The sequence below is a fragment of the Xiphophorus maculatus genome, chromosome 4 (assembly GCF_002775205.1).
Source record: "Xiphophorus maculatus strain JP 163 A chromosome 4, X_maculatus-5.0-male, whole genome shotgun sequence".
Taxonomy (NCBI): Eukaryota; Metazoa; Chordata; class Actinopteri; order Cyprinodontiformes; family Poeciliidae; genus Xiphophorus; species Xiphophorus maculatus.
This window is the reverse complement of record NC_036446.1, coordinates 23,312,580-23,453,952: the sequence shown is the minus strand read 5'-3', so window position 1 is coordinate 23,453,952 and position 141,373 is coordinate 23,312,580. Positions and strand designations below refer to the sequence as shown.

Genomic DNA, 141,373 nt, shown 5'->3' with positions numbered 1-141,373 from the left:
TTATGACTTTATGTACTCGCTGTCTTCAAGACCCGATCTAGTCAGTTAGACCATCAACATGCACATACAGTACATGGCCTTATTAACTTCTCAACAGTAGGCCTTGATTGTTAGCATCATCCAGCCATAGAAAAATAAATATAAAAAAAACCTCCTAACTTTTTATATTTATTTACCTACACTTTGGTTTTTCAACACCAGAGAAGTTTAGTTCTGGTGTTTTCCTGCTACAGGAAATTTGAACCAGCTTTATACTTTTACTATAAGAACATAGAAGTAGGTCCAGAATTTTTTATTATTATTATTATTTATTAAATTTACTAGACAACATCACACTCATGACGACTCGCTGAATAAGGAGAAGTGAAACCCTGCCAGATAAAAAAGTATCTGGCAGGGTACTGAGGCAGAAGGTCACACAGTATTTCTGTCTAGTTTGAGAAATACTTTTATTTCCACAGACTTTCTCATGAGTCATTTTGCAACATTTTTACATGCGTTTGCAAAGCATTTTTTGCTTATTCTGTGCTAAAATGAATAGGAATGTAGATAACTTTGCATCCAAACCTTCCAGACCCATTTCTAGCATTGCTTTCTAAAGCAATTCTTTGTTCCACAATTTATGCCAAACCTTCATTTAAATCTAAGCCTCATAATTTGCTCTAATAAAATTATGTGTTCTTCAGCAAGAAACAGATTTAATTAAGGTACCAGAAACAAAAACATAATCACGTTTCCTTACACGGAACAGCTGTTTGGTCTTTTTTTTCTTTCCAAACTGCCTGGTTTCGTTCATCATGCTGCTTTTCCTTTCCTTCATTTTGACCTGTCTGCATAAGCTCAGTGTACCAGACATAAATAAACAGCTTCCTTTAATTTTCTTGACTTTTACAGTCAGCTTCAGTTAGAAACAAGACAAAGCACGAGGTCTTGTTATGATCCTTGAGCATCCAGTTTTGCCAAATGTATTTATGGATCTCGCCTGGAAAGTAGTTTGCGCTATATAGCAACTCCTGTCACAATGCAGAAGAAACAAGCGGTGCCCGCGGCCGCGAACATAAAACCAAAATTTGGGGAAACATGGGGAAATGAAAGCATAAACCCTGTTGGCTTACGTGAGCAAAACTGAGTCATCATTTTCTTCCATGTGGAAAAAGCTTTTAAATTATTTCCATTTGTGAAACAGTCCTAAATTGTACAGGATCAAAATACCTCAGACCTTAAGGTATTATTTAACTGGCATTTCCAGGTCCAGTGATGCGATACACCAGGCTTCCTGGATGTTCACTCATGCAGCCTGGGTGGGAAACGTGTGTAAGAGCAAAAAACATATAAAAATAAAACCATCCTGAATTCCTGCTATTATCGTACTTTATGGGTTTGGGGTATTGTGATGTAATGTCTCTGGAAGTTTGGTGAACTTTACGTGAATTTATGAGCTGTCCATCTGGAAGCTTCTGGAAGGCAGGCTGGCTTTTGTCAAGTGTTTCACCTCATCTCTTGTTTTCTCTCTTTGTTTTTCTTGCATAACATCCATATTTCCAGCAGGATTCATCTCCATACTGTATGTTTTTGTAGTGACTTACATGAAGGAGTTAGCTGGGGTCTGCTTTCCTACACAGAGTTCCACTTTTTAGACTGTTGTCATTTTTCAAGAATATCAAAACAACACTGAACATGTCTTATGCTCAAGAAATGGCAGCATACTCTAAAATTCATGTGGTTTTTTGTTGGGGTTTTTTCAAATTTGTAGTACAATTTAAAAAGTTGTTAGTAGCTACAAAGTCATTTCTTTTTATGCACACAACAACTTCTATATTTCAAAGTTTGCACAAGTAAAGTATTTTTCTCAGCAGTTCAGCATTTTTAGTCTTTCAAGGCAAAGTTTGTTGTCTTAAAAAGATTAAAGGGTTTGATTAACGATTAACAATTTGATGATGAATCTGAAAAAGAAAATAATTCTTTAAGATCTACGATTAGGTTCAGATCTCGCTCAGCAAAAAAATGTCTTGGTGTTGAAAACTAAATGAAAGTGCAGAGATAAAATTTTATTTTACTGGTTGATTTGGGATAATTTGCAGCTGAGCTAATATATTGCTATAAAAGGCTTTTTGCATTGTCTTGTCTGAATAATGAAACAGAAAATTAAACTTCTTAAACCTCCACACAGTTCATTTTAATGGACAAGGGAATAATATTCCATTATGAGGTGCCTTATCTAAAACAAATTAAGCTTACAAGTGCAGCTGTCTCCATTTGTCCCTAATTTAAAGTTCAGCAAAAGCTTCAGAGGTTCAGCAGATGGAAAGCCTTGGGTCGGCTTGTTTTCAAAGTTTGGTTCTCCACCCTAAACTTACTAAACTGTGGCTTGGCACTTCAGAGAGTGAGAGCCAGATGGCCTCAGATGGATGGGTTAGGAGTGGGGGTGGAAGTGAAGTATTTTTGGGGGCTGGGGGCGTTAAGTAACTGGGGTTGAAATAAGTTAATGATGATTTGGAGCAGAAATGTTGAAGGTTGAGATGACGGGTTTATGCAATTCAAGGGAGGAGATGAGCATCGTCCGCTGCTGTCTCCATGTCCCACCCGTGCATTGTTGTTCAGAATATAAGCAGAATATAAACAGAATGTTGAATAATAAAAGGACATGACTGTTATGCAGAGGTTCATGCCCCAGATAGTCGCTTGGTGACTGAAAATGGTTGAGCAACACACTTTTAGTTTGTCAGCATTCTCACCGGTCAGCATCATGAATCAGTCCAAAATTTCTGCACAGGATGTGAGGACCGTGCGCTGCTTAGCTGTTGACACATTGGAGAAGTCGCCCTTGCGAAGGCAAACGCTCTGAAGATGCACTAATCAAAGATTCCATAACACAGTGCAACAAAAACAGCGTCGCTGTGGAAACAAGATTGAGTGGGGGCCCTTTGTAGAGTGATACAAAGGTCAGGTCAGTCATGGGCGCTGATGGTGGATCTTCGTCCACTGAATTACATACTGAGTCACAGACAACATTCACACGCCCATGTCATGAGGTACCCAGTGTCTAGAGGAGCAAGTCGGTGCTAAAACGTCGTGCCAAGGTGTTAGCACAGAAAGAATGGATGGCTTTACCTGAAGTCTTCGTTGTCCTCATGCTGAAAGCAACTCAGTAACTTTAAGACCTAGCTAAATACAAGCAGATGTTCATAAATTGGAATTGGCATGAAGAAAGAAATAAAGAGCAGCACGGATTAAACTGAATCTTTTCTCCATGTTCTTGTTGACCTACCAGCTCATTTTAGCAATGCAGCTGCGAAAGGAAGTTTGAAAAGCAGCAATTTTAATAAGCAAATGCGTACCATGCCCAGTTTGTGATTGCGACTGGACGAGTGTTCAGCGAGCATGAATACTTATCCAACACACTGCAGAGAAGCGAGACACAATATCTAAGCAGTAGCCCAGAGGCATACCATTTTTGTTTGCTAATTTGCTTTTTACACTTCCTCATGTATTTTTCCTAACATCCAAATAAGCAGAAAATGTAAATGTTCTTGATTTATTTATTCTGACAAATAGATAGGTATTACTTTACACATTTGTACATGAAACATAATTAAAAAAGGTACAGTTCAAACTCTGTTTTAAAGATTTACGTGGTTCTAATGGCCTTTATTCTCCAGCAGCTGGACAGGAAGAAGGACAAGGAGAGAGAAGAGGAAAGCATGGAGTAAATAATCCAGGGCCGGGAGTCGAACCGACGACAACTGTGTTGAGAGCAGCAGCCTCGAAATATTATGTGTCTGCTCTACCACTGAGCCACTCCGTCACTCCATCACTGAGTCTATTGCCATTGAAAGATTTAATCAGCCCGCATTTCTTCCTGAGCAGAGCAGCCTATTCCAGCCATGAAGTAGCCTACTTGTTTGGTATCGACCGGATATGAATAAGGCTGAAGGATGATGAAATTATGCTCAGAGCTGCCGAAGCGCTGAAGCCAGGAAAACCTTGCTCATGACTGTATCATAGGCAGCAATCTTATAAATGCTGCCGGTAATGTTATCCATCGTAATTATAGCCATTTTAATTGACGTTAGGTAATAAGGAGCAATCTAAGCCACAAGGGTACCTATTGTCACAGAGGGGAGACCGTCGTCCACGGCCTCGCTGACCTTTCTCCATCCCGATCCAAGAGTAACACCTCTTCTGTTCGGCTTTGTGAACGCAGAGCCACTCCCTCCTCCTCCCCAGACAGCTGCGTACCTCCAGGCCAGTCACAGTTTACACTTCCAGGAGTCAAAAACCTCCCATTAGCTGTTCTGCAAGCTGCCGGATGGCACCCAGTCATGACTTTCTCTCCCTCCCCGTCTCAGCCGTGAAAACCTGGCCTGTGCTTTTACATCCTCGCATCGGGTGTGAATGAGCCTGACCTCTGCAATGTCAACATGTGTTTGCTACAGGAGACTTGATCAAAAAGTAACTTGGTGAAAGAGGACCTTTGTAACCTGTGTCCTCAAGCATGCAGATTGGCTTAGTGGATATATGGAAGACAAGCCGCCTTTTTCCCCATGGAGTAATCCCCAGACTGAAGAGCAGTTTTAATAAAACCAAATTAAAAGCAGAGGAAGCATGTCTGCATCCTGTTTACTCTTGTTTGTGTTGCAAAACAAGCTCTGTCTACATGGCTCCATGGGAAACCATTTTAACTTTTATACCTGTCACAACTAAAACTGTTTTTACTGTTAATTTATTATTTCGCATCTAATTACTGAACTCCTCATGCGGACAGGTGACGTTTTCACACGTTCAGGGAACATTTCCAAGACTTGCAGTAAACTCCAGAGCCAGTCATCTCCGACTTCTCATTCCCTCTATGATTGTGTGTTTTCGATGTGCACTGGTGCATCACCCCTTTGCCAGAACCAGCCTGCTGCTGACTTCTTCCCTCCAAGGGGAGTTTGTCCTCACAAGATCCTGCAGGAAGCAGACAGACAGACAGACAGAGTGTTTTTTGGTGAATTAGTGGATGTTTTGCTGGTCTTGGGAAAAAGTTCCTGGCCATTAACCCCTTAAAAGTTCTCTAATTTGACATGAAAGTTTGCAACGCACCACAAACTGGACATAAAAATGAATCTGTGCATACAGATTATTTCCAGAGCACTTTCAGTCTGGCACTGCAACTGCTCTGCAGAGAAAATGTGGACCTTTTCCTGTAATACTTGAGAGCACTGACAAAAAAAAAAAAAATTCCTAGACACGTTTTTCTGAGATTGGAGTACGATAAATGTGTTATATCACATGTTAGGTCAGAGCTTTCCTGCAGGCAACATCTGTTGCATAAATCACATCCACTGGTGAGATGCAGGACCCCAAATAAAGACCTCAGTGAAGTAAAAAAAAAAAGCATTGAAGTCTCCTATTTCTCTTGTTTTTCTCATTGTCTGCCCTTCCCCATTATAGTTGTTGCATAAAGATTAGCTTAACGTCAAAGCAAGGATCCTCAGGGCAAGAGCGCAGTGTTTATGGGCCGACAACTCCCAAACATAATTATTCTGCTTCCCATATAAAATACAGCTGGACTGTGATGAAGCAAACATATTTTCCAAAGTTGTGAGAGGAGGAAATGTCATTAAACGTGCGTATATAGGAGTAGGTATCACTGTTACTCATTCCCGTCTAGACAGCATAGAGGTGCCAGGTCACGTGAGGCTGTTTGAAGAAATCATCCCATGTGGTGGGAAACTGTTTTTGTCAGATGTGACTGTGCTGGGAAGATGAAAGAAGAGAGAGAAACGTGACGGCTTCATGATGTGACTCGCAGGGACGGACGCAAGTGGTCGTGTACAGACCTCTCCAGCCTCCTGAACACGCACACACACACACGCACACACACACACGCACACACACACACATGCGCACACACAAAGCGCACACACAGTCAGACACATCCACCAACAAAGTCATGAACAGGGATGCGCAGACACCTCTGCAAACATAGCCAGCAAATTATATTTGCTCTCCTTCAACACATCTGTGCTGCATCTTTTAAATGAAACTTCAAGCTTTGATCACGTTTGCCACGCAGCAAATTGGTATTTGAGATGTTATTTTGTGTGGTGTTCTGTTTTTAAGTTACTGGCTTTTGATGAAAATGAGCAAAAAGGGTCTCTGTTGGAGTGAGGACAAAGTTTGGAGGTAGAGGAGCTGTGGATGAGCAGGCGGCTGTAGTTTATGAGCGAAGCACGGCTCACAGTTCACACCCAGGCAATAATTGCACCAGTGGCTAACGGGACGGACATAGTTGCACCTCTTCGAATTTGAGAAGGTCATGGTGATGAGTGAGTTATCTCCTGCATCCACAGAGAGGCATTTAGAGAGGCAAAAATATGACACAATTTTATTCTAACAAAACAAAATTCAGTTTTGTTTGTCGTATGAAATACATTCCTGCTTTACCTTCCAAATACTTTAGAACTCTGTCTTAAATTCACTGAGCAAAATGAGAAAGGTGATTGAATAACTCCGCTTTAAAGAGGTTATGATGCGTGTTGAATGTAGTTTAATTTTTAATTTCTTTATTCTACTGCATGTCGAATAAAAAAAGTGAAGGTAGATAAACATGAAAAGGAAAAAAATATGTGCAAAAACTGTCCTTGAGAGAATGATAAAGAGGTTCTCAAGGCTGTTTCATTGGAATAATTCCTCAACAAATACCATAAAACCGTTCAAATATTCAAAATCTTGGAGGCTGAACTCCAGATTGAAAGTTACATTCAATTGTAACTGAACTATATAAGTTCAGTCCATTTACATGTTTCATGATTTCTTTTCTCAATCATCACTGGCCTTCATCAAACCTAAGCAGGATTGTTTTGCTCTTCTTCCCTATTGAGGAAATGTATACATCAGGGATTGCATTAACTATGCAACAGTTAAAACAAATAAAACACAAATAATTTGTTCATTCGTTATGTATGTATGTAGACAAATGAAGATTTTAAACCAAAACTAGTTGAGGAAAGAGGAAGTAGCAGCAGTGCACTGCAGCAGCATCGCCTCAGAATAATTTCATGTGTGTGAGGATGTTGTTCCCCTTCATCAAGTATTATCCCTTGTTTTGTCATCCCCTTTTGAGTGCCCCCCCCTCCCCCACCCACCACTCCTTGCCTCCTCTTTCCTCTCTGCAGCCTTTTTTGGTCTCAGCCATCTCTCTGCTCTCCATTTGGCTCCATGTGAGCCTGGCAGCAGCCTCCCCTTTTTTAGACCATTTGCCACAGTGCTGTTTTCTGAAGGAAATGCCAGAATGTCTTACTGGCAGTGCTGCACACTTTAGCCCTCAACACAATACCCTTACAGTGTGTTTTCTATTTAAACACCAACACTGAATGATTTACCGAAGAGAATTACAAGAAATATAAGGTGTAAATATGTTTCTGACAGTGATTCCTGTTGCTCCAGGTGGGCTGCGACTCACATGCAGGGGGCTTCAGCTCGACAGAATCGCAGGGACGCGGCGAGAGGGTGAGTCACGGTGTGTGGACGGGCACAGTGACAGACCTTTCCCAGCAGAAACTCTCTCTGCATGGAGAAACCATTTGGAAGAGCTTGGACGGAGCAAGCTTTAAAAAGGAAAAAAAAAAAAAACTTTTGGAAGAGAAATTTTGTACAGTACAGTCAGAGAAATTGGTGGTGTCCACTCAGTAGTGCCAGTAAACTTAATTCCTCATCTGGGGAATCGCTTACAAGAAAATGTAGCAAAAAAAAAAATAAGAAGACGACGTATAAACTTTAGAAGATCTGGAAACTTTAAAGCATTTAATGCTTCACAGCCATTGCAGCATTTTTAAAAGCTCTTTAGAAGACAAACTACAAATCATCATCTTGCCCTGCAGCTTTGACCAGATGATGAGGTCAAACGCCCCTGTTTTGGATGCCTCTTTCCAATTCTTGCCTCCTGTAATTACACACTTTGGTCTACCCTGCAGGGATCCAGCAGGTGACGTCAGGCCGACCATCAGCCAGTTGCTTGTTTAAAAGGATGAGCTGGATCGTCACATGTTGCTCCACATGATATGATCTGTTGTTTATATGACTCACTGGGAAAGGGAACATAAAAGTGCGCAGCAAAGGTAATGCAAGTTTGATTTCAGGCATATAATCATTCAGTGTCAAGCAGAAATGTACGTGCACACACACACACACACACAGGACATCAGTTTGAACCAAAGTTCAACCAAATGCTGCGGAAATGATTACAGTGCAGTTTATAAATGACGCCTGCGGCTGCTGAAGCGACGGTTTTGCGGGGAGGTGTTGTGTAAGTTTGGGTTTGTTGTGGAGATGTTGTGGCCGCGTTGGTTTGAGCCAAAAAAATAAATAAATAAAGATCGGGGCGTTGCTGAGGTGAAGTCACTGGGAACACAGTGTGAGAAATCTATAGACTGTGTTCTTTAGATTTTATTTTAAAAAAGATCAAGTTTAGCAATATGCTTTAGGGTTAAAATTTTAAACACAAGTGCAAAACAATTTACAAATCAGGAAAATTGTCTGACGACAAAATACATTTTCATTACAATGACCTGTTTGAATTCCCAAACCTCAGAGGAACAACTTCTAGCTCTTTGTGTAGTTTTCACTCACAAACCCCGAACTGAATGTTTTAAGCTCATCTGATTCTCTTTGCACACTCGACATCCATCATTTATTTTTTTAAGGAATGAGATTGTTTAGATGTTCCACGTTTCTGTGTCAACAGAAGGAAATAGGTGTGCAACATTTACAAAACCAGGAGAATCCTGGATCTAAAAGAGCAGAGACTGGTACCACAGCTTTGGCAGACAGAGATGAGAGGAAACAATCATTGGCACATTTTGTGCAGACATAAGAGAGCTTAAAGGCTTTTAGAAACCTTTTACCACTTTCTATATGAGACTCAAACATTTAGAAGTGAAAATCGTGACATGCTTCAATGTTTTTTCACCATCCTTTGTACATCAGGCTAAAAAGAACCAAAATGCAGGTGATGATGGCTCAACAACAGATTTGAACAAAATTCACTTTGAGTCAATTTAAACTCAGCATAGATAAAGATACTAACATGATTATTGAAATTAGCAGAGAACATAACAATTGGTAAGTATTCCTGTCCAGCTATCTAACATAAATGTACTCACTCACAATCTGAATATCTCTTTTGTTTAGGCTTGAGTGAAAACCTGGCTTGACGTTATCATGTTCTCGCTATAAATGTTCTGAGTCACAGCAAACATGTTACTGGAAGCAACAGTGAAGGAGCTGTAGATCAAACTAAGTTACAAGATTCATATTTTAACAGCTGCTGGGACTCTGAGCTCTGTAAGGCGGTTCTCAGCCCCCTACATGTTTAGGGTTGATGGATTTTCTTTCTTTTCTTTGCTATGTTTTTATCATTTTCCTGGAAAAATAAATAGTACGGTCTGTTTCTTTTGTATTAAACACCCTGCAAGTTAAGTCAAGTGTGATGTTTATATGGCATAAACATTTTTGCTTAAAAGAAAATTCTCCTAAACGCGATTTGCAAAACTGGACATCCTTCACCTAAACCTTCAAGGGGCAAAAGGTGAAGACCCAGAGATGTTTGTGCCTGCGCTCGAGCGGACGTGTGTTAGTACTGTGTTATTGACTTAAATAACACGGTCCCAGACAGTGATTCTCTGCAGACCAGACCCAAAGAACAGCACCTCTCTCTTTTGTGGTCCGGCTCGGAGCGACCCTCTTCCCTCTGCAAACGCAGCCGGTCTGACTTTGCACACACACCCACTCACTTCATCCACAGAGTGCCTCTCTGCCGCGGTGGAAAGTGACTTCATCGTTCCAGCGCCACTGAGTAACGTTAAATAGAGAGGTGGAAGCCATGGCTTTTGATTTAAGTACCGCAGCACTACAACACGACATTCAGATGGGGGAACGGATACTGGCAGTGCTTACTTTCAGAACAAACACTCAAGATGCTGGCAAAAAACCCCAGAACATCAATGCCAGTCTGTAGAAGTGGTCCAAAAATCCTGCATGAGTGAAGCAATGAGTAGTTACTGGATGGTTTTTTGTGTACCTTTTCTGAACCATACCATTTTCTTCTATCAGTTCTCCATCTGAGGCACCTTTAACCAAACACTCTGGTGGTCGTGAGCCATTCCTCAATTTGTTTGTCAGCTTCTGAAGATTAGTTTCTAGGGAATTTTTGTGCTTACTCGGCTGAAATCATATGGCTTTATTACATAACACAAAGTGTGGACGGTGTGCAGCGTGACTCAACAGGGCGAAAGCCTCCCAGTGCAGAGTTCAGCCAACCTGTCTCAGTCTTCTAGAAAATTAAAAGTGGGATGGAAATCCGTCCTTTGTTCTGACAAACGTCCCTTTAAGAAAGAACTGCTCAAATTAAACGCAAAGAACTAATCAAAAACCTGGAAAAGCTCAAAGCCTCTGATTGAATATCTGTAGGATGACAAAAATTATTCTTTACTTTGCCTTCATGAACTACAAAAAATTTTCTCTGACTAAATAAAACAAAATCATTTCAAAAAATGCTTCTAAAGGGGCATTATGCATATTCCAGGCACATAGTCCCATTTTCTAGCACAATCACATTGTTATAAAAATGCTATCTATATTAAGTGACGTAAAAGACACTTGACTTCTTTCTACAAATTGAGCCTCTGTCTCTTTAAAAACTCTGGCTCTTTCTGAAACTCCGCCTTCAGGAAGTCACCACAACGTCGCTCCTCTATTAACCCTTTGACAACGTTTTTACCGGCGCTGCTCTGCAAAATAGCTCGAGCTCAGCAGATGAGCACTTCCAAACGGGTGTTTGCTAATTGCTGCTGGCTAGTCTGAAGGAGCTGAGCGGGGAAGTCGCGAGGGAGGGCTGCTCCGTAATGCGGAAGCTCGGAAACTTGGAAACTGCAGATCCAAGGAGGAGCTTCACCCTCGAGGGAGGTGCTAGGTTCACCCAGGGGTTTTGCACAGCTGAATGGTTCATATGGAGATTAAAAGATTTCTCAAACATGCGCTAACAAAATCAAAGCAACACTCCAGGTATGTTTTGGATGGGGTAATAACATTATCACAGGATGCAAAGCTAAAAAAAAAGTTGATTTTACATAACATTGCCGCTTTAAAATCAAAATCATATCAAATTTTATTTGTATAGCACATTTCAGCAGCAAGGCATTTCAAAGTGCTTTACATCATTACAAACACAGAAACACAAAGCAACATAGAATCAACAATCAAAACATGACATTAAGTCAGGTTCCATCAATAAATTTGTAATTGATTACGTTTCAAATACAATCCTAAACAGGTGGGTTTTTAGTAGAGATTTAAAGGAAGTCAGTGTTTCAGCTGTTTTACAGATTTCTGGAAGTTTGTTCCAAATTTGTGGTGCATAGAAGCTGAAAGCTGCTTCTCCTCGTTTGGTTCTGGTTCTGGGGATGCAGAGCAGAACCAGAACCGGAAGACCTGAGAGGTCTGGAAGGTTCATACAACAACAGCAGATCTTTAATGTATTGTGGTTCTAAGCCGTTCAGTGATTTATAAACTAACAACAGTATTTTAAAGTCTATTCTTTGAGCTACAGGGAGCCAGTGGAGGGACTTTAAAACTGGTGTTATGTGCTCTATCTTCCTGGTTTTAGTGAGAACGCGAGCAGCAGCATTCTGGATCAGCTGCAGCTGTTTGATTGATTTGTTGGACAGACCTGTGAAGACGCTGTTGCAATAATCAATGCGACTGAAGATGAATGCATGGATGAGTTTCTCTAGATCTTGCTGAGACATTAGTCCTTTAATCCTGGAAATGTTCTTCAGGTGACAGAAGGCCGACTTTGTGACTGTCTTTATGTGGTCAGAGTCCATCACTACTCCCAGGTTTCGGGCTTGATCGCTGGTTTTCAGTTGTAATAACTGAAGCTGTGCATTGACTCTAGATCGTTCCTCTTTAGGTCCAAAAATAATAACTTCAGTTTTGTTTCTGTTCAGCTGGAGAAAGTTTTGGCACATCCACACATTTTTAAAGACTTCTGATTCTTCAACATGTTTTCTAGCTGATGCTGTTTGAAAAGTATCTATTAATTCACAATGACATTATATAGCACCTGGTACCATTTATCACGTGCTGCATAAAGCGGTAATTGGCAGAAAACACTATAATCCACAGTTGGACTAAGCTAGATGATGTAAGAGTACAAATTGTTTATTTCTTGGCGGAAACGATGTGCTGAGCAGGCAATTCACTTTGCAGGTTAAGAACGCTGGCTGATGAAGCTGGAGGTTGTCAAACCGAGTCTAATCTCTAAACTGACACAACACAGCTGTCTGTCGTTAAGCCCGCGGTGTTTATGTTCGCTTTGCACGGACAAACTTGCCGGGTGGTGAAGTTGTAGAAAGTGGTATATTAAGATTACAAAGATTGATGGGTTATTATTGGTCCAGAGAAATACTCCTCCAGATGTTCAACGTGCAGCATGTGCAGAAGCGAGGCACAGATTGTCAACTTAATCCCACAGCACAGTGGTTTCTTAAAAAGTGAAATACAAGGGAGTCAACCAAAATGACATTTAAAGAGTAGTCTTGGACCTAATGGTTTGAAGAAATGCCTGGGATTCTTGTTAGAATCTAATTGTTTCTTGTGTCTGATTTTCTTGGTGTTTTTCGCTGCGACGGAAGGAAAAGTGAGAAATGAGCAAAGATGTAATGAATACAAATACGCAATAAACACAGTAAAACCCATGCTGTCCATGGGGATCAGACATTACCTGATTTCACTCACTGCGTCTTATCTGTAAGGAATTTTAAACAAACCACTGGCGGGTTGATCAACTAATCCTCTTATCTATGTAGCCATCCACATTTTTACAGCACTTCAGGCTCAAATCAGTGAAAGCAGATCCAACTCTGTCATCCTCTGCATTCCATCCGCCGAGGCGGGGCTGCGTGTTGCGCACTCGGCCTTGGCATCCAGGGAGTGATCTGTCCTCCTGAACCACACCAAGAAAACACCAGCGTTTATTAAAGCCTCGGTCTCGTCTCCAGCTTATCCTCTTGGGTGTGTCGTCTAATCAAAGCAAGTAGGAAAGTCCTCTTTCAAGAAAGTTGGGCCGCACAGAAATAAGAGTACAGAGGTGGATCTCCACGCAGTGAGGAGAAAACGTTTCGTTTAGCAGAAAACCTTTTGTGAAAATGCCTGAAGCCCTTCTTTCCATCAAAAACAGACGGAGGAGCCACAAACCAGACTGAAGCTTGTGCCACACCAAACTTTTCTGGGCCCAAGTTTCTTATCAAAGCCACTAGAAGATAACGTTACGTTTTAGCTGCTGCTGCTCTGAAAGACCTCCAGGCAGGATTGCTTTGAACTGAATCTCTCTCTGCGAGGCGTCTCCTGACATCCCCAAAAGGAAAATGTGTCTGAAAATGTATGCGTATCATTGAACACAGGATGATGATTCAGCACTTCAGAGACGAAGCATAGACGTGTTACAAGCGACTTTGGCTTTTTCAGAGGAAAATGTCCAATATAAACACTGGTATAAATCCTTCAAAGTTGGTTTTCCCATATTGGGTGAAGGAAAGCTGTTGAGCTTCTAAAATGGTTTCAGATTATTAAAAAATAAAAAAAAGCAAAAGGCTGCATGTTAAAATCAATCTGACTGCAGGCACACTTCATCGTGGTTGTGGTGAGAGTCAGTGACCAAACTAAATTTAAAAGATAAAATGCTCTAAAATTGTGTTTTAAGCTTCAAAATTTAGACTAAACAAATCACTAAAATATTTACAACCAGTTTAGTTATCATGAAAAAGCCTTTTGTCCTGCTACTCTAACTGGATTTGATCAAGTTGGTTACCACATGTAATAAATTCAGGCTAAATGAATTTGAATTCTGATTTAGAATTTTTAGTCATTATTTTTTGTACTAGTTTTACTTGTAGAACCATTGTAAAGTATCCTAACAAAATAGTTCCTTTTTTTAACATTTATAGGAATACTTTCTCTCACTTTCTTCCCTTTCGTTTTCATTCAAGTTCTAAATCGACTCACTCTCCGGGCTGAGAATGGAAAAACAGCGATTTCCTTCTGGGAGGGCTGGAGAAATCTTGCTTAGAAATACTTATTATGTAACTTGACGTCCCCGCCTCCCCTAATTAGGAGGGATATGTCTGTTCTAACTTTCTGGTTTGTAAATACGGGAAAGACTGGAGGGGGAACATGTGCTTCATGTTCTTTGTCCACAAATAGTTACTGGAATAAAAGCTGGGATTCTATTTCTTCCTAACTTAAAAAAGTAAGAGGGATAAAAGATGTTCGACAGCACTCCCACTACGAGAAGCTCTTTATAAAACTGAAGTTTTAAATTGCTTATCAAAGGAAATCAGCTTAAAAATCCTTCTCTACGTGGCCCTGTGATGCTGAAAAATAACACCCATCTTCATTTTCAGCTTTTTGTCATCTTACGGTTTTAGGTCATAACTAACAAGTATTTGGAAATACTTGCTGCCACCGCCGTCCGTGTTTCAATCTTGCTGTTGTTCTTTTGATGATACGAGGTGATTTTTATGTCAAATCTACCCTCAGGTTAGGTTAGTTCAACAAAACTTTAATTTGACTTTTATCAGACACAATCCCAGTTTAAGCCAGGCTTGGATATTCTTTTGGAAGAAAATGACGTCGTCTGTTAATCCTATTTAGTCGAGAAGACGACTAAATAAATGTTTTTAGATGGGCCTGGACAATTTCTTTTGTCTAGAATAGATCAGACACAGAGTAAAAAATTACAGGAAAATGTACACATTTTCTTTTTTCCACTTACGCTGCAATGTGCACACTTCCTCTTTAATAGCCAGTATGATCATTTATGCCCGTCTTCACTAGAATCCCATCTGCAAACATCAGCTAAATCAAAAGACAATATAACAGTTCAACTTCTCTGTTTTTTTTAAAGCAGATTACATAAGAAATTTTGATATTTTGTCTTTGCATTTTATGCCATGTCTAAGAAGAGAACGACTGCGAATCCAGTGGGTTCAGAGTGAAAAGCACATCCCTGGCAAAGTAACTTGCTTTGTTTTAAAACTGTACTGGTTTTAAACAATACAAAAGAAGCAAAACTATAACAAAGATTGTCTCCAGCTACACCACAGCTGCATGATGCACAACTACTATGGGCCAAGTTATTGTACGCAAGTCTGATGACACCATTTTAGTTCTAAAATGACAATACTCTCATCAAAAAGACTTTTAAAGTTCAGTTAAATTAAATGCATCATCTTTAGGTTTTCATAAGCTCAAACACAGCCTGGCAAACTGTAAATATAGACTTGATCGTTATACGTAAATTCCTTTCAAAGTCCATAAACTATTAATTAAATGTTTATTGCTGAAATTTGCTTCAAATCATGTTTGCAAATTTTTAAAACCTTTGGTTCTAGGTAACACAGGTTAACCCAACATAATGAATTATGTGCTATTAGGTCAGCAAGATCATTACTTTATAAAATGAAAACCTTTATTGAAATGAATGTTCACCTTCTTAAGATCTACATGGTTCAAATTGAGAAATAGGACATTTTTTTGGCATCCAAATAACTGTAGTATTTATTTGTTAGATTAAAATGACAGAGGAAACCGTGAACGTCACACTTATGCAATAAACCACAGGTTTCCTTATACAAATGATTCCACATTGATCCGACTTTTTACATCCGACTCTGACAGGCTACTTTTCACCATCTAGTGGCTGGCAAGAGCATTGCATCAACGTTGAGACGCATACAAAGATTGTAAATGAATATTTCTGCAATAGTTTGGATCAATGCAGTTTGGTTGATATTAAAAATAACTTACCCTATTACTGCTTATAAAGCTAAACAACAAAAAGTCAGTTTAGGATCATCGTAACATCTCCGTCTTAACAGTGTCTGGAGCCTTCTGGCAGAAATGTCTCAGCTCTTTCATGCAAACTGCATCACCTCAGCTACGTGATAAGATTTTATTGTTTTGTCGAGGAGTCATTTTGTGTGTTTCTCACCATTTTGTTCATCTTTACATGCTTCTTCCTATGATAGCAATTTTCTTGCGCAAAATGTATTAACAGAATTAATATGTCTGTTCTTTCCAAATATATTAATATCTCTATTTGTATGTTTTTAACTTTTTTTGTACTATAGACGTTTTGTGATTGATTGAATAAGTGTAAGAAAATAATCTGCAAACATCTTAGGAAGGCGGAAGTAATGAAAATTGACAAAGCAGTATTTCATACATACATTTATTTTATATAAAAGAAAAACAATGGTTGTAATATTAACAGTTATACACACAGGGATTTATCACTGGAAAACTACGGTGTCCAGCATGGCGGCTAGGCACTGAACGATGTTGGAGGTCATTAAAACATCTACATGCTCCTCCAGGTGTCTCTTTGGATCCTGAGAGAAGAAATGAGGATGATGATGATTTTACTAAATACATAATGTGCTTTAACAGGACTTATCAGCTCCATAAACATGCAACATTATTAAGAGAGCAAGTTGACATATGAGCAATAAGTCAGCTTTAAAATTAATAATATTTTGGGGGGTTTTTAACCTTAAAAAAAGAGAGAAAGAAAAATAATAAATCAGTACCTGTTTTCCAACATTCTTGATAGCCAGCTGCTCTGGGGTCATTTTATCTTCCTCTTCCACGGCCTGAGGTGAAAACAGTTCATTTTATTTCAAGTAAAACACCTTCCAGCTTATTTTACAAAAAAAGAAGTAAACAAATGGGGGAAATCTAGCATATCCACACCGCTGCACTGCAGTGAGTAACTGAACTAAATCAAAATTATTGGGCAAAAGTTCTGCCTATAAAAAGGTACCAACTATATTTGGTTATTAAGCACAGAAATATTTTAAAATCAAAATGACCTCGTATTTTGTTTGAAATATTTCTAAATGGCGAGCCACCCCTCTAACAAAACGTTGTCATGTTGTAAAGTAATAGTGTTCAGGTTCTACCTTATTGTAGTTCTTGGCCAGCTCCAGCATTTCTTTGACGATCGTCTCATTGAGCTTGCAGTGCTCACTGTAGTCCTGCAGAGTCAGGCCCTCCATCCAGCTCTTTTTATGCAGGTTCAGCAGCATCTGAAAAATTAATAGAATGAATCACGTTTCACAAGAAACAAAAATAACACTAAATGGGGGTCTTAAAATATGAACTTCGAACCTTTTGCTCCAGCTCATTCTTTCTGTAATTGATGGTGATGGAGTAGTAGTGTCTGTTAAGTCCATGAATCAAGGCCTAAAAAAAAAAAAAAAAGAGTAAAACAGATTATTAAGTACAATAAACATACAGATTTATATTGATTATCAGGAAAGGTCACAGGAAAACACAAGAAAAAAAAATTTAAATGTGGAAATAAAACAGTTCATGGTGCATTCTAAAGGTTTTATTTCAGATAAACTCTCTTAACATTTGTCTGGTTCTGTATGTGGCTTACCGAACCAACTGCAAGATAATTGCAATTTTAAAATTGCTCCCGTTTTTATTCTAATGTAAAAGTTACCTGGATTGATGGCTTGTTGAGATGACCCAGGTTGGATGTAGTTTGCCTCGGTTCATGACCCAGCACCATCATGTTGGCATTAATCAGTCTGAAGGCATCAATAACCACCTGAGGGACACAGTGGCAGAAAAAAATAAATAAATCAGTTTTCCTAAATAATTCAAACTTTGATAAGAGTGCTACTAATTTAACTTAGTGGTCCCTGTGCCCACCTTTCCTTTGACACTCTGAATGGGATCAACTACCACGGCGACAGCTCGCTCTGACAGCGCCTCGAAGCTCTGCTGTGTGTTGATGTCCACACCCGACAGCCAGCAGCCAAAACCAGGGTGACTGTGGTACCATCCTACAACCATCTCTGGTCTGAAGAAAACAAGCAGGTGGGAAGCAACGACTTTTTAATTTTTTAAATTTTTTAATAAATAAAGACACGTTCATATTCATCAATTTGCTTTTAAATCAAATTTAATTCTGTAAAAACAAGTGTGGGACTTCGAGATTCCTTCTTTAACAAATTCAACATGCTGATCTTGTTGAGCCGTACCTGCCCGTCTGCTTCAACATGTCCAACATCTTAGCCTGGAAGACGGGGTCCACAGCTTCTACACTCACGCCCTGTGAGGCACACACACTGCTTAGTGAAAATGAACAACAACAAGAACTAAGGATGCCAAACTACTTGAAAACTTTATGAAAATGAACTAGCAATTTTTAAACCTGGCACAACAATGGCAAATTATTCAATGATGGTGTTATCAGGAGAATAAATGAAGATTTGGAGGGGAAGCAAAAATAAAACTATGCAATATCCTTTCAAAAAACAATGTTGGAAATTGCACAACCACTCCTAGGTGAATTAATAAGTTTTTTCCAGCCTGGTATGCTTATTGCTCATTAACCTAATTGCAATAATTTATGTCTAGATGACTTTGAGACAACTAGTGATGACAGTTTCATCGTTTTTACAGGACTTCCTATGAGTCCAGGTTGTGTCTAAAAAGCTGTTGCAGCAATGTGAGAAATGCACCATGTAAGATTGCAATATTAGCTATTCGTGAGAAGAAAATAAATCAGTTGACATAAATATTCTTAGGTGTTATGATGTTTTTCCCCTTCAAATTTTTAAGAAAAGTTGCAACCACTTTCCAACAAATTTGTGTATGCAGAGAATCCCCCCATCCCTCCAACTGCAGTGTGCAGCAGTAACTATGTGTGTGTGTGTGTGCGTGTGTGTGTGTGTGTGTGTGTGTGTGTGCTCAGGTAAGAAAACACTTTTATTCTAACAAACACAAAATCTCCACAACATGCAATCCTGATTTTAGAGGGGATACGTACTGTTCCTGACTGAGGCATTGCAAACACATCGATCACTCGCACTGTGTAGTCGTCAACAAATTCTCCCAACATCAGTCCCATGACCTCCATTGGCACACCGGCACGCCCGTGCTTCAACATCTGATGAGGAGGGACGGTAAAAAAAAAAAAAGAAAGAGGATTAGAAAAGGTTGGGCTTCAGGTATATGACAGACTTATCTCTGATGATGAGTTATTTTATTACCTTAAGCAGGGCCAGAGAGGAGATGTACACCTGTTCTGCTGTGTCCACAGCAGGAGCGTCTGTGGGGGGTCCCTTATGAAGCAAAGGATGAATCATCGTTACACACCACATGCGACTACATTGAAATTTGTGCGCAAGGAAATGAGGGGGAAAAAAAGGCTTAGATGATGAGTTACATCAGTCTGAGCTTGAAAGCCACAGTGAAATAACGTTGCAATACAAACCTCAATCAAGCTCACTGCCTTTCTTTTATATACAAGGACATTTAAAATGTACCTGGCCAAGCCCTGGCATTCCACCTCCAAGCCTCAGCAGCCGGTCCATACTGAGATCTGTGAACACATTCCCAGAGTCTTACCATTAAACTCCAGCAGCAAATATTTTAATAAAAGTGCATTTTAATGTAATAATATATGTTACAAATATTGTACACTATTAAAAATGGAATAAACAAATGGATAAGCAAAGGCGTTGAAGATCAGACTGTGATAAATGGCTTAGCAAGAATAAAGTGAGGTTTATTAACTATTTACGTTTCCTCTTAATAAATATTATTAGACGATTCTGTTTTTATCGTAATTGGATGTTTGTGGTGGGAATTACATTTAAAATGTCATTCAGGCCGAGTGTTAATATAATGATTTTTCTTTCTTTCTATTTTTTATAGAAACTTTCGTTATGTATTCAGAAAGTGACTAAACAGAGACTAATTTAGTATGAGAAAGCAAAAACAATACAGCTAATGCTAGGCTGATGTAGCCGAGTTGCTCACTGCTCTGAAACGTAAACACTCAAATGAATATTAAACTATTCATAGACGCCATTTTATTATGCACCATACTGAAAGTTGTCATATTTAGGGTGTAAAAAGTGGTTTTCAAACAAAGCGTACACCTAAATTAGCCTGGTTGCTAAATACACATTAGCGTTGTGTTGCCGTTAGCTAACTCATGCTAACTTAGCTTGCGTGGCTTAGCGAAAGAAAACGAGCTTTTGTGTGAACATCGCATGAACCCAAAGCTGTTAAAAAGTCTCTATGGAGCGTCTTCAATGTACATCTGCTTTTACCTGCTGTCAGATGTTTCAAGCGTTTAGATGAATGTTTTTCAGCGCACAGTCAGACCAAACCAGCGAGCTACAATGAATCAGCCAGAAACCAGAATAGTCGTTTTATACGGAACTACTTCCGTCGCACGAAATTTACGTTTAGAGTTGAAAGCTCGTCTGGAACATACAGAAATGAACCACTAGAGGGCGCCACGTTCATTGTTGCAGGTGACTTTCCTGCACTTATCTGACGTCTCTGCCTTCAAATGACCTTTTAAAAAGGGAGATTTGGACATAAAGAGTCTTTGAGAAGCTTCTGCAGACTATTGAACATTTCTGGTTCAACAGTACAAAGAAATGAACTAAAATGCTTCGACACGTGTGGGAAAGAAATCCTCTGCTTACAATGAATGCTCTGCACCACGCCAAATTCCTTGCATATAAAAGAACTTGGACAATGAATTTGATACTGATTCTGATTAAATGGTTATATTTTACAATGTTCGTGAAGATGAACATAAAAACAAACTTAGTGATAAAAGTACGTGTTTACCTTATTGCAAATTAATTTGTACACTTCACTTGTTATTGTCAACTTGAAAACTTGCTTTGATTGCGGGATTGAGTGAATCAATCAATGAAAGGTATTTTAACTTAAATATAGTGCTGTATCAGAATTTTCATGTATTGACACAATTAACACCATTTTGGTTGTACTCATTCTCTATGAAACCTCTGAAGATGTTTTACTTAGCTGCTACTACTGAAAAAGTAAAACAAATATGTGAAATTTTACATATTAATAAGGGCAACAATACCTGTCTCACACAACTGTTTACTCTTTCTTTGTGGATAATTAATGCATTCGTATATCTTGGTTTGTTTTGGAAATGATCACAGCTGATTCATAATTGGAGAGGATGGTAGCAACACGAGGGTTTGCTTTTCTTGGCCTCTGAAATCTACGGTGACTCAACTGGGAGAGTTACAAGACATGAGACAAATGAATAGTGGGAAAAGGTTGTTTTGGTACCTAATGTTCTAGTTTGCGGTAATTTTATGTACTGTCACTAAGGAAACCTCTCAAACTGTTCTTGAGTGTGAGTGGCAAGTTCTGAATCAATCTGATGCTATTTTTTTTTCTGTCCTGGGAAAAATACTCCCTCTTTATGGGAGTGAGTCAGCATTATGTTGATTGTCTACTTCTGGAGATTCTGGAACTAATGGCAATAACTTCGTGTCAAAAATGACCAGCTTCCAGTTTCAGAAACCAATGAAACAATGAAAACAGCTGGGAATTACCCAGCTGGAACTGTGCTTGTTTATCACCCATCAATTAAATTCAAATTAATTTAACTCAGTTTATTTATATTGTACAGATTCCCAACATAGGCACTTTGCCAACAAATAAAGTTAATTCAATCTTGAACTACATGTTGTGCTATGGATCACAGGAGGTCGAAACCATTAGAAATAAGTTTGTCACTCTTTCTGACATTATAGATCTCAATGATTTTGTGTTTATTTCCGTTATTGGAGCTCTTTAGATCTTTGAGTGATGGCTGTTTTTGTGCGTGGGTGTGTGTGTGTGCGCGTGAGCTCTTTTAGCCTATTCACTAAAAGATCTCATAAATATCTTTTAGCTACAGTTATTTTAGACAGCTGTACTTGTTGTCGGAAATGTTTAAGCGGTTTTATGCTTTTAAAGGTCTGGTTGGAATCAGTCCTGGGTATTCCAGGATGTGGCTGTCAAAATTAAACTCAGCCGTCCAAAAACTTTGGTGAATCACAGTTATGTCATGATTTGTCAAGAAGAGCAATTACCTATTCTGAAAAGTGGTTACATGAACCTTACCTCTCTGTTCCATCTTCTTATTTAGACTCCAGGGAAACAGACAGTGATTACTTATTGTGACTGATCAAGATTTGCATTGAAAGCATAAACTGATTCAATAAAAACACTTAAATGGACTGAATTTATAAAGAACCCTTTCTATCATACTGACGACTCAAAGAATTTGTTTTTTGCTTTGCAGCAGACATATTTGCCCACTTGCATTAAAAAAACCAACAAATTTATGCATCAACATGGAACTTGAATACGTGCCTTGCTACATCAACACAAAGAGGAGGAAGCTGGAACCAAACCGGCAACCTTCGGATTGCAAGAGTCCTACTCTACCAACAAGTCACAGTCGCTTTTAATGTACAATTCATTTATACAAACTGTAGATGTGGCTCTGGTGATTTATAGGATTAAAAACAAAACATTTCTTGATGTAGGATTTAAAGTTGTGTATTTCTATCAAAGCCTCAGTGTGCGATCATGACGTTCACCTGCGACTGTGACTTTTCCCTGCTTTAGATAGCTGAACTAGTGGCACCCAGAACTGCGGCGTGTGCTCTGAGAAAAAGAAATGAAAGAAATACTGCTTGACATTTTGTGCACTTTCTCCTGTTTCAAGCAGCCATTTCATTATTCCCAGTGGGGCCACAAACTCCTGGCCAAACCAGAACAACTCTGGGGTTGTGAGAAAGCGTCGCCGTTTGAATTCACCTCCTCGGTTGTCGTTTGTGCAGGAACATTTGCAGCGTTCCACTCAGACACACGGCGGTGCCAGGCAGGTCAGCTGGCATTTTGGGAAGAATTTCAAACTTCCCTGTTTCTTTGATGAGTTTTGTAAGGAGCAGATAATCATCTGCATTCCTCAGCGGCCCCCACTCTCACCCCGCCGCTACCTCAACACACTCTGCATTCTTAACCAGGATTTCCTTCCTTGTGCTGGCCGGAGACAACTTCTCTCTGGCCTCAGCAAGTCAGAGTGAATTCATCAGACAGTTGTATTATTCATACATTTTCACCTGTTGAATATTTATGTAAATGTATTATAAAATATATAAAGCTCACATACATAATACATCTATTCAAGTTAACAACGCCCATACTGAAGCAGATTTTTAAATAGATGCACTTTGTTGTTGCTAATTGGAACTGCTCCAAACTGGAAACCAATTTCTTACCCTTTAAATCAGTCGATTTTCTGGATAATTGATAAAGATAGAGAAGCTAAAAAAAAACAACCCTTCTCTGATTTGTGAAATTTCATTTCTGCGAAATAAAATGTAATCTGCGACCTGCACAGTTGGTGTCCAGGGGTTATTAACCCACCTAGCTGGGCAACAACAGGCACAGCAAGCCATCTGCAGCTGATCGTGCCGATAGGAATGATTGGACTTTTCAAGGTACATTAGAAGTCACTTGAAATGCAAAACCAGCATGAAACCTTAATCCTGTCTGCAGAGGAAATACAGGAGAGAAATCTGATGCTTTAAGAGCCTCCCTGCCATCCTGATAGGATTTGGATTTTAGAGTTAACTCGCAAGAGTCCAACAGGACCAGTTGATGGGGTGGCTGCAGTTTAGAGCTCCTAAATGCTTTGTAAGTGAAAATAAGACAAAAGTGAGACGCGCGTGTGCAGATAGGCAGCTCTGGTGTTGTATAATATGCTCGGGTAATTTCCCTGCAGCATTTCAAGGTAAAAATATGAAATCCATTTTCCAGACAAGTCTCAAATTTCTACAGTATTGGTGCAAAAGTGATGCTACCGAGCTGAATATCTTTAAAAGCCTTTAAAATGGCAGTTTAATTTTTTGTTTTGTTTTAATTTTGTTGTTGTTTTCTTATCCACCCATTTTCAGAGGAATGTTCTTTTTGTTTCATGAGCCCTTTAGCCCTGACCTATGAACTATTCGAGCTCAAGAAAAATGCACCCAGACTCAAAAGATGAGTCACTGTTTTGTAAACATCACACACAACTTAGCATGAGTTTTAAAATTTATCTCTAGGCGCCATGTTTCTACGAGCCTGTCACAACAACACACGGATTGTTAGAATGCATTGCATTCCATCAATGAAACAGAAGATAACACAGTTTGATAGGGTGGGGGGTCTTTGGGGGGAGAATCGCCATCTTTGGCTACAAGATGACAGTTCACAAAGGAACACTTGACATAGTACAACATTCAGTACTCTAAAGTACCAAGTATCCCTTCGGTTCGGGTGCGCTTTATATGCTGCAATGATTCATAGGTCAGAGTTAAGTGGCTTAGAAATACATGCAGCATCTCTAAAAAAGGTCAGGTACAAGAAAAGTGGGGTGAAAAAGCTGTTGATGGAAATAGACAGACAATAGACAGACTTTGAAAGACCTTTCAAAAGCCTTAAATACTTTTTTTTCTTTAAAAAAACAAAGACTTAAATCAGCAAAACAAATGGACATCAAAAAAATGCATTTAGCCATCTACAAGCTGTAGAGACAACTTGTTGAAAGCTCGGAATGAGCATCAAAATCGAGGAAGGCAGGAGACTGAAGTGACTCTAGATGCGACTTGGTTGTTGGGGCCAGTCGGGTTAGCCGGAGTGTTTCAGAAACCGCTGTTCTGCTGGAAACTTCATGCATTGTACCATTTCTCGACTTACAAGAAACGGTCCAAGAAAGAGACAGTTTCAGCTGAGCGGAGGCTGTGTGGATGGAAATACCTTGTTGGTGTCAGGTGGTAACTGACAGAGTGGTTGGAGATGATAGAAAGGCAAAAGTATGTACAGAGAAAGTAGTGCACAAGGAATACAGTCTCTGAACACAACATGTTGGACCTTGAGAAAGACGGGTCTCGTCAACAGAAGACCACAACAGGAGCCGTCTCTGCCAACTGTGAACAGGAACTTTAGGCTACAAGTCATTCAGACTCACCTAAATTTGATAACAACAGGCTGGAACATTTTGAGGTTCGATGAGTCTTAATTTCAGCTGCGACACAGTCAGAATTTGGCATACAGAAATTTCCATCGAAAGATTCCGACCCGTGGAATCTTTCGTGGAATTTGTGCAACAGTGAAAACACAGCAGTTCGGAAAGCACAGGGAGATCTAACCTGGTGCAAGCAAGGTGTGCCTAATAAAGTGCAATGGCCTTTTATCTTCATCGGCCCCCCAAGATGAATTCAGGCTAAGGCAACATTTTGTTTTAAAAGGCCTAACTTATCTAACGTGCCTCAGCTGTTGTTTGGTTCGGTACGCTGCCTGTAGTTCGCGATCACTGCAAGCCTTCAGAAACGAAGAGCAAAAAGCTGAATGTAAGGCGACCCATTGAGGTTTGGAGTGTTTGAAGAAGTGAAAACCGGAGCTGCTGTAGTTCTGCTTCTTTTTTTTCTTTTCTTTTCTTTTTTTTTCATCAGCACGAAGAAAATATTCTCTTTATGTTTCGTGTTGTGCACAGAACACAAGCCAGTCGAGCTCGTGTGTGAACTCCAACAGTGTATGAATGATCTTGTTGGTCTAAAAGTGTTCTTAGCCTCATCTTCTAATATTGCAACTATGATCTGCATAGATGGGGTTTATAGATGCTGGATGCATTTCAGAAAATCTACATAAAGGACTAAATGAGAGATGATGATGAGGAGGAAGAGGAGGGGGCTCCTTCTTTGTTTCCAAATATTTGCTGGCTGCTCAGTTTATTAATCCTATCCCCCCACTCCCTCCTCAACACAGTTGGGGTTTTTACAGGGACACTGTGACCTCCTGACCGGCCAGTCGCTGATTATATTTCATTGCATCCTGATTCTCTGTCATGCACGCTAGATGGGGGGAAGGGCATAAAGAGGAAGAGGATATGTGTGTGTGTGTGTTTTGTATGCGGGCGTGTGTGTGTGTGTGTGTGTGTGGTTGGAGGAGGTGGGGGTGAGGAATGCTTGGTATGTGCGGACCGGACGATAACAACGCGAGAGGCGAGCAACGCGCGTACAAATAAAACTTTCCCCCCCAAAAAGCGCCTTTAATGCAATTTTTAATATACGCCGATAATATAACGGAGGTCTAAACGTGGATATTTCCAACCGGATCGAAACGTTGTTGGGGGGTTTTGAGGCGGGGAACACGCAGTTTGTGAGCTGTGCAACACCCCGTAGAGGCGGAGATGGTTCGGTCTGTAGTAGGTGGGGACAGCCGAGCGGTCTGCAGCAGGACGTCGTAGATCAATGAACCGGACCGGAGGGCTGGTCCATCGCCTGGTGTGAATCTGACTGTATTATAGATGTGTCAGTACACCTATGAAGGACCGAGGCTTTATTCGCTGTTAACCAGCCGGTTCAGTATGCGGATATTATAAAGGCAGTTTTACAAGCCTCTCCCCCTCCCCTCCATCCTTTCATCGTCGTTCGGTTTCTCCTGCCTTAGCGCTCTGTTTCATTTTATTTTTATTTCATTTCTTTCTTCTTTTTTTTTTTTCTTTGAGGGGAGGGATCCAAGATACATCTATAAGCTCCGGGATGATTTTTGCACACACAGGCAACCCACTGAAGACGAGCAATCGAAAGCAGGTAGGCCAAAAATACGCACACACACGCACACACACCCTCTCTCTCTCACACACATTCACATATAGGGCCACACATATTTTATTCCCTGCTCGCACTTTTGGTGTTAGGTCAGATTTGATTGGGCATTTAAATGCACTGAAATGCCACCTGGCGCACATGACATTGGAATGGGATTCCCACCTCATTCCTTACATGACGGGATTAATTAAATTCATCAGTAAACAGATCCACCGCTCTCAGCAGTTGCCAAGCAGATGCTCTGATATACACGGGGAGATAAAACAGCAGCTGGGCCCCCCCGATCCGTGGCTCCACCGACACTTTGACGCTTATGTCCGAGTAACCTTGTTTGGCTCACTCGCTGGCCCCAACTCTGGTCAATATGCATGGCGGTAGCTGTAGTCCGTTTTTTATAGGTTAATGAATCCTGGGCGAATCCATAGAGGACTTTATGTCCTGATGCAAAGCACAGCATATTTCAGTGTGCTGTATGGGTCGGACTTGTCTTGCTTGCCTTCTTCCTTTTGACCTCTGAGATCATCACACTTTCTAATTTAGATGGGGGAATTGAAAAAAAAAAACAACTAATAATGCTAATAATGATTATGATGATGATGATTAAGCAAGAAAGGAAGAAAGAAAAGAAGTGTAGATGGTTGAAGCTTCAACCCCAATACAGATAAAACCAGTTGTGGTTTGCTGAACCTAAGAAGAATCCCTACAGGAAATGAGGTTTTGGTAGTAATTAGCTGCAAGATGCCCTTGTGAATGTCATCATATGCATCTTTCAAGGATGCCCACCCATACAGAAAAGTTTGTAGCTGCATACCAACTAATTGTTCGAGAACAGAGCAGACCTCACATATGTCTCTGCCCCTCAGATTCATTTCTCATCTGTGGCATAAAAAAACAAAAAAACAAGCCTTTGTAAGAATAGCTCCGTTGTTCAATTTTTTTTAGTTGTTTTTTACAGTCTTGTGTGCAGTTTTATAATCTTTGGCTCTTGAAGTAGATTGTCCTTTGGTTATGGACAGATGGTGTGATTCTGCCTTTGATCTGATTCTGGAGAGCGCTTGGGGTGGCTGGGAGCGATTTTAATGAATGAGTAAAGGGAAGGAAATGCTTCGCAGGAGCAGTGTGGGGTGTGCAGAGTGGCTTACAAGCACGAAGAAAAAGGCATGTTTCTGAGGAATGCCACAGCAGGATGTACTAGTTAAAATGCCGATTTAATCACAATGTGATTCATAAAGGCGCCTCTTGCACAATAGTAAATCTTTTCACTTTTGGTTGGCAGAATATCATATTTTCATGGGAGCTTAAATCAATTACTTACATCTGCTGCTGTTGTAAAACTGTAGCAGAGGGAAATGTAACATGTTTGTTTTTGCAATACTTTTTTAGAAACCTATAGCAAAGTAATAGGGGGAAAATAAATGCCATTTGTTTACCGTCTTTCCACCGCTGCACACAGTATACCGGGGTTCAGTGTTGGTCATTAATAAGCAATGCTTGACCAACAACTCTAGCTTTTAACGCAGTAGGAAGCAATGCTCCCGTCCTGCACAGCCAAGACGTTCCTATGATCGCCGTTGGTCTGTTTAAATTAGATCATCCAGAGCCCCGTACAGGTCCTAACAGCGGGTTTCCTGTGTGCAGTCTTACCCCATGACTCCGTCCAGTCCCAGCAGCAGCAGCAACAGCAGCAGCACAGGCCTGGAGCAGCTCAGCAAAACCAACCTGTACATCCGAGGCCTGCCTCCCGCCACCACAGACCTGGATCTGGTCAAACTCTGTCACCAGTGAGTACATGCATGCAGACACGTCCAGATGGTTTGGGCTTGGTATCAACAGCACAAAGAGCACATCTTTTTGAGATAAGAAGAGGTGGTGTGGTTCATTTACTTGAGTCTGACTTCACATTGGTTTCATTGCATCTCAAGCTAAAGAGTCCAAACGTGCTGAAGAAACATTTAAAGGGGTAATGAAGATTTTTCTGCAGACTGTTTGGAGTGTTTCTTTGACAAAGATGTATGTCCCTCCTGCCTTCAGGGAATATGGCTAATAGTACCTCCAGAAGCTTTTTGCCACTGGAGATACATCATTGGAAGTGGGCCGAAGATCCCAAAACAAGTTGCAACCTACAGTATGTTAGTGATATGAAACTGCAATACTGCCTGATAAGCAGTGCAGTCTAACATGACATAAACTAATGCGTACAAGATATATGGTGGCTTTTGCAGGCAATGCAGCGCATCACATCTCCATAATTTGGAATCTCTGTATCTCTGATGTTAGGGATTGGAAAATGTTCACAATCTTAATGTCAGTGCCCTGCTTTACATGCAAACATAGATTTATTTGTACTTCTTAACAAAAAGAGAAGCTAGATTAGTAGCAGGCAAAGTTTTTCATCATCAAGTTCAAAGTGCCATTGTTGTTTTTAAAACCTCAAAATAATATCCACTTATCAGATACATTAAATATGCTGTATTTTAACGAAGCAGTCTGATTTTCGCAGAAAGTGAATTTTTAATTCACCGTGGAACAAAAAGTATCTTGCAAGTTTTTGTTGCTGAAAGAAAGAAAGAAACATAGTTTTTAATTGCAGTCAGTTAACTGCGGTCTACTTTGTTATTTATTCACTTATTTTTTAATTATTCTCATTTCATTACTCTAAAGCGCCCCAGTCTGCTTTGGAGTAAAAATCGCTGGATTTCTGTTACGATGTCCTATTTATCTCAAAAATAAAATCAAACCAAAAACTGACGTTAATAAAAGACAAATACTTCATCTTGTGTCTAATATTTTTCATAATAGGACGGTTTTAAATTTCAGTCGGTTAATTTCTTGGATTGTAAACATTGAAACTGTTATTATTTTGAATTTTTTAAAGACGCATGTCCTTAAGACTTCTGCCACCTGTCATACAATTGTAGCCACAATATATCCCTAGCCAGTTATTCATAGTTCTGATAGTTTTCTGTATAGATGTGACACAATCAGGTTTTAATGATCCCCACATTCACTCAATGATGTAAACTAAATATGGCGACTTTAGTATTCAGAAATAATCAGGATGTTGATAGGCAGCACCGAACCAAGGTTCACTCTTCTGTGAATGATGCTACGCCACCGTCATGCTCCCGTTTTACAGCTGTGGTTACAAACGTCAAAGTCTTGAAACGCTATTCTGAGATATTAAGGGAATCTCTAGAAATAACATTCAGTCTAAATGTGATTGCTAAAAGCTTCTATTAAAACGTGTTGTTGTTGTTAAAAGCAGCCATAATGAATTATTAAAAAGCAGCATAGTGGCTGTTTGGGGGTGTTTTGTATTGATTGTGATTGTATTGTCATTTTGTTGTTGAATGATTTAAAAGGTTTGCATTTTAACTCATCCATCCAGAGAACAATCCAGATTGTTCTCTGGATTAGAGAACACGGTAGAAAACACCTCTTAGAATTAAATTACATTTTGCTGCATTTTTTTTAGCTCTTTTTCCAGTCTTGGTGCTACGCTGAGCTGACAGGTGCAGGCTGAAGCCTTTCTTGAAGGACGAATGTGTCAAATTGGAGGACATTTTGAAATGTTCAAATTTTATACCAGAAAGCCTGCAAAATTCAGCAGCTCAGCAAGGCGTCTTGTAGCAAGTTGAAAACAAGCCTATTTGCATATTTATAAGGAATATACTAGTTGAAACATGCACTGAATTAAATAGCGTTTTAACATAGTTAAGCTGTAGATAAATTGAAATTAAATAGTAAAGAATTGCAGACCTTGTTTTGTTTTACTGGAAATTTGGTTTCTTTTTTTTTTTTTTTTTCAATTGACTTTGATTAGACCATAATGCACAGCGATACATAAGTGCTAAAACATTCAATGGTCTATAAATACAAATACATATGTAAAAGTAGGAACTCACCAATGGTATGTGAAAGGCTGTAAAAATATTGTTTTATAGAGAAAAGACAGCCGTCCAGTGGACATGTTTCATATAACTTGATACTACAGACTTGAGTCCAAGTGGTTAATGTGGTGGATGCCATAATTAGTGGATTTTTGTCTTTGTTTTTCCTTTTAATTCAAGCGCATATTGGAAGAAGAGGCACTCAGCCATATAACCAGCAGCAGCGGCAGCTGTTTGTGTCCTGTTTGCTTGTGTTTTGTTCTTGTTCCCAATGGTGTTTGCCAGCACAAAAGCAGAAACGAAACCGCTTTTCATAGCAACACAGTATGCATGTTGAAATGAGCGAGACATTCCGTCTGCATGGCCTCCAAATCCACACAGCAGCTCACAGTTTGTCTCACATTTCAGCCAGACGTAAAATAAAAGCCTGAGGTGATAAAATTATATTAAGGTTGTTGGAAAATATGTTTGATGGAGGGTGTAGCTCCTCTCCATTAACATGACCAGCTTTACTTTGCCTGATAAGTCGTTGTCTTTATTGGGCCCACAGCAGGGCCGTTTCTAGGATCGGACCTTTAGGGGTCATTGGGCCCTTTGAAAATGTGGCAACAAATAGTTAATTTATTCAAAATGTCAAAAATAAATGTATTTTTAAAACACAATATTGCTAATAAGTTGCTAGTGCCTCCTGCCACTTCCAGAACTAGAACAATATTTACATTAAAGAACTACACTTTTGCAAAGGTTGAAGGAAATGAGTGTGCAAGCTTCAGAAACAACCTAATGATTACTTCTTTTTATTTTAGAGGGTTTGCTGGGAATGGCAAAATGTTTCCACAACATTTTCAATTCATTACGCCGGTTTCACAGATCAGTATCATGCAGTTATTCAAAAACAAGTCATATCAAAGAATGTTGGTGACAAATGTTTTTTTGCAGACTTCATAAGCTGCTTTGGTGTTTCTTTAAGTTATTTGGTTTTGTGAATAAGGCTACAAAATCCAAAAAGCTTTAATTGTGAGTGCATTAAATGTGAAAAAAAAAAACACGCAAAAAAACAAAGATGCATTTGTAAACAGCGTGTGATAGAAACATTAGATCTGACTAAGATTAAAGGTATGGAGGCTTGAGTAAAAATGACTGAATCCACCTTGCAGAGCGTTAAGAGAAAGCACTATTCTACTCTTGGAGAACATATTCCTCCCTTTGGGAACGAACGGAAATTGCCATCAGCATCAGTTAAAGATGCTGTTTCCAGTCAAACCTTTTTAGATGAGTGTTCTTTGACACTAAGGTGCATTTTGTTGTGTACACAGGTATGGAAAGATTCAGTCGGCCAAGGCGATCCTCGACAAGACGACCAACAAATGCAAAGGTCAGTTTGCATGTTCAGTCTCTGTTGAGAGCAGCTAGGAGAATATATGTATGTTTCGAACCATTTGAGGAAGCATCTGGTTTGTGTCAATATCCTAAGTGTTCATAAATGGATTAGTTGTTTAGCCTGATAACCAGTCTTTGTGAGGGTTGACCATGAATGCTTCTGTTCCCATTCTCGTCGCACTTCTGTGACTTCGCATTGAGGCAGACTGAATTACACAAAATCTTTGCTGCGCTTCCATGGTAACAAAAGTTTGACAAAAACAAAAGCAGATTAAGATGGATTATCCCAGACAGACAGGTTTAGAGGATCTGCAGACACATTCTCTCTCCTCGTAGAATCAGCAGAAAACAGTGGCTAGCTGTGTCACAGGGAAACATTAAGATCATACTTGAAAATGAAAAATAAATGGCATGTTTTCCAGTTTAAAGTAAAGTTCGAGAAATCTATGTCCGAAAAACAAAAACACATGTCATCTAGTTTCATGTCATTGTGCATAGAAGCTATCAGTGATCCATATAATTTACCATTATGAATTCAGGTCTCTAGTTACCCACTTCATACAACTCAAAATAAGTGTAGTGAAGTTAACAAGCACACATATTTTAGTTTTATCTTTACACAATACCAGACTTATTGTAGTACCTAGTTTGTATCATTGACTCTGCCTATTTAGATTGGCCACTTACAAAAATAAAAAGAAAAGAAAACCACACCTTACTGTTAAAATATCCCTACAGCAACCTGTAGCAACAGTCATACTTTATCCATGATGTGTGATCTGTTCTCACTGCCTTTGATTCACCATACTGAGTCACGAAAGGGAAAGCCCTTTCCTTGCATCCTCTCGTGCTGCTGAAGAAATGTTTTGGTGTTTTTAATTAAAATATAATGGAAGTGATTGATAATGAAAATCACAGCGTGGGGTCAGCAAAAGCTGAGGCACATAGTGTCCAGAGAACTTTGTGCAGAGTCCATAGCTACAGGCCTGCAGGCTTCATGTGGCTCAAGAGAGTCTCATGGAGTGCTTATGGAATAGGTTTAAGCTGCATCCAAACCTAACATCCTGGCGTCTTTTGTAAAACCTTGTGGTTGCAGTGGTGTAAAACGTTCTCCTCTGGGCTCTAGAAGAGTCATTTCTTTCTGGAGGGATGAATCATCCCTCTCTGTTTGGAAACCCATTGGATGGGTAAGGGTGAAGGACTGGACAGGAAGTTGGTCATTCCCTGACATCATTGTGTAAAAGTGCAAAGTTTGGTGCAGACTATGATGCGGGGCTGTCCCTTAGTTCTTGTGAAATGAAGTCTTAGTGCTTCAACATATAAAGACATTTTGGACAGTTTCAAGCACACAAGGGCAAAAAGCAAAGTCCATAAGAACTTGACTGGTTTGCACAGATACCTTAAAGAACCCACCATTTGAGTCAGGACAGAACAAACTAGAACATATGTGGTACGCTGATTCCTCAACACCAGTGCCTGACTTGCATACTTCTGGATGAATGATCAACAATTCCCATAAACATACTCCCAGCTTTGGTGGAAAGCGTCCCAGAAGAGTTGAAGCTGTCATAGCTGCAGTGGGTGAGCCATAGAGTACCGTAGTAAACTGACATATTTTCAGATATCCATGTGCAAATGTGATATCTGTGGCAGCAACTTTGCAAAACTAAGGTCTGAAAAAAACCGAAGTGTCATCATTGCCTTCACACTGAAATGTGACTGTCTCCATTGGCTACAATCAAGTAGCCTTCAAATGTCCATGGAGATCCTAGAGAGCAAGAGGAAGTCCTGATCAGAAGTAAAGGAGGCTTGTGCTAGTGTACCCTTCAGTGGAAATGATGTTTCCCTGAAGGGCATTGACTTGTGTTGCAGAAAAATGTTCCCGGATGTAATGCAAAAAAGAATATCCACTTCACAACGTCTTGGACTTGACAGACTTGCTGACAGATACCATGGCCCTCATGTGGTTTACAGAACCTAATTACCGCAGAGCAAATAGTCTGAATATTTTATATGGTGATTTTTATTTATTTGTGTCATGCAAAATGATTTGGTGTAAGTGATTCATCCGCAATGCTGACAGCAGAAATTGTTGGAATCATTGACTGTTCTCTTGGTTTAATGACTGCTGATAGAAATCTTGTCCCTCAAACACCAGGTTACGGCTTTGTGGACTTTGACAGCCCAGCTGCTGCTCTAAAGGCAGTACATGCTCTGAAAACCAGTGGCATTCAGGCCCAGATGGCCAAGGTAAGTCTGATACGGACACGCCTGCATGTCTATGTGTGTGTGTGTATACTTTTCATGCTTTCGAACCTTTCCTTTGAAGTTGTGCGTTTTTGACTGTTTGCCTCCTTCTCAGTTGCATGTTGAAGCTGAACGTGTTTTAGCTGGCATGTTGTTCCTCCTCTGACCCCAGTGACATAATGGCACAATAACTTATCAACCAAGCTGCTTACATATGCATTTTTACATTCCTGTTGTCTAATAACATTAATTCCACAGTTTTACCAAAAGTCTATGAAAGCAGAGAGATATTTAGCACCTAAGCACCATAAAGAAAGGGGATATTTATGCATCTTCTTAAATTGTATACTAACAGCAGCATGAAATCTCTTTTAGTCCAATCGTTTTTCTGCATGTGTGTGTTGCTGTTCGCTGATGAATCGCTGCTCTCGGGAGATCTGCATGTGGCTGCTCAGTTTTTATCAAACATGGCAGAACACAGGTTGTGTGTTGCAGTAGCTATGGCGACGGCGCTCTCGTGCTGTTTCCAGGAGAGACCTAGAGGCGCCGAGTGGCTGCTCAGAGCAGATGAAGTGGGATGCACTGTGTGCGGTTACATGTTTGTGTGCAGAAGAGCTTAAAAATGTTTGCTTAACCCAAGCGTTCCCTTGACCAAAACCTGAGTAAAGTCAGTGTTCTGACTCATCCGTTTGTCAGTGAAGATAAAGTGAATTATCTGTTTTAGCTTTCTTTCTCTTTTTTTTTCTTTCTGGGATGTAAAATTCTCACATTTTCTCTTCCTGTCTCTGAGCAGCAGCAGGAGCAGGACCCCACAAACCTTTACATTTCCAACCTGCCTCTGTCGGTGGATGAGAGAGAGCTGGAAAAGATGCTGCAGCCCTTCGGTCAGGTTGTCTCCACTCGAATCCTCCGGGACTACAGCGGTAACAGCAGAGGCGTGGGCTTTGCAAGGTCTGTCGCAGGATACACTGAAAGGAAGCACATCCGCTTCTTGCCTGATGAATCACCTTTGAAATAGTTGCGGCATAAGCCTTCAGCGCTTCGCCGCTTTATGTGATCTGGTGTTCAGGTTCGACTATTTGTAGCTGCTGTTCATGTGCACAAAAAAATAAAAGACTGGCAAACACAACGATCTGTGAGAAAACAGTACCAAAAACCTGCTTTTAACATTGTTTGAAAAAAAGCAAAGGATAATAACATTGTTTTAGTGTATGTTGTAGCTATGCGGAACATGAACGCTTTATATTAAAAATGACATTGTTCCAGTTGGTGTGTCAGCATTCGTGTCTCTCTTACAGGATGGACACGACGGAGCAGTGCAACGCAGTCATCTCCCACTTTAATGGCAAGTTCATCAAATTAGCCTCTGGAGCTCTGGGTAAATGACCTTCATTTTTCTGTCTATTTTCATTAAAATGGATTAATAACGGGGATAATTTCATGTTACCTGTGTGTTGACATGTTGTCTTCCAGGACCGTCTCAGCCTTTGCTGTGTAAGTTTGCTGACAGTCAAAGAAAGAAACATGCTCACAGTGGATATGTTCCCAACGGACAGACAGGCGACCTCAGACTAGTATGTATAAAATCCTCTTCTATTATTTACTGTATGCAATTTTGATTACTGTTCTATTAGTATGAGATTTTAACCTATTTAAAAGCTCATTTTTAAAACCCTTTCTATTCAGAAATAAGTAATGGATTTATAATTTTCTAAAGCATTGAAAATAGATTCAGTTATTTAAATTAACAAAGAATGTCCAAAACTACATATTGATTTGCTGAATCTGAATTTTTATTTTGTTTCATAAGTGTTGGAAAGAAAAAACTGTAGATTGGACTGAAAAGCCAATTCAAACAAATCCGAACCAAATCCTAACCAGGCCACCAGCAGTGGACAGAAAATTAATAAGTGATTTTGTAAGCAAGCGTTAACTGACTGTTATAGCTGTGATAATGGCAAAGAAGGCATCTCAGAATCACATTAAGATGCTTCCGAAACTTCTACGTAAACATGAAAACTTTGAAAAGTACCCCTTTTGACTTTTTGTCCAGCCAACATTGTAAAACTGTTTTCATAAAAAGAAATTATGAGTATCATTTGAGTCAGAATTAGCCTGGACTTTTTTTTTTTTGTTGCCATAGGGCGCCATGACGCTGACCTATGACCCCTCTACAGCAGCCATACAGAATGGGTAAGTTACCCTCTCTTTACAGAAGTTTGTCCAGTCCTTTAAAACCTTCTGTGAGAAAATGCCCTGAAGTCAATCTTGGTATTTTGATTTGTTTGGACAATAACTTTAACAGTGGAATGCTGGCAGGTCTTCCCCCAGTGAAAACTGGTGCTACATGTCCGCTAAATGAAGTTAGCGCTCTGGCCTGGTAGTGAAAGATATTAACCCTGTTCATTACTTAATAACTTGTTGTCCTGATCTTTACCTCTAAACGTTGCTGTTAATATATAACAATTTACTTTGTGTGGAAAAGCATGATACATGTTTTTTCTTTTTAATAAAGGCCATACCAATGTCATCACATTGACTGAAAACATTCAACTCTACCTGTCCTTTTAAAATTGTGGTTAATAATAGATTCACTTACTTTTAGTTTTTCAGATTATTTTAATATAAGATTTTTGAACATTTGGATAGCTTTAAGCTTCACATTAGTTATTTCTGAGCCCATTGAACAAATATAACAACAATATTGTTGTGTTTTATTCATTTATTTTTTCTTCTAGATATTATCCCTCTCCGTATCCGGTGACCAATAGAATAATGACTGTGCAGCCTGCAATGTCTCCATACATGTCTCCTGTCTCTGCTTATCAGGTATTCAAAGAGTCATTTTAATAAATCGACATAAACAGAAAACAGACACAGAAAACAAACAAGCAAAGTCTGGATCATCACCATTCCTCTGCTGACTTCAGTGTGCATTTTAAGGCATGGCATTCACTACACCAGTCTCAGGGTTTCGTAATTTCCCACTTGCTCAGGTGCTAGAAATGCAAAAAAAGGTGTTAAACCATATCTGAAACGCTCACAGCCTCGGGTCGCGATCGACTGCTATTCTTAAAAATGCAAAGCAAGCTGAACGGCTAAACGTTAAATAATCCCTCAGTAAAGCGTGTATTTGCAGAAGTGAAGTAATTCTGAGAAATACTAGATAAAATAAGATTTCTGCCAAGAGTTATTGCGATTTCTATTAATTCTAGCAAACCGATCAAAGATTTGCTCATAATTTGAAAGAGAAGAATAACTTCTTTTTTTAGACATTTTTGTTTTGTTCTGTTTTGCAGTATTTTTTTATTTGATACTAGTGAGCCAGATTTAACCTTTTGACAATTTTATATTTGGATAAAATAAAGGCTTCAATTAAAATAGGGAAACATTTGACAAAACATAAAAATCAGAGATCTTTACTTCTCTGGGTCAAGAAGTGAAATTGCACTTCTTCACAGCTCTGTCAGCAAAAACACTCAGACAGCTCACTTATGTCCCAGGACATGTTGTTTTGGCATTAATTGGCAGTTGGTCCATTTCCAATAAAGCTCCACCTTAACCTGTCACTGTGGCACCTGTTAACCTTTTTAGGTTTGAGTGTTTTAAGGTTAGAAGGCCAAGAGCCCTCTGGTGGACACCAGCAGTCTAAAATTCAATCTCAATCAAGCTGAAATGGTAAAATGAGCAACAAAAACTCCAAATTAAGCATAATCTGGATTCAGGAATTCTTATTTTCTCACAGTCCTGAAGAAAAATAGATGTTGCAACAAATTGCTGGTTAGCAAACAAAAATAAAAAACGACCCTATTTAAGAGTGGTAAAGCAAAAAAAAGGCAGGCACAAAGAGCAACGTCGCGAAATAATAAGTTCAAATAGATCTACATAAATCAAGCAACTATTAGAGCTTTACTATAATTAAAGATTATAGGAAAGTTTCTCAGCTCTCTACTGTTTTTAATACATAGATATGCAATTCCATAGATAAGAAATTGTTACCTCACGGAGGTGTTTACTGAGATAATACCGCACTACTCTGGATATATCGCCTGAGGGAACCTAGTTTCCAGTCTTTACTATAAAAATGTAATGTAATTTAGAATTTTAAAAACTATCAATAAAATATTTAAATAAACAACAAAAATCATATAAAGCTAGTGAGTGAGGCCAGTGTTGGTGTTATATGCTCATATTTTAAAGAAAAAGAGGCAGCGGTTTTACTGGCTGCAGTAAAAAAAATTTAAATAATTTTCCCAAATATAACAATTTATTGTAACATCGCTATGAAAGTAGGAATAACTATTTAAAACTCTGAAATTGATTTGTATATCACATTTAAAAGAGCTGTCAAAAATTACACTGGGGATATTTCAACAGAAGATCAATTATATGAGGAACCGCTTACCAGAATAAAAAGCAGCATTTTATTCAGGTTGTTAGTAATGCAACCAGAGCAGATGACTAAAGTTAATAGGAATGACTAATCACACTGACACAGCTCCACAGTACACAGGAAACTTTCTGAGCTCATCAGTGAAACAGACATGCCCGCTAAAAGCTGAAAGGTTTAGACATTTTTTTAAGAATTGTGAATGAACAACCTCACAAAGCTGGATTAGTTATTTAAAAAATTCAAACAATGATATATATGTTTCCGATATTTGCTTATATCTATTTCTGGATTTGCACACACACTCACACCCACACACAAACTGTGGCTTATGGCATCTGATTGTGGGTAACATGAATGCTTCTTATCTTTTGTGTGTCTCACTTTCTCACCCTCTGTTAGGTTCAGAGTCATTCTTGGGTGGCGCATCAACCATACATCATGCAACACCCGGTAAGTGAACAGAATATATATATATATATAAACAGTCCTCCAACACCATTTTATGCATACAGGAAATGGGTGTGTGTATGTGGTGCAGTTGAGGCTAAAGGGCTGAGCTCAGTGCTGTTTGCTCTTTATTCAGCCCGCTCTGCTGACACAGTCAACCCAACACTCAAAGTTCCCTAAACATAATGTGGGGAAAGACCAACCTGACACAGGCTGTGGGATACAGCCGCTCTCTGTTGGGGTGTGTGATGGGGAGAGCAATGAAAGAGAACATGAATAACTAAGGAGACATTCAGCCCTCCCTTCCTTCCCCTGCGCCGTCTCTGTGGATCCAGCAGGAAATGCCTGAAGCAGAGACAGTCTTGTGACTCTTTGACTCTTCCAACAGATGGTTTCCACTGGAACAAGTGTCTGCTGCTGTGTCCCCTCCCCCCACCACACACACACGCACACACACACACACTTTCTGCTGGGAAATGAACTGTTCCCGAAAGGCATTAATGTTTAAAGGAGCACACTCCATTTGGAAATTGACGAGCTGCCAAATGAACACTTTTGGTGGTTTTTGAGCATCGCATCTGACTTCAAAACACATCCAGTGGTTAATAAGTACACTCTCGCAGACATGGCAAAAAATTGTCACATCATCTGTCAGTTGACTGCACCTGTATGTTTTAGGTTTTTGGTATATTTTTGTCCATAATTGTTATGTTGTCTTTTTTTGTTTGTTTGTTGTTGGTTTTTTTTGCTTGGGGTATGCTATTTTTGTTCTTGCAGAGTGAAGACTGATTTGGTAAAACTCTTTTATCATGTGACATGATGCTAAAGCTGAACTGCCTTGTGCCGCAGGCTGCTGTGATGTCTCCCTCTGTGGATCCCTCCATGTCAATGCATCCCACAGCCATGATTACTCAGCAGATGGGCCAGCTGTCGTTGGGAAACACAGGAGCGGTGTGTGGGCCTAACTCCATTACACTTCTTTTTTGTTTTTAGATTGAAAAGGGGTTTTAGATTGAACACTGTTTTTAGATTGAACACTGTCTTCGGATACTCTGCGTATAAGATTAAAGTTTGCAGGAGACTTAAAAGAATGTTAAACTGCTGTTCTTTTGAAGCATTTTAACATGGGATTTTTTTTTATTTGTCTGACTTTCGAACATAACCACACTGACAATCATTTGTTAGCTAAGGTTCCCTCATTTAGTTTCATCCACATAATCAAGTAGTGGGGTTGTGTCCAGAGGTTACGAGTCGCTATGCTCTGCTTTATTTCAATCCAGAAATCAGAAATTAAAATTTATGTGGAAAATGTTCTAATATTGGAAGCCAGGATCTCAATATCCAAAATGGTTGACAAGTGCATTTTCTATAATTTCCCCTTTGGGAGATTAATAAGGTTATAGCTTATCTTCTCTAATTAAACAGGAAAATTCTCCACAATTATAGTCTTTGTAGGTTTAATTACAGTAAACCAGTCACATACATAGTTTTGTGTTAATAAAAGTATTGCTACAGTATTTTCTTAAAATACCCCCATCACACTTTTTAATATATGCCTCGAGTTTCAATGCATTTGGAAGTCATAGTGCAATAGGAATATAATGTTCTCATGTCACATTTCTATGCATTTGATACTACAGAATACACAGTGAGCAAAAGTGAGTATTTCATTTTATTTTTCTTCTGTGTCTCACAGTACATCGCTGCCAACCCCGGGGTCCAGGGAGCCTACATGCCACAGTACCCCCCACTGCAGACAGCAGCTGTAAGTTCTCCGTAAAATCGTTTCATATCGCCCAGCATCCATTTAAATGCAACACATCTAAAAGCAGTAATTACTTCAGAAAATGACAGCAGCCTGTGCCTTGTCCAGAAGTCCTCGATTCATAAAAGCCCCGAGTTGCTTTTGAAGCGTTCATCCTCCAAAACCATCAATTTTCTCACTCAGAGGGCGGTTATTATCTGGCTCTAAATGAGAGATGCTGCTCTTGCTTTGCAGGAAAACGGCACGCTGCAGCAAGTGGATTCTTCCAACAACTCGTCTCCTTACAGTCAACTCAGCAAGTAATGCACAGGTACAGTGTGCTCTAGTTTATGATTGAAACTCAAGCGTGTTTTTTCAGGATTTTTATTTTTTTATGTTTATTTATATATTGATGGTAAATAAAACAATTATTTTTAAAGTTGCTTTTAAAAACTTTCCATGTAAATTACATAAAACTAAATGGATTAGTTTGCACCAACCCCCCCCCTAATATTAGTAATCTAATTCTATTTTCCAGGCCACATTACAGCTCTGTGAGCCGGAGGGCAGTTGGGAAGTTGCTGAGGATATCGCAGGGATAAAAGCGACCGCCTGCCCTGATTGGACCAGATACACAAACATTTTTTTTTTTTGCACAGCCCCGACATTTTTAGTGGGAATTGAACACAACTTAAATGGACTCAAACAGTCGGCTAATCACGGGGGAAATCAAGTAAGATTAAAAAAAAAAAAAGTAGATATATTTTGATAAGAAACAAGATCCTTCTCTTACTCTCCTTTTCAATGATACCCTCCCACTCACCTACTCCCACCCGTCCCACCTAAAAACCCCCTTCCCACCCAATCCAAGTATGATGTGACATTTGCAATGCATGGGACTGAGATATTTCTCCCCTCCCTTTTTCTGAGTTCTCCATGATTTTTCAGCTTGTTTCATTCGTGGTGTACGACCGACATTAGCGGGCCTTGTGTGCACTGAAGCTTTTAGAATCACTTCGTTTAGGTTTTCAGAGCGGCAGGACAGTGGATAGCTGACGACACGCGTGTCCCGGCTGCCCTTGAAAGCTAACACAGACGACCATTTCATTAGGAAATTAATGAATTTATTATTGGAAACGGTGCCTTCCTCACATAACATTGAACATCGTCCAACATTCTTTCATCCAACTTGATCAGGTGTCATTCTTCTATTCCAATTGATCAATTGTGTGTGTGAAATCATGGAGCTTTCCATGAAGTGTTTCGCTATCTAAGTCGTTTGGTAGCAATAAAGACAATGAGAGTTCCACGGCAATACAAAGAACAAAGGTGACCAACTGAGAGCATGGTGATTCCTTATTTTTCCTATTTCCTTTTTTTTTTTAAATGGTCTAAACATGAAGCAGGAGCCGTACCTTTATGACTTTACAAGTTCTACACCCAATGGGCATCTATTTTGGAGGCTTTGTTTTACTCTTGTGGTCGGTGTGACCGGTTATCTACCTCACGGTTTTGCTGGAGTCAGCTGGTGCTGTCGGGTTTGCAGGTAAAGCCCCTTCTCGCCAGACTGAAAGCTGCGAACCAGAAGCCACGCTCAGGAGCTGGCTAAACAGGACTTCTGCCGTTTGTCTCCCATGTGCAGCACTCCTCCTCATAATCATCGAAATGGGAAAAAGAAAAAAAGAAATGCTTTTGAAATTTTTATCCCAATTTGTCTTTGCTTTTCTTCTGGTGTTTCTTTTCTCCACAACGTGACAAGCAATGCTCCATTTTAGACACTCAAAATTCCTCTCTAACAGCAGTTTGTATTATTGACAGATTTTTCATAACTCTCCTGGTTTCTGCAAAGATTAAAAACTTGGCACATCCCAAACACTTTGGATGAGCTTAAAATGACTTAAAAATTAAAGAATTGTGTGGGAAGTACATTAAAAAAAACAATATCTTTGTACAATTTGATGGTATTTGAAATTACATCACAAAACTGTATTTCCTAAGATCTGCAAACTGCAATGGCCAAAAGTGAAAAGCAGAGGAGTTTTACTTTTACTTTGTTTTTTTTTTCCTTCAATTTATTTCTGAATGACCATCTTGAAAGAAGGAAAAAGGTCAAACATGTACGGTCGTGGTGCTTCTTCCTTATCTGTTCTGCTAAAACAGTGAGTGCTGAACACAGACAAAATACAGCAAGGTTTTTTACTGAGAGTATTTTCCTTTTCTGAAGATTTGTTGCTGAGAAAAAAAATTAAAATGGAACAACAACAAAAACAAACAAAAAAAAATAATGTTTTCCTCATCGCTACCCTCCTGTCACCTTCTACTGATTCTCAAACAATCCTCTCTTTGCTCTCTCTCCTTTGGAAACGTTGAAATAAAAACAATAAAATAATCTTCTCTTTCTCAGATATGGCTCTTGTTTTCCTTAAAGGCCGATTAGTTTCCTGCATTAGGAAATTAATGAATGTATTCTTGTTATTGGTACCGTTATTGGTATGCCAGATTTATAAGGAACAGATCTAATATTAGATTATTGTTAATATAACATATGGGATGGACGGACAGACAGACAGATAGATTGAAACTGTTTTTTGCAGCTTCTATTGGTGTCCTAAATAAAACTTATATGACTTAAAGTATTTTATGAAGGTTCTAGGAATAAAGTTTCTCTGATTTTTTAAATTATATTATAATTTCTATTTTATATTAGCCTAACTTTTTTCATATTATGAACAATAATGCCAAGCTACGTCGGGTGTTCGCTGATTATCTGCCAGCAGGGGGCACTGTGAACCAATGTAGTCCAATATATTGCCACCAGGACTGACATTCAGTCATTGATATCTTTTGGCATGGCTGACTCTGATGTTATGTATGCAGCTTATGGTGGATCAGATGAGCAACATGTGCAGCATGTGTGCTCTTGCTCTCCCCATTTCCTGCACTATTTCAGGCCCGCAGTCTTTGTAGTTTCACTCTCACACCGGATCTCCTTCTTAAGCTCAGACTTAGCACAGCTGATCCAGGAGACATGAAGGCACCATGCCTCCATCCCTTACCACTCAGAGGGATCAAAACTGCCAGTGTGCAAGATTAGCTATTACACTCTCCACAACACAAGGGCCATCCCGACCCATCCACGGCAACTCCGCTGGAGCTCCCGCACTCACTTGTGTCAATCAAATGCCAATTGTAAGGGCATCAAACATCAGAAGCAAACAAATCAAGAGTCTGCGCTTAATTCTCCACAGCTGAGGGGACACATGGCACAGATCCCCTGGGCAACACCAAGGTCAGAGGCCGGGTGCAGACTTTAGGAGAGGCAGACAGCGTGATCCGATATCGTTCATTTAGTGTGATGCACTTCAGCAGTTCAACACATGGGATGGACCTGAGATCAGGAGGGTTTAGCATATCATGGGATATTAGTTCCTGTAGAAAAGTCTGTAACCCCCCCCCCCCCCCCCCCGACACTACCAGAGGATGGAACATTGAAAGAAGGCAAAAGGTTTCTCCAATACCTAGTTGGAAAAAGTTCACATCTGTCACTGTGTAATGGGGTCGTTTCAGTTTTCTGCATAAAATGATCACCACACAATTTATTTCTGTATGTTTTTTGTTTGTTTTTATGAAAATCAACATTTTATACCCAGCATGTGCACATGTGGGGTCAGGTGAGCGTTTGGTAATGTTACATTCAGATTCACCTACAAGCACATCTTCTTAGGGTTAGATTTATATCTACAGTAAGTGTATTGGTGCTGTTATAAAGACAAATTACCCATGTTCAATAAAAACATAAAATAAAAAAATCAACATTTTCCAGTGCAGTGATTCTTGAACTACTACCAAAACTTCAACACATATTTATGCTTTAGTAAGAAAAATACAGCAGAAGAAGGGTATGCTAATATGAAATACAAATCAACATAGCCAGAAAAAGTGGCTGGGTATGTTTTTATCCAAGAAAAGGGGCTTAAAAATTGCAAAATGAAACATGGCGATACATATTTACAAGAATCCAGGATCCAAGAATAAAACACCATCAGGTTTACTAATTACATAGCAGTCTTTGCAAAGATTGTTGGAGGGTTTGATAAATCCTAAATTCAATGCTGTTGTTTGTGAATACAATGTTCTCAGCTTTGGAATAAATCTGTATGCTGGCGCAAAGTTTGGCTTTCAGTCTTTGCCATGAGGTTACCCACTCAACATGCAGCCAATAAATACACAACTTCAAGCTACATCTTTTAGGATCCTCTAAAATATTTTCATTATAATTTCAGGATAACTTTTTATTACTTTCTATAGTCACAATAACGTTATCTTGTTACCCTCCTAAATATTGAAAAGGTAATTGTAATCATTATTTCCATTAGCTGCAATATTACAATCTGAAAACTTGAAAGCATACAGTATTTCATTTGTCTTTTTTATGAACAAAACGTGCAAAAACTATCTTATTTTGAAAAATGTTGACTTATTTTTGTTGTTCTTTATTTATTTAGTTTTGCAGATACCAATTTCTTCCTGTGGTAGGATTGCATTAAAAAGCATGCAGGGCCGAGTTTGAATATTTTTGGTGCATTTCTGACTCTTCCAGAACCCCGACCCTGATGTTTCAGGGTCTTTGCTCAAGCTCCGTTTCTCCCCAGGTATTTTATGACTTGCTGTTAAATTTCCCATATGTGTTCATGAAAGTAGACTAAGAAATGCTCTGTAACTTTTTCCAAATACCTGCTAAGTGTATAACAACACAAAATAGATGTGTTGTGACACGTAACAGCATCTTGTTTACGGCGCATCTATTCTTTTATAGCATGGGTGTCTTCATTTTTACCATTCATCTGAGCTTGTATGTGTATACCAACACCTGCATTCTTGCCATACCAGTGCGTGAGGGAGGCTGCACCACAGACCTGGCACTCCTTTGCTCAGCTTCTCCTCCTTTCCACCACAAGAAATAATTGAACTCAAGCAAGCACAACTCAAGCAGGGTCCAGATTTATTAGAGGGTCCGTACTTTTGATTCAGGAACGTTGTGGTGCAGCCTCTTGGGTGCAACACGAGCACATCAGGCAGGTCGACTCTTAATAAAGAAGCTGGCTCCCGTAGAAATCTCACAGCCCGCAGTTGTTACTGTCACTCATTATCACTGCAGCCTCCCTCTGCACACACATATGGGCAAGCTGGAGCTTGTACAAACACCCACACACGACCCCTGCATGCATGCACACCCACTCACCCACTTTCATATGCACACACACATGCACACGCACTCCCACACCCACACACAAAGGCACACATGAGCCAAGGAGCATGGGCAGCAGGGTCACCCCAGCGCCATGCTTCATAAAGGGCGCCATTACAATAGGTTTACTGTTACTCTGACGAGAGCTGGGACACAAAAAGACTGATGGTGCTGGTCGGATTTCTTTCCATTTTTCACTTGATTGGAAGGAAGAAAGACTGAGAGCGGACAGCATGTTATCAGAGGACGGCCCTGGAGGTGAGTTTGCTCATTGGGGGTTTATGCACTCCTCCTTTTCTGGGATTATTCGACACATGTGGAGCTGAGAGAAATCTGACTTTAGGACTTTAGAATGTGCATCAATCTGGATCTTGTTAAAGGTCAAGCCACAGTAATGACTGAAAACTGATGCACTGACAAACATCAGCAGAAAGGCAACCAATATTTTAACTTTTGCAAAGTGTGACACCTTAAGTCCTTCGTCATATTTGATGGAGTGAAACGTTGCGCAATGCGGTTTCATTGCATCATGTTTAAGCAAGAGGTTGGAGGGAGAAAAGGTGAATTCCCTGGTAGGCAGATAAACAGGAAATGAGGGGCAGTAAACCAAATGAATGAAGGAGGGAGCCTCATGGATGCATACATCAGGAGGGTGAGATGGATCAAAATACCAGGAGCTGAGCCGGAGGTTACTGGAGTTAAAGGGAAAGATCGGTGTTACGGGGGCAGAGGTGGGGTTCGGGTTTGGGGTGACAGATGGGACTCACCCTCAGTCAGGGGGGTGTGACGTTAAATTGTGAGATTCCTCTTAGCTGGGCAGAGCGGTGATATTTTCTCCGCAGCTGTCAATGATTCAACACCTACACAGTGCCACACCCTCCGACCCTGTGAACTACACACATAGCATAGTCACACACTAGCATTCAGAGCCATATTTCATATTCTGCAACTGGCCTCCGGGGTTGTTTCTGTCAGTCATCAAACTGAAGAATTCTTCAGCGACAACAACAATGATTCATGAGTTAAACATTAACATATCCGTTACTGTTTCTGGGTTATTCTCTGTCCTGGCTGTGTTTGCACAAAGTCATGCCGGTCTGTATTTGATTAGCATTGTTCAGCCCAAGTACAATGAATGAACAGCTGAGTCATAGTTTGACCTAGGATATCCCTAACAGATACATCCATAAAGGTGTGAGAAATATTTAATATAATCTAGACACAAAACAATCATCTGAATGAGCGTAATACATGGTTTGTACTCTGTGCAGAACTGACACAACTAGGAAGGTCAGAAGATTTATCACAGAAGTAGAAGTTACACTTGTAATGCACTTTCAAACATTTAGAGCCAAAGTGTAGTTTTTAATCTCCTAAAGATTTTACTTAATAGCTACTTTGTGCTTTTTACATCGAAAAAAATCTAAGCTTACCTAAATTTAGCAAAAGCAGATGGAAACTCTCTCAAAAGTATGTAGCAAGACGTGTCATGATCTGATAAATGTAAAACAAAACTTTTTAATCGTAATTCCAAAAGCAACACTGTATATCATCTAAAGAACACCATATTCACAGTGAAGCAGGGCGGTGGCAGGAAGCATTATTCTTTGAGGGTCTTTTTTCTTCAGGTGAAATATGGGCCTAAATTAAGGTAGGAGGAATTATATACCAATCCAACATTGGCACAACATGTCAGACTTCAACTAGAAAGGAAAGGAAGAAGAAGTACTGCAGCTTCAAGCATGAAAATGATGCAAAGCATAAATCTTGAAGAACAAAGCAAGAGATACAGATGATTATGACAAAATACTGAGTGCTGTATTAAGATCAAAAGTGTGCAAACTTATGCAACCCCTCTGTTATTGTTGTTATTATACTAAAGGTAGAAGCTTATATTTTTCACTAAAAGATTCTAGGTTGATTTTCTCTGAGTTATGCAGGTCATATGTCTTTATAAACATACAAAGAAAATCTGAAATGATTTACCATAATCTCATTTGATTCTATGTGAACAAAAACCTCAGGATTTGAACAGGAGTGTGTAGCGTTTTTATTTCAGGTGTACTATAAATCGCTGGGCTTTTGGTCAAAGTACAGCTCTCATTGGTTTTGTTCCAATTTGCTATTATCTGTTTTGTGCAATACATCATTTGAGATGGCCACAGGTGAGTAAATGTAAAGTTGCACAGTTAAAAATTAACATCAATGTTTTTGGTTTTTTTAGCTTGTCATACAGAAAAAATGTGAGTCTTCATTGCTCAGTCATATTTTCCCAATGTTATTTATACATCTAGAAATATTAGAGTTACAAACTAAATATTTAATTAATCTTGTCCATTTGTGGATCTCCTCCTGTGCATTTGTGAATCTTTTGCATTTGTGAATTATTAAATATAAACTGTAATATATTCATTTTTATTATGTATTGATGCTGGTTCTGGGGTTATACTAATACCCACCAGCACGTGCTCACACGTAAGGTTGCGAAGTTACGTTCTGTTGTCTTGGTTACCATTAAAAATAACCGAAGAGTCAAAATCGATGTCCGGATTGCTCCTTCATGTAAAGTATTAGACAAGAACCCGAATATATGGCATAAACATCCATCCATTTTCTGTTCACCCTTTGTCCCTAATGGGGTTGGGTGGGTTGCTGGTGCCTATCTGCAGCTACTTTCCAGGCGAGAGGTGGGGTTCACCCTGGACAGGTCGCCAGTCTGTCGCAGGGCAACACAGAGACATACAGGACAAACAACCATGCACACACACACCTAGAGAGAATTTAGAGAGACCAATTAACCTGACAGTCATGTTTTTGGACTGTGGGAGGAAGCAGGAGAACCCAGAGAGAACCCACGCATGCACAGGGAGAACATGCAAACTCCATGCAGAAAGACCCCGGCCGGAAATCAAACCCAGGACCTTCTTGCTGCAAGGTAACAGTGCTACCAACTGCGCCACTGTGCAGCCCATTGCATAAACAATGTATGATTTATCATCTACCAGGTTTCTGCATTTATATATTTTTTCAGTGTGAGCTGGGCTTTACTGGTTACATCAAAGACTCACAATATCACCGCAGAGCCGAAACATCACCTATTGACAAAACAGTAAAGGCCAGCTCCCGCCAACAGAAAATTAAAAGAAATGTACATCAATGTGTATTTTGGAGATGAGTACATATTTTGGCATATTCAGCTTTGTATGATAAGTTAAAAACATCACTTTGTGTTTCCTAAAAGCGTGACTCAAGTGAATTATTACATTACTATAATTTATCATTTAAGGGCCAGGTATGTCTAACAATTCATAATATACAAAGGCTATTATTATCTTGTTCTCGAACAGCTTCCGCGCCAATAATGGCACAAAAGCCTGAGCTGCTACCTCGGTTTGCGGCAACAAACCCAGGCGTTTAAACAGTTACTTTAATTACAAGAAATTCAACTATATAAAAAGACACTGGCCTGACGCTATTAGCATGCAGACGGGCTAGCATAGCTCAGTGGCACAGCTTACTCACTTAATTTGCTGGCTTGTGATGATATTGCTCAATTAAATCGATTAACATTAATAATGATAACATGGAGATAAATGGATAATAAGTTAGATATTTCACTTACAGCTCCTCTGTCGCTGCCAGAAGCCACGCTGTCTAAACTGTCGGTGCTTCGTCATGGCTACAGCGCTGTTGGAATGGGTTAATGTGATTGGCTGAAACATAGGTAACCCCAAAAAGAAAATGAAAACAACAACAACAATAATAACAATAATAATAATAATAATAATAATAATAATAATAATAATAATAATAATAATAATAATAATAATACAGACCTTTGGGCACTTAAATAACTTAAAAACAACATTATATGTAGGAGAAAACATAACATACGTCCGTTATGATACCCCAAGATAAGGTCCGTTCATATGATTGGCTGAAACAAGGAAGCTATCTGATTGGTTGCTGATCACCCAATCAGATAGACTATTTATTCAAAAAAAAAACATTTGTGGATTGAGACGTCAGGGGATTCTCAAAATTCACATAAAATGCAGCGCAACTCACAGGCCAGAAGCAGCTTGTAAATCAAGATATATTTGTGTTTGCATCAAAAATACAAGTGTGAATCTCGTCCTGTGCATTTGTGAATCTTAGTCTGTTCATTTGTGAACTATGAGACAGTTTTAGCTCCATCACTAACAGCCCTTGGTGAAAGTGACTTTGAAAAATGTACTCCCGCATTTTTCTCTATACCAGGCTAAATAAGCCTAAATATTGCTATTCATTTTTTACTGTGCAACTTTACAACCGGCAGCCCAATGATATGCTTTGGAGCTCCGTGACTCAACGTTTCCTTTCTCATTATATTTTGTGCACAAAATGTATCATTATAGTTAGATGAATACTCGAATAATGTATTGTAAGGCAAACAAAAGGCGTAGGCTGTCTCCATTTATGTTATTTACTAAAATCATAATCAAAAACAAACAAACAAACAAAAAAAGCGATAGGGGAAACGATGAGGTCAGAATAAAAGCCTGTGATTTGCTCCCGCCCCCGCCTTCTCTCTAGTCTCACCTGGACGGAAGTAACAGCCCAGGTAAAAGCTGCTGCTCACCTCCTCCCTACCTCCAGGTGCTGCGGTTCGGCAGCGCTCTCCTGTCTGTAGTATACACTTTCAGTCTAAGGAGACATGGCGCTGGATTGGTTTCACTCCTGGAAATAGCCCACAAGACAACCTGAAACATTATTCTTCTGTTTCTTTTCACCCAGTAATCTCACGGACTAATGTGGCTTCTACTGCTGAGCCTGATTCTCCGGCACTGGATCTACACCGTGGAGGGTAAGCGGGAGCCTTGCTCGGTCAGCAAACATTAAAGGGCAGCTCGGCTGTCAAGTGCAAAGAAAGAGCCGTATTTTTGGTGACTCTTTAACATGATAAAAACACCAATAATCACATTTTTTGTGATCAGAATTATTACAATATATTGAATTTTTTTTTTTAAAGCTCCTAGATGTGATTTCCTGTTCAACTTTTTTATATGAATGAAGTCCAGAAGTTATACACATTCTGAAATTAAGATACCTTCCTTGAAAAGAATTGGACTTATGTGGAAGCTCTTTTTAATGTTGAGTTCACTTGTGTTGCAGGATCATGTTCAACTGTGAGTGCTGTGACTTGTGATGAATGTCTGCAGCTCAGTCCTCACTGTGGCTGGTGCACTCAGGAGGTAAACGCGATTGTACCCAGAGATGAGGAAGAAAACAACAGAAAAAGCCCATAGAATAGCAAAGAAGTTACATAGTCGGGACCTTGTTGCTTTGTATGCTATATATAAATATAAAGAAGAAACTTCTCTGACCGATGCAACTGTTTTCTTCACCTGTCAGAATTTCACAGACTGGGTTTCAATCTCATCGCGATGTGACACTTTGGATTCCTTGCTAGAAAAGGGATGCTCAAGGGACCAGGTTCAGTTCCCCGTTTCTGAAAGCCAAATCCTCCTGGATCGGCCGCTCGGGAAGATCACAGACGATGCCAACAGCACTCAGATCTCCCCACAAAAAATGTCCCTCAAGCTGCGACCAGGTATTCAGCTCAGAGTATCTGAAATTAACAATCTGGAGATTGGTTCTTATTGTCAGAAAAATATAAAAGGTGATTTTTGTGTGTGTGTGTGTGTGTTTTGTATCCACAGGCAGTGTGGAGACTTTTCAGGTTAAAGTTCAACCCACAGCGGATTATCCTGTGGATATGTACTACATGATGGACCTGTCAGCCTCCTTGATTGACGATCTCAAGATGATCAAAGACTTGGGCTCATCTCTGTCCAGAGAGATGTCCAAACTCACCAGTAACTTTCAAATGGGCTTCGGCTCTTTCGTGGAAAAGCCCGTCCTTCCCTACATCAAGATCACTGAGAAAGAGCTGGCCAACCCCTGCAGGTGTTTAATAGATTCGAAAGCAAGAAAGTGACGCAATGAACTGGAGCTTTCAACAATATCACCTTCTTTCTAGTAAGTTTACTTGTTTCTTTACGCCTGATTTCTTTCAGTGACTTTGGAATTTCTTGCCACCCAACATTTGGCTACAAGCACGTCTTATCATTGACAAGTAGAACCAGCAGTTTCAACGAGATAATCGCTAAGCAACGTGTGTCTGCTAATAATGATGATGTGGAAGCTGGCTTTGACGCTATCATGCAAGCGGCTGTTTGTGGGGTAGGATTAACAACAACAAAAACTTTCTCCAAGATTTTCTGTCTGATATCAGGTATCTGGTCGTGTATCATAATAAACGGGTTCTGCTGGTTTTGTAGGACAGGATCGGATGGAGGAATGATTCCATGCGTCTGTTGGTGTTTGTCAGTGACGGGGACTCGCACTTTGGGATGGACAGTAAAATGGCCGGGATTGTGATTCCTAACGACGGACAGTGTCACTTGGATGCAAACAATGAATATTCAATGTCCACAAAGCAGGTAAATTTGCACACAAGCATGCAAAGGGTACATCAAGGAAGGCATACGAGGTGAAAGCCAATACTTTCATCTTGAAATTGTAATTTCAGAGATCCTACATTGAAACACGGTGTTTTACTGAAATATTCACTAAACTTGTTCACATGTTTTCATGTCACAGCGATAGATATGTTTATTTTGTCAGAGGCTTATGGGATAGACCGACACAGATATCTCCAAAGTGTGCTTGAATCGTATTCGGTCCTTCTGAGTCAGTACTTTGTAGAGCCATCTTCTGCTGTAATTACACCTACAGCTCTTTCAGGGTGTTTTTCAGGTCTTGCCTCTGAATTTCTATTAAATGTAGGGCGAAAGAATTATTCTAACACTCCAATATACTTTCAAATCTATTCATCTGTTGAAGTAGCTGCAGAGTTTAGGGTTAGTGTTCAGGAAGGTGAGCCTCCACCGCATTCTCATGTCTTTTGAAGTTTATAATGGATTTTCTGCCAAATCGTGTATGTATCCCATCCATTTTTCTATAAAGTTTCACCTGCTGAAGAAAAGCATCTCCACAGCATTATTCTGCCACCACCAGGCTTCAAAATTGAGATGGTGTGTTCATGTCTATATATAGTGTTGGTTTTCCACCATATGCAGAGTTTCATGTCTAGGCCTAAAAGTTCAGGTTTGGTCTCATCTGGCTAGAGCTCTTTTTTCAGTTTGCTGTGTCCCCTATATGTGTTGTTGCACATTTTAAAAAGGCCATAAAATGGCTTTCTTTCAACAATGGCCAGATTTTTGGAGTGCACCATTAATACTTGTAAATGGTAAATTGATTGAATTTATATAGCATTTTTCTATTTGTGCCAGTCATCAAAACTCTTTCACTGGAACCACATTCATCCACTTTTCAGATCTCTGCAAATTCTCCAAAGCCTTGAGAAAATTCAGATCATTTCACATTTTTGTTAACTGATATAAATTCAGTTACATTTCTCTATTCCTACCCTCAAACCTGGCTACCCACGCACCCACCACTTTGTCAAGTCTGTCTTTTATTACATAGCTGTGACAAATCTGAGCATGTCTCAGGACACAGTTGAATGTTCTGATAACATCAACCTTATTTATTTTTAGTTGTTTTTTTAGATATTAGGTAGTGAAGCTATTGACTTTTTTTTATTTTTATTCTTCAGTCAATCCCATTATTAGCTCAGCTAAGGAATCATTTGCTTCAGATGGGCTAATGCAACTTTTTTTTTTCCAGGAGTATCCGACTCTCGGTCAGCTGATTGATAAAGTGGTGGAGAACAACATCCTCCTAATATTTGCAGTGACAGAGAATCAGATAAATAATTACAAGGTAAATTCTCTCTTCTGTGATGTTTTCTTTTTGCAAATAGAGTAAGTCCATGCTTGAAAATTACTTGTCTTTAGGGAGTCTATGCTTACTGAGGTTAGCATATTTATCTATTGAGCTATATTCTGCCTGTTAGAACTAGCCCAGTGTGTTTTTTTTGTTTGCCATTTCCATGCTTTTTAATTTTGGAAATTTGAGAAGGGCTGCCCACATTATAACATCGACACTACAGTTTGTCTACTTTTGTTTTTCTCTCAGAACTATGCAAATTTCATACCTGGCGCCACAGTGGGAGTCCTGGCATCAGATTCGAGAAACATCCTGGACGTGATTGTAACAGCTTACAAGGTAAATTAATACTTCAGATCATCTAGACTGTGCACTAGAGAGAACTGCAGCATTTGCAGCTGTGATACTGTGATAAAGTAATTTTTCCTCTCCTACATTTCACCATAACTTAGCCCTCTGTGACAGTCAGTCTTTCCCTGAATTGCTTCTCTTTTCACTTGTTTCCTCTTTCATTCTTCTTTCTTCTGCTGCATTTATTTTTCCACTGCCAGCCTGTGCTTTGCGTCGACATGTTTCGTGGCGAGTTCCTGCTTGTCCCATCTGTTTGATCTTCTCTGATTCAGCGTTGCTCTTTCTTCTCCGCTCCTTCCCTCCGTCACTCTGGGCTGTGTTGCATTGTAAATCCCCCCTGGCGGCAGTGACCGGTGGTGGAGTGGAGCACAGTCCTCTAATTACTGTGCCCACGTACGCCGTTTGTAGCCACGCTATCCAAAGAAAGAGGTCCCTGTTATCACTCTGATTGTAGACGCAGTGCCTGAAGGGAACGCAATACAAACGGGGGAATATTCTGCAGATAATGTGTATTTGTGGTTACTTGGAATTTTGGATTACGGTTTGGTTTCTCAGAGAGGACATAGTTGGGCCACATAGCTTTAAATACCTTAAAAGTTATTTACTGTACAGCACTGCACACATTTGGAACAGTCTTAGAGACCTAATCCGGGTTAGGTTGGGTGTATCCCACAAATGTCCTAGTTTTTCTCCTCCATAGCAACACTCACCGTGCAGTACAGTTAAAATTAACCCTCTGTTCACATCCAGACGGTTTGTCAGAGCCCATTCGTCACGCAGCTCGCTCTCCATCTGAGTGTGGATTGTCATTCTTCTGTCAGCCGTCTTGTTTGGTTAAACACACCTGGCACAATGACTCACCTGCGAGACGCTACTGAAGGTTCAATCATCAAGAATGTCACAGGTCACAAAAGGGTGACCATTTATGGTCTTAGAGACTACTTTTCAGGATAAACAAGAGAATACCCTCTTTAGTATCTATTTCCTTTCCATACAGGCTACCGAAATGTGAAGTTCATGAACTGTTTTCCAGGAGCTGCGTTCAGAGATTGAACTTGAGGTCCTTGGAGACACAGAGGAACTTCAAATGTCCTTCGCAACCATTTGTCCAAATGGCACGGCCTTTCCTAATCTGAAGCGGTGCTCCAACATCAAACCAGGCGAAACGGTCAGTTACCTCTGCTTTTGTTGCTGTTGCATTCGTACCTGTTGTGTGTCATTCATGCAGTGCAGTTCAAAGTGCTGCAGGACTCTGAATTTAATAAGAGAGATAAGGTAGCAGAATGAGAAACACAGCTGCGTGCAATAAAATATACTGCGGGTAATATAAGCAGTGAACATCTCAACTGCTTTCTGAGTTGTCTTAGTCAAGCCTTGACATATGGTAAATAGTAGCAAATTTTGTTATATCCCCACAATGTAAGTACATTTAAATCTAAAAAATAAAAAATCTAGGATTGTCTGCTAAATGGACAGGCATAAGTCCAAAGTTTAAGTCTCTCCGTATGAATCATTTTTTCATTGTAACTTAAAAAACCCCCCAAAACATCAGGTGATCTTGCATGAGATCTGCAAAAATCTCATTTTGTGTATTTCTATGCCTCTTTGCAGGCCACAGGAGTTACTGTTGGTATTCAGTTTGCACATGCTTCGTTCTCATAAATGACACCTCTTGATTAGCAAGAGAGAGCATTTTTATGTTCATGTTCACCCCCAAAAGACGGACTGAGTATTGGATAACCAGGTTTTGATTCAGAAAGTGAAATACCAGTTCTGACGCTTGTCTAAAACATTAGTTATTAAAGCACTGCATGGTCCCTCATGTCAAGGTTTCCAAAAGCCTTTTGGTCATGTGATTGGGGTTGGTTAGGGAAAAAAAACAACTCTAGACTTACTTTGCAATTCTCTGGATGTTAGAACACAGTTATTCTAGCGAAACCTTCACAAATCAGTGCTGAGTTTGAATTTAATTTGTTGGTACATTTTCTTTCCTCTGCAGGTTGTGTTCAACGTGTCCGTGGCGCTCTCAGGATGTCTATCGGGAGTTCGACGCTTTTCTCTCAAACCGGTGGGCATACAGGAGAGCTTGGAAGTGGAACTTGAGTCTCTTTGCTCCTGTGATTGCCACCGGCTTCCTACAGCAAACCGCCAGTGCACAGAAGGCCAGGGGATTTACCACTGTGGCGTGTGTGTGTGTCAGCCGGGGTTTCTGGGAGCGCAGTGTGAATGCAATGACGAGACTGGTTTTTTGAGTAACTGCCTCGCGACCAATGACTCTGAGATATGTAATGGTCAGGGGGACTGCTACTGCGGCCAGTGTGTGTGTCATCCATCCAGCTATGGCCGGATCTACGGGACGTACTGCGAGTGTGACAATTACTCCTGTGTTCGCTTCCGAGGAGAACTCTGCGGAGGTGAGTTATCGCATGTGAAAGCTGCTGCTTGTCTCTTATTTCTTTTTTTTTTGTGGGTGAGCCAGTTTCCTGAAGAATTTCATGCTTGTAGGTCATGGAGTGTGTGACTGCGGAAAGTGTCACTGTGAAACCGGCTGGACGGGGGAATACTGCAACTGCAGCAGCAGCACGGAGGCGTGCATGTCGGAAAACGGCAGTCTCTGCAGTGGCAGGGGGAAATGCAATTGTGGCCAGTGCATCTGCTCTGTTGCTGGGGCATCGGGAGAAAAGTGTGAAAGGTGTCCGACATGCGTAGACTCCTGCACTTATGCACAGTGAGTAAAAACTGACGCCGTCTTCTCCTTCTCGGTGAATACGGATTTCACCCGGAAGAATTTGTCTTGGATATATATTTACTTTTTTACCGGAAAGATACAACATTGTTATATCTGTTTGTGTTATGTTTTCTCCTTGTGCTACATGATCTGGCTGTTCTTTTAAATCCAGGGATATCACATTTTGTTCCTCTTGTTCACATGTGTCTACACCTTCCATGTAACATCAAAAGACACTAATGTCCCCAACACAGCACTAAAAGATTTCCTTTCTCTGCTGTAGAGCAGCTGTCAGGGCCGGGGCCATTTGATACCACCATTACTGGTGATGGAGAGGGAGTGCAGCCTTGGGAAAATGTTGATAAGTGTCTAACGCTGGGATTTCTTCCTATGTTCTCTGTTAGTGATGGAGCCTCATCAATTCTAAGTTTTCAGGGTTTTTCCTAGGCGAATCATCTGTATTGTTTCTGTGTGTTTTTATTATTAGGAGCTGTGTGGAGTGTCATCTACTCGCGAAGGATGACTTTGGGTTCTGCGATCAAAACTGCAATGCTGCTAAACTTTCCATAAACACAACTGGAGGTAATGAACTCTACCTGTTCTACTTGTATCAGTAGTTCACAGGCTTTTCCATTTACATTGGCAGCGACTTGTGACCTCCACTATTTCATGTTAAAGCATACACGCATTGGCAATTAGCCTGTTAAATATTAGCATTTTAAAAACAGAGCAATTTTTGTAGTCAGCTGGTGCCCCACTTGGTGCTTCACGGTCCAGACCCTCAACTTTTGACGCTTACAGCACCATCCACAGTTATTGGGACCATCTTACAAAGGTGCAAATAAGAATGGTTGTCATGGTGACCCCACTTTCTACCCTACGGTGCAGTTCTCTAACAGTAGATACACCAAACAGTCCCAGTTCTTTCGTAATGCTTACATATTGCTCCAACTGTAGCATCCATTGTTTGGGTATGTTTGAGAACACACATCTGCCTCGTCTGTACAATGGCCCATCTTTCTCATTTTAAAAGTTAAAAACAATGGACCTCTGGGTGGCCTTATTATATTTATAACCAATAAGGAAGTCATGCAGTACAAAAATATCCCAGACTCTCTGATCAACTAAAAAAAGTAAAGCATAAATTATACCATTGAGCTATATATGAGTAAATGTTAGATTGATTACATTTTGTTAAAAATAAATGTGCATGTGGGTTTCTTACCGCAATAATATAAATATACCCACATTTTTTGAGTTCAATATGCTACAGAAGTAGAAATTATTCAGGCTATTCATATACCTTTACCAAAGTTGGCAATTGGATGATGCTTTATTGATATTATACTGTCATATTAATGGTTAATTCACCCACAGAGTTTTCTCGGCTACAACTCAGGAATTTTTCCTATATTACTTCTAATATATTCATTATTTAATTTAAAATCTTGAGACTTTTTTGATATTACTCTTCAATTTTGTAGACTATTTTCGAATCATAAAGAGGTCTTACATTTATCGGTATATTAGGCGTATTTTCTATTTAAAAAAAAAAAAACAAAAAAAACAAGCAATCAAATGTAATGTAAAATTTATTTTTCCTTTTCTCCCATTATAGAATTAACTTTTATAATACTAACCAAAAATGTTTTGCAAGACAATTAAAATCTCTTGAGATATTAATCATTGACTTATTAACTGGAATCTATATCTTATTTAGGGGTTTTATTTAAGTTCAATTTTATTCCGTGCAATATAAAAAGCAAGCTATTGTTTTGAGCTGTGTAGAATTAAAGACAAATGATGAAAATTCACCTAATTTAGTTCTCTGAGCTTGTGACTTAAAAAATATTTTTAGAAGAAGAAGTTAGCAGGGAACACCGAAACTAGTTTCACATTGTTTGCTGTGCTGAAGTGAGCAAGAGGTTTTGGCATCCAAACTTGTATTTCAGTTGTTTTTTTTACAAGACTAACAAGGAAACATTTCTTAAACAGTCTTTGTTATTAACTGTTGACGGGACACAATTATGCAATAGTTTACGGTAACAAACTGCACACTTTCCCTCCGGGCGACAACAAAACAGGACCTGGAACTGGTTTTGAATCCAGACATGTCGACTTTCACTAAATGTTCAATTAAAACCTAAAATGAACTAATGAAGAAATGCCTGTGGATATAGATACTATATACATGTTTGCTTTAAAAGAAAAGGTATAAATGGCTTATACCTTTAGAGTTTGATGTTACTGCTCAGGTTTTGTAATCTATCGGGGTCAACCTGCTAAATTTCACCTTTGGGTCAGTGATTTGGAGGAATGCCGACCTCAGTCGACTCATGTGTCCATCTGAAGTCTGTGCCCCCATCTCCAACACAAAACCAGACGCATCCTTTCAGGTTCCACAGGACAATGGAGAACATATTATTTACCATGTTGTACAGGTAGAGCTATTATAGAGCCGGTGAATAGCTGTAGGAACTGGTCATCCTTTATAGAGGGGCTGATTTTAAAACCGCTGTCCATGTGCAAGCTGAGAGGTGTATCTGATTATCGCTGGAGGTTTTTTTAGTCTTTGTGTAACTCGCAGACACCAGATTGTGTCGTTTGATATGGAAATCCAAACTGACAGCACAACGGAAGAAAGACTATCCTTTTACATTCTCAGCTTAAGTACAAAAGGACCTGTGAAATGTATGTACTAGATTCACTCCTCATGAAGGTATATGTTCACATTGCTTTTAAGATTATGACAAGACCGCTTCCATGAAATGCAAGCTCAAAATGGAGAACGAGTGCAAGGTGTCGTTTTATCTGACGGAGCGCGAGACGGGACATGTCATCTACAATCTCCACACGTACGGTGAGTTTCTCAACAAAAGGCAACAGATTTGGCATCCTCTGAAATTAAATGGCACCCCCGATCCGGGTCCTCAAACCCAGGCTTTTCTAGATGTCTCCCTGGCCATTCAGAACCGGACCTTGGTTCTGAATGCGATTGTTGGATCAAAATTCTAAATTGTCCTGGGATTTTAAAGTGTCCATGATACCATGGGCTTTCACAAGGTTTCCAGGAGTTTTGGGGAACAAAAGAGACCCACAGAATCACAGCTTCTTCACTACACCTAGCAGTGGGCTAGTGTATGTGAGACCCACCCGGGTCTGCTTTATGCCACACCCAGGTGGAGTTTTTATTGCTGAAAAGGTTATCATCTAAAGCTACTGCATTTCCAGTCTATTTGGAAAGTGCTGTGACAGCGACCATTTCCTGTTCATCAAAAGGTGAATGAGAAATGTATCCTCATTTCCCATTTTTAATAGGGACTAAAAGAAGTTAGCCTCTGTGTTGCTTTATGTTCCAGAAGAACAGGAATCATGGATTTCTAATTGAAGGTCCTTTGAAGCCCTGATCAAGATTATGGCACCAGTGATTCTTTAAAAAAATCAAAGTACATTGATTAAATGCACTTAGATTAAAATTATTTTTTTGTCAGATTTTCCATGTGAAATCTATCGTATAACAGATGAATTGACTTTAATGCTTTATACACGCTTCTAAAGGGTGTGTGGATAAGTGTCAAGGTTGCTGTAGAAGCAACATTTGTTCTTTTTTAATGCTTTCCCTTGACATATCTCTTCCTCTTTCTTGTTTCAGGATGCCCGGAGCCCCCCAACATCCCTATGATTATTCTGGGGGTCTCCCTTTCTGTTGTGTGTATTGGTGTGAGTCTACTGGCTGTGTGGAAGGCACTGGTATCGGTGCATGACCGAAAAGAGGTGGCAAGGTTTGAGGCTGAGCGGGCAAAAGTAAAATGGCAGACGGTAAGACCTTGATGGTTAAAAGTCATAGCTGGTGATATTTTATCGTTTCTTAAAACTCGCCCATGCTGTTACTAATTGTATGTGTATTGAACCTGCAGTCTCCAAATTCATGTTAGATGCCATCCTATTAAGACTTACTAAGACTTCATACATGGACACATTATGAGCTATATGGTTACATTGGGGTTATATTAGCATTGTGCTTTTTAAGTATTATTTTAATCTTTCTTTTTCTAAGATGAACTGATAATGCAAACAAATTTGATCAATTGTAAACAGAAGAATCACAAGTAGAAATTTATAGTAGATTATTTCATAGTGTGAAGAAGGTTAAAATTATAAACACAGGGTGAGATATGTATATGCAGAAATCCTCTCTAATATCAGGTTAAAAGTCCCATAACAAGTTGGACTTCAATCACAAATTTCAGTAGCCATCAAGGAGCCTCTGTCAAAATGTATACGTTTGATCACTTTTCTTGCCAGCATTGGTGGAGTTCCTTTACGATTGGTTTCCTGCCATGGATACAGCTTTTAAATGTGATTCATAACTTTTCAATAGGGTCAACTTTAGGGCCATTCCAGAAACTTAGTCTGCTGTTTGCTTTCCAAAACGGCAAAACAGCAGGTTTGTCCTTTTTGGGACGCCTGTCATGTTGAGTTGAATAGGCTGGAGGCGGCATGTCTTCTTCATTACTCCAACAAAATGGCCCCATATCATGATGATCCCACTACTGTGCCTGGAATGGGAACCATATTTTCTTCCGATTCTCTTCTCTAACCCTGTCCACGTAGAATGCTGCAAATTTCAGTCAAGTTAATGGTGACATTTTGGAGAAGAGACTTTCTACTTGGTCTGTACCCTCATCCTACGTAAATGTAAAACGCATAGACCGGACTGTTCAGATTAGACACAAAATAAAACTGTTCCTTTTATGATTTCATTAAGATCCCCAACGACAGTCAAACTGAACATTTTCACTGTATAAATTATTTTCATTCCAGTTGTGTCTTTTCTGTCTTTCTTTTCAGGGGACCAACCCTCTGTTCAAAAGTTCAACATCTACATTCAAAAATGTAACTTACAAGAACACACACAGAAAGGACTGTACGATAAATCACTACTGATGACAAACTGGAGGCAGCGAAAGCCGTCGCCTGAGTGCATTTGAGTGCAGGCGCAAGTCTGTGTGAATGAATATGTGTGAGAAAGAAATGTTTTTACTAAAATTTTTGTTGCGTTAATTCAGAGACGGTGTGAGACAATGGGGAAACATGGCAAATTAACTGCTGTAAAAGTGCACTGCTGTACTGTAAGACACTAAATGTCATTGTTTGTGCTCTGACATGCAGTTTGGTAATGAGGGATCTACATAGCAAGTGGCTGACTACTGAAAAACTGATTAATTCAAATGTATGTAAATACTGAGTTGTTTTTATTTTTTATTGTACTTGTTGTTTTAATATAAAGCAAGGCTGAGCCTTTAATTATGCAAATCTTTCAGTTGAGTTTTTTGTTGTAAATGGCGAACAAATCAAGTTGTTTGTTTACTGTGAAATTAATTGATGTTCAGTTTTAAATGAATGTATGTCCTTGGTAGTACTTGACTGCATCAAAGGTTAACGTTTCATCAGGTAAACACAGCAGCATTGTGATATTCTCTGGTCACAGTGTCATTGAAAAGTTATTATATTTAAGGTTGCGAGTAGGTCATTTTTTTTGTAACACTACATTTTCTCTCTCTGCTTGTGGACTGTTTTTCAGGGGGTTATTGGTGAAATCTTGTTTTAACATATAAATGTTTTTTAAGATTGTGTTGACCTGAATAAAGTTGAATTGCTCTCTATGATTGCAGAAAGATAATCTGGGGCAAAACTAAAGTGGACAAAACAGAAATATTGATCTCCATCCCATAAAAGTTATCAAAAAGCTTAATTCCATTATAAATCACTTCTAAGTGATTCAACTTTTTAAAAAAAAAAGAGTTAATATGTTACAAGTAATCCAATTAAGTTTATCCAAGTAAATATACTATGTTTATGAATTTCTCATGTGAAACAATTGAAAATAAAATAAGTTTGAGAAATTTAATTTGCTTACATGTAACAAACTAACTCAATTATTTTCAAGTCTAAGCTCCATTCTATCTTTTTGTTTTTAGGACGACGCCATCGACTAGTGACTGCCGTTTACAGACCCTTCAGGTTGGCGCTGCACATACACACAAATGTGTTCAAAAAGCAGTTCCCTAACCCTCCACTTCCAACTGTGCAAGAGCCAAAATACTATTTTTATTTCAATGTGATTGACATGGGGCAAAAAGAGCTTCTATGTAAATGACTTTTATGGAAGCAACTCTATATGAAAAACAACAGTGCATAAGAAGAATTGCATAAAAGTATGTGGATTAACTGTTTTGGCAATTCTGCACACTAACCAGAGAACCTCACTTCATGAATTTGAAATGTCCTGTAATATAAAGCAATAACACTGATAGTAAAGCATAACTTCCTGAAGGACTGGCGTGGACAAGCTGACAGACTGAGAAAAAAATACATATATAACTGAATGTTTTTCTAAATTTTTCCCCTGGACAAATTGCATCATTTGTTCGTAGAACGTGGCGATATTCAGAGCAATCATCAAATAGGAAGAAATATTTCATAAAGCAAATAGGAGCCAAAGTTTGTTAAATTTTAGATCCTGGCTCCTATTAAGTAAAATTAAATTATGGGCCATTACAAAGAGAAATTCTCTTTGTTCTCTCCTGTTTCTAGAACTGAGAGAAACCAAACTATAGTTTTATTAGCGAAGAAAATGTACACTTTACATATCCAAACATCAGCGTCTCAGCTTTAAGCCACATTTTGTAGAACAAAGTAACATCGATGGTCAGCCTACTCACCAACTGCCCCAACCAGACCCAAAAAAGGTTTCGCGTCTTTATTATTTGCTATATTAAAGAGGCATCATATCATAATTTACTGCATAAATTCTCATGTAAGTTTTGGCTTTATTCTTAGCACTAAAAAAGAAAAGGCCTTCCAGTGACTGTGGGGGCATCAGCACCCTAAGCCCCCCTGCCGCTCCGCACCAACTTGCAACACAAAGTTACACCCTTGTATATATCTGCTATATATAGCTTAATAAATAACTCTAATGAGTGTTGAACTCTAGCATTGTGATTAATGAAAGTGCAAAATTAATGTCTTTTAAAACTGTGTATATCACATTTTTAAAAACACAACATGGAGCGCGGTGATGTCACAGATCTCTGCAGGTACACAGGTAGAGGTGCATCTTTAAAAGTTTGAAAATTCATAAATTGTAGGAAACAGTCTAGAGAACAAGCTTGTGTCATGAAACTCAAAGAAGAAAAATGATGCAACTTTCTGTAGCTTGAGTTTAAAAAATGTTGTTATAAAAATGTTATGTAGAAGGGAGTCCCCCTTTTGCCTTACTTTGCCGAATTGCGTCTACACAAATAATATCCTTGAAATTTTCTCATATAACACCTTCAGAGATCTTAGAAATGTAAAAAAAAATAATTTTATTCCGTTCTTTCCTTTTCTTTTCGATGTTACGAATGGTTCTCTTTGGGAAACCTGTAGAAAATTTCTCTGTGCCATTTTTGCAAACCCCTCCAGAGCTGTTAGGAAGCCACCAAAGAAAAGTCTTGGACACATCGGCGGATGTTCCCAGTACGTTCGCCTTATATTTATGGACTTTTTGTCTTTTGGGAGTCCTCTGGTAATAAAAAAAAAAAAAAAAAAAAAAAAAAGTCGACTGGCCGTGTCCCAGTGAAAACACAGCAGAGAGGCAGGAATGCAGCGCTCGGACCCGGGCAGCCCCAGCAGCCCCTCCGTCAGACGTGACGTCGCTGCTGGTTCCCCGCAGAAAAACTTCACTCCGGAGAAAGTTTTCTAGAAGGGAGAGACAGAAGAGGGGGGGGGGGGGAAAAAAAGAAAAAGAAAAGCAGCGAGCCCGAAAATACGCGGAGCCCCGGAATGTGCAGACGCTCGGTTCTCCGACATTTCAGCCATCTGTCGAAATGTTTCTGCGCTCCCGTCGATGCACGGACTCGGTCGCTGCTCTTGTGGCGCTTATTTATTTAACGGTGTTGTTGTCGAGAAGCTCCCTGTGTAGCAGCGAGGAGGACGATGAGGTCCTGGGGAAAAACCAGCTCGCTGAATACTACAGTAAGTTATTATCCATCCTCCAGCTGCAGACCGCTTGTCTTTCTTTCACAGCCCTGCGCGGTACGTCCAGGCTGCACAGATTAATTGCAGGCAGAATATTTTAGAACTGCGCTGCTTCATGTTAAGGTAGGGTAGGACGTGTGTTCTCACTGCTGTGTTGTGTGTGTGACTAAAAATACCGCTGTCTTTAGACCTTCCTCCTTTTCTGTAGTGGCTCTTTGATTACAGTCATGAGACCCACAGAAGCTCCAGCTTCAAACAAATAAGTCAAGTTTATTTGTGTAGCACATTTGCAGTAAGAAGGCAGTTCAAAGTGCTTTTACATCACAAAAACAGCACACAGTTACCAATTATGAAACATGCAATAAACATTACGTTTTGTAAAATCACCAAGCAAGTACACATCAATGTTCAACTCACTACTAATCAAAGGCAACTCTGAGCAAGTTGGTTTTTAGCTGTGATTTAAAGGAACTCGGTCTTACAGCTTTCTTTATTTTTTTGCCTAAGAAAACTAATGAAAACGTACAAATCCTTTGAAAAAATTATGTGATGTGCAGCTCAGGAAAAGCGGAAACTTTTGACCTGTGAATAATTAAAACCTATAATGTTATTTGGTTACTTTACTCAGGTAAATTGTAATTGTATTAGCGATGCAACTAAAGATTCAACGATTAATCAGCCAGAGGTTGGGATTGACCTATATCTCATTAATCGGAATGGTCCGGTACTAAATAAAATCACTACTAATGTTACATTAGTGACAAAGTGTACCAAACGAACCAGAAATTCGTTCTAATGTCAGTGTTTGAATTCATTAGCTGTCTGCATGTACTTTCATGCAATTTCTTTGAATTTAAAAGTCAGAAATCATTATTGGCTTGAGAAAGTTTGAGAAGTGGGCTATCATTCTCTTAAACTCTCCAGGTTTCCCTGTTGCAAAACATCTGATTCAAATGACTTGCCAAGGTACGGCCTGATTTACAGATGTTGTGGTGGGGTCAACACTAACACCCACTGACCTGTGACACCTAAAGGATTGTGTTCTCAGAAGACCAGAATTGGGGACTGTGTCACTACTAAATTGAATGAAAGGTCGAAAAGCAAAAACCAGAATAGCTGCCTTCGGACTTCCTGGCAGAACAGGTCTAATTCTGTTCCCTCTCAATCAAAGTGGAAGGAGTTTCATGCAAAAAGAAGAAGAAAAAAACAACAACATTTGAGGCAGAAGCATGAAAGTAGCTGAGCTCATTTAGGTGCAGTGGAAAACTGCTCTAAGCTCTGACAGACACTTTAAATTATTTTCAACCTTTTTTTTTTTCCATCTGAAGCTGCTAAAGAGAAAAGCACACCATCACTCGTTTATTTAATTTTTTTTCTTTCGTAGGACAATTATGACATCTGTAGCTTGCTCTTCTGCTAAATTGAGTAATTCTGTGGGGCTTCTGCAAGTTTTTGAGGACACTTAAACTGTTACTTTAAAATCGTCTTAAAAGGAAGAACCTTTATAGTTTAGTGAAACAGCACAAAACAGTCTGCATGGCCAAATCTGGTTACATTATACCCAACCAGCTTTTGTAAACTGGTATCATGTAGTCTCAAGCTGTGCTTATAGAAAAATACACTGTGCTTTAGAAATTAAGACAAATGAAGCCCCAAACAGTTGAATGAGACACATTTTTTGCTTTGCGTGCTACAACTCCAGATCACATCGGTTTCTATGATTGCATAGTTCTAATTTGCAAAGCGCAATAAAAACAACTTTCTGAGATAGTGGGGAAAAAAAATCCTATTCCTTTATTTGAGTTGTTAAATATTTTGCATTTTTGGTCATCACTTCCACAAAGTTGATTTCAACTGCACCACGATTTGTCTCTGTTTTGGCACTAATTTATGGGCTTTCTGAGATGTTTATTTCAGCTTGACAGTGAAGTGTGAGGATTTCCAATGTGCAGTTTTGTTTTCATTCACTATAAAATCCCGCCTCAGGACATATTTAATTATGTATAATGTATTTTGCTGCATCCTAGTTGTTCCCAGTGAAAGTAGAGCAAGGACGTCTGAACACTGAAAATAGTTTTGGTCATGCAGACATTTGATACCTTGCTCTGCTTGCCGAACGCTCCTTTTAAAAACAATCATTTCTGAGTACACAAACAAGTTAAACATTTATTTCCATCTAGAACCATCCAGTCTTCGGTATGCAGTCATGACATGAAGGAAGTTAGAATTTCTCCACATTCTTTGATTAACTTCCTTAAATAATCAGCGCACATCCCTTTTTTTCTGGTTTTGGCATGTATTTACACAGTAACTTGTGGAGGAATTGTTTGCTCACAATTTTATATTTCTCTTGTGAAAAATGTTTCTGTCTTGGTGACAGAGGTTTGAGGCTCCTGTTGTACTGCTGCATATTTCTCCCCAACAATCAAACGTGTGAGTATCTCTGCTCCCTCTCCCTCCAGGAAAAGGTCTCTTCATCCTGGAGAGCGTTACGCTGAAGCGCTGCGTGACGGTGAACGGCTCCAATGTGGTGCTGGACGATTGCGAGCGTCCCACACGCCACATGCTGTGGAAGTGGGTCTCTAGGCACCGACTCTTCAACTTAGGCACCAGCATGTGCCTGGGCCTTAACCTTTCGGACGCAACGCAGCCGTTGGGCATGTTTGAGTGCGACGCTACCTATCTAGTGCTGTGGTGGCGTTGCCACGGGAACATGCTCTATGGGGCGTCAGAGTGGAAGGTGACGGTTTCCGGACGTTTGGTGGTGGTAAGAAAGAACATGTACCACGAGTGGAAAAGGTACAACACTCCCAAAGAAGGCCCCTGCTCACATCCATATGAAGGTGAATTAATTATTGATCATGCTGCAAATACAAAATCCTGCCCGTGTCATTTCTAATTCAGTATGTTTCATTTGTAGAAATCCACACTCTTTTGGGAAATGCACACGGATATTCTTGTGTTTTTCCTTTTAATTACAACAACAAGTGGTACGCTGAGTGTACAACTGAGGGCCGGGAGGATAATCTTCACTGGTGTGCCACTACTGATCGCTACGATCAGTCTGAAAGATGGGGCTTCTGCCCAGTTAAAGGTAACATGAGTCCAGCTGACAAACACTGTGATAATTGTGCAAAGGCAAGCAGGACAGAGGCAGCAGAGTCATAGGCAGCTTGTCTATTTGTCTAAAACAAATAGTGACAGTTTGTCTATTTGTCTGGAAACAAATAGACAAACTTTGATTTAAGGGTGAGGAAGCAAGGAGTTAAAATGAGCCTAATAGATTGCCTACATGGGAAATTACTCAAAATGAATATACTGGACCAGTGGTGCCTAGCTCTAGTCCTCTGGAGCTGTCAACATTCATCTTTTGGATTCATCTCTGCTCCACCACAGCTGAATCAAATGGCTGAATTCCCTTATCAGCATTTTGTTCTACTCTGCAGAGCCCTGATGACAAGTCATTCATAGTAGCGTAGGAGAACTGGACTTTACCAATCCATGAACTACTAGACAGATCACTAAAGGAAGTAGTACAGTTTAAGAAATAACACTTATACACCAGGTGAAGACAGTGACAGACAATTGAGGATGAAATGCACAAAACTGAGAACCAGTCACTCTAACTCAGCTACTAAGAGTCTAATTTATGCCTCGACCAACTTTTAGCTTCCAGTTGTGATCATTTCTGGGAGTCGAACCAGGAGCTCAGCGCGTGCTACCAGTTCAACCTGTACACCATCCTCACCTGGAGTCAGGCGATGTCCACCTGCCTCGCTCAAGGAGGGAATCTGTTGAGCATCACCAGCCTGGCTGAGCACAGGTATATCCGAGGTGGGCATCGCATAGGAAACGTTTGCTGAAGCACTCATGTTCACTTCTGATGTTTAGGTGTTTTTTATTGTAACATTAGATATTATTGCAAAACAGTTTTAGCTCCTACTGGGGTTATGTTTTAATTAGATCGACTGGCAAATGTTGGTGCAATGGTGTGGATTGGACTGAACCACCTTAAGGACGGGTATGGATGGAAATGGTCCGATGGCGCTCCCTTGTCACTGGTGAATTTTACTACAGGTATTGCTTATTTAAGAAAATCTGTGAACAAAATCTGCTGCTCAAATTGCTTGTCCTCCCAATTTTATGTTGAATAACATTTGGCTCAACCTTTGCTCCATCCTTCAGCTTTGGCCGCTGGTCCGCTAGAGACCAACATGCCTTGCGGAGTGTACAACTCTGCCTATGGAGGCCAGTGGCAGAGTCTCTCCTGCGAGTCCGCCCTGCCTTACATCTGCAAGAAGACACCGAACAACACCGGCATAGTTGAGCCACTAGGTGAGATTCTGGTAAATCACAAGAGACAGGCACAAGTCATTAAAGAGGGTGGGAGGTGTCCTGGTTTTTCTCGTGGCAGGTATGAGTCTTAAGAGCAGGGATAACTTTTAAGGCATGCTTTTATACGCGTTGTTGCTTTTGGTTTAGTCGAGGTCCCTCCTCATGTGCAGTACAGCTGGATAGGGAACTTTTGACCGAACCCTGTGTTTTTGTTTTTCTGGTTCGTCTTGTTCTGTTCGTCTTGGTTCATTTCTCGCACATATTGGTTCTTCCTGTTTTTCAGAGAACTGGCAGTACATCCATACCGAGTGCGCTGATGGCTGGTGGCCTCATAATGGCTTTTGCTACCATGTGCTGGCGGACAAAGACTCTGGAAGCTGGAAGGAGTCGTCCCGAGCCTGTGGCTCTCTGGGGGCAAAGCTCATCAGTCTCCGTTCCTTGTCAGAGGCGGAGATGCTGCTTAACCTGCTGGCTAACTGTAAGAGCATCAGACAACAGACTTGCTGTATTTTATCAGATAACATTTGTGTTTCTAAATGTTCAAGTTCTCTGGCTAAAGCCAATGAATCATGATTATCTTTCACTTTTTTATCATTTTAATGGTTGTCTTGAGCAAAACCTCTTTTGAACTTTATGAAGGACCCTTTGAAAAACATTTAGCAGACTTTGTCTGCTTTTAGTTGTTCTGAATGTGACAATATTGCTATTACTTTATGAAATATACTACAATAATAGAAATGAAAAATACCATAGATGAAGACATTTTCCAAAAATATAGTGGTCAGCCATAAAAAGTTTATGGAAATTGGGTAAACATAAAATTGCATGGAAGCTTGACTTCATCAAGTCAAGCTTGCAGAAATTAGGGTTGACTTTTACAATTACTAGATATTTAGCTGCACTGTAAGTCATGGCTACTCATGCATCATAATTAGCTAAAATAAAAATGTCGGAGTAGTTTCTGGAGAGGAGGTTTTCGATGCACTAAAAATAAAAAGCACTCGTGGAGAGATTTCTGGTTTCAAAAAGAGCGTATAACTATACATATAAAAATAAAAGATATAGTCATACAAAATACAAATTGTGGTAGAAAACCACATAATTTAGCAAATAATGAATTAATCAAATGCTTATTAGACTCCAACTCTGTATTTATTGTTTTTGCTAAAAATTCCGGTTTGGTTAGCAAATTAAACAGGAATAGTTAGTCAGGATTATTAAAATTATTGTATTTAATAAATGTAACAGAAATAAAACATACATTTTCTGAGTTTTTTATTTTTCTTGTTGTTCTTAAAGTCAAAAGCGTCCATACATTTCCTTCTTATTTGGTAGAATTCCCATTAAAACTGTATGATTGTGGTCAAACACTGTGGCGATCTTTCAACCAGCTTCACACAACAGTTTGTTATAGTTTGTTACACACACATTTTCAATTTCTGTCTTGGGACTGAGAACAGGGATTTGTGTTGACCAGTCCAGAACAATGCCTTTGTTGTCCTTATCCCACCGGGTAACAATTTTGCCAGTGTGTTTAGGGTCATTGTCCTTTGTGAAGATATATTTTGTGTTTTTTTTTATTCTTCCACAGTGAGTGGCCCTTCAGACCATGTAGATACAAAGTATCTCACCAGCTTCCGCCTGGAACTTAACAAGCCCATTTTATTGTCTGATGTTGTCACAGTTCATGTTGAATCACTGTTGGTATTTGAATTGTCCTTGTTTTCTCATGTTCGGCAGATTCCAGGGAAGTCACAGAGATCTGGATTGGTCTGTGGAAGCAGGGGCCATCGCCAGGTGTAGAGTGGTCAGATGGTTCACCAGTAACTCTGACTCTCTGGGACCAGTATCAGCCTGTGCTCAACCTGACAGATTCGACACTTTGCATCAAAATGGAGACAAAGGTAAGACACGGCGTTTTAAGACATACTGTAACTATGCAGTTTGCTGCTGCCCTTGTCAGATTTTAAGTCTTCCCTCTGTCACAGAAAGGTAACTGGCTCTTGGCCCCATGCGATGAGCAACACCCTGCTGTATGCAGAAGAGAAAGCCAGAGTCCTGTTCAGCACAGAGGAACCTGGGATGAAGGATGCCCTGCGGTAGGAACCTGAATGCACAACTTACCCTTCAGCATGTAGTTACCTGATGTGTGTTTGGGAGCAAAACAAGTGGAGTCATAGATGGCACACTGTAACCTGGGCTCAAATTAGTGGTGAAGGATACATGGTTCATTACATGGTTACACAACATTCACCCTTAAATTGCTGAATGTCTTCCAAAGCTCACAGAAGATGTTAAAAAGCCCCAAAAAATAATAATTCAAGCAAAAAGTTATCCTCATTTCTTTCTTTCCTTTTTATTTTCCTTCTAAAAATATAACCTTGAATTTCTTATGTAGTAGAAAGATTTCCAAGAAAATCTGTATATTGTAAAAACTATCTATTATGAAAAAAAAGGGGGTGGAGGATTTATGTACAAGGTGGATTGACTGTACTGTGTGCCGGGACACGCACCACAACGAGCCTCACACCCGTTACAGCTCAACTTTTAGTCCAACAAGTTGCTCCTTCAGAAGCACAAAGAGCTGATTCACCCTCCCGCTGACGTATTGTCTGGCATTCACGGTTCTCCCTGACTCTGTTTACAAGAATATCAGTCTCCTGAGTCATCAGGCTACTTGGTTCGAAGGAACACGAGGCCAAATAATTACCCTAAGGGCACAATATCAACTGTCGTGCATGAGCAGTCTGTTGATTCTTGCCTGACGTACTCCAAACTGTGTTTTCTCTGTGTCGTTTGTGTTGCGGAAAGTTAAGGCTCAGGAAAGTGTCTTCTTGCAGATGTGAGGGTGAGACTCTGGATCCCATAAGGCAACTGCGGTTTGAGGCTTTATGGGGGTTAAATAGGAAAATTCACACCACTTCTCTAAACAGCCTCTCTTCTGCACTTCACTCTTTTAAATAATGTTGTTGCACAAAATTACACAAAGGCACAGAGGAGGAATTGAATTGGACTGAATTGATACGAATTGAATCAACTGTTTACCCACACATACCTACATACAAGATCAGAAAATATGATTGTAGGTTCTTGTGTTTCAAGAAAAACTCTCCTCCTGGTTGCAATTGAAAAACCTGAAATTAGCATCTTCTATTAGCTTCCTGAGGTAGAAGTTTTTGAAATGTACCAGTTTGTCCTGTCTCTGTGATCACTTAAGTAATTATTTGTTAGTGGATATATTCTTCAAAACATTTTGAAATTATATTATTTAATTGATTTTTTAAAATTTCTGATTATTCTTCTAGGGTTGGAAGAGACACGGTTACTCCTGTTACACAGTAACTAGTCATGAACAGACGTTTGAAGATGCGGCGTTGGGATATTACTGCATGGCTTCTCTCCTCACTGTGGAGAACAGGTGATTCATTAAGCCGGTGGTTTATGTCAACAAAACTAATTTTTGTTAAGTCTGTCTCAAGCCTCTTCTCATCCTTTCTCTTCTCTCATCCTCACTGCGGCAGGTTTGAGCAGGCTTTTGTCAACAGTTTGCTGAGTGCGAATGGAACCAACAGCAGCATGAACTATTGGATCGGCCTCAAGGATCAGGAGAAGAAGGGGGAGTACAGGTGGCTTCCTCACAACGGCTCCTCTCTGCCTCTCACCTTCTCAAACTGGAACAAGCATCAGCCTGGTAACCACTGGTTAATAAAACTCTGGTTTAGATATCAGTGAATCCTTATCCTTCATTCATATTCCCTTTCATCCAGTTAGTGCTGGTGGCTGTGTCGTCATGTCTGGCGGACCTGCTTTGGGTCACTGGGAGGTGAAAGACTGCAAATCCCACAAGGCTTTGTCGGTGTGTAAGATGAGCAGCAGCCACAGTGATGCTGGCCTGCCAGAGCGCCACATTGATGCTTACGCCCCCTGTCCTCCAGGCTGGGAATCACACTCTGGACTGCTCCACTGTTTTAAGGTATAAAATTCAACTTTTTTTTTTTACCTGTAAGTGTAGCTGGCACTTATTTTCATAAAGTGTTATTTTATCAGTTTCCAAATAAGTTAATATGATTACAAAATGCTGCTTTTAAAGTGAAAAGCAAAGTTTGCCCCCCTGTGTGTTATTTTTTATTGCCCATTAGGTTGTTGATATTTTTTAAACAAACGTTTGAAGAGTAAGAAGTTGGTTTTGTTATGGAGGTGTTTGGGGAGGTCAGCGGGGTAATAAGAATATAGCAATGCTTCGGGGGACAAACGTACAGAATTTGCATCGATCTCAGGGATACAATGTACTTGCACTTCCTTGTCGTTGTGGTAAATATGCTCTTTGATAGTGAGTTGTATTCAGATGTATATTTTTTTCACATTTTAAAGGCATACACTGAAAGTACACTGTGAATAATGTTAGGCCTTTCCCCAGTTTAAGCTCCACTGACCTGATATGTGGCTTTTCTAGGTGTTCCACGATGAGAAAGTCTTGATGAAACGCTCCTGGGTGGAAGCAGACTTCTTCTGCCAAGCCCTCGGGGCTCAGCTGGCCAGTTTCCAGCACTATGAGGAGCAGGTGTTTGTTAAGCACCTGCTCGGCGCCATGTTTGAAGGGTTAGTATTGCCCCTTGAGGCTCAGTGTTGCAGAACTGCTGTGAGAATTAAAATATGCATTTTTATTTTCTCTAGCTTTGAAACACAGAAAAAGCAGTTTCCCCTTGGTGGGTGCTACACACTTACATACACAAATGGGTATTTTTTCAATTTTAAGGGATTTTATGAGACAAAAAAAAAAAATGTCTCTAAACTTTCATAACAAAGTTGACAACTTAATTATACAAAAAATACTATGCATTAATATTAAGGTATTTTATTGCTATAAAATGACAAATTATTGTGGATTCTAATGATCTGAAAGATTCACAATCCCACATTTTGTGGTTTGTTGCTTTCAGGTTTCTGCAGAGACATTTTAATTTCTTCTCAGAAAGGAGGCAATACTGTATGTTGATGTGCTCTATTTTTTCCAAAAGGGAAACCCATCTCATGTAGCCTTAAATTTCTGCGTGCTTGTTTTCTCTTTCTCCTTTGTGTATTATTTTTTAGAACAGAGGGCCGCTGGTTCTGGGTTGGTTTAAATAAGAGAGACCCCGACCACCCTGGAGCCTGGGAGTGGTCCGACGGCTCTCCAGTAAGAACACAGAGATGTTTGCCTCACCTCGCAGAAAGCCTGTCTGGACTGTACTATGTAGAAAACGGACACTTTTACAGCTTTTATACCAGCCAGGCCAATCTTTGTGCAGATAGTGGCGTCTTTCATTGAAGATAAGAACGAGGAGGATGACAGGAGGGACTGTGCTGTGTACAGCGACCTGACTAACAACATGATGCCACGGCCTTGTGACACCAAACATGAGTGGATCTGCAAGCTGTCCAGAGGTGAACATGCTCACACTTTTTCCCTCCACACCGTTTGCATCATATATAAACACACATCTGTGCTGCTTGGTTTAGTAAACTTTGTTTCGTACTGCAGGTGATAAGCTGAAGAAGCCTTACTGGTACACTGAACGTGAGTAAAAAGATTTTTGTTTGGAACTTTAGATGAATTTCACAATTGATTGCCACTAGATGTCACCCTGGAGCATCCGGATGTAAGATAGGAAAACAGATCTGTAAGCTACAAAGAATTGTCTTAAGACCTTCATTGAATGGATTGTGGTGCCCTCAGAGTGTCAGGGAGAAGGCAGCAGTTTGGTTTTGGGTGTGTGGAGAAGGTTTGAGCAAGTTGTGTTTTGTGGGTTAAGCAGTTCTTTGAGATAAGTGGGTCATACCCATAGTTGCATTGGTGTGTGAGGAAGGAAATCTTTAATTCAATCCTGGTGGAAATGGAAAGCTGGTGGAGAGAGAGGAGGACGGACGTAATATGATCATGTCTGTTCGCTCTCATGAGGAGCCTAGCTGCAGAGTTATACTAGAACCTCTGCAGGTTCTTGCTAGGACTCCCAATGAGAAGTGTGTTGCAATAGTTCAGTCTGGAGGAGACAGAGGTATGGACTAGTTCTTTGGCGTCTAAGAGGGAGAGCATGGGATGGATTTTTTTGAGGAGTGGTGTCATTATGTCTTTCTTTAAGACGGAGGGGACATGACCAGATTGGCGAGAATGGTTTACAACAAAGGTGATCCTGGGACTTATAGTGGTGATGTGGGTTTTTACCAGTGATGTTAGGAAGGTGGAGGGTTTCGTCTTTCTGATTATGTTTTGCACTTCGTCTGCTGAAATCACAGGGGAACAGTTTAGAGGTCCGGAGATGGCAGATGTAGGAAGAACAGCTTGGGAGAGAGGACCAGAGAGAGTAGAGTGAATGTGGGCAATCAGATTGTAGAGCTGTGTTCACTCAATACAATTCAGTTTATTAATAAACTATCTAGGGAAGTCTGTGATTTTTTTGAGAGTACATTGAGTAAAATGGTAAGAAATGAAAGAGGAAGGGAAAAATAGGGTTTTTCAGAGCTCGTCTTGTCATTGCGTTAACGATCAAGAATATTGTGTATTACTTTAATAGAGTCTACCTGGTGACCTCAGAGTGTTTTGAGTAAGTTTTAGTAAATCCTTTAGTCATCAGGTAAAGACCTTCAATTATCAATTAATCAGCAATGATAATAGTGTACTAATTTGTCACTTGTATTTTGTTCCTCGGAGACATCTTCTCTCTGTGTTTGCTCCCCAGAGAGCCAAGCCTGGGTGTTTTACCGAGGAGCCGAGTACTTGCTGGCTAATCAACCCTACAACTGGCATGCAGTCTCTTTGGCCTGTCAGATGATGGGAGCCCACCTGCTATCCATTCACTCCAGGGAAGAGTCGCAATTCATCAAGGAGCGCTTACGACGGGTTTGTCATTGGCCTTGTTCACAGACTGATTAGCATCAACAAGGTGCCACTTGTAAATATCTTTAAAACTGTATTTATACTCGTTATGGTGCAATATTCCAATACCTTGTCAGGATTTTATTTTAATTTTGAGTGGGAATAAAGCATTAAATAAGTAGTTCACTTTGCAAGTGTAAAGTATTTCTCCTAAGCGAATAAAATAAAGCAGCATTCGACACCTATTCAGTCTTTCATTGCTGAATAACAATAATCTAAACAAACATTGATGCTTTATCTCTCTGAAAACAAACACAGTCAGCCTCTGTCTAATCAGAGAGGTTTGCCAGCACTCAATGGCACTACCGAGCCATTATTCAGTTCATGCTCTCATTGGAAAATCAACAAGCGTGCAGACAATAACACTCGTTTCTCTTGCGCGCTCCAGTGTTTTCAGAAACACACCAACGAGCTCTTACATGCGGACACTTAAATGCTCGAGTGCCCAAACACAGAACGGGTAAGAATAAAGCTTTCTGTTGGCAGCAGCCTATTGGATCAGATTAAAGACGCCTCTTGTGGCGCTGAGGCTTATGAGGGGATAGTGGAAACAAAACAGGGTGGTGAAAGAAGTAAATCAGGGACCATGGAGTGTGCCTGAATGTCTGCCCGTGATCTTTCAGGCGTGTGAGAAGGGCTTGCTATTGTAGAGTGTAAGTAAAGTTTTTGCTAATCCCTGCTCCTTTCACAGTTCTCCCTGGGACACACCGACTGGTGGATTGGCCTTTCCTTTGGCCCACCTGGAGAGGAGGTCAGGTGTGTGAGTATTTAAATCTGTTGAATGTATTTTATGTAGAAATCTGTGTAGAAATTTCATGTAGCCAGAGATCTAGTTTGTATTTGTTTTGAAGGTGAACTGCACTTGATTGCTTAGAATGTGAGCTTGCTCAGTATGGCAGGTGGGCAAATCAAACATCTCGAAGTTGCAGGAATAAATGGTGCTAGTGTGCTTGTATTTGTGGTAATAGGTCTGTTGTCAGCAATTTTCTGCCTCAGTTTCAAGTCAGATGCATTCAACTGAAGACATCATTGCTAGAAATGAGTTATAGTTTCCAAGAAAAAAAATCCAACACTCCAAACAGCAACAGCAAGTCACACCTCTGGTATTTTGTTAGCTGGAAATTGAAACATTTGTAAATCTGTGTAATATGTCAGGCTGGTCACCCTGTTAGAAAGACAAAATGTTAACTCCCACTGATAAAGATCCTTCAAGTAGTTTTCCTGAGACTTGCCATACTTTTGTTAATTAGTCAGAGATCAACATTTTCAAGATAGGAACTTGAAAATGACCCATCTTGAAATTCTGAACTTTCCAACTTGAAAGTTCACAATGCCTGGTGAACTTTCAAGTTGGAAAGCTGGATGTTCCCGAGGGCTTTGATTTAATATGCAGAAAGACAACCATATGCTTGTTGCAGAATGAACCCTTTGTGTGAGCTTATTTAATGCACTAAACCAAAGGAATGCAAAGTGATACAAACCTCTGCTGTGAACATGTTCCCTCAGTGATTGAATGCATGAAATTGAGATAAATACATCGTTATAAGCTTGTGTTGCGAATACTAGTTGGCACTGCGTCGGATAGCGTTCCCAGCCAGGTTTTCCGACTCACAATTAACATGCAATCAGATTGAGTGTAGCATTTTTCCTACATTCAAGTTCTGACTTTGGAGCCAAGTTGAACACAGCATCATAATTTGTGTGAAAGAAGGAAGGCAGGGGAAGACCAAGAGGCACAAAACTACATCAACTTGCTTGGAAAAGTTGCAAAGAAAGACAACTATTGAGCAAGGAGAGAAGCTCAGCTAAAAGAAAAAAAACAAGTGGAAAGGAAGAAAAACAACCTATAAATTTTACGGATCACTTCTGTGTTAAAATTTCACAACTAAGTAGAGAAGTGCTGTTCACCATAGCTGTGGCAACACAAGATTTAGTACGGTATTTTTCTCCAGGTCTCGGTTGGGTAGGAAAAAATATACATATTCCTACATTTTATTCCTTATGCCATTACATAAATATTCTTCTATCCTTTCTTCCTTCTCAACTTCTTTCATTCCTTTCTATCTCTCCTTGCATCCTCCTATGTTACACCAATAAGACAATAAATATAAGACCTTAAAGACCTCTTTGTTTATTTCCTCATGTCCTTCCTTTCTTGTGTTCTGATTTGCTTTCTTGTATCCTCCCTCCTTTCCTTTATTGTGTCTTTCCTTCTGTCTCTCTTTGTGTCTACCCTCCTCCCTTTCCCTTCAATATATTCTTCCTTTCTTTATTTCCTTCCTTGCTTCCTGCTTCCCATCTTTCGTATTTAAAGCCTGCACTGTCATGATTAATGGGTTTGGACTTGATGAGGAATGATGTTTATTAAAAAGAACACCCAGGGAGCCAGGGAACAAACAGAAACCGGGTAGCATGAGACAACGAAAGAGACAAGCAAGGAGAGTTGAGAGAGAGTGGGTTAAATACTGGGCACTTGGTTGCTAAACAATGAACCGGTGCTAATTAGAAACAGGATGCAGCTGAAAGAAGAGAGCTATCTAAGAGGAGCAAGGAGTAAACAAACTGGGAAACAGACAAAGTACACATTTAAAGAAATAAAAAATAACTAAATACAAGTCATAAACAACAAACGTGATCTAGCGTAAGCCCTAAACAACAACTAAGAAAAGACTGGCCAAAAGCAACAGACAGAAAACTATGGCTGATAATGAATAAACAAGGAAGTAAATAATACAAACACTGAAAAAATGTAAACAACCTACAGTGCTGACATGCACACAAAACATCTCCTGTCAATTCACAGTAAAGTTTGGTGTTTTAAAGCGAACTCTAGGGACAGGGGACTCAGGAAAGTCAAGTCTGGAAAAGTTATGTGTAGGAATCCCAACAGGTGACTGATGTGCTTCATGTCCATGAAAAACACTATTATGAGTTACTTGTGTCAAAAGCAGTGAGGTAAAACCCAGATTCAATAAACAAGTCTCTGACAGCATAATTAAGATCAGAAAATCAATCCTGTAAAGATTTTCTTTAGTTGAACCAATGTCAGTGCTATTTCTTTCTCTTTTCTCCAGGTGGAGCGACAAAACGGAGATAGATTTTCAGAACTGGGCTGATAGCGGTTTAAACAGTGATCTCAAAAAAAGCTGGGCGTGTCTCTCCATGTCTTCAACAGGTAAACACGGGCATATGAAACATGCCCACTCATATTTAATGGCAGTGGCCAGTGGTGAGATTTCACTCGGATGTTGCAGGGAAGTGGTTGGTAAAGAAATGCAGCGAACTTCACGGCTACGTGTGCAAGAGAAGGACGGTATCTGTGGTGGAGACTCCCCAGGAGCCACACTACATCGGAGCATGTCCAGAGAAGTGGCTCTACTTCGGACACAAGGTACAAATTAGCGCTCGTGCAGTTAGTGTCTAAAACAGATCATTTTGTTTTTACCGTTGTTTATATCCTCTGAGGTCAAGTGAGGACATCTGTCTGACAGCTGATGCTTGGTTGAATGTTGGTCATGAACCAGGACAAAATTCTCCCAAACACAGTAGCAAATATGCTACAAAATGTCTGTTGAAACAAAAACAAAATGAATCAAAGTCCTGCAATGACTCAGACCTTAGCCTGATTGAAATGCTGTGCAGAAACAAATGTCTGCGAATCCCAACGGACTCAACCAATGCCGTGAGTGGAATGTGCCAAAATTCCTCCACAGTGAGCGACCGGTAAAGTCTTATCGGTCTATTTATTTTTCTAAATCGTTCTTGCGTAACTTTTGAATCAACAAGTGCACCTATTTTTGTACACTTTTATTATGGTTTGGCTTAATCTTTGCATATTAAGTCTTAACATGGTGGAATCTGCTGCCGTTTTGTGCACACTAGATGGAATTTAAATAATTTTACAATCTAGCCATTTTTATTATTCCTTGAAAGGCTAAGCTCTACACAGGATTGGATGGGGACTTTCCTTTTTCTACCACTGTTTCTATAACAAAACTAAAAACGAACTACACTCCCACAGATCTGAAACAATCGTCAGGTTCTTAGCTGCCTTTAAGGTTGAAGCAGGATGTTTGTGTTTCCAATTTCTGAGTGATGTTGTTAACATGAGAATAAACCAGCTGGTTCTTGTCATAGCACTTGTTTTTTAATTTGCTCAGATCAAATGTTCCCCTAAAGTCCCATGTGGGAATTACAGTGAGTAAAAACTCAGATTATACAGCGTTAGTCATTTTGAAAAGGAGGGGAAGTTGTGGATTTTGTTGCTCTTCACCCCTTTAATGCTAAAAGAGGAAAATATGTCTGTTATAGCTACATCATTACTACGTTATGTGTTATTGCTTCCTCTCAAACATTAACAAAGAGGGTTAGCAGGAATATCTTTGTAACTTTGACCTTTTCAACTTCGCGTCCTGACCACTTGATTTTGAGTGCTGTTGGAGTACTGGCTAGTCTTACTGTTTTGTGTGGGATTAATATTTGTATTGGCAGTGCCTCCTGCTTCACCTCCCTGGCAGTCCAAACGAAGGAAAGAGTTGGAAAGACGCCCAGTCCATCTGCTCTTTGTTTCAAGGCTCCCTGGTTGCCATAGAAGATGAGATTGAACAAGGTAGAGGAAGCCTGAACGATCAATGCGGCCTTATTTTTCTTCTCAAAGTCTGTTTTATTTATTTGTTTATTTACTTTTCTGATTTCTACAGCCTACATCACCATGCTGCTCCAGGGAAGCTCTGTAGGTGTGTGGATCGGTCTGCGAGATGAGGACACAATGAAATGGACCAATGGGAAACCAGTCAGCTACACCAACTGGTCTCCAGTTGAACCAAAGAGTTATCTTACTGTAAGCCCCAGAGTTTGGTGATGTTTTTTTCAAACTCAGCAAATTAGCATGTAATGCAGACGAGCACAAAATAACACATTTACTGTACATATTGGGAAGTCAGGAGGCCATAGCTTTGTGACTCTTTGTGTTGACCTCTTAGCAGGATGACTGGCTCAGTGGGGCTGCCGATGAACCCCTCTGCACCGTTTTGTCAAACAACCACAATTTCCACCTCACTGGGAAATGGTACGATGAGAAGTGCAGTGAGAGCGGGTATGGCTTTGTTTGTCAAAAACCTCAAGGTACGTTTTTTTTTATTTCCCTCTTGTCAGTCCGTCGTTGTTTCTCTGTGCTTTTTTCTTTTGTTGTTTGACCTCTTGACCTTACAGATTTGCAGTTTACAACTCATTCTAGCATTGATGTAACCTCAACCAAACTATTTTACTATGACTTAATGCAGTATCTGCTGCCAGGATCTGTATAATTAATAACAGATAGTAGGAAGTTAGCATCTTTATAGCACATTTGAAAACCAGACGTGAGCAAGACTGTACCTTGGAAGCCCCAAGTTTCATCTGGCAGACTTTCATTAATGACGCCAATGTTTAGTTTTCCAAATCGGTGCTTGAAATCCCAAACATATCCTAGAACATGCTTTGTACCAAACATTAACACAGTGAAATAATCATTCTGATACATATTACCAGTGTTTTTGCACCGCATCCAAAATACCGTTTTTTGTTTTTTTTTTCTGGTTGCAGACACATCCAAACCCCCCACCCACTCCTATCACCACCCTCTTCCTGACAATATTGAGTACAGGAGCACCACCTACAAGGTTGTGTCTGGCAACATGAGTTGGTACGACGCGATGCACATGTGCATAGAAAATGATTCTGAGCTAGTGAGCATTACAGATGCCTACCACCAGGCTTTCCTTACTGTCCTTGTCAACAGATTGGACGGCCCACATTGGATTGGACTGTACAGTCAAGACGTATGTACCTTTTGTTTTGCTTTGCATTGTAAATGTCTGCTGTGTGACACTGTGGATATGTGAGTCGGTGTCAACTCTGCTTTTGACTTACTCTGCTGTACCACACCCATGATTAGGTTTTAATATTGCCTGAGTGGGTGAGTGCAAGGAAGGAAAACTTAATTAAAGGAAAAAAATATATAGGCTGAAACTAAATCTTCCTATAAGAAAATGTTACCCACTCATCTGATTTACAAAGTGTTATGGGAAATCCCAAACGATTCCATAAATGGACATCGAGCCACAGCTAAACACAGCCTGTGTTCTGTTCAGTTTGTTTTTCATAGTTTCTCTTGTCTCTTGCGAATCTCAGGGGTTGTACTTTGTGTACATTATGCAGGCATGTACTTTCCCACTTAACAGTCAGAGAATTAACATTTGGAGTTAGTCATTGCTCAGCCTTTGTGGGCTGACTTTGGTAAAAGACAGAAATAAACAAAGGAAGTGAGAGAGTTAATGTTTTTCCCCATAAATCACCTTCTCTGTTGTTTCTCCTGGTTGCAGAATTGTTAATACAGAAATGATGAAGTAACCATAGCTCTTTGGTCATATCACTGCCTTTTGCCATGTTACTTATTATGCCATAAACAATAAAGATAAAGATAAAAATAAACTTAAATACGAACATGTCTTGGTAGAGAAATAACCAAAACCTGATTTGAAAATCTCAATAAAATCCTGTTTTGCTTGTGGAGCTTTCTGACAAAAACATGCTGGTGACTGTGAATCCTTCCAGAGTGGCATCAATTACAAGTGGTCAGACGGCAGTGACACAGTGTACACACACTGGGACGCAGCTGATGATGATGATGACGACTTTGTGACTGGAGAGTGTGTGTACATTGACGTGAACGGAGGCTGGCGGAGAGCAGACTGTGAGACTCCGTTGCCAGGAGCGCTGTGTCACATTCCCCTGCCCAGTCAGTACCATTTCTGTGATGAAGCATGAAAACCTGAATACTCAACACTACTTATAATCAGAAGGATAAAATCCCACTCTCGCCTCTTCTTCTCACAGACAGTAAACCATTTGTCTCGTACGAGATGTCCTGTCCGCACACCTGGGTGAAGTTTGGACGAGGCTGCTACGACTTTGAGCCGGTGGTTGAGAAACTCACATTTGAAGAGTCAAGAACCCGCTGTAAACAGAAAGGCACGTTTTCACAAGTTGAGACTTTAGTTGTTTGTTTCACTGTTTATCGGTGCAGCCAGATATTTCAAATGTTTCACTAAATAAAATTTAAATTACCCCCCTCTGTATGTGACAAAGCTCGAGCTGATTTGAAATACAACATCGTGTTGGACAGACAGAACAGTACAATTTTAAAAATCAGCAGTGGCAACCAGAAAAAAAATGTTTGTTAGTTATCAAAAGTTTTTGTATAGGACATTAATATAATACAAGGCCCTGTGAATGAACAACTGTGATCAGATTAGATCTTATGACATATTACTCAGTCATAAGACAATGAGTAATATGCCTTATGACAATACGGAAAAAGCTCTTTTTTTGTCATTCTAGTTCTGCTGTTTGTGGTTTTAATGCACAAACAGCTGCAAGGAAACTGCATTTTTATAGAAGAAGATCATTCAAGCATCAGAAAGTGTATTCAACTTTAACCACTAACACTGAAATTACACTTAAAAGCAAAACAAATGTTATTTGTAAACCTGCAATTTTGCACATACGACTGTTCTGTTTGACAGCGATAGTATTTAATATTTAATCAATAACCACTCAGCTTGACTTATTTTAGCCTAACTTGGCTAGTTCCTAGCTCAGAAGCATTATGCAAAACACCAATTTTCTGTTGGTCAATACAATTACAAATTTCACTTGTTAAATTTGGGTTCAATCTTCAGAGCTGTGATAAATCTATCCACTGCTGTGCTGATGACATTCAGATCTATTTACCCAATTTAACAGTTCCTACACTTCATTACAAAATCTTGTTCTTTTCCAGGCTCTAATGTAAATTTTTACTGTGCATTTTTTTTTAGAAGACTTTGGTTACAAAGTATTAACGCTGTACTTGTTTGAGTACTACATGCTGCAGTGTGTGTTGGTTCAGCATAAGGCCATTTAACTGCTTTTGTGGCACATAGACAAACTTAGATCAGCTCTATTTCAAAGTCTGTTACTCTTGGACTTGCCAAATGAGTAATGGAGGATCCCTACAATAAATGCAGATTCTTTAAAGTGCCTTTTGAGAACTTTTGTACCTTTATTTGGTTTTCGTTTCTTTTTAATGTTTTGTTTGACATTTTAGACACAGTCCAAGGACCACAGAACCAGTAAAGCCAGAATTTAAAGTTGTCTAGACTTGATGAAACAGAAAGTAAAATAATCCTGGTCTCGTCTCATTGACTTCTTAGATGGTGGCTTTATGGTCTGTTATTTTAATATTTTACTGCTCTTTGTTATGTTTAACATTTGCTGTGCTTTATGTAAAGTGTTACATAAATAAGGTTGACATTCAGATTAACAACTGATCTCTCAGGTTTTTTGTTGTTGTTGTTTTTACAAAGTGTAAAGTGTTGCTTTGATTTGTCATTGGAATATATGTATAACTCACTGTTTTGTGTAGAAATTATGTTGAGTATTTTTCTGATAGGTACAACCTCTCGTTATCCTGCTTGCATAGAACACCAAGTCTAATCAAGCATAAAAACAGAAACCTGAGCTCGTCTTCATAATTGAAGTTGTCCCTCTCTCACCCTGCAGTCAACACCTCAGACATCCTGACCATTGAAAGTGAGACAGAGAACCGTTTTGTTCTGGAGCAGCTGCGTTCTTCCGGGTCCCTTCACCGCACTATTTGGTTGGGGATGTACTTCAACATTGATAGTAAGAATTCCTGACTCACGTTCAACCAATGAATGACGATAAATGAATTAATGTTAACTGTGAAACTTTGCTTCCAGCTGATTCAATGGCCTGGGTTGATGGCTCACCGGCGGACTACACCAACTGGGCAGATAAAGGCCCAGACGCCAAGCAGCTCACTGCAGACACCTGTGTTACAACCAGGGTGATTGATGACGTGTGGCGTCTGTCGACATGCGGAGGGCAGCTCGGCTTCATCTGCAAAACTGTCTCAGGTAGACAAGGCCACCTTGTGAAGTTTACCAAAGCGGCGGTCGGATGATAATCTTTGGGTTAGCACAAGGAAACCGAAACCAATAACAATATTTACTGAACAAAAGTAAATTTTAGATGCATAAGCATTTCAGTACGTGAGCGTGAAAATTAATGTTTGTAATTGCCAATATCACAGAGACAAACCTTTTGAGGGATGCTACTTTGTGTATACTAACAATGTGCTTGTGATTGTTAGTGTGTCTGTTTCTGAAGGACACATTCCACTGAAGATTTGTCACAATGTATAATTTATTTTTTATTTTTGGCATGCAGTTAGCTGTCCTGAATGCCAAAGATGATTTATGATGCAATGTACTAAGCTTCAGTGTGCTTCATCTTTTGCAGATGTAGCCACTAAGGTGGAGGTGGAACCCATTAATGGTAAATTGTTATAAAAACTAACTTTGAAAACAGTATATACATGTATTTATTAGAGTTAGTCCAATAAACACCAGCACACAGGGAACAATGTAAGCTAATCATACCGAGTTCATTATTTTCAGAATATTTTCCAAAGAATTTTTGATTTTTCATGAGTTCTGTGCACGAGTTGTCTCACCTTGATCTAAAACATCATGTTTCTGGCAGGTTTGCATCATGGCATCATCCCTGCTGCAGTGGTGGTGGCAGTATTGATCTTCGCTCTGCTGGCAGGGGCGATGTGGTTCCTGTACAAGAGAAACCCGGCTCGCTTTCGCGGCTTCCCCTCGCTCGGCAGCGCTTATTACAGACAGACCAACTCTCAGGCAACAGAATCAGATGGAAATGTTCTGATTACAGACCTGGAGGCTCATTCAGGGGAATAGCACCCGGGGACTTTGGCAATTTATTGGCCTTTCTGTGTATCTCAGCATTTTCCTGTCTGGTGTGTAGGCCAGGTGAAATCTTAAAGCTGCGACATAAACCTCCTCAGCACCTGAGATGATGACATTGGATGTGTTTGAAGGATCCCGTTGACTCTGATTCAGTTTTATTTAAAGCATTCAGCTGGGGATAGAGTGGGAGTCGATCTCTTCTGCAGACAAGGAGACGCAGTATTTGAATTAATGCTTGAACTAAGATCAGATTATTTGAAATAATCAGGATAGCAGGGAACTTGAAGTTTAGGAGGTTAACAAAACGTTTTTAATCAAAACTGCGTGAAATTCATTTGTTTATATGGTAGCAGTTCAGTGCAGAAAACGATTGATTTCAACGATTTCAAAAGAGTGAAGGAAAATTGTGGTAATTTCATATTTTCACTAAAAAACATAATATTACTTATCTGTTTCTGTAAATGAGGCATTCAGGAGCATCTGGATTTGCTGGATCTGTACATGTGGAACATCAAAGTTGTCAGTATTACTTTTTTATTTACATGTTATTTTGTATGTACACATTCTGTATATTGACTTCCGAAGGTTTTTTTTTTTTTTGAAGTGCTAGCAATGTCCTGTTTTCATTCCAAGTTTGGTGATCTGAAGCAAATTGTAAAAATGCATTTTGTATAGTTTTATTTACATTTAATTAAACTGAGGTGAGATTAAACCATTTATGATTGTCATTTTATACAATGCGGGGTTATAGAAAGTCTGTGAAATAAACTACATCCATTTGGAGCCTTCTACAAGTTTACCACTTTAGTTTTAGGTGATAGGTTATGTATTTTTTAAGTGGGCTTGTAAATATGAAAGGTAATGCTACCATGTCTAAAGAAATTGCTGTTTGGTTCATCAGACTGTTTCATGCATTTTTAAATAGAATTATGTGTATGATTTGCATAAAAAAATATCCTATATACCTGATTACATGTTGAACCAGTTCTGCATTTTCAACCTTTCTAAATCTCAGCACTGATCTCAGTAAAACACAGTCAGTCAGTAGAGTGTTATATATCAGCTGTCAGTAAAGTGCAGCCTTAGAATCATCAGCAATATCTGACATCTAAATGCAGAGTATTTAATAATTCACAACAGCTGCAGGAAAATCCGTGTGTAAGCAGGAGGGAGAGTTGTGTGGCGCAAAATGTTGGGACTTCCTGTTCAGTTTGCGTGTGATTAAAATATGTTTGTGTATAATATAGAGATAAGATGACTGGGTGTGTCTATTGGCAAGCGTCAGCGGGAGGACACCGGAAGTTCGGTAATTTCAGAATTAAAGTGTTACAAAATAATTTCTTACAGAAGTGTGGGTAAAGACCTGAAAGCAAGCAAATGCCAGAGCAAACATTTCTTTCCGTCTTTATGTCTAGTAAGAGGTGCACATGCCGTATTAGGTATTCATTGAAAAACAAACTATAAAGGAAAAAAATAGATAAGTACAGACAGAAACGTTTTGTACACGTTCAATTGCATCAGCAAAAAGAAAAGAGTAAAGTAAATAAATTATCAAGCGCAAATACACCAGTGGAAAGTGTCAGATGGCATTTATACATTTCATAAGTTTTGTGAACTTATGGAGCCGTAGCAATAATGACCAAGGTGAAGAAAGAAAATATCTTTAATTTTTACTGGATTAAAATGTCTACCGATTGTATGATAGTTGGACCTGGTAGTTTTGTTTTGTTTTGTTTTGGTTTGATTTTTTTTTTAACCTCATCGCTGTTTGAACCACATTTTTTCTTGTATTTGTTTATTTTTAATTCTAATTACTTTTGACATTTGTCTCTCAAGATTAACATTTGAACAGCAGACGTCTTGTTTTTGTTTTGAAAATCTGAAAAGTTTGTTGTTTTTCTGGAAAGTAAATCTGCGTTCTACAGATATTTATTGGTATTGCATTGCAAGGATATGTTTAATTAATTATTTAAAATGGACGTAATTCTTTACGCCCTTTTTTTTGTTGTTGTTGTTTTTCCTCTGATGTTGCTTTCTCAACTTTAAGCTACGGTTATGCTTAAATGCAGCTAATTTATTCCGAATATTTTTTATTTTTTTTTTTAATTTGCAAGCTTAATTTTCCCCGACGCTTGTTGTGGTCGTTTTTACGCTCAGTCCGGAAATTGACGCCAGCTTGACGGGCTCGGGCAGGTCTTTGGGAGGCGCTGATGTGACAGCTGGGACTGCGCTGACTGCTGGGTTATCCGCTCACTTTCTGTTTAGAAGTTCGTTTATCGACAGGGACAGTTTCGCTGCTCTTTATTCAGGAGGGAGAAATAGAAGACATCCTTTATGAAGCCTTAAAAACCACAGACTGCCACAAGTATGCTGAAATTCTCCGCAGCGACACTTTGCCTTTGTTTGTTGATGCTGGAGACATCTGTCAGCTGGGGAACTTGTTCACCGGAGAGCGTCCAAAGCCACGGTAAGCAATCTGCGACAACTTTGCTTTCGGCTCTGCGCCATCTGCATTTACAGCTCCGGTCAGCCCGTTTCACAATCAGCTCGGCTGGGTAATAACTTTTAGAAACGAGGCCAGCAATTGGCACAAACCTGTCTGACTGCAACAAGTAAGCTTCTGTTCATGTTTGTTTGGGATCCTTCATTAAAATCCAGGTCTAATAAACTCTTCCTTGCACCTGCTCAGTTTTTGTTATACTGCTTACAGTTTAGAGGTGAAATGACACAAATCACTCACTGACACAAAACACCCTTGCAGTTGTAATATGACACTTTCTATTTCTGGAAAGCCAGCTTGGGTGAATTGTAGATTTAAACTGTTTCCCATATACATGTTTGAGGAAAAAAAAAAAAACACATTTTACCTTAATACTCTGTCCCTATATATATATATATATATATATATATATATATATATATATATAATCTTTATTTCATATAATTTCATCAAGTTTTTTGCTTTAAGTGCAAACAAAACCTAATTTTACCTTTCACTTTCATATTGATTCTGATGCTTCGACATGCTGAGTGACGCACTCCTTAACATGGGGGAATCTCAAAAACTTTGAACAAATTACTAGAGCAACCTTTGCAATTTTCTGAAGCTTCTCTTCAGGTTTTGTCCCATGGAACCCAGTGATATAATTTATTCTAAGTTTCAAACGTATACTCATCCATGGTAATCCAAACCACAGTGAAACATGTAAAGCCTTTGCCTGCCATTTGTGACTTCTAACAAGTTTAATTCAACGAACCTTTGGGTTTGATTTCATCATTAAGTCTCATTAGTTAAAAATTGTTTCCAGTGAATCTGATTAATTATAAAGTTCAACATTCTTGATATTGTCACATTTTTTTATGCCTCCAAAAGCTAACATTTTTGCCAGCAGCGTCTGGAGTCTCTGTAAAACAGGTCATTGTAATTGCTGACTTTGTTTATTTGTTTTTGTTTTTCAAACACTTTAGTGTAGTGTACACTTTATCTCTCTTATCAGTGCAGAAAGTCTCCCAGTAGGCCAAATTTCTGGTACCTTAGAGCGTTTTTCACACGTTACCTCACACACATTTGGATATGCAGCAGCAGTTTGCATTTCCCCTCTCTGGTTCACACTTTTCTTTTTTTTTAATATTCATTACTGACATATTAGCAGAGTTTACACTGAACATTAATCTGAGGAGATCAAGTTCGTCTTGGTTTTAGCCCCAAAAAAGTTAGCTCTCGATACTTACCACATTTTTCTCTTGTTCTTTAAATCAATTTGATTTAAATACATTAGGATTTAGGGCAATCAATATTTTTATTTGTATGTTATTGTGCAGTGTCTTCCATGCTGTGTTTGCTGCTACACAGAGCCAGATTATGCAGCCCTGACAGACTTTGCTGTTTTGTTTACAAAGGATGGCTTATTTGGAAATCGCATTCTGGTTCGTTCTTTACCATGCTGATTATTGTTTGATGCAGCTGACTTGACTTGTCAATTCTCAGGACACATAAGCGTTTTGTTGCTTTGGTTGTGCATCTTGTATCTAATCTGTAATTTGACATCATGTTACTAAGAGTGAAATGATTAAGAACTGCCACCATTGACCACTTGCTTTGAGAACAGGAGGAACCTGTGAGAGACCATTTTAAAATGCTGTAACCATAGAAATGAAATTGATTGTGGCAGCATATTAGCAAGTTAGGCTATAGCAGGGCTTCAGTCTAACTGGTTAACTTTTGCAGTTACCTGCTCTGCCACAACAGTTAGATGAACTAAAGTTGTATGATAGCTTCACTCAACTTCCTACTGCAGGTCCAATATATCAAACCTATTGGTAGCAAGTTAAACTAACACCAGACAACACTGAAAAGTGCCTACATCGAGCTTAACGATAACTAACTTAGCATCAGCTGCAGGCAGAGTGAGTGGAAGTCTTAGCTCAGTGTTTTTTTGGGGGTTTTTTCTCTGCGTTGTGGAGGCAAAAAAATATCCAAATATCCGCACCTGTGGTCTCTGAATAAGAACAAAAGACTATTTTTTTCCCCCTTTCTCATCCTCAGATGAAGATGCTTTCACCATCCAGCATTCCACCACAGGTAAATGTGTGGAAACGGGACTCTCAAGAGACTTTAGAATCACCGCCTGCAACTCCACCGTCAGATCCCAGCTGTGGAAGTGGGGTTCAGGCGAAAGGCTCTTCCACGTGGCGTCGTCTCTCTGCTTGGCGCTGAACGTTAGCTCGAAGATGCTTACCCTGGTTGACTGTGGCTCCACCGTTCCTTTGACGTGGCGCTGCCTCGACGGAGTGGTGTACACAGTTTACCAGATGGGCCTGACAGTCACCAAAGATAAAGTTGGGTCCAGGCGGGACTCTAAAGACGCCTGGGTTAGAGGAGGAACCCAAGAAAACATCTGCCAGAGGCCTTATCGTGGTAAGTGTTGCCTCCCATTTCTAATGCGTAAGACAAGAAGTTTGTCGGGCGCCCATGTGCTTGATGCTTCAGGAAGTTATCTGAGGGAATGGGAGAGGGAAAAAAAACATTGGTAAATTAATTTTGTAGAGTGCAGCAAGTTAAACTTGGTGAATGCATTAACTTCTTGAAGTGACCTTGCAGTGCATTTGCTCAGATCTCTGTACTGTGCCTGCAAAAATACCTCTCCAGGTATTGTTTTGAGAAAAACAGGTTGTGACACATTTTAAAACAAACCTGTCTTGTTTATCTGGCTTAGATGCTTTTTGTGGGACTGCGTGTTACGTCACATTCTAATGGAAGGAAGTTCAATCCTTTGGGGGATTTCCAGTCAATAAAAAAAAAAAAAAAAAAAAAAAAAGCTTTTCAGCTCTTTAAGGTGTTGACTCATGTAACAACTATTAAATGTTCAAAGAAACTGTGGCATAAAGTTAAAATTATCTAGAAAAATAAGAGGGGTATGTTTATGAAGCATTGTTAGGAATAATCTGACTCGTATTGGTACAGTTTGACCCCACAGGGATCTCAAAGAAAGTTTTGCAACATCTGTACTAATAAATACAATCGGACATTATGCTCTGACCAGCCTTGAGAGTATAACCGTTTACCGCTAACGTGAGTCACAATGCAAGGTTTTGCTTAAAAACCTACAAGCTGACATTAAAATGGGTTTTAATGTCATTTGCTTCCAAACCAAATCCTCCCACACATTTCACAGGCACGACAACAAAACTCCCCTCACAGAGGCACACAGTTAGCCTTAATGAAGCAGCAGTGGCTTAGAGTAAAATTGGTGAAGAACGATTGTGAAATGTTGATAAAAAGCCTCAGAGGTCAACGTAAGCTACCCAAAAACACCAAACTGATGGGTTCTGATAGGCCGGTTTTGCGTCTGAGCAGACAATATCTCCTCGCTGAAGGAAGCAGCTGGAACTCTGAGTTCAGATCATGAACAGGATCAAACACAATACCCTGACTGTTTGAAATGTTTCAGATTAGTGAAAATAAACCTCCAGTAGACCTAAAGAGGCTAAATGTTCCCATGAAACATCTCCCAATGCGTTGATTTCTTTTTTCCACAATGGAGCAACCTAGTGAGTCTTAGACGAGTTGTCAAAATATTATGAATAATGAGTATATAAATAGCTTTTTGTGCAAACCTAAAGATGACAGATTAGCAGTTTTCCTTTCCTAAATCCCAGTGCAAGTGAAAACGTGCATTGTGCAGCTTGTGTCTTTTTTTTTTTTTTTTTTTTAGCTCGCACAAATCAAATAATGAGCTTGTGCCTCAAATTTCTGAGTGAACTGACCAACCAGAGTGGACGTTTCTGTACGAGAGGAAGCACTTAGAGTGAGGCGACTTCTCCTTCCCGCACTTGCATATGCTTCGTCATCCTGAGCTCGTTCACAGTAGAAGAGCCAGGTAGCAGAATGAGGAGCAGTGTGTGTCTGTGTGATTCTTCGAAATTCTTCAAAATTAAAACTCTAAACTTGTAGAATGGATGCGAAAAATGACATATTAAGTGGCAGTCTGTGGTTTTTGATAACCTAATTTGATCTTTTTATTTTGAGAGAAAATAATTAAAATATAGCCAATGCAGTGTACGTATTGAGGAGTATTTAAATAACTGTACTGTGTGTAAAATCAGTTAAAGCTAAATTGTTCCTTTTGATAAGCTCAGTGTTTTATTATTTTTATTTTTTTATTATTATTATATTTATAAAATATGATGGTCTTTCTAGCATTAAATTCCAGCTGCCAAACCAAAACCCCACCCACTACAACACCACCACCCACCAAGCAGTCTCCACAGCACCCCCAGTGTGAGAATCACTGCTCCACCAGATTGTGTTTCCTTGCAGCCTCGTGCCGGCCTTCGTGCTGCAGCGTTTCATGTTACATCTTCTCTCGATTGGAAAGATGGAAACCTGCGAATGGATTCAAGTGAAATAAGCCAAACCTCTGTTGGTTTTGGTCAGCTATCATGACCAAAAATATTTCTATTTGCTAAGTGCCACAATACTGAGAGAAAGATAAAAAAAATACTTATCAATGTCTTCAGAATTAGAGGTTTACAGACAGAAGGATTACTGTCTTTTTACAGAGTGAACAAAAACCTGGTCACCACTATGTGACCACTCTGGCTGTATGATTGAGGTTGTCGTCCGTTCGGACCAATGGCCGTCGCACTCGGTTCTGGACGTGCTTCACTGAATACTGACACCATCTTACCAACATCTTCACAAGGCCTTTGACTTTTGTTCCGGTTTCAATCTGCATATGTCGGACCAAATTCGTTTTTCAACTTTCAGCGTGATTCAGTTTCACAGCCACCCATGTGACACAATCCATTTACTTGCCATGGTTAGCAGGAGCTTGTAATGCAGCTGTGACTTTGTCTCTTGTGTCTCGGCAGTTGTTCACACCACCAGAGGGAACTCTGCAGGAGCCCCATGCCAGTTCCCCTTCAAAGTCAACAACACCTGGCATCACGGATGTATTCCTGATGCACAAGTCCCCAGACTGTCCTGGTGTGCCACATCCTCAGACTTTGACTATGAGCAGAAGTGGGGGAACTGTCTATTACCTGGTAAGTTCACATTTTTTAAAATTAAAACGTCATGTTTTTACTTTTCTATGTAGTTGTAAAATATATGTGTTTTGTCGGCTAATTGGATTAATGTGCACTTTTATTTGCGTAGCAGTTTTTTTCTTCTTTCTAAGACACAATCCAGATTCGACTGAGCTCTGTTTCTGCACTTTCAACGACTCTGTGTCCGTGACTTTGCAGAGGTGGGCTGCCAGACCCTGTTCTCCGGACCGCCTGCGGGACCCTGCTATGAGTTTGTTTCCGGCGCCGCGGTGACCTGGCATGAAGCTTTGCATTCATGTCGCAGTCAGGGAGCCGATCTTCTCAGTCTGTCGGAGTCCGATCTCAACTCAATAGCCTGTAAGACCAACTTTTTCTGTAAAAGTACCTTCACCTCGCTACCCACCTGAAAATCACAGACGAATTTGTCAGTAATTAATCAGCCGGTTTTCAAAGTTTTTGTGTTTGTGCAAGCAGAAAAAAGTTAAATTGAGTACTAATGACTCAGATCATTTCACTTTTTTGACTCCATGCCTAATCACCTGAGCTTCACTAGGAAATGAGGCCAGTGGGCAGATCGTTACCATGTTTCTATTACAGTTTACTTTTGTTTGAGACACAGCATGCTGTTGCTGCATATGTGCCCGTTCCAATAGGAATCCTTTCATGTACTTCCTCCTTTTGTACTTCCCATCTCCTTTTTATGTTTGCGGCGAGATAACATCTCGCCGCAATGATTAACACAGTTGTGATTACGTAACACAACTGTGTTACGTAATCATCAACTGGACTTTGGCTGAAGCAGGTTTTGGCACTGACAGGAGATTTCAAAGTAAATTAATCATCTCTGAAGAAGTAAAACACCTAAAGCTGTTAGGTGTTTCCCTAAGCACCTGTTTTCTAACAACAGGGCTTGTTAAAGATTTTACAGTATGATTTTACAGTATTATATACAGTATGTACTGTATATAATGCAGTATATACATTATACTGCACTGGTAACATAAGGATTTTACATTTTTATATTAATCTGGTCATAATGACCTCAGTGAATGAATGGTTATGGCATTTTAATGTCCACTGTGTCTTTAAAATGCCAATTCCCATTTCATTCATGAGAAATGAATGTTCTCATTCATTTTCTGAATGAGAACATTTATGCTTGCTTCTCTTGACTGCTGTGATGTTGCAACTGTGCAGTTTTGGGCGGTCTTCGTGAAATGCCTGAGAGGATGTGGATCGGCCTTCACCAATTAGACAGCTCCCAGGGATGGCAGTGGTCAGACGGATCCCCTCTTTATGTCTTGCGCTGGGAAGCAGGTCAGGAGTTTTCATTTCTTTCCTTTTTTTTCTGTTTTCTGTTTTTGACTGATGGATGCAAAGATAAATCAACGTACCTGCAAAATGATCAAGTCTAAAAGTGTGAGGAAATCAAAACTCAGATCCGGAGCCTGCTGCATTTGGCAGCAGCCTGCATCGTGCAGGCTGCTCTAATCCACACAGAGAACCCCATCCTGTTGTGGTCTACTGTTCTACAAACATTAGCAGCAGTCAGTGAAACAATATAACCAGTGTTACAAAGGAGCTGCGTGTGCCTTGTTATTGGACACAGTGTGCCACTGAGATTGTTAGTGTTTCCGAATAACCCATTAGTAGCACTGAATGGGTGGCTCTTCCAAGGCTGCCAGCAATTGTATTTTTCATTTTATATTTAAGCAATTTGTCTTTCCTTGTTATGGACGCTCGATGGTTAAAATAATTTATAGTGTCTCAGGGTCATGACCAGCAAGTACAGTAGTGGATTGTTGTTGTAGCAAATGTGCTATTTCATATTTCTCCAAAGTTTGATCACGTTATGTGATCCAATGCTGTGTGTGTGAGTTACAGCTGTGCGTGTTGCTATTTGCGTACTGTCTATTTCCCACTGTTGGTGTACAATGTTTACTTGCGTTGTGTGTTTTAGGATGTACTTTTTTACAATAGTTTTTCTAAAACAGTGTTTACTATTGACAGGAATGCCATTCACCTCGTTCCTTATTGAGTCAGACTGCGGCGTCTTAAATTCTGGAAAGAACTTTGAGTCTGAGTCATGCAACAAACGGCTGCCGTACATCTGCAAGAAGAGGGTGAACGCCTCTGACACGACAGCCGCAGGTCGGTTAAAGGAAGTGTGCACTTCATGGCATGCCACCTGTTTTTCTCCTCTGAGTGAAACTGTCACATAACTGCACCAGGATGATTTTGTTTGTTTGTTATTTAAAAGTCCGGTGCTGTGGAGCACACCATCATTTAAGATACTTTCCTTATTCCATGCACCAGTTCTCATGAAGATTTATATTACCAGCTAGTTTTTAAGGGAATCTTACTAACAAATAATGCTAAAAACCTCACCCTATTTAGAGTGCGTTTATCCATCATAGCTTTTCACAGTTAATAAAACCCCGTAACTCCTAAATTTTGTAATGTCCTCTCGTACCTTTCTTTCTGCTCTTCTGTATCTCCCCAGATCCTCTAGTAAATAAAGAAACGGTGTGTTCAGAGGGCTGGGTGCCATGGAACGGCTGGTGTTACAAGTTAATTAACGACATCAACGAACAGAGGAACTTTGTAGATGCCCAAGAATACTGCAACAACACAGAAGGAGGAGCGCAACTAGCTAGCTTCCACTCTATTGACAACATCGAGATGATCAGCACGTATTTTCCGACAGGTAAACCCTGTGATGTTCAGTTTTCCTGAACTAATTCTCTTCTTTTCTCTTGCTGTGAAAAATTCAGAAAATAGCAGTAGGGGATTATCTATAACATATGATTAAAGAGTTTTTGTATTACTTCAGATTTATTTTTGAGCAAAAGAATTTGACAAGTCAGTTGCACAGCTTGTTTCTTTTTATTGAATGAATTTATGACTCATAAAATGAACGTTGGGAGTTTGGCTACAGAAACCTGAAGCTCTGGTTTGAAGCTGTGCCTCAACAATGATTGAAACCAGTAGTTTATTTATTTTAAGGTACTGAACACACCTGTTTCATTTTGGAAGCCAAATAGAGCTGCTGGTCACAGCATGTATGCAGACAAAAGGCTACAGACTTGTGCAAAGAAAAGGTCTTTACTGCAGGTGGAGGAGTTGATCTCTAGGATTGTGCTACATGCAGCTCATAGTTTACTGAAAATAGAAGAGTAGTACCAGGTGTCAAAGTTAGCAGATATCAATGCCAAACCCATCCAAGCACACTTGGGTTATTTTCTCAAGTGGCAAAAAAAAGAAAAGTCACTAAACAAGCAGGCTGGTTAGCAAAAGAACACGCAGGTTTATGTGGAAGAAAAGAAAAAATATTTCCAAAGAGATGATTAGGCATTTTTGAAGTGTGTGGGACTTTCCAAAGGGAGGTGATGGATAGTAGCCAAGCAATCTACTTCAAAAAAGTCATTGTGTTTTTAAATCTCCTATTTTAATTACTTAAATATTTTTTATAGGGACCAAACATTTCAACAAACTATTTGATATTGCAGGGATTGAAATCCAAGATCTCTTTTGAAATAAAGACCCGTTATTGTACTTTTGTCCATTTTAGGCTAATTTAAAGTCTTTCATTGAGTTTTCTCTAAGTTTCCCCGTGTCATGCAGATGGGAATTTTGCTGGTGCCTGGATTGGTCTCAAGGGTTATGGGTTAAAACCCACCATCTTCATGTGGACTGACAAGAAGCCTGTCAGTTTCACCTACTGGGACCAAAACCAGCCTGTCCAGAACGCTCAGGATCCCACCTGTGTCTTCTACTCTCGGGAGGTTTGTGTGTTTTTCTTCACCATTTTATATTTATATATATACAGTATATATATGTAGATATATATATATATTTTAAATAAATCCTAATTACTAATTTTAATTTTCCAGTCTCATGGTTGGCGGGTTGGGGACTGCTCAACGAAGATGTCTTTCATGTGTCAGATAAAAGGAGTCTTCAATGAGTCGTCAGTACAAGCTGGATGCCGTTATGAAGATGTAAGTATTGATCAGAGTTTGTAAAAATGATTGTTGCAGTATATTATACAAGACTGGTAGCTAGTTAATTTTGTTAGGTTCTGGTCAGCAAATTAATATCTATATATATATATATGTATATTCAGGATGCAACCAAAATTCACTTTTTAAATATATAAATTCTATAGATATTGCATAGAACTGGATGTGGGTCACTGTCCCTGTTTGCATGTAATTTGAGTATAATCTGAGTCTTACTGTTTTTAATTACCCAGGGGTGGAGGAGGCATGGCAGCTCCTGCTATCTAATGAGGACTGAACAAGTGCCCTTCAAAGACCACTGCAACGTCACTATCAGAAACAGGTAGGGTCTGGTAATCATCAATAAAACTGCAATCATCTTAAGTAAGTCCTAGAACAGAAAAATCTTTTTTTTTTTAAAATCATCATTAGTTTATGTGGTACTTTCTGGATCTCTGAGGTAAAAATGTTGTCGAGGTTTGCCAACATTTTTATTCACAGCTCTCAGAGAGATTCTTCCACAATTAAATGAGAAATCCTTCCTTTACTCTACAGATGAGTTTATGTTAGACTGAATGAGATCCCAGATCTTGTGACTCTAATTGAAGCCCAAAATAATCACCTTTCAAGGGTGATTATTGACCCTTTTACTCTTGTATTACACACACACTGACGGACAAATGAGGCAGAAAGCATATTATTCCAGATTTCCTATTTTCTGCTCCGATACAATTTGACAAAATATTTTCTTAATGTACAGTTTGGAACTTTATAATTAAGCATGCAAAAACAAACTGCCTTTGGGCTGTGATGTGGCTCTTGAGTTTTATATTTATTTGGACTGGGTGGGAGATTTCCCCCTGAGAAGTTTGTTACAAAAGTTTTTAGTTCATTGTGTCAGTTTCAAAACTGACACAATGTTCTTTCGTGTTATTCCTGTGCAAATTTACTAGAACTGTAGCAATCTATGTTTAGCAGGCTAACGTGCACCAGAACATAGACTCTGACAAAATCTTGCTTTTACAGAGTTTTAGGTTTAACTACATGGAGTTGGTTACATAACATAGTGGGATTTGCCCCGCTGATGTTCACTGAAGTTTACATTTAACAATTTCTCATAACCTGTTTACTTTTAGATTACTTTCTACCCAAGTCCTGTTGTGTTGTCTCTTAGTATTGAAAGAGGGCACATGTTTTATCATGCCTGCACCCAAATGCACAACAGTTTAAATCCTTTTCTTTGCTTCTGCATGGTGAGCTGTGTCTTATTAGGTTGAGGTAGGGGCCGAGTCGTTCAAATTTCTTTTTTTTTTTAGGTTTGAGCAGGCCTTCATCAACCGCCTGCTTGCAGAACACATCAGCAAAGACCCTCAGTATTTCTGGATAGGTCTGCAGGACATCAAGAACACTGGAGAGTATCAGTGGATGAGCCAGGGTGACTCCTCGGGCGTGGTCACATATACTAACTGGGGCTGGTTTCAACCAGGTTAGTGAGCCCATTGCTCCACTCACACTGTGGTAATTTAGACTCTTGTGTAATACCAGATTATGCAGAGCTTTGGAGTTCTTTTTGTCTTGGTGTTCAGATATACTGGTTGTAGAAGCCTAAATTCAGTTTTTGTTCATTCAGACTTTAGGATAAGTTATGTTCATATTTCTTATTATAATTTGTTTATTTGGATAAAAATGATAACTAGTTGGATCTATTGCATAGTAATTTACTATATTTGGATACACTAATGTCTTGAAAATTTGCATATCTAATTGGAATTAAGGATTTTAGGGTGTGGCTAACCAGAGTCAGTTGGGCAGTTGGAGTGGAGCCACACAGTTTTTTGGCCTCACTCTCTTTCCTTTTAAATTGTCGTTTCTCTTTATTTTTTGTGGAAAGGTAACCTTTGTACCGTTTTTATTATTATTTCTGAAGTAAACCATTCAACTACATTAAGAGGATCCAGTCCTTTTTTTTTTGGTTGTCGTTTTGGACCGAATGGGAAAGACGGAGAGCGTCAAGCTTATGGCTCCTTTATTTAGGAAACTACACTGGTTTTCTTATGCATAATCATATGGCCATATTTTTTCTGTACCTATGTACTTCAGATAGGGACGGAGGTTGTGCTGTGATTTCGACAGCAAAGCCGCTGGGCAGGTGGGAAATAAAGAACTGCACCCTTTTCAAAGCCGGCACAATCTGTAGAACAGACCTCCAACCACCTCCGCCACCAGAACCAGTACCGGATCCTAATGCGACCTGTGCCGATGGATGGATGACTGAAACAGACAGCAAATATTGCTACAAGGTACGTACAGTCAAGGGCGCCTACAGGATATTATAGGAGGACACGCACAAAACTATCATTGCACCTGACCTGCAAGAGCACAACCACATCTCCAACATGTCGCACAAAACCAACACAAACCTAAACCACACAAATGCAGGCCAGACACGCGTAATTCGCATGGCCCACTACAACAGCTGACCTTTTTTTTCTTTTCTACAAATTATGTTAAATAATAAAGACATGAAAGCAAAGCCTGCGTGTCTGATCCAAGAAAGGAGGATGGAGATTCCCAGGTTCAGGTGATGTTTCTGAGACTCCCAGGGAAGAAGGTGAAGCAACAATGTTGGCCTCATTTCTACTCCTTTGGAAAACGTTTTGAATAGACTGAACTACTTAATTCTCCCACAGTCTTAGCGCGACGCTCAAGAAGAGTGTGGCAGATGTCATGGTCGGCCAACCGGGTGACCTGTCAGCTCTTTAGTTCATGAAACCACAAAAAATGCTCATGAACCGTCGGTCTACCAGAACCGTGCACACGGCAAAAAGCTCGACCACTCTTAGAGCTACGGGAGGGTTAAAACTCCACTCATTCATTTTTTGCTTACAGAAAAAGCGCCAAGCTGCCAAATAAACAACAGTAAACTGACCAATAACATTTAGGCTTTATTACGTGCATGTGTCCATTCCCATATACTCGCACAGATATGGGCTATGTACAAGATGTTTCTCCACAAATGTGTTAATAGTAAAGGGGGTTAGATAATGAAAAAAATTCCAAAAACTATTTTTTCCTGTGTTTACTTAAAGGAAAATCTCATGGTACGCACAGTGCGTACAGCTGCAGGCGCTACTGTGTACAATGTAGCTTTTTTAACTTCTATGTGATAATGCAGTGTTTTTATGGTTGCATTAAATAATACTTCAACTATTGATTTTTATTGTTTATTTCTGGAAAATAGAAAATGTTCAATTCTTAAAGATCAAAGATCATCCCTATGCCTTTCGGCGTTGTTACACCACGTGTCTCTTTTGTGCTAAATTCACTTTTTATTACCTTTTTCTGCTTAACCTCTTATATTGGTTGGCTTTGATGAGCTGATCTTTCTCCCTGCCAGGTGTTTCATGAGGAGCGGCTCAGCAGGAAACGCTCCTGGGAGGAAGCCAGGAGGTTCTGTCAGGCTCTGGGAGCCAACCTGCCCAGTTTCACAAACATAAAAGAGATGGCATTTCTGCACCGCATTATGAGGAATTCAATTAGGTATATCTTCTTCCGTAATACAGACGTCACACTAGAGATTAATACTGGGAGGTTGGGGGGAAGGGTCTTAACTTTTCAGACCATTCTGTGACTTTTCAGAGAATGATCTGAGCAAGAGAAAACATCCAAGAAGTGACAGTTAATTGGACAAAATGGCTTATTAACATTGAAGTCAGAGGAGTCAGTCTGGCAATTTAAAGAAGAAAACAAAAACATTCTTTCAAAAATCTGTCCAACTTTAGAGGATTTTACTCATATGTTTGTCTTCGCTCATTTCTTAATTAATTAGTGTGAATAAAGACTCTTTGTCTCGTTGCAGCGACGATCGGTACTTCTGGGTAGGCCTGAACAGAAGAAATCCAACCGATCAATCCTGGCAGTGGAGCGATGGCCGCCCTGTAAGTCCCTGTATTAAAAATTGAAGGGAAAACCCCACCATGTCCCATGTTCAGTGTGTGTTAAAAGCTTTCTTTCTGAAAGTTCACCCCAACCATGTCACTAAAAGTTCTTGCGTTTATTTAGTGAATTACGTAAAGCAGTGTTACACAATCTTATTGTTTGAAGAGAGTATTTATTTTGAGTGCTTAATCAATGGTTTTTGCCACAGGTGTCCTTCGATGTTTTACACCACGAGTTCCACGAGGACGATGCCTACAACAGAGACTGCACGGCTTTCAAGGTTCGCTGGATTTGTGTTGCTTAAGTTTGCTTTACATTCTTGTGCCAAATTTAGATTTTTTTTGTGTAGTAAAGAAAGTTATACTTGTTTATTAAATAGTGAATTGCAGTTAATTTATAAATTTTATAACCTTTGAACAATTCATTTAAAATCTCTTGTGTATTTATTAGACCTCTTATGGTTTTTCCAAATGTGTGCCCTGTAGTCAATGAAGAGAACCTTCACACACCTGCTGCTTTACCTTTATGACATAAACATCCCACCGTTCTTTGCCACGCCATTCCACTGTGACGCTCAGCTGGAGTGGGTCTGCCAGATTCCCCGCGGTGAGTGCGTTCATTCGACCCAGCTGTGGACTGTCTGCATTAAGCACAGGCCACAAGTTCCCCTTGGCTTTTTGTAAATCTAACCAAAAGGGAGGATACTGTGTGACTTAGGAAGTCATTGTTAAGAAAATAAATAAGTGAAGTCGTGTTTGTTTTGTGCTTCTGAATTTATATTTGTCCATGCTTTAACAGGAATTGAACCAAAGACTCCAGAGTGGTACAAGCCTGGTAATTAAACTACGGTTTTATTTTTTAAAATCCATCCATTCATTAATATATCAATAATTTCTTTGATTCATCCTTTTCCCATCTTCAGCTGTAGATGACACTTCGATGTATTGCTGTGTTTTTCAGATGGGCACCATGAGACCTCTGTCTTCATAGACGGAGCTGAGTTTTGGTTCGTAAAAGAGCCCAAACTAAGCTTTGATGAAGCTACTCTATATTGCAGTGCAAATGGCAGCAAACTGGCTTTTCCAACAAGCATAACTGCAGCTGCAACGATCCAGCAACAACTGGAAAAGGTAAGTTTAAGTGTTAAAATATTTATTTTACATCAGATGATGCTTTGATATTGAAATACGGAGCCAACGTAAAGTTAATAAATATAATTTCCATTGAATAATGAGATGTAAAAGTAATAACCAACACAAGTGTAGCAAATGAAATGCAATTATAAACCAAGGTAATGTTATAATAATAACATTACCAGCAAATGTTGTCCTAAAATTGAGCAAAATTCAATTATTACAAATAAAAACTTAAATTCAACTAAACGTCAGGTTGAAAAGTCTTTCAGTGGATCAATACACTTTCATAAGGTCTATAGGGAGGTTTTTCAACAGGGGAAGGTCATGAAACAGCAACTTACAGTATGCTTATGATCATCTTTAAAAAGAAAATAATAATTCACCTCCTCTCAAAGCAGTTTGGCATAAAAGATGTAAAACTCAGCCTAGACAGTGTGTTGTTTGAAAGATTGAAGATTAATTTATCTGTTAGTTACTTAAAAAACTGTTGAGACCCTGCAACCACGGTTCATAAAAGTAAAACAAGATTATAGTTCCGAATGAAATGGGGAGGGAAAAAGGATAAACATATTATTGTGCTTCTTTTTCCCTTCATTATTGTTTTCATTCCTATGGGGGACTTTTAGCCTATTTGAAAATCCTCGCAGTCCAACGCAATTATTTCCCCTCTCTGCGGGGTCGTGGGAAACAAGCATTTAGTCGTGAGAATCTAGCTAGATGCAGTGAAACAGCACCTCAGATACACATACAATGATTTAACAAGAAACTGGAATGTATTAACTGAAGACTAACCAAAAGAAATCCCAATTCAGTAGATTCATGAAAATGCACAGCACTCTAGTTGATGTTTCATAATATAACTTAGTATGATGCGTATGAACTGAAATTAATAGTAATTACTTTGTTTTGAAACCGTTAACAGCTGGGTGGACCACCAGATCAAAACTGGTGGATCGATATGACACGCCCTGACCAGCTGTTCCCCTCTATGTAAGTGAAAACAGTCTCACACAGGTCTAATGTTGATGCTTTTTTTCCCCTTCTAAATATAGCTGCATTAAAAAAATTCACAAGGTGATGGCAGCACTGACTGAACTCGCATGTGTTCCAGGTACACCAAGATGCACTTTTACCGCTCTCAGTTTTTGGGCCGATGCACGCACATCACTCCTAAAAATTATTTTCCAGGTAATTGAAAACTCTGTTAATGTTCCACTCAATGGGAAGAATAGAAGAATTAACAAGTTAAACTAAACTACTAGTGTGAGGACATGCTACTCTCTTTATTTTTATTTTTTTTACGTAGAGACGTCATTGCTGTTCATGTTCAAAGGTCAAGCAAAGGGAAGTGTCATGTGACTTCGCTTTTATTGTTATATTTACTCCTTCCTGTAAGTCGACCTTTAGCAGGCTTTGCTGTTTGAAATGATAAAATAGAAACTGTTGTTGAAATTTATCACTCATTTGAAGTGAGAAAGAGATTATATTACATCTATATTTCTATAGATAAAAATATTTAAAGAGACAAGTAGTAATGTCATTTTCTTGCACTGGGCACTGTTCAGTGAGTTCAGTTTATGTTGCCTTTAAATGGAGCATCTAAAAACGTGGAAGTGGGAGTAAATGGCATTGATTTTGCTGTAAAGGTTTGTCGAAAGCAGGTTGAAAGTTTTTATTTTAAAAAGCTTAAGAACCTTTTCTGGGGACGCCACTGAAACAGAACCACCTGATTTATAATGCTAGCCTTTTCAAATATCTCTTGTTTCCGTTCCTTTCCATTTACCTTGCAGGCCATTATCTAAGTTGCCAGCAGAAAAATCCGTTTGTGTGTGAAAAGCTCAACGTCACACCGGTGGAGAAAAACCCTGCGAAACCCCAACCTGACAGATATCCTTGTGGAGGCCGCTCAGTCTCTTTCAGGAACAAGGTATGAAGTGGGTCCTTTTATTGTCATCATTCCTTTAAACTCTTTTTTTTGTCACGTAAGAGAGCATTAGCGAAAGATAAAAAATGAACAGAAAGCTGAATCCTCTGTTGAGGACAGATGCATATAATATTTCTCAAATTTGACACTGCACCTCCTTAGGTTTCTTTGTTGGTCCAAATATTGGATTAATTGGATTAATCTGCATATTGGATTAATTTCTAGCCACTGAATTTACTCAAGAGGTTTTACAATTTCAAGACATTTTCATACAGCACAAGATTTGGGATGATACAGGAGGATCACAGATCAGCTCTGAGCTTCAGTGGTTACAGTGTTTGTGTTGTTTTCTCAGTGCTACACACTGTTGAACAAGACCTCTATAGCGTTCAAACAGGCCAATGAAGAGTGCAAATCTTTGAGGGGAACCCTGGTCACCATATCAGATCAGGTGGAACAAGGTAAGGACATTGCTTGACATGTCTTTCATTCTTCTATTATTTATTTACATTTAGGATTTTCATTACCATTAAATTTTAGTCGACAATCATCCTTCATGATAATTGATGCACATGAGCTTAATCCAACTCTTTTTCTTAGCCTAACGCGTTACCTGTCTTTAATTTTTATTTTTTTTTGCTTTGGGTTTAAAAATATTTTTTGTCCTGATGTTGAAGTTGCTTTTGTCTTTTCAGCAGAATAAAAGCTTTTCCTCACAAAATGCAGTGGCTGCAATAAAGGGTTTTATCTTAGCCGTGCTATTCCTATCAGGCGGTGTTAAACCGTCGCATGAAAGAGGCTTTTGACGATGCTGTCAATGAGCGGAAGTCAAACCAATGTTTTAGATTAGGATGTTTAAACACTAGCATTGTTTCCAGACTACATCATTTATTTTCTGCGCATTCTAGACTTCATCAACACTCTGTTACTAAGTGTGGTACATATGGAAAGAGTATGGATCGGTATGAAAATCGTGCAGAACAACTTCCAATGGGTCGATCAAACCCCAGTGAACTACTATAATTTTCACCCTCTGCTTCTCGGCATGCACAAGTCTATGGGAATCAGGGTAAGCGCCACATATCGCCTCGTTACTTACAGTTTGTGTATTAAGATTTATTTTTCTATTTTCAAAGAGTCGCATTGTCTCTTCTGATTGGTTTTGTTTATCATTAGACTTTAGATCCGGAGGGTTCAGCCATTTGTGCGTTCCTGATCAATAACAACCACTCTGACATGCTTGGAACCTGGGACTACGCTCCTTGCACCCAGAGTCAAAATCTGGGCATTTGCCAATACTATGCAGGTAAAGTTTTCTAATGATCTGCTTAAATTGAAGGTGTTGTCTCGTTGAAGTGCAGAATATTAAATTGTATTAACAGGCTTAAGAAAAAATACTGTAGCAAATGAAAGAGATCAAGCACACGCTCTGGCATCAACGTTTTAGCTGCCACATCTATGTAACAAAACTGACAGAAATATTGCTCTCTCATCTTTTATTTTCTAAAATATTTACATTATTTTGTGTTTAAAAATATCCCAAACATTATGTAACAAAAATGTTTGGGATGTGTTTACATGTTAGTGTTTTACTTTTATCCCTTTCACCGCTTCTCTTTTTATCCTTCATTGCAGATAAAACCGAGGAGAAGGCCATTATCACAGAAAAGCATTTGAATGTCAAAGACTACTCTTTCCTACTGGTTTCCAAAAATCTTACCTGGTTTGAGGCTTTGGAGTACTGCAAAAATAAAAGTATGTATCCAGCGAGCATTCCCAACGCCTACGTACAGTCCGTCCTCGGTGTGAACGTGAACCGCGTTGGAACCGCCATGTGGATCGGCCTTTTCAGCGAAGATGTAAGCACCCCGCAATTTATTTAAATACCCCATACCTACCCTTCTTGTTTTGTGAGATGTCTCCTTGTGTTCAGAGTGGGCAGCACTACCGGTGGACCGACCACAGTCACACCGTGTTCAGTCGATGGTCTTCGGAGCCCACCACCGGAGGGTGTGTGTACCTGGACACAGACGGCTTCTGGAAAGCCGCGGAATGTGAGGATCAGCTTGGAGGCGCCATCTGCTACAAACCGCACAGTGAGTGCAGCTCTCAAACGTAGACAACAGAAATACCATCGATGTGACGTTTTGGTTGCTTGTTGGGTACAGTTGTTCCCAGGCATGTTCTCAAAGGGATAAAAGAGCATAAAAGCTGCAATGTGCTGCATACAGATTCACTTTTAAATTCTTTAAATACAAAAGTGCACTTATTTCTTCTAGATGAAGTCATTCCCTCGCCGGAGCACGCTGCCACTAAATGCCCTCATAACATAAAAGGACCAAACTGGATTCCCTGGATGAGCAACTGTTACACCTTTCAACTCGTCCCAACCAGATGGGATGCTTTCAAAAAGAATAAAGTGGCGGACACCTGCCAAGAACTTTGTAAGAGTTGGACCTCGCTTGTTATCGTCCTGATGTTTGGACAGGAATGTTTCGGTAATGGGTGGTTTTGATCGCCTGCGTTTCAGATCCAAACGCCTCCATCCTAACCATCAGGAATGAGGAGGAGAACAAGTTCATCGCAGAGAAGCTCAAATCCTACGAAAGCTTAGTCCACTTTGTTTGGCTGGGAATGTTCAGAAATAGCGGTAGGTCTTTTATCTGGTGTTTGTGGAGGTTTACAGTGCCTTGAAAAAGTATTTGCCCCATTACAGATTTTTGCTGTTCTTTTACACTTGAATGTTTCAGGGGGTTTAGTATGAACGGAGTAAATACTGGCCTGATTACGGACAGACCTGCAGGGTCAAGTAATCATTTGAATTGAACCTGTCTAATGACAGAAAGTGGGCTAAATAATCTTAAAAAGCAGCACATGATGCCCTGATAGGACCATGAATTATGCTATCCATCAAAAACTAGAATAGCTACAGCTTCATAACATTAATCTCAAAGTTACTGGGATTATGGAGCATGATAATCCAGAGCATATAGACTCAAATCTCACCAGTAAGTCCACATCTGAATGGTTAAAAAAGACTGGACTTCCATAATTTCTGGACTATTGGGTGTGGCTTACCTGTGTATAAGCCACACCCACTGTCTTTGAAGAAAAAGAGAATTGTGCAAATAGCCACATTGGTCTATACACCACAGGTATAGACCAATGTGGTCTATACCACATAGTATAGACCAATGTGGTCTATAGCACAAGTCTGCACTTGTGCTATAGACCACACCATGTTATGTAATACCTGTCCATGTTATTGCATGATATTTACACAGAAAGTTTTTTTCCCCAAATACATATCACAAATGCTTTTTTCCAAACGGTACCTATAACATGGCTGCTTAAATAAACAACATATACTGTCTTGTTCCTTACCAGTCATTAGTTTTAGGGGTGAACTTTTCCCCACTGTGCCAGATCTACTGTGCTTTAGATAGCTTTTTTATGCTAATATATAAAGTTGTCTTTAGAAATATATATATATATATATTTTTTTCTTACATCCTCTCTGGTTATCTTTAAAATTGTTATAAAAATTATTTGATTAAAAACTAAGTGTGACCACAAATCAAAAACAAGAGATCTGTAAGTGGGCAAATATCTTCTAAAAGCACCATACGTCCCTATGTGTGGGTTGAGGGAAATGTATTTCTGCTCTAGATAACCAGACCATGTGGTACGATGGTACGAGTGTGCAGTATTCCAACTGGTTGAAAGGCCGACCCAGTTTAAACGGTACTTTCATGGCTGGTCTCACCTCTGAGGGAACCTGGATTCTCTTAAAAGACAAAGACACCTTTGAGGCTTTCAGACAAAAGTCAATTGTTGTCTGCAAGTTGGATAATGGTCAGTGTCCTGCGCTTTGCCTTGTAATACAGAATAATTAGTCAGTTTGCTGACTGTATTTGATGCTACGTTTTTATTCCATTGCAGAGTCCAAAAAGGAGTACAAGCATTCGCTCAAGAACCTGAAGGCCTACGAGACCCTCTCTTATGAGGTTGTCACCAAACGGTTAAATTGGTCTCAGGCGCTAGAAGAGTGCAGTCAGCGTGGCGGTCACCTGGCAAGTATTCATGACGGAAAACACAACGAGCACCTGCAGCTCATCGCCAAGACGGATGGCTTCCCGCTCTGGATTGGCCTGTCAAACCAGGATGTAAGAGTTTTATGGAGACGAGTTAAACATAGCCCGAGCAGCACATTAACACCATCTTACAAGAGCTTCTGCCTCTTCTTAACTCATACCTCTTCTGACTTCTTTGGACAGGTCAGTGACTCAGCCTTCGAGTGGTCAGATGGGACGAAATTTAAGTACAATTACAACATCATAGAATCGCTGACGGACTTCAGCTCAAGCGAGCCCAGTTGTGTTCACATGAACCCTGCTGGAGAGTGGGTGAAAACCCTCTGCGATACCTTGCAAGAGGGCGCCATCTGCTACACCACCAACACCACCACGTCCTCCCAAAGTGAGATGACAAGTCGAGCCTGTTCCCCCACTATCGTAGGAAAAGGGATTTGTGTTGACTGCTCAATTCTGTAAAAAAACAACAACAAAAAAACCCAGTAATTGCTAAAAAGAAGCATTCAAAGCTATGCAAATGTTTGAAAGCAGCACGCTTTCCTGCGATTGTTTATGTGACGGACTGATATCAATTGTTGCTCATGTTGTTGCTGTGAAACAGGAGCTAAGCTGCAAAACGCCCCGGAGAACAACAACTGCCCTCAGGGCAACGGGACGTCTAGATGGGTTCAGCATCAGGATCACTGTTATTTATTCGACGGGAGCTTCTATAACTACGGTGTTTACTTCATGGACCAGGCCAAGACAATATGTCAGCAGCTGGGTGAGCTGGGTCTTATTAATTCAAATATAACCAGATTAATGTATATATAACTAATGGCTCTTTTTTTTCCTGGTTTGAATAAAACTGCCTGTGTTTCAGGTTTAGCATTAATACAATCAGACAATTAAAATGTACATCAGGTTTCTTGATTTGCATGTGAACTACTTGAAATCCAGCAGCTATTTTTCCCCCCTGTCAACAGATGCTCAGCTACTGACAATCAAAACCAAACAGGAGAACGACTTCTTGAACAAGCACCTCACTGACGACCCTCTCATCACCAGTCGAGTTTGGCTCGACGTCAAATTAGACTCTGCAGGTAAAGCCTGATTTTTAGATTAAAGGTGGAGACTATAAAATATCCAACTAATTTTAGATAAGGTAAGGAATTGTCATAATTGTGAAATTTTGCTAGATTTACAGAGTTTACAAAAAACATTATTGCAGCTGCAGCTACGTAAAACCTGAATATCTTTGCCATAGCTAAATATTACACTAAGCTTTGAGTAAGAACTTATTTTCAAACATAAAAAGACAAATGGGCTTCGAAAATAGAAGATTAGAGATTTGGTCAAATTAAACAGCAGAAATCAACGGAAGTATGAGATAGATATCAGTTGCAGGATGCACAGCATGAATTCAGTTGTTGTTGCTAAGTGTTGTCAAAAGTCCCTCCCTAAATATTTCAGACCCAAAACTGAACTAAGCAAATTACTTGGCATTGTTGTAAAATGAGACCTTGTCTTCCCCTTCCTGAATACAGAAGGTTTATCTTATTTCAGTTTATTTTCATGGTGTCTAGTCGGAGCAAAATTAGTTTCAATACATGCTGACAATAAACTTGAACATATGGTCATTTCTTACTGATCTTAGCTAACGGTGTGAAGCAGAAAATGGTAGAAATTGCCTTTTAAACCACATGACTTCACATTTTAGGTCAAGCTTCTCTGGCTCCTCGCAGTGGCCATACTGCTATCTGCAGAAATACACCACGACTGATCTGGAACAGCCAATCAGTTCCAGGAAGAAGCATTTAACTCAACTCAACATTGAGATTTAATGCAGCTGCAGTAATAGAAGAGCATTACAGGAAAACTGTCATTTTCTTTAGTTCAGTCATTTCACTGTGGACAATGATCCTTAAATATTAAAGTTATTAATCTATATGATCAATAATACAACTAATAACTAACTAATGTCCTTGTGATTGGTACCACAATGCAAGCAGCACTGTGCAAGAACAAAATCCTGAAGAATAACAGTGAACAACCTCTTAGAAAGAAAGTAGAAAATCTTGATTTTTATGAAGATACAAGGTCAAGTAAGGAAACCAATAGTGGGTCTAAGTTAGCAGTGATCATGTAACGGACTGAGGTCGAACTCATCTTCATCTCTAACTTCCTCCCAGGTAAACCTGTGTCCTGGCAGGACGGCTCGACCCTGTCCTACACGAACTTGAAGTCTGAGCCCTCGTCGTCAGGGAAACAGTCGAACCCCAACTGTGTTGTCATGATGGCAGGAGACGTCGGCGACTGGAAGCTGGTCGACTGTGAATCCACCAAGAGCCGTGTGGTCTGCAAAACTCAAGCAAGTGAGTATGCTAGCGCTCGAGAAGTGGAACCAACAGTGGAAGGTTCAAGTGGAATAAGTTTGATGTATAAATAGGAAGAAAAACTGATGTTTTTACCCGTTTTGCCCATCAGAGTCTTCAGGCTCCCCTGTTGCACTGGGACTCTTCATCATAGTCCTCCTCGCTCTCCTCCTAGCCATCGGCTTTGTCATCTACAAGAAGAAACGGTCCTACTTCTCCTCGACAGTTCGCTATGAGAGGACCCTTGATGACTTAGACACCACCAGTATAATAACAGGAAAAGATTGAGCTTGTCTTATCGTTCAGCCTCAGGGACTCCTTCTGTGCCTGCGTCGTCTACATTCTCTACTCCTCAACAAAAGTGGATGCAGCCTTCCTAGTTCTTTTGTTTTATTATTATTTATTTTTTTCACCCCAGCCTTAAAGGAAAAAAAAACACAATAATCTGTAAATATTGTCTGGGACACTGAATTTAACTGTGTGAGGCTGAAAACCAAAGAATTCTGACATCAGAAAAAAGAAGATTCTAGTTGAATCTCTTTTCCTGAGCAGGTTGGAGTTTTATTTGAAATTTTCTAATAATGGGTTTTTTTTTTTTTAATGCTTTTATGGGTCTTCAAGTTCCACCAAGAAGCTGCAAACTTCACTCAACTGCTAATGTTAAACTAATTTCCTTAATTTTAACTTTGTTTGTTAGAGAATATTTATTAAAAACTATTCTTCTAATTTGGTCATTGAAGTGATTTGTCAGCTACAGGGTGAAGTGAAATTATTATCGTCTCGAGTTTACAATGACGGCAGACATTTACTCAAACTTGTGCCGTAGTGCTCTCGGTTGTCTTACAATGGTGACATTTATACTTTACATTAGTGCAACGTTCACTCAGTGATCCATGTCCTGTTGAAGAAGGCGTAAATGCACAAACACAGACCCTAAACAGGAAAAACGACATTAAACCAAGATCATTCCCACCGTTGTAGCATCGACTGTGAAGGTTTTAGACTTTGTTGAGCCAATTTCTCGAAGAAAGCCCAACTTTGCTAAACTTGTCTTGTTGCTCTCCCTTTGCAGTATGGAATATGCAACTTCCCATTCGGGCTGATGCACACCGACACAAGAGTTAATTCAAACTACGCAGAATCAAACTTGCTGTTATTTTTGTTTTTAAACTGTAACTAATCTAATGGCGTAAACTACACCTATTTGCTTTGAGCCCAAGCGTTTTATAGACGAGGAGTTTCATCTCTAATACAGATAAAAGCTTTTATTTAAAAATGTGTTTATATATAAATCCAAAAGAAATCATCATAGGTTTAAGTGATCCGACCAATAACATTCTTACTTTTTTCACGTTTATATTTTCAGCTGAACTATTATCTAACAGGCAGAAATCTGACAAAAAATCAAAAAAATCTGCCTTCTAGCATCATCAGTGGCTAGATATCAATTTACACATTGTATTACTAATGCATACAGAAGATGATGTATTGTTCTGCTGACTAACAGTGAAGAGCACTGCCTTAGTCTAAAATGAATCGACAACCATCTGTGTAACGTCTGCGTCTTATCTATGCACATAACTACTGATCAAGAACGCACTTTAATACGAGAGAAAACGGTTTCTGCTGTATACTAAAGCACAAGATGGTCTGGAGGTGATCGACACTCAAATTGCACTGTTTGCTGTAAATGCTTTGTAAATATCTTATTATTATTTTTAATTAAACCAAAGATGGCATGTGAATGTTAAAAGCTTTTACTGAGCATCTGCCTCAGTTTGGCCTGTTAATATCAAAATGCAAACTGTTGATTATTAAGTTCACTGTTTTACAAAAACCGATCAACTTAAATCAGGTACCGTAACCTTTCAATAAAAGTTTTCTTTGAATTTGTACTGTTCTTGTGTAATTGCTTTTTTTAAAATTTATTTGAAAGTTTTTTATTTGCCAATATGTGATTAAACCTCTGATGCACGAGTGACTGACTATACAGTCTTCCATGAGTGGGTCTTTTTTGACTCGTGTTGGAATCAATGTGTTTTTATGCTACTTTTGTCATTTTGATTCAAAAGACTGTTTTGCATAATACTTTCTACTATGGTTTATTCCACACAAAAATTCTTTCATGTTTGAAATCTTTTCATTTTTCACATTTTTAGAACAATTTGTAGAACATTCGTGACAATTTGTAGAAGATTTTTAAAATGAAATGACAACAGCAATTATACAATAGCAATGTTGGAACGATGTCAATGTCCATTATGTGCATGTGTGTGTGGGCGTAGGGGTGTGTGTGTGTGGGGGGGGGGGGGGGGGGGGGCGTGAGAAAGAGCACGTTTCTTGAAATGTTAGATAGCTAACATTACTGTCTGTATTCTGTTGTGCTATGTGTATCACGCATGTGAGTGTATTTATGTGCATTTATCCATCCAACCATCCATCCATCTTCTGTTTATCCAGAGTCGGGCGGGACGTTCCCAGGCCAGCCGAAAAACATAGTCCCTCCAGCGTGTCCTGGGTCTTCCCCGGGGCCTCTTTCCGATGGGACGTGTCCAGAACTCCTCACCAGAGAGGCGTCCAGGAGGCATCCTGACCAGATGCCCGAGCCACCTCAACTGGCTCCTCTCGACGTGAAGGAGCAGCAGCTCTACTCTGAGTCCCTTCTGGATGACTGAGCTTCTCACCCTATCTCTAAGGGAGAGCCCAGACACCCTAGAGGGAAAACTCACTTTGCCCGCTCGTATCCGTGACCTTGTTATTGCAGACATGACCCAAAGGTCATGACCACAGATGAATGTAGGTAGATCGATCAGTAAATCAAGAGCTTTGCTTTTTGACTGAGCTCTCTCTTCACCACGACATCAGCAATAAATCTCAGGCTCTGAAAGGAGAGAAGGGATTATTTAAATCCACAAGAGGGCGTGCTGAACTGTCTTACACTAAAGACCGAGCATGAAAGAAAATTAAACCCAACCATCGTTGTATGAAGTGATTCAGCTTAGGCTTTGTAAATATTACTATAATAAACCTTGATAACATACCTACTTATCAGTACTAATATAATGTGGCTATGTTGACATTAGTATAGCTGCATTAGAATAATATTTGTCTTACCAGTGAATATCAAATATGTTTTTGGGTGAAGATGAGATCTTTATATTTCAACATACATACATAATTTATTTTTTTGTACCTATTTAATATTTAGTTTGAAATTTAGGGTCCATACTTTAATGATTCAATTACTGAAACAAATTTAATTTACGTTCAATTTACGCATGAAAACCGATTTGGTTTTTGCGCCGAAACAACACGTGGCCTCGTGCAATTTCGTCACGTGACTTCATTTCTTCTGGACGATGACAGACAACGAAGAGATCCCCTGGAGCTGCAGGCCAGAGGTCACAGAGGTAATGTTCACACTGTAATCCACCATCTCTTATTTGCAGGTTTTCAGCTGAACTCCATGTTTTCCTGCTGGAGAGGATCGACTGGGACTCGTCCTTCAGTGTTTAATTTGTTTTAACCCATTTTTTCTCCTAGACTAAGCAACTGGCAGACCTTTTGTTGCCATTTAACTTTTTTTTCTCATATATAATGCAATCAAAGGAGCTTCTACTTCAACTAACGCTCTTTTGTCCTATAGAAACACTCCTGGAGCAGCCCTTTAACTTTGTCTGTCTTTATTCTGTCCTTTCAGATCCCCAGGGGTAATGACAGATGGCCTTTCATACAGAGCCAACTTCCTGTTCTTTCTGTTAAAGGGAAGTTTATCCTCTCCACTGTCACTACATGCATCCTAAATATGAGACATTGATTTAGCTTGCATAGCTGTTAACCAATTAAAATAATTGGTGCAGTGTTAGCCTCATTTTGGAAAGTCTTCCTGTTTAAGGGAAGTTTTTTCTCCTCTGTCACCACATGCATCCTCAGTGTCTGTGGTGGTGAATGATAGTTTTGAGCTCATGGTTGAGAATTTAAGATGTTCTCAACACCACCTGGTATGTGGACCTGGGAGCTATGGAAGCTGATCAACAGTTTTTGTTGAGATGGAACAATAGGCCTGTCGCGATAAACAATAAATCAATTAATTGCACGATAAATTTAAACTATCGACCTCATTTTAATGATAGGCTTTATCGTTTCTTCCGGCCTTTTTCTCTTCATCAAGGATAACATTAAGCATAATGTAAAGCATTATCTTTGATTAAATAAAAAGTCGGGGACAACTTTATATATCCTGGATATTGAATGGTAAACATCAGAGATACAGTTAAACATCCCGGATGGCATTAAACAGAAACGATAACACTGAATGTTAAACATCAGACATGACGATAGCCATTGGTGGCTAAACTTTGACATTGGGGACAATGTTATACTTTGTAGATAAACATTGGGGGCAACTTTCTTTTCACATGATTTATTAATTTGATTTCAAGTCTCCAAATCTTGGAACCTTAAAGTGTTTTTAATTTTTAAAAAATCTACTCAGGTTCAGTAACAAAGTTCTACCTTTTTCTTATGAAACTCTGAAATTAGTAATTCATTTACAGTAACATATGTATTGTACAGGTCCATACTAACTAGGGAAAATTGGTCGATTATCCCAGAGTGTAATGATTAAACACAAATTAAGAAGAATTTATCTGTGTACATTGGCAAGGAGTTGGTAATTATTCTATGGCTTTATGTCTGATTGTTATTTAAATTGTCATTATTACTATTATGTATCCGTAGATTTTTGTTGTCTTGTGAGTTAGTTTGTAACCATTTTGTCCATGTAATATAGTTTATTTGTTGGCTCTTTAGCACAGTATATCGAACAGGAACATGAATATTATAACATGGTCCATCCTCCCCAGCCTGGAGAAAGCACTCTATCCTTTTCCGGCTCATTAATTTATTAATTTTGCATTTATTTCTAGAGCTATGCATTTTTATTTTATTTATTGAGATGATAAAAGAAAAAACCTTGAGCACATCGATCAACAGGTTTTCCATGTCATTCAACACATTCTCTCTCTTTTGGTTTTCTCATCCAGGGTGTCTCACACACACACACACACCCACACACACACACACACCTGCCCACACACACAAATAATACACGTGCACAATAAAGTGTAGGCAGTAATGTTAGGTAGTTTGGTTAGATAACTGGTGTTGGCTAACTTTGAAGAAGGCTAATGTTGATTCGTGACAATATCACTGTCACAGTACTCATGATTGACACACACATACATATGTGAGATTAAAAAAAATAAAGATAATGCTTATATCCGAGTTATTGCTGTGAAAATATTATTCAGAGGGGGACACTTAGGACTCAGTGTGTATGGTTCAAAAAAATGTGTACCTGACTGTCACAGCTGGTAAGAAACAAAGATTCCCATTAGATAGGAAATGAATGTGTGTCATTTTTGACCCACTTATGGAAGAATGGGCTAGTAATATAAAAATGACATTTTTAAAAATGTATAAAAGGCAAATTAAAAATTTTAATTGCATATCAGTAACATGTTTTTTAAGGAATACCTGGAATATGAACTGATGAAAACTTTTCATTACAACATGATGACCTCACTGGGTCAAAATGGACCCACTTGTGCATCAGAGGATTAAACTGACTGGCTGGGGCCAATTAAGAACATTTGTAAAAATGTTGCTTGCAGTTAAGGCCCTTAGTTTTGTCTGCAAGCAATATGTTTTATGAATTTGAAATCTGAAAGTACAGTTCTGGTAAGAAATGTACATATTCAAACCATTCCATCTTAGGGAGATAAATCATGACATTTCATTTAAAAAAAAAGGGTTCAAGTTAATTTTCTCTGATCCACATGAGGTCAAAAATGTTTTAAAGTTGAACTTTGTGTAAAACAGACCTAAACAGACCAGATCATATAAAAGACCTGTAAAACAGGTCTAAATAACCAAACTTTTCTCAACGTTTAAAAAAAAAAAAAGTTCAGAAAATGCTTACATGATCACTTTAAGTGTAATTTTAAAAGCTCAAAAAGCCCAAATTAAATCAGTAATTCTTGTACGTAAGCTTCATCCTGATTGGATGTTGTGCCAGGACACCTGCCCTATTTCTATCGGATAGAATCAAGAGGACACTTAAAGGAGTATTTGCAATCTTTATTCCCAAACTGAAAGCTGAAAACTATTTTTAATACATAGAGCATTTACAAGAAATAAAATAAGTTGATGGGGTAACCGTGATTTAGTTTTTATTATTATTATTTTCATTAGAAAGGAAAGCAAAAGGAATAAGCACATTTTATATTCTGACATAAAGTATTTTTAATTGGAGTAAAAAGTTCTTGTCCTCATTTAACCATTAAAGCACTTGTGGCATGACCATTAAAAAGATTTATTTAAAATTAAATTAAAGTGCACAATCAAAAGAAAAAACAGACAGAGTGGTCTTACTCAAAATATTATGCGTCAATTCATCCCAAGTTTTCATACGTGCGAAAGCCACCGGCGACAATGGTGAAACATGTTCTGTGCGCATGGTGTCCCGCTGCAGATGCACTTGAACATGACGTCAAAGCGAAGGGCGAAAAACCGAGTGAGCTACAACTACATCACGGTAAGATGATCAGTACTCTTCGTCGTAGTCCAGGTCGGAGAAGTCGACAGACGGCCGGCTGTCCTGCTCTTCCTCGTCGCTTTCTCCAGTGGAAGCTGAAATCCAGAAACATCACGTTAAGCTCTGTCGCCACTATTTGATCAGATTTTTTTTTTTTCTTCCCCCAAATGTAATGCACAAAATTTGTTTTTCCTCTTTAGCAACATGAGAGGATTTTCAACAAGAGCCAGGAGACAAGGAGTGGGTAACATACTTTCAAGACTGTCCATGTGTTCATGAAGAATTCTCACCAGGTTGAACAACTGATGATAAAGCAAAGATTTGTCCGATTTTACAACATTTAAGGTCTGACACAAATTTAAATACGTGCAGCTATCTGTTAAGAGACATCTTGTGTAGTGCAGACTCTGATTATAAAAGCCAACAAAATTGGCTGTTTTTAAAGCCAGAATTTAAGACCACAGGTGAACGTCTGGGGGTCGGTGTGTGTTTTCTCACCCCGGCTGCGTCGACAGCTCCGAGCACGTCGGAGAACCGCTGCTCGCAGAAGTGGAGCAGGACCACCAGGTAGAGGCCGCTGCTGATGAATTCATCATATTCTGACTGGAGGAAGGAAAAAATATATATTTTACATAACACAGGAAACCGATGGAATAAAACTGTAAGTAAGTAAAACTGCCTTAATAAACTAGTTCTGAACTGTTAATTATATAAAAAAAATTTATAAGAGCAGGTATTCATTTAAGGCCTTTTTGTATTTATCATTATAGCAACAGCAAAATGCTCTTGTTTGTATCCTTTCATTTGCAACCTCAGCACACATTTTACTGTTAATTAAAGGCATGTGTAATCTTGGCCATTGGTTTAACTGATTATCCCTGCAAGAATCTTAAAGTGAACAATTCATTCTGGCTGGTTCCCACACCACCATGCAAGGAAACAAAATGCAACAATCACCCTTGCAATAGGCTGCAAATGGAAACAGAACATACAATTCATTTTGTTTCTTTACATAAAATCATCAAATAAATTCAGCACCAACAAAAGTGAGTTTCTCCGTGTTAGGTTTCTAAATAAGGCGTCAGATGGCACAGTAATAGTTTTCTTAAAAGGGCAGGAATGACTCACCTGGACGTGTGTCCTGTACAACTCTTGGATGTCAAAGTTATCAATATTCAAGCGCAGCTTCTCCTTACAGAGCTCGCATGTTGTGATTGCTTCAAGGTTTGTTCCTGCAAAGGAAGGAGACAGGAGAGGAAGGACTTCCATCATTTGGAAGTTTTCCCAAGTTTAAAACAGAACTAATGACTGTCTTAAAACTTCATTTAAATTTAAGGTTTATGAAAATAAACTCCTTAGCTTTCTAAATTACATTTAGCTTGCATAATAACTTATGAAATATAACTGTTAACTTCAGCTGATGTTTTATGACTGGCTGAAACATCAAGTGTAGGTTATCCAGCAACAATGCTACAAATTAAGCAGACCATTGAAATCCTCGTTTTTAAACAGGGTAAAAACAAACATCGTCTATATGAGCTAGTGCTGGATGATGCAGCAAGAAACCCTATTACCTCAGCAAAGAACCACATGCAATAGAATGTGATTTTAAATCTAGTTTTAAAAGTCTGGGAGTATTCAAGACTTTTTGGTGCAATACTATTAAAAATCAAGATGGCTTTTTAGGACCCTGCAGAATCCATGATGTAATTTCCTAAATACAACATGAACATGTAATTGATTACGCTATGCTGTAGTTTCCTAAAACAGTTCTTGTATCTGGAGGTTACCTGAGCTGATTTTGGAGCGGAGCCACCTCTTAATGCATTCCTGGTGGACGAACTGCAGACTGCCGGTACAGTGGCAAGGCTGGATCAGGGGGTTGGAGGAAGACTCCTCCCGCATCTGGCAGATTCGGCACAGGTCTCCTTCCTCCTCGTCCGAATCCTCCATCAACAGTCTGTGGCAGCAGAGAGAAGTAAGGATTCTTTTCCACAGTCTCCTAAAATTTATACTTTCAAGAACAACCCATTTACTAAAGGATAAATTGACAAAAATAAAGACACACATTTCTAAAAACATAAAGATCATATGAATTACTTCTCTTTGATCTTGCGCAGCTTCTCCTGGTCCTTGCTGGAGAGCGTCTTCTCCTTCTGGTCCGACTCCGGCTGCCTCTCGCCGCGTCCCAAAGAGGCTGAAAGGTTCTCCAGAACTCCCAGCTGCCGGCGAGGCGAAAACACAACTTCCAGTTCAGGCAACGCTTCATCCTCTATTCCATCAGCATAAGACTCAGCGAAAGCATCCAAAGCAAACGCTCCTTCCTCCTCCTCCTCCTCATCTTCCTCATCTTCTTCCTCATCATCATCTTGCGATGCTTTATGCTCCAGGTCATCCCACCTTCTCAGTAAATGCTGCGGACGGCTGCAGTCCTGCTCTGAGCCTGAAGGGGAGTGGGGGCCATCTTCTCTTGCATACCTTCGGAGGCGGGACAGGAGGGGGGGGCAGCGGGCTCGGAAGGGGGCAGAGAGCCAGGATGAGCCCCTCCCTCCTCCTCCGCTGCTGCTGCTACTACTTACAGAAGGTTCTCTCCATGAAGCCGTTCCGGACCGGCCCAGCCCACCATGACCCGGGTTGCTTTCTTGGATAGTAGAAAGGTCCGTTCTATGACTCCTGAGGCTATCCAAGGCCGTCGCTGCACCTCCATTGTCTGGGTCTGCGCTGGACAGCCCAGCTCCCTCGTCGCTGTCCACAGACTCCCCACTGGTAGACGGGCTGTCGTCATCGAGCGAGCGAACGCTGGATGAGCAGCTGGAAGAGTCCTGGCTGGAACGCCGCGAAAACAGTCGAGACAACAAGCGGCGCGTGGAGCTCCGGCCTTCCGGCTCTCCGCCCTCGGCGGACGGCCGTGGGAGGGCGAGCTCTGGTTTGCTCAGGGGAGTGGACTGCCAAGGGGTGTGGGAGGATGATGAGGAGGAGGATGAGGAGGAGTGGGAGGCGAATACGCCAGAAGACAGGGAGCTTCGTGCTTGTTCCTGAGTTGAGCGGAGAGAAGGTGGAGCGTTTGTGAAACGAGCCGTGCTTCTGCTGCTCAAGTCATGCAGCTGCGATGACGTCGGCTGCTGCGAGAAGGATGAGGCGTGGCGACTCAGAGAGCTCTCCCTCACAGCGGAGGATGAGGAAGAGTAGGTAGTTTCTTTTGGTCGAGCTCCTTGTGCATATGTGGACGTCACCCTGTCAGTTTGATCTGAAAGACGAAAGAGCATGAACCACATAAGTTCAACAAGTCTAAAAGGACTGCACTACCTGATAAATCGTGCGTACACAGTGAGGAAGCCAGTCCAGAATTCCTCGCTCTTCTCTCTCCCAGACTTGAGAGGCCGGGCTCAGTCTTCGTCTCCTGCTCTCTGGAGGACAGCAGGGGCTTCGTGGAGGAAGGGGTCGGTCTTGAGAGTAAACGATATGAACCCCAGGATGAATCAAGCGAGTTATTTGCGCCTGTTGAAAACAGAAAATATTTTACTAGATTTCCATCCCCAACAAATCAGCTAAATGTTGATATGAAATAAGTTCATTTGCGCTACATTAAACTTTTATCCAATTACAGATAAAACTGAGGTATTTTCCCTCTCAGTAAATTAAGAGCTGCCTGGGATTATTATGAAATGCATTAGCACTCATCATGTTCTTCCCATGTGTAGAGCTGAATCTAAGCTGGGAATAAATCTCCAGTAATTGCTTTGGCTCAATAGTTTGAGCTATGACAAACCTCTGCTGTTGCTGCTGAGCACGTTACTGGAGTAGCCGGAACCTGTGAGCGAAGTGTTGGTTGTTCTGGAGTACAGGCGATTGCTGTATGAAAGTTTGGCCCTTTTCGACTCTGCATCATCGCTGGCAGTCAGAACACCCGAGCAGATCCCTGACCGCCCTTCACCATCACTCTGAGAAGAGAAAAAAAAAAAAAAGAAAAAGACAGTTTGAATGACTCCCCTTTAAAGACTCTCCCTCTAACCTGAGATCTTTTAGTAGATCTCAGCTGTGTGACCCCATATGAAAGGCAAGCTTCAGTACCGCTTTGCTCCTACTGCTGAGAGCTGATTCAACCCAGGGGCGGTCGTAAGATCTGCCAGAGGACGTCAAAGAAGGCAGTTTCCAGCTGGGGGAGCGGGTGTCAGAACTGCTGTAATCTCTTGACGAGCTCAGGAGGCGAGAACTCTTCAGAAGAAAATGAAAGTGAACACAAAGCATTAGCCGGAGCTCATATCTGAGCAATGCTTCTATGAAGATCAAATCTGTAGACTCACAAAAGAAAAAAAAAAGCATAAGAATTTTGCATGAGCAATGTTGCAATAGACTAACTGTATGTCCTTTATGTATGCAAAACAAATTAAATCATCAACAATAATCAGAACTTGATATAATCCTTAAATCGCTTAAAATGTGATTTGCTACATCCACACCCTGTACCTTCACTGTTCTAGAAAGAACAGGAACAACTCAACAAGACCCTGGCAAAAAGAAACACTATCCTGTGAAACGGACCTTGATGAGCAGCAGGACTGAAATACACACAAGGAATCTAGGCTGTCCTAAAAAAAGACCCCTGGAGTGTCGGCTGATGCACCACTGATATACGCAGTCAGCTACTGTATCATGCAGCAAAGGCAACCTGTAAGGAAAGAGCTCCTTTAAATGATTGCTCTTTGGAGATAGGAAAGGACATCAAAGTCATTTTCAGAGGGAGAGGAACACTAAAAGGAGCTGCAGTTGGTTCTCCCATCTTAGAAGAGGATGCATTGGGAACATGCACGGGAAAAAATAACTTAAGGAAAAATACCTTTCCTTTCTTATGGAAAGTTCTCATGAATTAAGTGAGGGTATGTGGAATCTTAATCTATAAAACCGATGTGCAATAAGCCAGAGTGTTTCACAATCACTACCTGTTTATCTGCGTCTGCTTTGTAGGGAGATGATGCTCTCTGGAAGCGGTCATTGTTCAGCACTGGGTCCCTGCTGTACCGCCTGCTGGATCCCAGTGACGAGGAGACCGCCGGGGTGAAGGTGTAGGACGATCTGGAGCTGGACAGACAAAACGGAAGTCTCCGAGACCTGGAGTCCATCACGGATTGCTTTGAACCTTGTAAAGTCAAGACGAGATGCCAAAGTACATTACTGAAAGATAAAATGATCTAACAGACAGGTTATACGGCTAAAAGTCTAGATATGTAGATAGATGACCATTTTCTAAATACAACAGCAGATGAAGTCTACACTTTAGCAGACAGACTTGCGTTATTTCAGTGTGTTTCAGGCCGAGCCTTGTCAAGGCAATGTGCTAGACTGAATATGTGACACACCGTCACATATTCGGTTTCGTGTAAACACTAAAACCAGCCACCATGCTGCTTCCTAGACTTCATATCAAAGTTGCTGTGCCTATCTTTAGGAGTACGAACTCTGTCACAGGAACCTGACACCAACAGGGCACAGTTAGATATGACTACGCAAGCAAGATACTCTATCATCAACAATAACACATTAATACAGCTGAATAAGAGTTACAATCCAATATTTTTCTCTCTAAAAACAAAAACAAAAAAACTCTTACAAGTAAACACAGGAATCATATCAAGGTAGTACCAGTTAAATATTCAAGTTTGAAAGCTTCTCACATAAGAAGACACAATTTGAGTTGCTTCCCAGCAGTGATATGGATACATGGATGTTTATTCGACCACCTGTGGTAAATATAACTCAGCTCTGCCTCAGATTGGGACACTCAAATGATGAGCAGCAAGTAGAGCAAGTCAAATATTTTGACCGGCTGATAAAAAAGGCCAATATTCGCCTTTTTTTTTTTTAGAGTGGGCAATCAGTTTAACCTGAGCAAACATAATGTTTGAAACCCACATGCACATAATTAAATACACATTTTTGTTTAGTACAGTACAATCACCTAAAGCCCAGCAACTTTGCTTAGCTAAAATTCATAAACTCATTATAATTGTGGAAGTTGCAAAGGCTAACATGAAAAATGTATTTGATTAATGTCGGTAATGCCCACTTGAAACTGCCTACATTTCCTTCACCATCTCATTCTATTACAATCTATGCGATGCTTGGAAATCTATGTCCCACAACGCCTAACCCAGTTATGGTTTTTCATGTATATTTAATGAAATAAAACACGAACACACAGCCTGTGCAGCAGTAACTCGGCTCAGGACTTTGCATTCACAACTTATTTGACTAGATTGTTTTATGAGAGGAGACGGTTTTAGCCTGAACTCGGTAACGCCCTTTGTTTCCCATTGCCTGTTTACGACTCGACACCTCATCATCTATGGGTTTGTTGGATTAAAGACCTACCCAACACTGGAAACCTTCCAGTCTATGATCGATAAGCTGCCTCTTTATGCATTTAAGCTTTGATAAAAAAAAAAAAAAAAAAAAATGATTTCGTGACAACGCTTCCTGATTCTCGTTGCTCGTTAGCAGTTTTCAAACTAATTAAATTCCATGACACCGAACACATTAACCGGTGGCAGCTGTTAGCTTCACTAGCAGAGATTTACAGTGAAGAAGACGTGACTTGCTGGATGTTACCGTCACAAATAAGATCCATCAGTGCCTCTATCAGCTGTTTTACTGTGGGAAATATCAGTCACAGCTCGGTTAGCTTCCCTCCACTGTTTACACTCCTGACATTCTCGCGCTAATGTTCAACGTTACCTTCAACACCGAGCTTTATTTGTTTGTATTATTTTCAGCACATGCAAAAGTAGGAAAATATAAAAAGAAAACCGACGTTATTGCCGTATGTCCTCACCTCGGCTTTAGGCTCTTCCTTGTTTTAGCACAACAGGAACTATGGCGTCCGTCCGTTCCTATGCAGCTGACGCAGATGGAGATATATGCGTTGACCTGGTGGGAGGGGCTTCAGCACGAGTTTGTTTTCTGTTGCTGCTTCTTCGTGCAAATCGTCAGAGAGAGATATACCGAACGAAATGACCTGCACACATTTATGCAATTGATATTGACTTTTTTTTTTTTTTATGGCGCCCTTCACTTTTTCGTCACCATTTGGCTTCTAAGCTGAGCAAAGCAACGCCCCCGTGTGGCTCTATTGAGCTACTGCTTTTTTTTAATTTCATTGGGTTTTTAACTCTTGTTGAAACTATCATCAGAAATGGCATTTTTTAAAAACTAACGCCGGAAGTTCTATTGACAAAACCTACATTTGTCTTTAAAAAAAAAAAAAAAAAAGACCAAATTTTACATTTCACCAAGAATTGACTGATTTATTTTTTTTTTTAGACTGTACACTTTAAAAACTATAACTTTGTTCTGAAAAGCGCTATTAAAATATCATAAATGTTTTTAATGACAGTTGGTTAACTCATACTGTTTTATAAAAATGGAATTAGCAAAAAATAAATAACTCTTTACTGCACAACTGGTGTAGAAATTATTCGTCAGAATAAAAAAAAATCAACTCAAATAAGCAATCCTTTCCTAATTACAGAAGGACATTTTGTGGTGTTGCAACTGATATTATTCAAGGTTCCTCAAAGAGTGGCAGGTGCTGACTGACGGCTGTGGCTGCAGCAAATCTGAAGAAGAATCTGACTGAAAACAGTCTCTTGTATAACAGTCACAGAGGATGCTCAAGTTGTACAAATTGTTTTGTTTTTTTGAAGAAACCTACTTTGCACAGTAATAATATGTAATGAAATATGTTCATCTCAAACCTGAAAATTTGTTTCCATTGATATAGGTTGGATAACAAATACATAGACATGTATATATTTTGTGAATTTTGGCTCAGAGTTTGACTCAACTAGAGTCCAGATAAATAAAGACATGTTTTTAAATCTTCTACTTCACAAAATGCGCATTGTGCACAGATGATGCTTTGTCATTTATGTTTTGATATAAGTTTTGATTTATTCCTTTTAATCATATCTGGTGGTAGATTTGATCACCTGTTAAAATGAGCCAGAATATTAAAGATACAGATGCACAAATGTTTAAGTAGCTGCAGTGAAATCTTAGCTACAGTCTGTTGTTCTCACAACAGTCAGTGAAAACAGGAAGCAAGGAGGAGACCATTCAATATATTTTTCACCAGATATTTGCAGGGGATGCGAGATTGCATGCAAAAGCAGAGCAAGCTTTAAGAACTGACCAGGACACAAAACATGTCTACAGTGCTGTTTTACTTTTACAGAGACATGGCAGCAGGGACATGATCCAGACTCCAATAGCTCTCTGTACAGCTGCCAGACAATGCAGGCAAACACAAACTGCAGACACAGTGACAAGAGAAAACCAGAAGGGATTGCAGAGGCAGCAGATGGTGCAATCCTGAAAAATATTACTCTGAATGAACGTCTCATCACCTCGGATATTGAACTGTTAGCTGTTAGTTTGTCTGTGTGTTGTCTGCCAAAAAAGGTTCACCCGAATTACCTACCAACACATGTGATGTGATCAGCTTTTGCTAAGCTACAAACACAAGCACAGGGCATTCAGGGCAGTCTCTGAAGATTTCAACCTGTGATTCCCTTTAGTCCCTCTGCTACACAAGCTGTCCGTCTTTCTTCTATTTCTATGTCTATGTGTATTTATTTAGGATATAAAGTATTTCCCTTAAGGAACAAAAGGTTAACTCCATTCAGGTCAGACCTAAAATGTTTTGTTGTTTAGTGGAGTGGATTACAATAAAGAGTTAAGACTCCTGTGCTTCAAACTAAAACACAAACAAGTCAAAATCTATAAAATATATGCATAAAACCCATTAAAAAAAGACTATGATGCCTTAAAAAAGGTATTTTATGTGTCAGTCACAAATATTTTGTTATTTTATATGATAGATCAGTACAAAGTCATTTAAGTTTGAAGGAAAACCTGATCTTCATAACCTCATTCTCAATCCTTTCACAGCCACCTGACAGCTCTTCCTCTAGGATTATCCTGTTTTTAGCTCCATCCAACTTTTTCTAGCTTCTCTGTTCATGGTGAAGAAAAGCATCCCCATAGCATAATACTACCACCACCATGTTTTACTGTGGAGAGGATATATCTATATAATGATGAGCTATGTAAACTTTCCTCTACATGAAGTGTTTTGCTTCTAGTCCAGAAAGTCTAGTTTCCTCTTCCACATAGTTCGGCATGTTCCCAACATTGCTGCTGGTGAACTGCTAGGACTTACTATGGTGTTCTTCTGGCCAAACATCAATAAAGGCCAGAATTTTGGAATTCAAAATTTCTAGTGTAGATTTTACCACCTGAGATGTGTATCACTGAAGCTCCTCCAGAGTTAGCTGTTTAACACTCTCCTTGCCTGGCTTGTCAGTTTGAGAGAGCCATGTATAGGCAGTTTTTAGATATTAATTTGTTAAAAACAAACAAAAAAGCCCTGAAAACTATATGTTCTTTGTTTTGTTCTATCTCATCAGATCCCACCAAACTACTCAAAGGATTGCAGTTTCACACATAGCAAAATGTAGAAATACCTTTGCTAGGGACTGTAACTCAGCAAGATATGTGGAATAAATCAAGTAAAAAACCAATAAATAGCATCAAAACAATAGTGAAGGCTTATCTATTCTCTCTGGAAATGGCTACATGTACCATAAATTACTAATCAATAGTGCTGGAAGTTTTTAGTCCATGAGTAATACAGTAAAACATAAAATTGAATGCATGTTTATGGATGTCCTGCTGAAATATAATAACATTAACAGACACAGCAGAAATATGTGTACATAAAATAATCCAATTTGCATACTTATCTGTACGTAATATAAAATAGTAAATAGGAACAGATAAAACTCGGAATCATATCTTTTTGTATGCAAATGCATAACCTATGAATGCATAAATCATCTGAGATATGTGAAACCAATCTGGTGTCCCTGATAACTGTCACTGATGTGTGGTACTGAGTGACACTGAGCAAAACTACATCTTCACTTAAAGGCATTTCTTAAAGTTGCGTGTTGTTTTCCATGAACATATTAAACTTTTTTTTTTTTTTTTTTACCAATTTAGGGTACTTTTAAAAATTTGTGTTGTGTTATGGGGGAAAAAAATTATACTGGATTTAAAATAATACACCAATTTGTCAGAATTTGACCACATGTTAGATTTTTTTTTCCCTAAAGACATAACTGCTGATTTTTTACATGGTGGTATTTCAGGTTTCTCTGGCATCTGAGATAAGGAAGGTAAGCAGAATGAATTAAACTGAGTGATGCCCTTTTGCATGCAAAACTATATAATGAGCCAATAATGACATCAGTTTTTTTTTTTTGTTTTTTTTTTAAAGATGATATTAGACATAATTGGAAAAAAGGTAACAGAAAATTGTGTTTCATTCTTGTGGCATTTGACAAATAGAAACAATTTGACTAATTCTAACTGACCTAAAACAAGAAACATTTGGCCTGATTCAACAGCAGGGAGGGAAAATATTATGCGTTATTTATTCAGTGTACGTAAAGGTTGGGTTTGAAAAATACACATTAAAGTTTGCATGTACAAATTAAGCTAAAGCTTCTCTCTGGTTACTCTTTATTTTTCAGCTACAGTTCATCTCAAGGAAAATGAACAGGCAGATGAACAAAGAACATCTTTATATATTTGTCTACTTATTAACTATTAAAACATTTGCTTGAAGGAGCTACCTTAAATACTAAAACATAAAAAGCATAATATTTATGATAAAAAGATGTATTCTTTCAAACTAACTAAAAACAATTCTGTAAATCATCTCTGCTGTCATTTTCTTAAAATGTAATTCTTCTGAAATTACCCAGATTGACCCCTTATCTGAAAATGATACTTTTTATCCACCGTGTGAACAACAACAACAAAAAAAGATATTTTACTCAAACAGATAAAGCTGGTATTCAAAAACAAGTCAAATGACCCAATTATGTATCAGTGGAACACAGTATAACTTGTCACATCAGAGCTCTATCACGTCCTTATGAGTTTTCCCGAGATATTTCAAGGGGGAAAAAAAACCATTGACAACTCCATCAATATGCTGAAACATATGGTTTGTTATCGGCGTTATGGATGGTGTATCAGTGAAAGAGAGCTTGATGTGTTTCTATCCAACCAACGTAGAGAAAATGAAAGTGGGCTGGTTTAAATGGAGTCAAGCATGTGAACCACGAAACTATCCAGTACTGCCGCAATGAATAGTGGTGAAAACATGAAAGAGGCAAACAGTACAGATGGTTGTGGAGGTGTGGGCATTCATGCATTCACATCATGTTAACACACAGCCTGATAACACTATTAACAGACCCAACAAGAGGAGCTCTGAAGACTGAATAATGGGAACAATCCAGAATCCACAGTGGGAGAATCACAAGACTTATTAAGGAAGAAAAATGTGAAAATGATGGCATGCTCAGCTATGTTGTCTGACTTGAATCCACTTTTTTTTTTCTATAGCAAAGCACAATGAACCATTTACAAAACATAACTGCAGAGCAACCTTGACATCCTTCACGCAGCACAGAGATATAAAAACAAAAAAACAAAGTGATCATATCTCTTTTGAATACAAGGAACACTTCGAACAGATGATTCATATGCAAACACTCTGTTACACGTGTAGCCATAACCAACCTTGTATTTGCTGTATATCTATTGGTGTAGTTCATGTTAATCACTCTTTGCATGAAAATTACCAGATGCATTATGCACAGTCATGTTTCCATCACACAAGAAGAGCCCACATCAGCCAACATATATATCTTTGAGACCTTTCTTAACCCTGTAAACACTACTTATCCCCCACAGTCTGACTCTGGAAACTGATTTATGTCCCCACAACATGAGTGGTAGAAGCACACATACACACACACACCCACACACGCACAGTCACAGTGGGGGGGTGAGCATGAGAGTACGTGTACTGTCCAGGGCTGACGTCATTAGATAAGTCACAGGAAGCTAATGACCACTAAGGGGCGCTGAAGTTTACGGTTTCATGCCTGCGCAGCTTTTTGATCTGCATTGTTATTTGCATGCTATAACTTGCTGTTTGTTTAATCTGGGAGGCAATTAAAGCCAGTTTCAACAGGTTTAATTAGATTGATTTGTGTAATTGTTCTGAAAGGCATCAGCACTGTAAATCCAGGATTAGGAACGTTTTTGTTTTTTTCTTTATGATTTACTTAAATTTGACTTGCATCTAATTTAGCAGATCCCAAGAGATATTGATCAGGGAAAATACATACAGTTTGTTTTCCCCACCTCCCCACATTCAGTTTTAAAGCTGCGATTTTACCTCCTCAAATAAGAATAATAATCACACACAGTGAATTCATGTTAAGTGTGTGTGAGGTAGAAGGAGGGAAAGTGTGTGTGTGTGCGTGTGTGTGTGTGTGCGTGTGTGTGTGTGTAGGTGTGTGTGTGTGTGTGTGTGTGTGCGTGCGTGTGTGTGTGTGTGTGTGTGTGTGTTTGGGGGGGGGGTCCTGGAAGGTCAATTTGGAGCAGAGAGGGAGCATTGTCGCACAGCGGATGCATAATAACGTGAAGGTCAACAGCATGCTCCTCATGCATGGCTCAAATGTAGCATCTAAAGTGGCCAGCCATCCATTATTAGTAGCTGGGATACAACAGCGAACAGTGATCAAACCAAGAGTGAATCCAGCCAAGGCCAGGAGAACAAGAGGTGAAGGAGAAACCGCGAGCGAAAGGGGGTAAATATAGGAGGGTGGAGCTGCAGATTAATTGCTGACAAAAAGGACATATGACCTAGACAAATGAGGAAGTGCAAGGTCTGGTGAGCTGGGGAGGAGGCTGCTCAGCCCAGTTGCGGGTCTGTAGGCCAGTGCCCACTCCTCACACCACCACCCCCTTTCCTCCTGCAAACACATGATTCTGCACGCAGCTAAATGAAGGGAGACTACAAGCTTCTCTTCCCTCCCCCAGTTCCTCAGATAGGACGATAATGGAGCATTCCTTGGAGCCATTTCTCATTCATGGTGGCTGCGACAAGGGAGGAACATGCCTCTTCCCACTGGGGGCAGCTGACTCTTCAAAGATCTTGGGCGTGTAACCTGAGATTTGCACACAGTGCCCTCCTCTTGTTAGAATCTTCTTGTGTTGGTCCTGTGGATATGATACTCGCCTGCCCCTTTTCTTCTTCCCTTTATTCCAGTTGTAAAGGATGATGTGGTGCAACATCAAAGTTCCCCGGCTCGGAAAAAGGAAATACATAATTATTGCAAATTGATCTTAGTCTTCTACCCTGAGGTTTCCTTGAGGCTGTGTTTATTCAGCTTTAAATAGATCTAAATAGAAGTAAAAAAAAAAAAAAAAAAAACTTCCAACAACATCTGCACAAGTATAGACACACGGATGTTTACAAGTTCATAAATGAGACTTTAACTCGAGCCATAAGACACGGAATGAGTACAAGAATGTCTGGATTTGTGTAGCGCTGTGTAATCACAAAGGAATGTCCTGAGACATTTCTGCTTTTCCTCTACAAGACCCCTCTTTTCCCACGGCTCGTCCAGGTCTTGAGAATCCCTTTCCTCTCCTTCTCCCTTCCTCTCTCTTTCTTTCTCTCTCTCTCTCTCTCGTGCTTTTACAGACTTTTACTGGATTTCAGAGGGGGGAGAACTACAAGACAAACTCAGTGTTTTGAAGTAGACAGACTTCCGGGAAGGACTGCATAGAAGCAAACATTCCTGTGGGATTTATTTAGGCTAGGTAAAACAGATTCAAAGAACCAAACATCAGAGCGGACTCTAGCCTACATAGATTATCTGCTGCTATCTCACACAAATTGTGTTGGGTTCTGTAGATTGACTTCACGAACTGTGAGATTCAGGAAATCTTCAGATTTGTGTTGTAAAACTCTAATGATCTCCTGAATACATAAACTGAATGTCAATCATTTGCGCATTTGCAATGAAAAAGTCCTTGCCACTGCTCAATGTGTCTGTGTGTGAAGTCTGCTTCAAGACTTGAGGGTATCCATCTGAACAGATCAGTAACAATGCTGAAAAAAAGAAAACAAACAAAAAAAAAGGCCACATGTGTTAACACTTTAGATCACATGTTAGAGGGCCACCATCTAAACACGCTTGCGAGCTATTTGCGGACACTCATCTCTCACCATGCGCATTCCTCAGCTGCAGGCATTTTACCTGAACTGCTCAAATCTTATGCGTCATTTAGAAACAATTGAATCCAAACTAAAAAGAAGCCCATTTCTAATTAATTGCCTTTAAAGCAATTAGGAGCGGTTTTTTTCTTCTTCTTCTTCTTTTTAGCCCACGCGAAACCCTAAAAAGGATCTTCCAAGGATTCAAAGAACATTTGTTGGGTCTTAATGTTCCCCAGACACGAAGTGACATCTGCCTCCCTCCCCTGCACGCCTGCTGCTCTTTGTTCAGATGAGCACCGAGGGGAGAGCACATTGAAGGCTAAGATGATGTCACCATTGTGATCATTACTGTGGTGCCCTATTTTTGACCAGGCGTCACTGAGGGCAGCCAGGCAAGAATGTCTGCCTGCGTACTGCCAGGAGGAACACAGGCCTGCCAGAGTTAATTAACGCAGGGCCTGCTCACATCGCTCTTAAAACAGTCTTAAGACCACCCCGCATGCAAACACACCTACATAGCTATGGTACCCATACATGCAAGCCCTAGTCCATTTGAGCAATTATCTTCCTGGAGGAGGGTTAGATGAAAAGAGTTTGCAGGTTGTCATTTGTGCGCCGTGTTTTTCTGCTTCACTGACCAGTGTTTTTCATATCGAAACTTGCAGACACACTCATTTGAAAAACTGGACTGACAGATGTTACCACCTTTTTCAGACTTGACAAGGTGTGTGCTGTCACGTCAGAGCCTTAACTTGAAGCACCAATTTTAATTGTGAAAGAGGTAGTGAGAGCTTTCCCCATGATCTCGTAGGTTAAAAGGGAAGTGACGTGGCTCTCTCTGGTTGTGGTTGCTCTCGCCAAACACGCCGAGATATTCTTGAGGTGTGTTTGTGTTCAACGGTTCAGAACACAAGAAAAGTGAACAGAGAGGAAGTGCCTAGCTTGAGTTGTCAGTGTTGTGCTCATCTTCATTTTTAAGTCTTTAAATTGAGATTTTTATTAACGAAAGAAGGGCGAATCAGTGAATTATAAGACAAAGATTTGTTTTAGACAAAACATGACAAAAATCTTTATATGGTGGAACAAATTTTTTTTCATAACTTGGGTAAATTGTTTTTAAATCAAATTCCATTAGATTTTTTTTATAAATACATACCTAGTACAGTACAGACAGATATTACTTTTTCTGAATGTCCGATTTAGCCTTTCCTGTTTATGGTCATTTAAGATTAAATATTTTATCATGTTTTGTTTAATTAGTTAAACTAGGTTATTTTTATTTTGCAGTGCAGATAAATTACTTTTTTTCCCAGAGGGAGCTATGCCAAAATTAAACATCAATTTATGATTAATTTTTTTTGTAATGAAGAACTGAATATTCAGTGGAGGATCTTAACTTTTTTACATCTGTATTTTTTTAAGTTTATTAGTCCCTGCTGCAGCAAAGTACCCACACAACTTGATGCTGCCACTTCTTAATACTTCGCAGCTGGGATGATGTTCTCAGGTGTGCAAGATTCCCCCTTTGTCCTCTAAATGTAACGATGAGCATCATGGACTTAAATGTCTTCAGGAGACGTCTCCATAATTTTAAGATAACTGTCATTGCAGTAGTAATCTCTAAAATGTCTCCGTTTGTTTGATTTTATTTCACTTTTATAGACATGGCTGTAAATTCTTGATGAATTCTCTGTTCCTCAGCTAAAACACATCAGCATTCACTCTCATTTAGAGCAATCGTAGTTTACACAAAACCTCTGGGGGGTTTTTTCTGTGCGGGACATTGTTGTTTTGCAAAGTGACCAAAGCATTTAAAAATGAATACAAGGCATCTCATGACCTTCAAGTCTAAAAAAACCCCCACAAACCTCAGTCCCACACACTTTCTCCTATTTTATCCATTTGCTAATTAAAACAGAGCACTGATGCTGTTGAGCAATACTTATGTGGACTTAATGTCTGCAGGGGGCTTCTTTTTGCATACATTTTAAAACATTCACATGCAATTCAAACAGATCTCTACAATGAAGATGAAGACTTTTCAAATGGATGGATTTGGGATGCTTGCAAGGCTTGTCTGAAAATAACTCATATGGTATGCATGAACGTTTCTTCTGCATGTAAATGAGACAGCTATAATTAGACCAAAGGTGGCATTTTGAGCATCCGAACACATTTTGTGCATGTTTTTCCCCATGCAAACGTGTTTTTATATTCGCAGTGGGATAAAAAGGTAAACTTTGAACATCACATATGATCATTTCAATGATCGTCCAAAGATGTGTTTTTTTTATTCTGTAAAGAATACAGAGATTAGTCTGCACACATTTACAGAGGGCCGTGGTTTTTAATATTTTAGCAGTTTAATTTCCTATGCATGTTCTGTTTGAGTTTGAGCTGCTCTAATGTAAAATAATACAAATTATCCTTAGAACAGATAAAATGATTATTTTTGACTGTCAAATGAATTGAAGCAACTTAAAGGTCTAAAATTTGAAACAAATGAAAATTGTCAAGAGAATAGTTCTCCTACAGTGTGTTTTCACAAGCGTTTCAAAAACCTGCAAAAGCAAATACATCCTTTATGAATTCTTTAATACATAAATGATCTGGTCTTTATCGGGTTCTAAAATTGCCCTTCATGTGTATAATATTCCTCTCTGTCATTATTTAGCGATAAAGACAAAATGGAAACATTTATGAAAAACAGAACACTTAAATAGACTCTACAGTTATCAGGATCCCTACCAAAGATGCATACAGAGGCTTTAAATTAATTATCAGGTATATAGGGATCACGGTTTCATTCTTTAGAGATTTTCTTTTAACCCCACTTATGATCTTAATGTGACTTTTAGGCAGACTTTGGCCCCTTTCCATTCTTATTTATCACATCTTCAGTTGTTATTCTATGATCCTCTACTGCCCTTTATTCATCACTATTAAACACTTTCAAACTCCAAATGGCAGCGTCAAAGACAATAGTCCCCACATATAGGGCACCTTCATAGTTCAGGTTGTTCTATATTTCATAATAAGCCTATAGCTGTAACTGGAGATCTGTGCAAGTGTAGGTGGATAGCTATTTTCTTGAAGCCATTTTCAAAAATGTTGAGATCAACACAAATCTACTTTACCTGAGTCTCAGTGAAAAAAGGCCTCAATGCCAAGTCATATTTAAGCAACAAGAAAACAGGAAGAATACTAAATGAAAGTGCAGAGTCACTCTGATCAACTAAAAATGTAGAGCATAAACGCCAATGTTTCATGGTGAGATTATGCTACTGTAATAGAAGATGGATTTATTTTAAGGCATTTTAAAAATCTTTAATAGGAACGCCAATAAATGCTGGGGACTTTGAATATAAACGTAAAGGTGGTCTATCTTCTTTTATCTTGACTGTAAGATGTTTTGGCTTTAGTGTAATTTTTCCTGCATGTAAAAGAGACATTAAGAGCTCAATGAGAAAGAGAAACATGTGATTATGAATGTAAATGTTTTTTTTTCCATAAAATATTCGTTCAGAGCAACAGTTGAGCTGTGACATTTTTAAAAAAAATTTGCTTTCACATTTTGTTTTTGCAACATCTAAACAAGCCACCCTTTTTAAAAGACCCCATTAGCTGCAGATATAAACCGAGGAGTTCTTCTCTATCCTCGTTATTTAGGTAAAATTCAAAATATTATAACATTTCTGATGTAAACAAGAAACTAGCAAACTTCAAAGTTAAAAAAACCCAAACAATTTCAGACCAGTAGCTGTTTCAACACCACTCCTGCTGTACGGCAGTGTTAATGCCAGTAATTTTATGACTCAACAGAAAAGGTTATGTTGCTATCAAAAAGTTAGTGGCTCAAGTAAAGTACAGGGGGTTTTTTGTCATGTAAGACAATGAACCTGACATAAATCATTTCAAAACCTGTTCGACATGTCGTGTGACATTTACTTCAACCAAAAAGCAAACAAGCTTGTTAGATGGGGGAATGCAATAAATAAATAAAGCAGGCAGTAACCGGGTTGCATAAGTGTCCCCGCCCTTAAAATAACACTTTTCTGAAGCATCTTCTGATTTATTTTCAGCATTCACTCTTCCTGAGTTCACACCCGCCATCCATTAGATTTAATCTGAGTAATCTACGATAATGTTCAGTTGTCCTAGCTGGATTTTCTTGATTCTTTCACATGTGCATCCTGTAGCTAAAGCCACTGCAGTTTGCAGACACGTTGAAAAGGATCAGATGTATGCCATTACGCAAAGGCTTTACCAGGAGAAGAGTGCAGAAAGTTTTATTGCATTATTTACAAACACGGCACACTGAAGAGAGTTATCCATAACTGGGGAAATTTGGGGGAAAATTATGATTTTTACCAAAAAATTGACAGTTTTCTAACGCTGTAAAAAAAACAAAAAAAACCTAAACATAAACAGTTCAGGGTGGCTACCAGGAGGACGAAAGCAAGACTGAAGGAGCGGCAAGATTTTCTGACAAGGACTCCATGTGTCAACAATGATCTGTATTCTTCATATTTTTAGTGTAAGGAGTAGTGTTGTAAGGCAAAAGCCATTTCTACCAAAGCAAACGTTTCGACCTCTAAAACAGCTAAAAAAAACTAGAAGAATGTATTAGAGTTTGATGAAACTAAACTTGAAATTCTGGGCAATGAAAGGTATGTTTGGCATGCAAACAATAGTGAGAATCACTAAAAGAACAGTATACCCACAGTGAATCACAGCGGAGGTACTTTCCTCCTGATCATTTCCAACTTTTGATGGGTTTTTTTTTTTTTTGTAATCATAAACAGCTCCAATTATTTCATTTTTTGCAGAACAATTTTAAGTGTCTGCTAGACATCTTTCACCATTGGTCTGAAAACAATCCACATAAAATTGACTCCATAAAGAGAAAAGCTAAAGTGAAGAGCCAAAGTCCAGAATGTGAAGTCACGTGAAGAGGGCCGGAGCTTAGAGACGTCCTCACAATCTGTTGAATTTGGAGAACCTTTGCAGCGCAAAGTTGGCAAATATCGCGAAGTCAAGATGCAGAATGCTGGCATTTTCCTCCTTGGATGACTGAATGCTGAATTCAAACCAAAAGGTTTCAGGGTGTGCACACTTGCGAACCCAGCTTAATGTGTGACTTTTTGTCCTTCTCACTGTTTTGTTTTGTTTTTTTAAGGTGCATTGTACGTAATAAATGTCACATTATTTAAAGAAAGAAACTAGCATTTGTGAACTTACTCTTTTCTAGAGCCATTGTTTCGGCAAATGAGAAAGAGGTTTAAAGAAGGCCTATTTATCGTTACAACAAATAGAAAAACTGTTTGTGTTTGACTGTAAATTATGCCACACAACACTTACAAAACTGTCACTTTAAAATGTTTTACCTCAGAGCCAAAAATCTCTCAATTAAATCCCAATTTGTTTTGCTTTAGGACTATTCCTGTTTACACCAGAAAGCAGATATGTTCATAAAAATTACAACTAATTTTAAGTTAGATGGCAGTTTCACTTTCAGGACTTTGGGTGCTTGAAGATTTCTGTTTCTTGGCCTTAATCAGTTTGTTGGGGGAACTCCACTAAATCAGACTTGTAAAAACCACTGGCTGAAAAATGCTCACCTGCAGAAGCCAAACTCTTACATTTCTGTTACTGATTTCACCAGCTAAGACGTCTTTCAGTGTAAGAGCCTCGTGTGGATTAGCATTTGAGTGGAATTTAATAAAAGGTAGGCTTACAGTTGACTTACAAGTCACTAGTGGGTGAGTTAATAAAAAGGAATAGGTCTCTGTGGATTAGAACAGTGCTTCATTTTTAACCATTCATTATTCAAACAGTATTATTTGTCTATTAGGCTGTGCACACTTTGCAGTGAGAGAATTATACAGCAGGCAAGCTGGGTTAAATCTGCACTGTCATAATAAATGATACAACGACGGTTATGTCAGAGAACAGAGAAGAAAAAAAACAGCGAAAGGTCAGTTTTGATAACAGGGCAACAAATTTGCAGTATCTATCAATATGTAGTATGCTCTCAAAGATATATCTGTTATGTGAACACAGCTATGTAAGCTGGGAAAAATGCACTGAAGCTCAAAAGTATTTCAAGTGTGAAAGTAGTTTCCTTTGAAAAATCCCCCAAGCTTCATCGGCACTGAATTCAACAAACAAGTGAAATTGTAGAGTCACAGAAGGGAAGTGAAGTTAATTTCGCACACACATCTGCTCTCTCTTTAAACCATTGTTGCTCCTCTCAGAGTGGGGGAAATGTTGTGCCACTTCACTTTGTGGTAATTGAACTTTAGCTCTACGCGCGCGGCTAACTACAGGTAGGTGTAACCAACGGTTCCGCCAGGCGCTGCTGCCTGCATTCTCGAGGACTTGAGGGAAAATACTAGGTTGAGTACCTTGGCTAAACCCCTGCACTTAGGAGCAGATTTAGCAAATGGAAAATCTGCTGACATTTTGTGCGACTTGTGTACACACTGACGTGGGTGAAGATGTTTTTTTTTTTTGTTTTTTTTTTTTTATTGGATTCAAGGTCATTTGGCTCGACTCAGGTTGGGATGACATTTGCTTGTGATCTCATTCTTCATGGAGGGATGCATCACTGCGGGGCCGAGAGGTTGTTTCTCCACTTTCCTGGCACAAATGACTTCTCGTTCCCAGAAAAAAGGAACATGCTTATGCTCTCCTCGTCTTCCTTGCTCTCTCTCTTTCTCTCTCCATCGGGCTTCCACTGCATCTCCTTGTTGAATGACAGTGTGACTGTACCTCATCAGCGAATGAGTCACTCTACTACTCTGCTGTTATGATGATTTCTCCCTTCTGTGTATTACATCATGCAGCAGAGGGTTCTGCTCAGTTACATTCACCACAATAAACACTCTCCAAGTGCATCCATTTCGACTGAGCAGAGGGTTTATTAGTCAACCTTGCAAGCCAAACATTTTCTGGCTGATCTTTTGAATAACTATTGAGCTCCGTGTGCGTTTACTGAGCGAAATCCACAAGCTGACAACGAATCACAAGGCAGATATATTAGGGTAGATGGAAACCATGGCGTCACCAAAAAAAAAACCCCACTTGTAACAGTTTTCCTGTGGATGTCTCTTGGGTCAAAGGTCACGGATCAATGCACATCTCACTGTCACACGGATCCCATACGCCATTAGGCATAGTTAGGCTTCCAGAATCTCAGCGATGAACCATTTTCACGAGGAGATAGGAGGAAGCGAATCAATAAAGCCGTTCATCTGGCATAATTGCCGAATTTTATGTCAGCAAGAGAATCCGAGTTACTTGAGGCTCACCGATGTTCTACATATAGCTGCCGCAAATTGGTCCCTCGTGCTTTAATCACACACAGTCAGTTCAAATCATTGACTTTTTAAATCATTACATCTCATAAGGCGTTGCATTCAAGACTGAAAGGATGTCGCGACGAGTGGATGGGCACAACAATTACGGCGCAGTCCAGCTGCGGGGTTTTCTTGCATTAATCCAAAATAAAAGATTAAATCAAAGTCAACTGCTATAAGAGTGTAAGGCATCAAAAGCGGAGAGGAGCAACGGACGGTGTGTGACTAGTTCCATACCGAAGAGCCCCCGTCTTAATTTAATTCATTGGGTGTTTATTTAATACTTGTTATGTCGGACACAACAATAAGTGACGACTAATTCAATTTTATAGGAAGACATCCTTAGGCCACTTTCTTGTGCTTGAATGCTATTTTAGGCCCCATTTATGGTGTTCAAATTAAACATCTCGGAGTTGCTGGAAGCTTCTTGTGTTAATGGAATCCCACGTAGCGGACTGTGTGGGGAAGGGAGCAGATGAATCTGTATTCCCTGAATGTGTCTGGGCAAAAATCAATAAATGCAAGCACAGCTCCTCTCTTCTGATGGCTGTCTTTGCATGGTGGACTAATAGAAAAATAATAATTAAATTTAAATCACCAGATTAATTTGTTTTCCATCAGTCTCAGGAGAGATCCTTCCCCCCCCTCCACCCCCCTTAGTTTCTTTAGTGGCTCATTATACTTTCTAATCAAGACCAAAAAAAAGTGCCTCTTTTAGACAGACATGCTGTCTCCCTTCCCCCTTCTCTTCCCTGTGGTGTGCTTTCTCGCATTGCAGTCATTGTGCTGGCACTTATTATGTTACAAATGACCGAGGTACGGCAGGCATTCTCAGTGTGCATGCAAAGAGGGCCCACCCTTCTCCGCTACTAGCGCCTTCTCCTAATGACGATGCTCAGAGTGCCCCCCGACACAGCCCCATGCAGCCCTCTTCCCCCACTTTCCGCCCCCATGTGCTCTCTTTAATGAAGATTCTCCAATGCAATTAAAAATCCTTGCTTCTTGCTGCTACTGTATGACAAACAGAGCCACTGTCATTCCTCATAGCCTGTCATCCCCGCCACAAGAGGAGGAGGAGGAGGAGATGGAGAAATACACCAGGGTGCCAGTGGCTACAGAGACAGATAGAGAGGACTGTTGTGGGTTTTTGTGTGTTTGAAGAAGAGCAAGTCCCCCCACGGCCTCCACCCCCACCCACCATCTCAACAGGTAATGGAAGGACGACGCAGAGAAAAATCAATGACCAACGAAACGCAGAGAGCAAGCGTATAAAATGGCTTTAACTGTGCACCAAAAGCTGAATAAGGGGTTCCGTCTGCGTCCGTCCGTCTGGTGATCATGAATGTTTTAGGTAGCGTTACACCACAACGCTACCTTTTACTTCTTACTCTTTTTTTTTTTTTTATCTTAGAGATAAAAAAAAAATAAAACGAAAGATTTCTGAGCAAGAGCTCTGCAATTGTTGCAACAGCTTCAGAAAAGTGTGGCGACACTTTTGGATGTTGTGACATAACGGCAGAGAGGAAGACAGAGGGGAGGAAAACAAGAGGGAGCCTTCATTTATGATCATCTGAAATGATTATAAAGCATTAGCGTAAATGTGCCTGTAAAGCAGCAGTCTGCTAACAACGCAAGATTTATGAGGTTACCCATAAACTAACAGTGGACAGTTTGTTAATCCGCTATAATACCTGCTAAAATGAATACACCCAGCGCTGTGATGTGACCGAGAAAGAGATAGAGAGACAGAGAGAGAGAGAGCGATGCACCAGTTGGCTCAAGTTCTGTGACCCATCCTCGTCAGGGTGGGGCGTATAGGAACAGTTGCCCTCTCCATCTGCAAAAAAAAAAAAAAAAAAAAAAAAATCTACCCCCCTTACCCTACACAGCAACAACGCCCCTCTACCCCACCCCCTTGTTGTTTTCCAGTTGAATGAAATAATCTTCCCCCGTCTGGAAAGCCAGTCTGGGTCAGAGGGCCTGCGTTCAGCCTGTTGCTTATTGTGCGTTCAGAAGAGGAGGTAAAGCATACAATTAGGCACAGATGGCTGTCTTTGCCAGGCAATGTATTGATCCCGTCCCGAGGAGGAGCTGCCCCATTTCTGGTTTTGTTTCACAAAGTGCCCTTTAATTTGGAGCCACTGTGAGACCCATGTATTTGTTTGATCACACATCATGAGCTCAGATAGATAGATAGATAGATAGATAGATAGATAGATAGATAGATAGATAGATAGATAGATAGATAGATAGATAGATAGATAGATAGATAGACAGACAGACAGACAGACAGACAGACAGACAGACAGACAGATAGTTAGATAGAGTGCATTGATGTTTTATTCAACATTGATTTTATTTAAAC

General features: G+C 39.6%; 6 protein-coding genes across 9 annotated transcripts; 4 read left to right on the top strand and 2 right to left on the bottom strand.

The window, feature by feature from the left end:
* Nucleotides 1-16,260: 16,260 nt before the first annotated feature.
* Nucleotides 16,261-20,281, bottom strand: psmd14 (proteasome 26S subunit, non-ATPase 14). The gene is made up of 11 exons (XM_005799722.3): nt 20,181-20,281; nt 19,389-19,444; nt 19,113-19,184; nt 18,890-19,009; nt 18,099-18,169; nt 17,767-17,917; nt 17,555-17,662; nt 17,215-17,289; nt 17,007-17,132; nt 16,635-16,697; nt 16,261-16,436 (listed from the first exon to the last, which is right to left on the bottom strand). Exons 2-11 carry the CDS (start codon nt 19,434-19,436, stop codon nt 16,338-16,340), a joined length of 933 nt encoding a protein of 310 aa, XP_005799779.1. The 5' UTR covers nt 19,437-19,444; nt 20,181-20,281; the 3' UTR covers nt 16,261-16,337.
* A 5,676-nt stretch (nt 20,282-25,957) lies between these two features.
* On the top strand, nt 25,958-43,056 carry LOC102225525 (RNA-binding motif, single-stranded-interacting protein 1-like). Its single transcript, XM_005799721.3, has 14 exons — nt 25,958-26,534; nt 28,191-28,333; nt 31,759-31,817; nt 33,981-34,072; nt 34,863-35,020; nt 35,368-35,447; nt 35,543-35,643; nt 36,213-36,262; nt 36,808-36,898; nt 38,862-38,912; nt 39,759-39,860; nt 40,606-40,674; nt 40,909-40,984; nt 41,192-43,056. The coding sequence occupies exons 1-13, from the start codon at nt 26,484-26,486 to the stop codon at nt 40,975-40,977; spliced, it is 1,116 nt and encodes a 371-aa protein (XP_005799778.1). The 5' UTR covers nt 25,958-26,483; the 3' UTR covers nt 40,978-40,984; nt 41,192-43,056.
* A 7,467-nt stretch (nt 43,057-50,523) lies between these two features.
* On the top strand, nt 50,524-62,132 carry itgb6 (integrin subunit beta 6). Its single transcript, XM_005799766.3, has 15 exons — nt 50,524-50,747; nt 51,056-51,135; nt 51,296-51,494; nt 51,604-51,850; nt 51,961-52,126; nt 52,225-52,386; nt 53,636-53,731; nt 53,987-54,076; nt 55,122-55,256; nt 56,088-56,502; nt 56,594-56,816; nt 57,304-57,398; nt 59,560-59,676; nt 60,469-60,635; nt 61,668-62,132. Exons 1-15 carry the CDS (start codon nt 50,693-50,695, stop codon nt 61,761-61,763), a joined length of 2,343 nt encoding a protein of 780 aa, XP_005799823.2. The 5' UTR covers nt 50,524-50,692; the 3' UTR covers nt 61,764-62,132.
* Nucleotides 62,133-62,719: 587 nt separating this feature from the next.
* On the top strand, nt 62,720-86,772 carry pla2r1 (phospholipase A2 receptor 1). 4 transcript variants are annotated; one of them, XM_023332135.1, is made up of 31 exons: nt 62,720-64,835; nt 67,301-67,681; nt 67,759-67,932; nt 68,508-68,672; nt 68,802-68,915; nt 69,024-69,173; nt 69,457-69,651; nt 70,914-71,077; nt 71,162-71,272; nt 72,479-72,591; nt 72,695-72,864; nt 72,941-73,146; nt 73,627-73,772; nt 73,848-73,879; nt 74,270-74,349; nt 74,462-74,597; nt 74,695-74,730; nt 75,890-76,050; nt 76,778-76,842; nt 79,161-79,261; nt 79,341-79,477; nt 80,578-80,695; nt 80,787-80,926; nt 81,072-81,210; nt 81,670-81,905; nt 82,681-82,864; nt 82,963-83,097; nt 84,670-84,792; nt 84,870-85,046; nt 85,432-85,467; nt 85,675-86,772. In XM_023332135.1, the coding sequence occupies exons 1-31, from the start codon at nt 64,688-64,690 to the stop codon at nt 85,890-85,892; spliced, it is 4,491 nt and encodes a 1,496-aa protein (XP_023187903.1). In that variant the 5' UTR covers nt 62,720-64,687; the 3' UTR covers nt 85,893-86,772. The 4 variants fall into 4 exon arrangements, with proteins under 4 accessions (XP_023187903.1, XP_023187902.1, XP_005799822.1 ...); XM_023332134.1 differs by having other exon boundaries at nt 62,721-64,835; nt 81,069-81,210; XM_005799765.2 differs by lacking the exon at nt 73,848-73,879 and having other exon boundaries at nt 62,721-64,835; nt 74,265-74,349; nt 81,069-81,210.
* A 1,316-nt stretch (nt 86,773-88,088) lies between these two features.
* LOC102225265 (lymphocyte antigen 75-like) lies at nt 88,089-112,795 on the top strand. Its single transcript, XM_014469035.2, has 35 exons — nt 88,089-88,368; nt 90,448-90,819; nt 93,276-93,449; nt 93,651-93,809; nt 94,650-94,769; nt 95,463-95,603; nt 95,956-96,159; nt 97,077-97,237; nt 97,346-97,453; nt 97,708-97,796; nt 98,770-98,939; nt 99,554-99,753; nt 100,851-100,993; nt 101,313-101,391; nt 101,601-101,672; nt 101,878-101,998; nt 102,191-102,226; nt 102,353-102,522; nt 103,451-103,518; nt 103,640-103,716; nt 104,319-104,455; nt 104,808-104,913; nt 105,361-105,521; nt 105,629-105,758; nt 106,088-106,311; nt 106,386-106,548; nt 106,732-106,896; nt 106,983-107,102; nt 108,122-108,307; nt 108,395-108,618; nt 108,730-108,931; nt 109,148-109,309; nt 109,512-109,628; nt 110,718-110,900; nt 111,013-112,795. Exons 1-35 carry the CDS (start codon nt 88,269-88,271, stop codon nt 111,186-111,188), a joined length of 5,220 nt encoding a protein of 1,739 aa, XP_014324521.1. The 5' UTR covers nt 88,089-88,268; the 3' UTR covers nt 111,189-112,795.
* Nucleotides 112,796-117,026: 4,231 nt separating this feature from the next.
* On the bottom strand, nt 117,027-124,520 carry march7 (membrane associated ring-CH-type finger 7). Its single transcript, XM_014469036.2, has 11 exons — nt 124,328-124,520; nt 122,439-122,635; nt 121,570-121,713; nt 121,268-121,439; nt 120,823-120,996; nt 119,599-120,745; nt 119,289-119,458; nt 118,627-118,730; nt 117,997-118,101; nt 117,752-117,800; nt 117,027-117,593 (listed from the first exon to the last, which is right to left on the bottom strand). Exons 2-11 carry the CDS (start codon nt 122,616-122,618, stop codon nt 117,508-117,510), a joined length of 2,331 nt encoding a protein of 776 aa, XP_014324522.1. The 5' UTR covers nt 122,619-122,635; nt 124,328-124,520; the 3' UTR covers nt 117,027-117,507.
* Between the last annotated feature and the right edge of the window lie 16,853 nt (nt 124,521-141,373).

Bases quoted from the DNA above. Each gene is read 5' to 3' on its own strand.
- march7 (XM_014469036.2), bottom strand. From the start codon at position 122,618: ATGGACTCCAGGTCTCGGAGACTTCCGTTTTGTCTGTCCAGCTCCAGA. The intron at 121,714-122,438 runs GTAGTGATTGTG...TTTCTTCTGAAG, and splicing joins AAGCAGACGCAGATAAACAG to AGTTCTCGCCTCCTGAGCTC. The intron at 117,801-117,996 runs GTGAGAAAACAC...CTTTATCATCAG, and splicing joins GAGCTGTCGACGCAGCCGGG to TTGTTCAACCTGGTGAGAAT.
- itgb6 (XM_005799766.3), top strand. From the start codon at position 50,693: ATGTGGCTTCTACTGCTGAGCCTGATTCTCCGGCACTGGATCTACACC. The intron at 50,748-51,055 runs GTAAGCGGGAGC...CTTGTGTTGCAG, and splicing joins CTGGATCTACACCGTGGAGG to GATCATGTTCAACTGTGAGT. The intron at 57,399-59,559 runs GTAATGAACTCT...ATTGCTTTTAAG, and splicing joins TTCCATAAACACAACTGGAG to ATTATGACAAGACCGCTTCC.
- LOC102225265 (XM_014469035.2), top strand. From the start codon at position 88,269: ATGCTGAAATTCTCCGCAGCGACACTTTGCCTTTGTTTGTTGATGCTG. The intron at 102,523-103,450 runs GTAAGTTTAAGT...AACCGTTAACAG, and splicing joins TCCAGCAACAACTGGAAAAG to CTGGGTGGACCACCAGATCA. The intron at 103,519-103,639 runs GTAAGTGAAAAC...CATGTGTTCCAG, and splicing joins GACCAGCTGTTCCCCTCTAT to GTACACCAAGATGCACTTTT.
- psmd14 (XM_005799722.3), bottom strand. From the start codon at position 19,436: ATGGACCGGCTGCTGAGGCTTGGAGGTGGAATGCCAGGGCTTGGCCAG. The intron at 19,185-19,388 runs GTACATTTTAAA...TTGCTTCATAAG, and splicing joins GAATGCCAGGGCTTGGCCAG to GGACCCCCCACAGACGCTCC. The intron at 17,290-17,554 runs GTAACTTTTACA...TTTTTTTTTTAG, and splicing joins TCAACAAGCCATCAATCCAG to GCCTTGATTCATGGACTTAA.
- LOC102225525 (XM_005799721.3), top strand. From the start codon at position 26,484: ATGATTTTTGCACACACAGGCAACCCACTGAAGACGAGCAATCGAAAG. The intron at 28,334-31,758 runs GTGAGTACATGC...TTGTGTACACAG, and splicing joins CTGGTCAAACTCTGTCACCA to GTATGGAAAGATTCAGTCGG. The intron at 35,448-35,542 runs GTAAATGACCTT...GTTGTCTTCCAG, and splicing joins ATTAGCCTCTGGAGCTCTGG to GACCGTCTCAGCCTTTGCTG.
- pla2r1 (XM_023332134.1), top strand. From the start codon at position 64,688: ATGTTTCTGCGCTCCCGTCGATGCACGGACTCGGTCGCTGCTCTTGTG. The intron at 69,174-69,456 runs GTGAGATTCTGG...CCTGTTTTTCAG, and splicing joins CGGCATAGTTGAGCCACTAG to AGAACTGGCAGTACATCCAT. The intron at 76,051-76,777 runs GTTTGTCATTGG...CTCCTTTCACAG, and splicing joins TCAAGGAGCGCTTACGACGG to TTCTCCCTGGGACACACCGA.